Raw genomic sequence first — 134,131 nt, 5'->3', positions numbered from 1 at the left:
CATATAAAAAGAGCCTACTTCAAAAAGTCTGAGTGTGCCAAGAAAATTACATCCTATTTTAACATTAGGTATTGCAATCTAAAGTAGCATTTCTGCTCTACATCACAGTTCATAACTGATATGCTTTGAACAGATAGATTTTCTTCTGCAGACTATGAAAAATGAGATATCTGTCTTTTGAGATAGTCACTTAAGTTCTAACTCTCTGAACTCAGACTACAGACAGATATTGGCTATAGCTGGGAAAACGTTTGAATTTAAAGATTGCTTAGCCTTATAAATAGTCCCTGAACACAGCAGATTATGGAGTGTCTCATGTATTCAGGCTACTCTGGATATAATTCTAAGTAATGGACTGATTATTAACAAATATTTATGCAGATGACAGATACGCTTACATCATTATCTTGACAGCTCGTATGAGATTCAGTAGAATTGCTTCCGACAGATTCTGTCTCCATCTCACCAAGGTCAACAGGAGTACTGTAAAATATATTAAAACAAATTCAGTTTTCTAGTAGTAACTTGCACTTTGTAGGTGCAGTTCTAAAAATGATGTCCAAACAAGAGCAGAGACACCTGCAGAGATTAAAGGGACAGTGGTGGCAAACTGCCGAGACCAAACAGAATAGCAGGTCAACTCAATGCAGCCAAAATGGCCAAGGACTAAATTAAAATCTTGAGATTGAATATGGCAACTGATCAAAAATAAATACCCAACACTCCAACAATGCCTCAATACAAACGAGGACAAATGTTATGGAAGAGCAAGGAATATTTTTTTTTCCAGACAAGGTTTTCATCAATTTGATTTGCAATGTAAGATTTAATATCTTCTATACACACAACTAGACCCCAGCATCTGAAGATAGACTAGTATTTCACACAAATGTACACAGCAGGCTTCAGGCTGAAATACCAACTCCCCTCACAATTACAAGTAAAAGAAAGCTAAAAGTAAGCCCTTGCTTTTAGATCCCATTGCTCCATATCAGTCTTAAAATCAGCATCACTATTAGGGAAAAATAGTAACTTAGTAGTACAAAACTTTCCTGAGGAATTAGTTACATCTGTGTGTACCTTCATTCTGTAGTCCCATAGTTTTATTTTGGATTCCCTGATTAGCCTTATTGCTTTTTACATAGGAAGAAAGTAACAAGTTGTGCTATTCTACATCTGCTAGCGCAGAATACCACAGTAGCTTGGACTGTGAAGGCTTGTGGCCATGCTTTTAATTTAATGGCACCTTGAGGTGATTTTACAAGTACTTCTTTCCTACTCTGCTGAAGAAACAAGAATTTATACCACTGTTCTTTAACTAGCAAGTGAAAAGGCTATAAGGCAGGTTCTTGTACATTGTACTGGTCCAAGCTCAATATTTGTGAGATCTGTCAATTAATGAGAACTCTCCAGTACTGCTTCCACCACAGACTGATCGGCAGACTGCTCTGAATGAATCAGCTTGCCTCAATGGTTTTGATATTTTCTTTTATAGAGCACTGCAGAACGAGCTCTGATTTCACCCAGTAGATGTACATTAAAGTAGTGAGGGATTTTTATATATATATATATGCCCTTGCAAGGACATTGGGTAAGTCTAGTCTCCCCAACTAGGTCTAGAAAGCTGTTACATATTTTGACTGAGAAGGAACTGAATAGCACTAAGTGTGGACAAGTAACTAATGAAAACGTTCAACAATCACTGATTTGTCTCAAAAAGGGCTATGTTGTTTTAGGTAGGTTTTGTTTTGGTTTTTTTATCCATAAGATTTTATATATTAGTTTCTATAAAGGTATCTTGAATACTCTATACATACATTTCTTGCAGATCACATCCATCTTCAGTAGGTGGATCCCAGGAATGCAGTGCAACTTTCCATAGTTTAATTTGCTGATCCCATGACCTACGGCTGTACTTCTTAAATTTATTTGGAGTTCTGGGATGAACTCCTGGTATACGATGGCATCTATTCAGATATTAAGCATGAAAAATTCATTAATGCTTTTCACACAGACATATCATATAGCTTTGTTAAGACTGATTTATGTTAAGATTGACTGCCTGCTACCCAGAATTTGCTGGGTTGTAATGAGTCTAAGTGATTATATTATTTATGAGAAAAGACTATTGCACAGCTCCAGCACTCATGTAAAAAACTGTCATCTCTGTATGAACATTTTAGTTTTTCTGTCCAAGTCAAATAAAAAACCCCCCAGATTATCAGTCTTAGGGCCGAAAACATCAGCATGAAATTTCTGCATATAACATACTCCAAACTTATTTGGTCTTTTCATTTACTAATGAGAAAACTGACTGCAAAAAGCAGTTTCATTTCTTCCTCGTTGACAAGCATAACCGAAAGAACTTTCACTTCCATTTCTGCAGCATGTGAAAGTTTAAAGGGATATTCCATGTCTCATTTGATTGTTAGCAACACTTATCTGTTAAAAAGTGTCTCTGAAGGTTTAAATTTGTAGATGCCTTCTATTTGAATGCCAAGTTTAGTATGTTAATATACTTATAGAGAACAGTTATGACTTACAGTCGGACATTTAGTTTTCCAGAAACAAGAGCAGCTTACCTAGGAACTTCTTTAATGTATCTATCATACGCAATTGTGTTTTTTCCATAGTTTATCTGTTTTTGTCTTCTCATCAAAACCACTTCATCTGTTTCAAGTTCTACTGTCACAGTGGACTCCTTTGAATCAGAACTAAAGAAAAAACAATGTAGATTTGAGACTACTAGAAAACAAGCAATACTGAAAAACAAACCCACGTGTAGAAGACTATAAAGAAACACATTAAAACTTTTCAAATGAATACTTGGGATGTTACTGAACTACAATGTTGGAGCAGACTTAAGATGAACTACTTCAAACAGCATTTTCAGAAGCAACATGGTACATTTGAAAAATTCAGACCTATTGACAGGATCTTCCTCAGCTAAGCTAAAAAATTTAACCTACCTTCCAGAGGAGGACTTCCTTTCTCTTGAAAATTCATTGATCAGAAGTTTTCTTCTGTATCTGAAAGAATTCAAATCAGTATTAAGATTATACATACACAAAGAGAACATGTCAGGCTGCACTGTCACAACTCAGTTGATTTTACTTCTCAGCTAAGCAGCAGTTTTGAAGAAGTCAACCCAGACAATGTAAACACCTTTCTGCTATGGAATGAGTGTTTCAGTTTTCCCCTTAAAAAAAATAAATCTGGGGACTTTTTTTTTTCCTAAGTCTTCTCCCTAAAAATTTTTTTATAGTAATGATATGCAAAACCAGTAATTAGTGAAAGGACATTCAAAGTAATTCAATCTAAGAGATTCAGGAAAGGTTTCTTCCAAAAGGGAGAGATTTAATGATAGCATACTCTCTGGAGAGTTGATGGGGATGTCACTCCTGCGGGGCTTAAGTCATAGCTGACCTAAAAGCAGCAGACAAGAAGCCAACGTTGGTCTGTACTACAATAGTGAAGTTAAAAATAAAATACAGATTGTACAAGACAACTACCATTTCTCCTCCTTTCCCCGCTTCATCTCAAACACCTACAGGTACCTTGCAATTTCTTTGTTAACATTTGTCCTCATTTCATCTTCTTCCACTGCAGTTCCCCAATCTGAACACCGGGAAAGGGGTCCAGGGCCTTCTGGTGTTGTAAAACTAGAAAGAAAGGAAAAAAAAAAGGGGGGGTGAGGAAGCACCTCTACATTAAAATTTTATTTTATTGTATTTCTTACCCCATGCCCAGCATCTCCCCCATTCACAGTTCTATAGCTACTTAATATATTCATTTATAGTACTCACAATAGCTGTGAAAATCTTGTGTTGTTCTGTTAAAATGTCATCTTTGTAAAATTAAGAATCAGTTGAGAGTTCCACCTTGAGGTTGTGTGGTTTGGGGTTTGTGTGTTGGTTTTGGTTGGTTTGGTTTTGTTTTTTTCTTATAAAGTTTCTGTAGATATCTATAGAAACAAACCACTGTAGCATGTAACCTAGCCTACACTCTCAATAACTTTAAGCTGGTGTTCTTCAGAAAACAGTATGTGAAATACCAACTTCACTCATTTACTCGCTTATTTTCACTCCACTAAACAAGTTAACAAGTATTTATTCTTTCAGGATTACAGACTCATTAGCTATATAAAAGACAAAAGGTAGAACACAGAATTAAATTGTACAGCTAATTAATTAAAATTACACTATAACACCAGGAGTTTCTCCATGTGAAAACATACCCAGTAGAGAAGGCAAAGACACAAAAAAAGAGCAGTCAATTTTTAGCTAGTAAACTGAGACTTGCTATGATTTTGCAAACTAGTATTTAACAACTTTATTGTAGCCCATTAGCAGATTCAGACTTCTGCAGGAATAAGTTTATATTGCTTCCCAGCCAACAATAGTTGCCTACAGTCAGATTATTGAATCTGTTTTCCAGTTTCCGTCCTCCTGATGACCGATTTTCCTGAAGTACGAACTCAAAACCGTATGCTACAGAGCAGAGCATTTTCACTAGATCTGGAAACGCTCTGGAGACTTAACCAGGATTCTGCGCAAAGATGTCCCTTGAAGTCAGGGAATTAGATCCGTCTGCACTAAAACCAGTTCCAACTCCCTCCTGGCTCCCAGCTCAGAAATAGGCTTGCACTACTTTGAAGTTTTAGTTAAATTAAAACTAAAAGGTGTTTTCGGATGAAACCCAGTTACCTACTCAGAAAAATTTAACATAGCAAACAGTACAGGTCCCTCGGCAAATATCCGTTTGGCCTCCAAGGATTTTTGCATTTGCTTGTATTGATTTTTCACTTTGTTACAAATACAGGCCGCGTTCCTATATTGCTCTCCCACAGTAGAGAATAGCGCAATCCCAGAAGTACCTGGTTAGTCCCACCGTCTGAGCTTTTTCCTCAATACCGTGTCACATCTTTCCATACTTGTTTCTGTACCTGTGCTGTGTATGCAGAGAATTAGGGAGGATCTACAGCTCTTTCTTTCAATTAATTTGCTCTGTGACAGTACTGGTGCCAGACATACTAAGCTTAGGCATCTTTCTTCAGACCCTAACCCGCACGTGCCATTTCACCCTCGTTGAGAAGCTCTGGTGCTATGCTAGGACTGAAAATGGTGCTCAAACTCTGCCACAGAGAAACCACCCCCTCCCCAGACTGAATCTGTTGTACGGCCCAGCATCCATCCCAATCCTCTTCCCATTTGAACATTTTATTTTGACAACGTTGAACTAGCATAAACAAAAAGTAGCATTAGGAAGAGAACAACTTCAGTCAGAGCTGAATCCAAATTAAACCAGAAAGTACTCCAATTCAGTACTGGAAGACACACAAAAGCATTACTTATTTAGGTTAAAACTGATGAAGCAATCTGAAAAGTTTCATCTTTGCATTCCTACTCAAACACGCTTCCTGAAATTAATTTCATTTACACTGGATATCATAACCTGTGCCACTGACCAATGTTGCCCCTGCTTATTATCAGCAAAGAAAAATGGGTAGTTACAGGGCACAACCCATCTCATTCTAGATTAGAAATCTAGATTCAATCAACTGAGCTGCAGGTCTCAGCTCCCATCCACTGATAAAAGGCTCTAAAGGAACCATGGCACGAACAGCTCAGACATAGACAGTGACATAAAATAAAGCACTTTCACTAAACTGAAGTTTACCTGTGCTGGGAAATGCTAAGGAAGGCAGTGAGCAGCAGCGTGAACAGAGTGAGTGACCTCAGAAGTGGACCCCACCACACATGTTGACATACTTAGACACAACTTCTCAAGATGGTCTGTACTGCCTTCAGAAATATGCAGGCAGATGACTTCTAGGACTTGAATTTTTAATTTGTCATCTCATTTAATTTTACCACATGTGCAGCCTATATCCATAAACAAGCGTAACTGGCTTGTGCAATTATTGCTTCATGATAAACAGCAGTAAGCAAGCGTGAAATAGGACAGAAAATAATGAAGAATATAATACAAGACATAAGAATGAAAAATGTTTATTCTTAAGAAGTGACTCCAAGATCAGAACACTGCACTAGATTCTTTTCCCTCCTTTAAGACCAGCTATTTATGATCGACGAGTGATTTATGAATAGGCAGGGCTTGAAAAACGCATGCAATAGTGTATTCAACAGCTCCTGATGAACAAAAGAACAGAGAGCTGCTTCTATTGCAAGCGCTGCTTACCTGTCCAGCCTGCTGCCAGAAGACTTGTACTTGTTTTCCTCAAAAAGGGATGAATCGGATTCACTCGGCTTTCTTCGCTTTCCATCTGCACCACGTTTCCTTCCTTGGGACCAGCGAGGCGGAGGCTGTGGGCTGGCAGCAGACAAATCAAAGACAACGTGAGCGTTTTATTTTATTAACCTCTTTACAACATCATCGCGTGCAGACATCGTAGTCTATTTACTAATTTTACTTCAAGAAGCCAAGCTGAGCGACGCCAGTAGGGCCTCAAGAGTCCCTCAGGGGAAACTCCGCAGGTTTCCCCACAGCCCGCCCCTGCAGACAACGGGGGGATTTATGCCCCTTCCCCCGCTCCCTTCCACAGGGGACCCGCACCTCAGCGAGGGGCGAGCGGCTGCCCCGCGGCCGAACATGGCGGACCCCGGGCGCCGAGACCGTTAGGGCAGGGGAGGCCACGCGCAGGTGCGCGCGGGCCGCGGTTCCGTTCCGTTCCCCCCCCCACCCCGGGCCCGCCCGAGGGACGGGGAGCGAGGACGGCTCGTCGCTGTCCGCCGCCGGAGAGAAGGGAGGGATGAGTACCGGTAGCCCTCGCCTCAGCCCGCGGCGGCCCTACCTGCTCTTCGCACCGCCATGCGGACTCCTCTGGCGGAAGGACATGGCGCGGGGTGTCCTCGGGAGGGCTGGAAGGAGAACCGGGCAGCGAGGGGACCGGAGCGGACTGCGAGGGACACCGACCCTTCCTTCCCGCTCAGCCCTTTCGCATCTCCCGCCGGCGCTGACTGACACCGCCCGCCCCGCCTCCCCGCGGGGCGCCTGCGCCGGCCCCTCCGTGAGGACAGGTACGTGGGGGGAAGCAGAAGGAAAGCGCAGCCGCCAGCCCGCGTCCTCTCCCTGCCCGCCCCGCCGAGCCGACCCCGCCGCTGGCCGCCAAGCAAACACGCTCCCCGCCGCGGCGCCCCCGGCACACGCGGCCCCGAGGACACACGCCGTTTCCCCCCCCGGCCGGTGTAATGGTTTAGCCCGCTGCCTCCGGCCCCGCCCCTCCCGGCTCCGCCCCGGGGCGTGTTGGCGGGAGAATCAAGCGCGGCGGCGCGCGGTTTTGGCGCGCACGGGTTCGGGGCGGCGCGTGTCGGGGGTGAGCGGCGGGGCCCGCGGCACGGCGAGGGAAACGGCAAAAAACAGCCAAAACGAAAGAAAAAAATACAGATTCCCGAGGTTTAAAGATGAAGGATCGCAGTCATCGGCAGGGCTATTTAATCCGTGAAGAGCACATGGTTTTTCATCAGCCAGTTCAAAACCTACACCCCGATGTTACGACATAAATTTGTATTTCATGAAACGACATGGCATTAAATAGTATGTCATATCAATATTGAATAAGGCTAGGTAATGCCGTGAGGTTGCTCTGCTTTAGTAGCTGGAGTTTCCAGGTGTTTTTAACCACACATACACAGTGTTTCCTTTACATCTGTGAGGTCTCCTATCTACCGCCATTTTACAATTTAATTTAGAATTAGTAATTTCGAAAGAAGCCGGAGGACTCCTACGGCAGAACACGAGCACAGCTTTAAATAAAAACACCTCGGCAGCCCTCGTGGACCGAAGGCCGGTGGGACACTTCACAGAGTGACGCGGCCTCGGTGCCGCTTCTCGGACGCTGGACGTAGCTTCACAGTAACGACAGCACAGGTGGTAAAGCTACAAAAACAACGGTACTTGTACAAAATCAAGTTACTTCTAGGTTAAGTGATTTTATTTCCAACAAGCAAGCAAACATTCATATCTAAAAAGACATTAGATTATTTTTGGAAGGTAATATAACCTTCTGCAGGTTTAGTATTCAAAACGTGATACAGTAGCAATGAGAGTGGGATGTTTCTCCTGTTGGAGAACCAAATTAATTTTCTTCCTTTTTTCAAGAGGCATTTTTCTTGCTTCTCAGGCCAGCCCAGACATGGACAGTTGTCAGACTAAGGTTAAAACAATCAAAAAGATAATATTCTTAATAAAATGTATTAACATTAGTAAGATATAAAGCACAGGAAATAACACTGTTCTCAAAGTAAACTTTTTTTTTGTTCTAGAATTCAATTTCTAAGTGTCCTGGTTTCAGCTGAGAGGATTGATTTTCTTCACAGTAGCTAGCGTGGGGCTATGTTTTGGATTTGTGCTGGAGACAGCATTGATAATATAGAGATGTTTTTGTTCTATGGACCTACTGTTGAGCAGTGCTTACACGGGGCCAAGGCCTTTTCTGCTTCTTGCACTGCCCTGCCAGCGGGATGGCTGGGGGTGCACAAGGGGAGGGGACACAGACAGGACAGGTGACCCAAACTGACCAAAGGGATATTCCATACTATATGATGTCATGGTCAGTTTATAAGGAGCTTTATAAGGAAGGGGGGCGGCAGCGTTCGGAGTGATGGCGTTTGTCTTCCCAAGTCACCGTTACACGTGATGGAGCCCTGCTTTCCTGGGGATGGCTGAACACCTGCCTGCCCGTGGGCAGTGGGGAATGAATTCCTTGTCTTGCTTTGCTTGTGTGCGTGGCTTTTGCTTTACCTATTAAACTGTCTTTATCTCAACCCACGAGTTTTCTCACTTTAACTTTTCCAATTCTCTCCCCCATCCTGTTGGGGGGGAGTGAACGAGCAACTGCGGCCGGCTGGGGTAAAACCATGACACTAAGGTATGCACTTACTCTGAGAATGTTTAATTATGTATTATATTTCTGCTTGTTCAGATGCAGCCTACATTTTCTGATTCAGCTCTACAGGAAATCGTTGTATACTGAAAACAGACTATTTCTGTCATGGTGCCTCAACTGAAACCTTAAAAATTACGAAAAAGTGCTGCCTTCTGCTTCACAGGAGCAACATGGGAGAGGAGAAAGCCCACAGTCAGGACAGTCATCCTTTTTTGCTCCAACAAAAGCCCCAGCCTATTTCATTAAATCCATTTCTTCCCAGCACGCTTAGGTAATACTCATTCATCCTGTACTTTCTGGTCATAAATTTTCTGCTGTCAAAAGGTAAGTTCCCAAGAACTGCAGGCTTTTTAAGAGCTGTTGTCACCTATAGCCATATGAGCTCTCGCTTGCCGTAGAAGCTGGCACTATTTTGTATTAATTCTAATAATGCAGTTTCTTCTAACCACATCTCACCTGTATGTCATGAATTTAATCATCTGTTGCACTGGCCCAGCTGGCCTCTTCATTACTGGCATTTGGTTACTGCCTGCAGCATGCAATTAATTTCTTTTCACTATCCATATCTTCATTGCATCTTCTTAAAAAATTACCACTATAACAATAAAAGTTAAAAAAAACCAGAGCAGAATTATAGTCACAGTATGAGGATACAGAAAATAGGGTTTTAAACTTAAGTTTTAGCAACCTTTCTTCTGGATCATACGTGGTTTGCATGTCAGTCTATGTTTTTACTGGACCAGCATCATCTTTCTTTCGCAGCTAGCAGAAAGCCAGCAAACCTTGGATCTGGTTATTTGACAAATGCAGTTATAGATTCATACCTCTTGTAGCTCATGAAAGGTAACTGCATGCAGCAGTACAAGTTACTGAGCTCTGAAACAATACAAAAATTCTACAGGTTTCACCAATGCAGCTTTCTAGTGCAGATGTGGCTTTAGTCCAAAATACTTCCGATGTTATAAAGGGATATGGGACTATTTATAAAGGAAAAAAAAAATCTAATTGCAGCTTTAACTTGCATATTTGTTTGTAAGGTTGCAACAACCACTGCAGTTCTTCAGAATATCTATTCTTTGGCTCATTCAAAGACCGAATACTTAAACAGCAGTAAGGGAAAATTTAACTGTGAGCTGAGCAGGTGCAAGGCAGCCCTGGAGTAGGTATTTGGCAGATTAAAGAGCATAAACATGCCTTCCAATGAACCTGGGTGAAGTGAACCCAATATTCATTACCATGACAGGCTGCGTTTGAGTAACACTTGCAAGATCAGCAATGAAATGTGTTTAATGGCTGGCAGAAGCAAAGTTTGGTGTTTTTTTTTTTAATTTTTATTTTGAGCAGCTTAACATAAAAGCAATTACCAAAGCCCAGCAACGTGTTTTGGATAGACTTTCTGAGTACATATTGACAGGTGGTGTTTTTTTGTGGGTTGTTTTTTTTTTTTAATGACGATACTTCATGCGTAGCAAAGTTGAAGTGTGTGGTAAGAGGGAGAATTTGCAACTCTACTGCAGAAATGAAGCATGGTTTCACAAACTACAACTTCCTCATGTAGTTATTTACAGAAATGAAAGATGCCTGCCACTCTGACTTGTGTTTTGGGTCATGATTTACATAGAAGTGGAGCTCTTGTTGTCCACAAGTTGAGTGGAAAGGACATAGTCACCAGGTACAGTGGGTGGCAGCACACACACCATCACATGATAGGAAGAAGGAGTTGTCCAAACAGCGTAACTGCAGCTGAAACAAATATGGTGCTTTGGATCCATACTATTTAAAGTAATTGAGACAGTCATCAGAAGAACAGCACCTGCAGTATGCAATACATACCTTAGTCTTTCTGCCTCTTCTTCACCACATGCTCCCATTAACTCCAGGTCTCTAGACTCCAATTTTGAGCAATTCCAGGAACACATTTGTTTCTTCCTGTTTCCTGATTAATCTTTTTAGGAGAGTTGAACAGAATGGCCTAAAGGAACATCCTAGCTGAAGTCTGGTAAATAACCAGGCAGCTCTTCTGACCCCCTTTTCAGTTTGCAGATGTTAGAAGAGGTTTTCTTCAAGGCTGTACAAAACCATACAGCAAGGTATCTACACCTGCATTTAACTGGGCATAAGAACAAGGTAGAGGTCAGATCAGGGTCCCAGATCAGCAGAGTAAAAGCTGCTGAATTTTATTCTACCAGAGATCACTGCAGTATTATATATGTGGTCTTGAAGGCCAAGAGGAAGCACTTGCTTAGTGAAGCTCAGGATTGCTCAGATGTGTTGAAGATCCTCTTCCTGGTCAGCTCACAAAGCTCACTGCACATTATTTTGTTAAAAGCGGGAGAAATTCACACTGGTTTTCCCAAAAAGGCACAAATACTATTCAACCACTTGGCTGAATATTTTTTTGCAAAGCTGTGCCAGACAATGGAGGGATGAACAGACAGACACACCAACGTCCCAGCAAAACTTAACAGCTTCAGAAGGGGAAAGAAGACTGCTGCCTGCCAGCCCACCTCAGCAACTGTGCCAGGCCAGACCAAGAGTCTTCCACCAATCATTTCCAATGGCCTTTAGAAATTAAATAGTTTGCAATCTCAGCAGCTAGCTTGCTGTCTACTGTTTGGTTTGGAGCTTTTTGGTTGGTTTTTTTTTGCATTATTTTGCTCGACTTGTCAATGGTTTTCCACTTTTTTCCCTTTGTGAATGCACTGAATTGTTTCACTTCTACAAATTGCATCTGCGTTCTCATTGCATGTACGTACCTCAAAGACTCCTGCTAAGTATGTATTTGGAAATGGTGTCTTAGCAGTTTAACAAGCACCCAAGTAATGCTTTTTGGGTGGAATGTCTACATACCTAGTGCTCCTGGCTGAAGTAAGCAGCCTTTTGAGATGAGGTAGGGGAGAACTGTGTTCACTTACCATCACCTCATGGGTTTTTCCTCAAAGGTTGTATGCAGATCCTGTACTTTTCTCCTCTGTGAGATCTGTGTTGTAGGATGTCTCCAAAAAGCCTGCCTCTGGGCGGTAACGGCTAGCTCTATGCTCAGTGAAACATTAAGATCTGAAAATAGTAAAGTGTAAAGGATTTATCTTGAAAGTTCCTTTCCCTGGCCTTACCATAATTATACAAACTCGCACATCTTCTGTGTGGCACCTGCATAAACATCTGTGCTCCAGCAGGGAAGTTTGCTGTGCTAGCACCTCTCTTTTCCCACACACCACTATGGAAAACAGAACCGTCTTCCTGAACCAAGGATGTGCTTCAAGTACAGCATAGGTTCAAAACACATACAAACAAACTCCATTTCCTCCAGCCTTACTCTGAGATAAGAGGACCTGAACAGCATGTTTACCTCAACACATCCAAGCTAGACAGAGGACAGCTCCAGCCTGGAAGCTGCACGGTACTTTTAGCATAACACTACATACAAGTTAAATTCAGTTTATTCAGCAGAACTACCTGCTGTAACACAGCTTAGGGATTACAGCTGCCTTGCATCTTTGTCAGCAAAGAAAATCCTTCAGAAAAGCACTTTCATGCCACAGTAGGAATTTTAATGGGACAAGGAGATAGCCTCATCACTGTGAGCTCAAACATGCAGTTTTAAAAACAAACTACATATAACCAATGTCATTTCAGAACTGCTAGTGAAAGACTGTTTTTACAAGCACAGATAATATATCATCTGTAAAGAGATTCTCCCAGTGGAAGCATGCCAACAGAAGATACATGTCACTTCTTGGAAGAATCTTAAACCTGGCTGGTGAAGTTCATTTTGGCTTAATTACAAACTGAGCACAGATTTATGCAAAGTGGATTTAATTAAAATGGGTAAGATTAATGGAAGACTATCAAATACAAACTGGGGGTGGAGTGCCAGACTTCAGCTTTGCATACCTCAGTTGTAAACTCCTACCTCAAATAGCCTTGAATAGATAAACAAGTGAACAGATGTACTGCACTCCAGTTTTAACTGTTCTGTTTAGACTGATGAGGGTACTGTTACTAATTAGAAGACATAACGATAGTTCTACATCCAGTGGGAGCACTGCATGAAGTGACTTTAGCAGACCTCAAACCTCATCTGCTCAGTGTCATTCCTTTCTTTGTACTAGCACAGCTTGTCCAAGCGTACAGAACCTGGATTAGGGAATAAATCTGCCCAAAATTTAACTGCTGCAGGCAGATTGGTTATCCTATTTCTAGTCTAAGACAAGATCTTTTAAGAACTGCTGAATTACAAATCCTATGGATTTGTGTCCATAAACCTGCTACAGGCTCTGTCCATCACAGGCAAAAGCTGAAGGGTTCTGAGAGCTGAGCTTCAGTATTTCATGACAGCCTATTACTCCTCACCTAACAGCTCCCTTCTCTCCAGGAGGAGCCCTTTCTCATGGCAGAATGGGCGCTGGGGCTTCAGTTGCTCCCTTCCACTAGGCTACGATACACTAAATACAAGTTACTAACAAGATGTCAAAATACAAACTGAGGGGTTGGACGCAACCTAGATTGTACTATAGACTCCCTTCAAGAGTTTGATTTAATCTTTGAAGAGTCCTCCTTTCCCCTTTTAGCAAAGGCTAACCCCCCCCAAATAACCAAAATGCCCTAAAACAAACAAAAAAGGACTACTGAAACTCTGACAACATAACAGTAAAAGCAGACTAACAGGGATTTTTAAAGTTAAAGACTTTAATTCTTCTGCATAAAGACAAAATGCCAAAAATGTAATGCATTCCTTTATTTACAATCATAAATCTCATGGAAGCATGCACACTGGAACAAGGTTCTAAATATTACTTTTAAAAGTGCTGTGCAGATGTGTTCTTTGTATACACACACTCCATGCTCTGTGGTGCGTGACTGAGCCACCCTTACGCTGGGACACTACTGAACCCCACTACTGAACCCCTGAGCATGCCCAGAAAAAAAAAAAGTTTTAGAAGGGACTGGGAGTAGTTTCTGGGGAAGCAGCTTACTTCCACTTCAGCAGCACAACAGGCTTTTGGCCCTTGGGTACACTGCCAGCCCCACAGCAAGGCTACTGCGTGTCCATCCCTACACCGCCACAGTTCTGCAGTGGCCTTGCGAAAAGCCAAACTGAACTCCCACAGAGAGGCAATTCCCAGCTCTAACATTTGGATCCCAGTACATGCTACATAAAATGCCACAAGGACTGTAAAAAAATCTTGTAACTGACACATGAATCTGGTCTAAATTCCATTGTAGCCACAGCCCTCACTTTGACCTTCTGAGCATAGTGTAGAGAGTAAAACAAAGGAGAGCTTATCTCAACACCATCACAACGCTTAGCCTAGATACCCTATGCCAAAGAACAGCTCCAAAACTGCAAACACTGCTGCTCACCTCTAATTCCTGCAGGAACAGCAGGCACTGAACTCATCCTCTTATACTCTCAGAAGTAGATTGGCTCTTTAGGTCAGGCTGCAACATACATAAAAGTAAAATCCAGGTATTTAGGTTGTGTTGCTCTTCAGTCACTCATCCCCTTAAAGACAGGGAGCTGATTTTGATAAACCATCTACCTTTCCTTTCTCTTCTCTCACTAGGCTTAGGCAAATACTACCTTAATACATCTTATCTCAGAGAATGGTAAATAAGCCAAATGGATGATCATACAATTTCAAAGCTACGAACAGTTTAAGAACTGGAGAAAGGTTGGAATTATCTACATTCTTTTGAAGCAGTTCTTCAGGTTGGATGTACAATTCTGGTCCAGAAGAGGAAACAGGGTTTAACTCCTTGGTTTAAGGGGCAGCATTCTTCAGTCTGACTCAATATTGGACCAATTCACCAGCATAACATTGGTGCACTCTAAGTGGCATGATCTCCCAACAGCAACAGCAGGATCCATCAACTGAAGTAGCATGCCACCAACGCAGGTAAAGCAGAAACATTCTTACAAAAGCTTTAAGGAACATCCATCATCATTGTAGCAGAGGCTTAAAGAAATCCAAAGTTTTGCACTTGAGGCAGAGCTTGCAGAAAATAATCTAGCCTTAAAGATCTGAAGAAACCTAAACAAAAAGGTAGATAACAGTGTTTTGTAAATACAATGTATCTAGTCACTAACAGCAAAACATTTACTCTTGTAAGCTGTAGTGTTACAGCAGCAGTAAATGGAACAGAGCACTGCGCAGGATGAGCTTAAAGCACAGTATAAAAGACAAAGCCATAGTGTCCATATTAAAGGAAGCGTTACAGATACAATGAACACTTTTGAGAAAATATGTTAGGAAAATAGAGTACTATATCCCCTGTATTCCTTAAGTATTTGTCAAAAAGAAAATGAAGCAGTTGAGCCTATCTTTCCCAAACCCTCATGTCACTTTCACCTAAATGTCATTATAAATTCACAAAATACATTTTCCCCTCAATTCTAATTAACACACTCCTGCCATATCTTAAGTTTCCTACTAATTACAGTTTTTCTCCTTTAAAAAGCAACCAGATAGGTTCAAACTTATGGACATTTAACTGGGCTCTGAAACAGCCACATTTGTTTTTCCTGTTTAAGACAGAAATTTTCTTTTAGCAAAAAGGCAGGTGGTGGCAAGTTCTACCCTGTAAGCCACTATCTGGTTTTCAAGAAACATTCACCTTCCACAGATGAAGTTCCTGCCATTTGAAGAGTTAGAGCTCATCACACCTAAAAACCACAGTTAAAGGCAGCATCTCTCTAAATATTGATCTTTGCATCCCAGGAAACCAATGTGTTGCTCTACAGAGAAGCTATTTGACTCACTTTCTACATTTTACACGTCACAAAGATATTTTTTCAATTAGAATGAGTGACTACGAACCCATTGAATATATACGCTCCTTAATAGAGGCTTACTTATGGCAAAGACAACCGCAAAGCAGCTAAACATCAACTATCTAGATGATCAGCAAGGCTTTCTTCACTGATGTATAGAGGCACACTTCTTTTACCTGCACATTTCACCTTACGTTGATTGTACATATGCTGACTGTAAATCTCTTCCTCTTTCAGTGCAGATCTTTTGCGATTGCACCAGTTTTCCAAGACTTGATCTGCTGATCTCAGACTACATCCCTATTCTTCAAATTGTTTTCTGTCACGGGAGAAAGTCCTTCTTCGATACTTCTATATACAAAGAGAGACTAGATATTTTCAAATATTGAATTAGCACTTTAGAAAAGTGAAAGTCTTATTCATGCTCAAAGAATTTAGATTAAAAAATCAATACAGTCAATAGAAAAATGCTATTAGCACAATTTAAAAGCTCTACCTGCCTTTTCCTCACATTGCTAGAATTCAAAATCTAAGCAATATAAAACTGTGTGCCATATTTTTAATACCATGTTCTTAATGACTTTTATTATGCAAAGTATTCCAAAATCACTGTTAAACAGATATTTATATCCTAGCTCATAATACTTCAGAGACTGCATTAAATGTAGATCAAAGACAGTCAAGTTACACAAAAGACTATCTGTTAATAAAAGCTGTTCACCTCAAGATACTACCCATCCCTTTACCACACCACAGGAATCTACAGTCCAAGAGAAAATTTTCATTGAAATCTACTGCAGCAAATGAAGAGCAGTGACTTCTTCCCAAAAATACTGAGGAAGAAAAGATGCTACTGAAATAATTTTTAAAAACTGGCACTTTTAATTTGGGCAATAAGATAAAAGACATGTTTCCTGGCTGAACAGGTAAATATTTCCATTTACTAAGTCTGAAGTATTAGAACTTTTAATTAAGTTGCTGCATTAAATACAAGAGGATGGGAGAAAATACTAATATAATAAAGGAATAAAAAGAAATTGATCTGCTTGAACTGAACAGTTGGATTCTGTAGAATCTGCACATGGGCTACTGAAACAGAAGATGCAAAATAAGTAGTCAGCATGAACTCACCTTGGTATTTAAATTTTTTTCCTCATTATTCTATCTTCACCACTTGCACATCCCCATCCTCTTTCAGGGTATTCTGGCTGACGTCCTTCCAAAAAACTGCTACAAAGTTTAAGCCTACAAATAAAAAAACCCCCGAAAGACTAAGTGGCTTTATGATGGTAACCTTTTTATACTAAATACAGCTACAACCTGCTATTTACTCTAATATAAGAGTATTTATTACCTGTAACGAGAGAACATAAGGACAGAATTTTACCACACAGCATATAAATATTGGCCAACGCTTCCCCAAGAAGCATAGAAAAAAACCAAAGCATGTTTACAATAAAAACTTGGATTGAAATACAGCAATAAGGCAAGTATGCTTCTAACGCAATGTGCAAAAAACCCCCGACTGATGAGCTGCATTTTATACCTCTCCAGCCTGCAGTCTGTATCTCGGCAAGTTTTGCTGTCAGGCAGAAAGAAGTTGGTTTTTTTCTGTTTCTGATTGTTCCATCCTGAAGAACAACTGGCAGGAATTGGGTCACTGCATAAAACCAAATAACTATTACTGTTGTCAGCTACAAAACAAACTAATCTCTGAGGAGACAGAGAAGCAGCTTTCAGCTTCTTGGCTTAGCAAGCGAGAGGCTAGTAACAACCACAGGGACCAATTCTGTAAAATGCCACTGCTTTCCATAGCACAATGAAGGTGAAAGGGGCTCAGCATCTTCCAGCATTACTTAACAGCAGAAGCAGCAGAAAGCAACAGATGGAGAGTCAGACTAGGAAAAGCGAAGTAAACTCAAAGAACAAAAATGACAACCAAACGTACCACATGTTGGAGGAAGAGTAAGGAGAAAAAAAAAACCCCAATAGTATTAAACAGCGAAGGAAACAGAAGATTGGAAAAAGCCAAGGACACCTTCACAGAACGAACATCATTATGGTACTTACTTTATTTCTATACCATGTTGTACTGTCATTACTTCATCATTTTCACCAAAGGCTTCCCACTCGGAGCACTTCGAAAAAGCCTCCTGACGTCCAGATTCAGTAAGACTAGAAAGTAAGTTAAAAGGTCTGAAACCATGAACCTGTGTGTCACAGTTCCCCTTAATTCTTCTGAAGACAAGGGGGCTAAGTAAAGAGAAAAAACACACCTTTATAAATAATTTTGCTTATAATATGAATGAATCTCCACATGGAGAATCATTTCATACCTTTCCAGCGTGTGGTACATATGCATGTAATGGTTTTTGCTCTTCGAAACCACAGAGGAGTCAGAATTGTTTCGTTTTCTGCGTTTCCATACCGGAGAAGAATCAGGAGAACAGGAACTACAAAAATAAGACAGATTTTACACACATAACATTTTTCATCTGTTTAAATGCTTATCGGAGTTCTGCAAAATAATGGCACATGCTACACGTGATTCTTCAGTCACAACACAAACACAGAGAAAATGGCTCAAATTTTGGTAACCACTCCATTGTACTTTGGAAAGTGAACCCAGCCACAATTGCACAAGAAACTTGGAAGCAGAACTATTTTCAGCTCCACACGCATGCCTCCAGATCAAGATACGTCAGTAAACAGGGAAGTGCGTGAGGTGCTTCACTGTTAAGTCTCCCTGCTGTTCTGCAGACAGGCGTTATACTGTTAACGAAGGATGGTCACTCTTGCTTCTGGAAAAGGTATCCTACTTTCAGCACTTGCCAACAGTGGTTAAAGAAACCTCAGTACTCCATTGTATAAACAGAGAAGCTGAAAAAACACTGTCTTTTTCTGCTATTAATCTGCAATTCTGTAATGCTGGTAGTTTTTCCACATTCAATGCTCTGTACCAGTGATGGAGTACATTCAACAGTAAAAGCGCCAAACCCTGAATCTGAGCATTAACTGCCCTCCCTCATTAAACATTTCCTACAAAAAATCTGACAGCATCATGTGTATTGAATTATTTCAGTAAGTTAACCACAAAAGTTTTCTCATACCTTTCTGGTGTGTAGTCAGCCTGTCTGCTTTCATCTTCACACTCATTTCTCTTCTGCTTTTCATCAAATACAAGGGAGTCAGAAACATCCCGATCTTTGCAGAACCATTCTTGGGAACTGCCTGAGGGTTCTGTACTACTAAAAACCGGGGAAAAAAAGAAAAAAAGGATTTAAAATACTACCCATTTGGCTTACCGCTCCAAGATAGTTAAGCTGCAGTAATAATTAACATTCATCTCATATGACATCCAAATGGTGCAAACAACTGCAACTTCCACCATCAGTCAATTACAACAGCTAAAACTATTTACACAATGCAGTTACAAAGCTAACGGCTTTCCATTCACTTTTTTCCTCCTAGTTTACTAGTCCAAATCTTGTAATGAATAAGGTGGTGTCAATTAGTGGAGCTAGCCTTGTTACAGAAATTCAAAGTTCTGAAAAGACAAAAAAAATTTTCCATCTTGAACACAGCGTCCACTCTCCTGCAGAGAGCACAGAAATCTCTCTAAACTTCTTACGCTTGTCAAATCCTCAAACATATTGTTATTGAAGGAGAAAGGTGGTTCCACTGACATCAGAAAAAGGAAAGATGGAAAGGTTATCAAGGTCAAGGAACAGTAATTACCAAATTTCTGCTTATGCCTATCCCTTTCTAGAAAGGTAGTTTCACCTTATGCTGACCAGAGTAAACACACAGGGGAAGGGAGCGTACAGACCAAATGCCTTCCTCCCCAGAGTGCTTTATTGGAGATGAATTTAGACTAAGTAACAGGAATATCTTGAAGACTAACAGCATACAAGAGGAAAACAAGGTGTTCAAGAAGACTCCCATTTCTGAACCTTATCTCTCACTCCCAGTTAGGAATGTTCTAAAAGAAAATACAGAGTCCACCTGTGAAGCGAAAGACAAGCGCTGACTTAATTCATCCATACATACACTGGCTGCAAATCCCAGGTTTCTTCAGTAGGAGGATCCCAGGCATGCAGTGCTATCTTCCACAGCCTGATCTGCTGGTCCCAGGATCTACGGCTGTACTTCTTAAATTTGTTGGGAGTTCTAGGATGAACTCCTGGTATTCGCTGATTCCTGTACATACACAGTACATTTATTATTTCAGAACACGATTTTCATTCTTTAAAAAAAATTCTCCATCAGATCACACAGGCATCAGTGGCCTACTAAATAAAATGTTCATATTTTTAAACACTTAACTGAAATGCCTATATTCTAAAACATTGTCAAAAACAGACCACACAAGCAACAACTAACAATAACATGCAGAGTTTGACCAGAGGTTCATCCAGCCCAGCACTCTGACAGGTGCCAAAAGCAGATCCCTACTGCCCATGGACAAATATGGAACAGAAGCAGTATAACTCATACCCCTTCAATATCATCCTAGTCTCCAGCTCCTTCTATCTCAGTTTTCCCAAGTCAAGTGCAGTTTCTCTCTATTTAGTATTGTACAGAGTCTGGCTGGGATGGAGTTAACTTCCTTCATAGCAGTCCCTGTAGTGCTGTGTTTTGGATTTATGGCTAAAACAGTGCTGATAACACTAATTTTTGGCTATTGCTGAAAAGTGCTTGCACAGCTTCAAGGCCTTCTCTTTTTCCTCACTCTGCCCCTCCCACAGCCACTAATTTGAGGGTGAACAAGAAGTTGAGAGAGGAAACCACTGGGACAGCTGACTCGAATTACCCAGAGAGCCATTCCACACCCTATAATGTCATGCTCAGCAACAAAAAATGGGGCAGAGGAAGAAACGGAGGTGTCTTCCAAAGCAGCCACTGCTCAGAAACTGCAAGGGCATCAGTCTGCTTGTGGGAGGTAGCGAGTGATTGCATTTGCATCACTTTCTTTGTCCTCTCTTTTCTTTTCTTCACCTATGAAACTGTCCTTATCTCAATCCATCAGTTTTCTCTACTTTTGCTCTTCCTATGCTTTCCCCATCAAACTGGGGAGAGGGAGGGAGGGAGGAAGCAGCTGTGTGGGTACTTGGGTACTTGGGTACTGGCAGGGTTCAACCCACAAGTATCTTCACTGAACTTTTATTCCACCATTGTCCATGCATTATTACAAAGGGGATTGCTATAATTCCAAACAGTGTTTGTCTTTTGGGAGTACACAAGCAAAGTACCCACGCTCTCTGGGTAAAATGTAAATTATATGCCTTTCCACTGAATCAACACTAAGCAGACAGTACAACAAAACTGTCTGGGATCACCCCATGGCTGGAAGTGCTATTTCTCAGATGGTATCCCAAACCCAGATTCTGCCCACCAAACATTACTGCAGAGCTCACTCAAACTCTATCTCCAATACAAAATAATCATGTTTTTAGTCCTACCATACTGGAGTTGGCTTTAATCCCGGGGGGGAAAGCATATTACAATAATGTTTTAAATCATACAAAGTACCTTGGTCGCAAGTGGTTCTCCCTACCAGCTTCACAGATCACTGTACTTAGCCATAGCACTTTTTATAAGATAAACAGATCCCTGCTAAGGAACAATATTTTAAACTACCCCATTAAAATGTCCCCTAGAACACTTCTTTTTTCAAGTTTATTCCATGGTTTTTTTCTGAACATTGTTCTAACCCTTTCCTATTCTCCACCTACGACCTAACTGATCACAGCACAGCTATGCAAGTGCCAGGCATTGCTGTAAGGCTGGCTGCAGTCCTACCACTGATGACAAAGCAACAAACAAAATTACAATTCACAAGGCAATCCAAGACTCTGATGAAAAAAGTGTTACTGAAGATGTGATCGTAATACTGTGTGATATCCGTGATCATTTACGGTATCCATTGTTCATTTTTAGTCATTTAGTCTAATCTCTCAAGTTTTGCTCAACAATAAGCTTGCAGTATCCACTGCACTTGGCTGGCAATTTTCACAACAGACCCTTACAGGTAGAACCCAGAGAAAGCCGACAACTGTAAGTAGCAAGCTGTACTTTAAAAAAAAAAAACCACACCTCTGAAAAATAACCCTCAAAATCAAAAGACAAGTACACAGATGCACATCCATGCATTACTACAGACTAGCTTCTGAATCTTGATACTCTGCGTAAGCAGAGTGGGTTGGCTAAGAAATCTTAAGTGCCACAATTCACAGACTCTGAAGCCCAAAGAAGAATGACAGAGAAAGCAAGAAATCGAGGTTTTGATTTGTTAGTCACTGACGAATCACTGAAGACTGGTTTCCCTTGCCAGTACTTAAATGCAAGGCTTTATTCAGTCCTCATTCAAAGCTGCCATTTCCTGGTATCAATTACCTTCACACTGTCCTAGCAACACAGTCACCAGAAGCGTCACAGGGAGCTGATTAATACAGAATTTATTTAAAGTGTATTTGCTACTAGCAACAGCAATACACAAAGGGAACATTTAGCTTTAAATTTTCCCTAGCTGAATTTGCTTGTATGCAGAAAATACCTGGCTTCTCCTTGATAAAAATCAACTCAAGTTTTATTTACTTACTGTTCATATAATTTTAAGAGAACTAAAGCTGTGTGCTGATCTACACACACGTAAGGAACAAGTAAGAGTTTATTTGGAAATGGGCAACATAGTGCAACTTACTTGGGAACTTCTTTAATATATCTGTCATATGCAAGGGTATTCTTTCCAAAATTGATCTGTTTTTGTCTTCTCCTCAGAACCACTTCATCTGTTTCCCTTTCAGCTGGATTAGCACAATCACTTGAAACAGAACTTCAAAATAAAAATTAGAATTAAGTTGAAAAGAACCTTAATAGCTTTACAACAAGTTACATATAAATGCATACTCTAGAACTGCATGTATTCTTACTCTGATAGACAGTAAGCACAACTCTTCACCAGTTTTCAGAAGTGAAAGTTGTGCTAACCAAACAAATCCCTACAACAAAGAGAGTCGGTTTTCCAAGTTCATGCAATTGCTCAGGTTTGTAACAAGTAAACAGATACCTGAGGGCACTGAAGTTAGAGCTACCTTACTAGAAGCTTACAGTTGGTCCTACAGCAAGCAAATCAAATGATACACAATTATTGTATATATGTGTAACAACCTCACATAAACATGAAAAAGGTTAAACTCAATAAAATGAAGATGGATAATATAAAGGAGGCTAGCTTGAATGATCTAATAGCCATTTCTCTCTCCAAGCCTCGATGGCTGGTTTTCATTTTTCCTTTCACTATCCAGTATTTTCTCTTACAGAAAGTTGTAATGAATTTAAGCTGAAAAAGAAGACAATCTGAAATGATCACACATGTAGCTTTTGAGGTAAGACTTCTCAGCGCTACTCTCTCCTTAAGGCTTCCTTCAGGCTTGATATGAAACAGCCTGGCTGTGTTTCAAATTTTCATTAACTCGTGTAAAGCAGTCAGAGATCATCAGATGGCTATTGCTAAAACCAACACAACAATAATTAATAATTACTCAATACCTACTTTGTCATTTTTCTATTTGATGTCCTCATTGTTTCGCCTTCTTCAATTCTACCTTCCCAGTCGGTGCAACTAGAAAGAGGCCTAGAATATTCTGGTGTTGTAGAGCTGGAAAATAACAAGAACTCAGTATGAACATTTGTTGCTCATAATGTATTTAATGAGCAGAAACTTCAATAGTGGACAAAAACAGCTCCACAACTTTAACACCATAAGCACGCCCCTACTCTATTTCAGTTCAAAGTCAAACAAATTAAAACATTTCAGCTCCAGTCACCTTCAACAGTGATGTAAGATTATCAGTTTTACTTCACAAGGAAAGAAAACTGTCATAAAGTGAATTTCACATCAGAACACAGACCTGACCACCTCTTAAAATACTCCCAGTTCAGTCAATGCAAATGCTTCTCTCCACTACATGAGGACCTTCTCAATACTGCAATTCCATTAGAGAGCACAATTCATGACATTAATTGAGGTCAAAATCATGAGTCTAGTCACTGCTGTCTGTTTTCAGCTAAGGACTTTGTAAAGGACAGAGGAGATACTTAAGGAATAGAAAAATGCCCATCACATGATTAGAACTAACATTTTGTCACACACCATCACATCCCAACATAATCATTTCAAGAACGTAACTGCTGTGTAAAGCCAAAGAGGGACTCGGGAAGCTCTTACTTAAATAATCAGTTGGATCACTGATATTCTCTGAGTGGAGAAACACTTACCAGGTGCCTCATTAGCTTAAAAAATGTAATAAATGAATACTGTATAATGCTGTAATATTCTGAACCGCTGAAAAGTTCTCCTTCCTTTGTCTGCTTCTTTCAGTGTTAATGCCTCAACATTTAATGTAAGTAATATAAAAGTAGATGTAGCTTATAGTCTTACTTTCCCTAAATGGTTCCGCATCAACATGAATGAAATTATTATCCATGCTGCCAGCGTCATTTTAACACACGACAAAGATTCCGCACTAAGTAGGAACATATCTATTCAGCAAAAGAGAAACACAAAATGCTGCTAGTGCATCCAGTTTGACTCGCAATCATAATATACTGTTAATATTTTTTATGATAGCACCAAAGACATCGAAAACACTCCTGAATACAAGGTCTTTCCTAAGCTCTTCAAAAGATTCATTTCTTAACTGAAGCAATACTAAACACACCATCTGAAATTACAATAGCCTTCATATAACATAATACTCAGAAACATATAAATTATATAGAAAAGTCTTCGTGTGCCCTCAGTAAAATATTTCATCTCTTCTAACTTAAGGTCTACTCAGTTTTCTGTGCATATCCAGCACCCACCAGTTTCAATACTTCCTCCAACTTAACATACCAATCTCAACCACTTCCTCCACCTGAGGTATTTAGTTTAAAATATCCAAAAGCAAAGCAAGATACTCCTAGAGCTACCTACCTATAAAATTTAATCTCATCTCAAATTGTCCTTGGTACTGGACTACAAAAATAAGAAGGTATTTACTAAAAACTGTGGTACAGCTGAATATACCAAGTGCGCTGACAAGTAAAGAGACAAACACGGTTTGTCCATGCTTACACATAAAAATGCATAAGCAAAGCATAAAAAGTAACAGCATTTTGCTTCAACAGGAATTTTATACTGATATTGAAGATTTCAGCAATAAAGGGCTTAAACTATTGCCTCAGTACATACCATTTCTCTTTTCCATATGGAATACTTGCTAATATTATGGCATGTATTTCAATCAGCCAAACCGAACAGTCTACTCTTGCATAACGCAGGTGTTATTTGCTAACTCTGTGCTACTGTACTATCAGAAAACATTTAATTTAATCATGTCCAAGGTTTTGTTGGATTCCTAAAGAAAAGAGTGCAGCAAAATGAAGATTTAAACAAACTTCACATTTATTCCTTACCTCTCCAGCCATTGGTCTAAATGTCTACATTGATATTCATCAAACACCAAAGAATCTGAATCATTCCAGCTTCTACATTCCTGTTCTTGATGCCAGTAGCCTGGATGTTGCACAGAACTAGAAAGTAAGAATTTTAATCAGAAATCAAGTCACTGAACATTGCCTGTACAAAACAAAATACGGACAATCTGAGTATCATCATTTATAGTTACAAAATGCTCATTTGGCATAGATAAATGATTTGCATCAACTTATTTAGGCAACACTAATTTAACAAAGGCGTCAGACAATGCAATTGCTGAGAAAAGGCCTTTGGCTAATGCAATTGAGACATCAGAATTTTAAAATAAACAGTTAATATTTAGATAATAAAAATATATCCTTTCTCTATTTGGAAAAAAAAGGGGGAAAATAATCTCAACTGAGGACTGTCACCAGTGCTTATGGAACTGCTGAAGCATGGCAACATTCACAGATCCTCTGTCAGCAATGCATTATTTAGCATTTATATACCATTCTACCCAGCACTAAACTCCTGGAAGAGGCAAATACAGAAACATCACTTCAACACAGGAAAACAGCATGTCTAAGGAGAAGTAAGTCAAACGTTTACATGGAAACAATTTTACACAGGAAATTCTTTACCAGACACTGCTGCGGGGTCCTCACAAGTAAGCATGAGACAAGGAGCTAGAGTGGGGCCTTGCAACATGCTGGAAGGACAGCCAAAGATTTCTTAAGGATTAAGAAATATCTACAGTTTCCTCCTCAGTTCTGGCAGCTTTGACATCTTCAATGATAGGTTACTAAACAAAACACCGTCACAGTGTCTACTGACATCTGACCTGGCTTCCAGGCTAAGGACCACACCTGCAGATCTGCCACCACCTGCCTGAGAGAATGACCTTATATTGCAGACTCCACACAGTAAACATATGTTGTTCTGTATGTGTGAGTAAACAAACATACTGTTCTGTATCTGCGAGGACTCTGCACTTTTTAAGTCAACAAGTGAGAGGGAAGGAAGGTTTATGTTATTTTAATCCTGGATTAACAACCTATGTTTTCTTTCCCTTCCACCCTGACTGGCTTTGGGAGTTTCCTGCTCAAAGTTACTAACAGACAGAACAAACAGCTCACTCCTAACCACAGATCTAGGCAAAAGGACACTTTCAACACATTCGTTTCTTGCAAAGGCACTGAACGGATAAAACCTTTCTCTAACCACCGTCAACAACAATTAATTGAAAGACTTGAAAGAAACGGGGGGGTGAGGTTGAGGAGGCGGCACAACACCTAGCACGCCTTAGGTACAACACTATTTGAAATTCTAGATGGAAAATGCTAGCCGAAAATTACTCCTTTTTAGAAATATTCCAGTATTTCTTTCTCCCCGACGGTCTGCACTCTCGCCCACCTCGCCACCAGCCTTAAGGCAAGACCCAGGGACTCCCAGGCGGCCTGACGACATTTCACCCGAGCCCACACGCCTCTGCCCGGGCTGCGGCGCCTCTCTCGCTCCGAGCCCAACTTTGTCCCCGCTGCCCGAAGAGAGCGGAGCTACCTCTACAAGGAGACCCCCTCAGAGAGGCCCCCTGCCCGCGGGAGGAAGACACGCTCGGTGGCAGGCGGCAAACTGCCAGCAGCTGCCTCTCCCCACTACCCCTCGCGGGTACCGAGAAAGACGAGGCTGAAGGCGGGGGAAGGGGGTCGAAGCCCACCCTGCGACCTCCCCGCCGCCTACCCCCACGGCAGGCGTCCTGGGACAGGCAGCGCCACACCCCCGCCCCGCCCACACACCGGAACCCCGGGAGCTCTACGGAGGCCCTGCGGGAAGTAATACCCCCACCACGCCGCTGCCTCCCTAGCCCTCCGCGGTAGCTCCCACCTGCGCATCCCGCCCGGCTCCCCGCCGCCGGCGTGGCGCGGCAGGCCCCGCTGCCCACGGAACATGGCTGAGGCGAACGGCGCCGCCACCGCGCAACATGGCTGCGCGCCCAGCGCGGGGCGAGACAGCGCGCAGGCGCGACCCTTCTTCCCGAGGGGAGGCAGCCATGGGCAGCGCGCATGCGCAGCATTCCCGCCCGGGGGGGGGAATGCGTGTGGGCGGCCGCTGCGCATGCGCACACACGGGCGGTGGGTGGTGTGGCGGTGGTGGGCGCGGAGGTAAAACCGTGTTGTTTCTGCTAAAAACTCGATCAGATGTTACGGGGGGGGGGGCAGGGGGCCTCTCTCAGCCAAGGACTCGGTCTTGGCCAAGTCAGTCTTCTGCTAGATGTGGTGAGCTAAACTGGCTCAGCAAATAGGGTTGCTAGGTATCGCACGGTACGCTCCAGGGAAACGTGTCCCGCGTTTTATACCGTGAATGGAATGCACTGCACCCTCCTATTGCCTGCCCTCGCTAAGGTGTACGGTCAATGCCACAATAAAAAATCGGTTTATACAGGGCACATCATTGCTACATGGCAGTGCTCCGCTGGAAAGGCAAATTCCTAGTCACCGTCCCTGCGGGTTCCGTGACATCCAGTGTCACTCCTCCCCCCGATACTCGGGGAAAGTAGTTGGTTTTTTTCTTCCTGAGAGACATACATAGAGCTTACACGCCTTCTTTCATTTACACAACCCTCTGCATTCAGGTTATAGTAGGAAAATTCATCACAGAAGGCGTGATCAGGTGCACCTTCTGGAGAATTCAAGCTCTCTGTAGTGACACATTCCCAGCTAACACGTTGTATACAGGCAAGAAGGACTGACTTCCACCCACGTTAAGTTTTAACTGTTAACTTTAAAATGAAAACCAGAAGTCTTACATAAAATCAATTGTATTTTTATTCAGCTCTTCAGAGAGTTTTAAGATTAACTACATGTATTCATTAAATCTTTTCCTTAAAGGCTATCCAAATAATACTGTCCATTTTAAAATAGTCTAGGTTAAAAAAACCCCAACCACAAATAACAAACCCTGCGGTGTATCTTTGGAAGCAAATGTCTCGTAATGCATGTAAGAGCTTGAATATTTATATCTCAACTCCTTAAATATCTCAAAGTCAACATTTTTTTAAGAAATAGCACTCAGAACTTCAGTCAGTTATGTCTTAACTGAGGTTTAGCCTGACTGGAATGGCACGTAGCTGAAGTCTACCAAGTTCCAACACAATAAAACCACTCATACTGAAAAGATCACACCAGTAACCTGGTAGTTTGGTTTGAAGTTATGGCAAGCCTCATGGGAAACAACTGCACTCATACCGTGGATTCAAAATATATCCTGCTTGGACAAAATGCCTTTTTTTGGGTTCGCAGACTATGCTAACCTGAAAAATCAATAGATAACATATCTTGCCCGTTTCTGGAATGCTACAATTAGAGAAATCGCACAACTGTGAAAACAAATGATACAACCACAGCCCATGTTTTCAGAAATGCCTGTTCAGCTGCAGCACATATGGAAATTTGGGCTATCAGCTGCAGCACATATGGAAATTTGGGCTATACATGTATACATATATATGGGTTATTTATACTGACACTGTGCACCCACATAAAGATTGTCTTATTGTAATGACATGACATTTATATAACGTACTTGAGTTTGCTAAGATTGCCTATCCACAAGTCAGTGATGTGGAAAAGCATACACACAACTGAAAAAGCAAGACTAAATCACTAATAATTCAAGAAAATTCTTTAAGTATTTTAGCCCATCGCATTACTTGGTTCAATTTTTCTTAGAAAAGTGCTGTAAAAAGACTGACTCTAAACCCTATCCTTACGTTTAAGAAACATATCAAGATTGGGTGGGAGGCAATTTATTTCTTTTTACTGCTAACAGAGATGACCTCTAGAAACAGCCCTATATGGGCATGTGGTTCTTCAGATGATGACCTGAAGCTATCACAAAGACAAATGGCTATTTTTATACTCTTATTTTCAACTTTAGTGATTTATTCAAGACAAATAAGATATCACATGACTCTGCAGGGAGAGGTCACGGTTTCTCCTCCTACTATCTCTAAGAAGAATACGTCATATGGATTTTTAACAAGTTGGTTCTCTAACGCAACCTTTAAGAAGCTTACAAACTTTGGAGGCATGCCAGATTACTTTGAGAATTTAAACTTGGAAAAAAATGCTTGTTTTAAGGAATGTAAGCCAGGCACTATTACTAACATAAATCACAATTTTATTTTGGTAATTATTACTAAGTTTTCTAAGAGGCACTTCTGTGGATAGAGCACTACCATTAAAAGATGCAATAGTATTATACACGTATGACTGTTTCTTTGTTGTACTGTTACACTGGCAAAAGAAGTAAGATGAATAAAAGCAAAGTTCCTCTGAAATGAAAACTTCCAATCAATTCAAAGTAGATTTCTGTAAAGAACAACTCCACTGCACAAGCAATTAGGAGACTAAAGCTCTTATTACACAAGATACTACTGGCAACTGACCTGTTTTCTTGTATAAAACCAGCTGCAACTACATGTATTTATTATCTAAGTTTCTCAAGGCCTTTTCAATTTTAACTTCAACAATCTTTACAATAAATATTTTCATTCCAAACAGGAAAAGAACTGTAGGAATGGAACAACTGTCAGTGGCAAAACCACAGCTCCAAAATCCTATCCTCTCTTCTGCAACTATTTCAAGGACCACATCCCTTGTATCTGTGCCACATTATGTAAACTTCCCAGAAGTAACTGGTACAAAAGGCTTATTTGTAAAGGCTGCTGTGTGGTGAGAAGGTGCATGTCAGATGACACCACCTGGTCCAAAGGTTAAAAAATCCTGCAGGGACCATTTCAAACTTCCAAATAACTTTCCCACAGAAGTGTGGGAAAATATTTTAAATTAAATCACTGATGAGCTCCTTGAGTTTTTATTAATTTTCAGACTTGTCAACAAATCTGTCTGAAACTCTGGAACTCAATTTAATTAAAGGGACATCTTAAGATCTCTTTGGGAAAGAGAGACGAAACCAGTCTCAGTGTCAAATTTTCACTCTATATAGTCCAAAACAACAAGTAATGAAAACCAGAAAAATTACCCTTATTAATAGGTAGTACAGATAATTGCATAGTGAATGTTGTATATGTAACAACTGAGATATGCTCAAGCGATTAGTGTCCTTAAACCCAAACAGTTTGGACTTTATAAATGTGTATTATTAAAAAAACCCGAACAAAAATCCCAACACCAACTATATAACATACATGCTGGTTCTCAAATGATGCTGTCAAATCTCTTCTCAACTCTTTATCCCTCTCCAAAACATGGCTTGCAGCCACAGTCGTAACCGTTTCTTGGCTGGCTGGCTCTAAGTGCAGTTCAGTGCATTCACCACACAACCTGTAGCTAGGCTGAGACTAATGAAATCTTCCATGGTTGTGCTTTCAGTACTTGTACCGTTTGTAATGTCCTGCCACCTATTCCTGCTCAAAGCAGTTTTGCCAGTCATGGTAATCAAGAGGTTTTCAGTTAACCACTGGCATGTCATCTATGATAGTGATTTACTGATAAAAGCCTTCTGATTATATTGGTGTAAGGTATTAGGACTTATGCTCCTAGACCAAAGCATTAAAATAATCCTTTCTCTCGCCAGTTGACTCACCTGAGTGCCTGAGGTTACCACCCCTCTAAGATGGACAACCCAAGCAATCAAATGCCTGCAGCGCACAGGTTAGCAGAAGAACTCAAACACACATTCTCTAGCAGCTTGAGACTTTCCACCAAGCAGTATGCCAAGTAATTGTTCATTGAAGGGTGTGATGGACAGCTAGAACACTATGTGCTGCATTTAGGTCTAGGAGTAGGGCTCTTTTAAATGTATGAAAAAGACTTTGATTTTAATTTACAAATTATTCTGATGCAGATCAGATCGAGAAATGTGCATCAGTACTCTACAGATATTAAAACACGGACTACTGTTTATGATCAGTCTTTGAATTGCAAGCCTGAAAAACCTACATTAATGATGGTCATTCTTGGGGCATCTAGCATGGCAACTTACACCTTTGTCATCCTGGCATCTCTTTCAGAGGAAAGGTTACCAGTGAGAAAAAGCTTACAGGCTCTGAAATAACTGAGCATTCTTTCAGAGTAGTTAGACAGTTCAGATGTTTGCTGCCCTCCCTTTAAATGTATAATCAAAAGTCCATCACCTAAAGAGCACTGAAACCCTAAGCAATGTAGCTCCTGGAAACCAAGACATTTAACCATGCATAGCATTAGTAGTGTAGGTAAATGAGGCGTGTTTGTGAATCCTTCTGTTGTTTGAAATAAATAAATCCATCAAAAAATAAGCTAGAGGCAGATTAATGGGATAAAAGGTCCCTGTGGGAGTTGTATATCTTCAGGGATTAAATTCCTTATCCTATAGAAACTGATCCCCTTCATAAGTGGAGGGGACCAGCAGAAGGAACACAACTAGTATACTTGTTTGGTGAACACTTGCAAAGATTAGGAAGAACTTTAAAAATGGATTAGAGAAGAAAAAAAATACCAATGAAGTCTAACCAAAGTAATTTTCTCAGTTAGCCCTTTACTAAAGAATCAAACGCCAGGTTAAATTTAAAAAATTAAAGAATTTAACCTATGTTAAAACTTGAAAAGAGAATAGTACTGCTAATACACAGGGATACCCTTATTCCATCCAAGACATAAGAAACCAAAATATGTTTTTAAAAAAAACAAATTCCAGAAATTGACATCTAGTGAATAAAACCCAAAGATACAAGTAAAAATGTAGAGGAACTGAAAAGACTTACATCTGTTTTCAACACTGTAAAAGAAAGCTCTGGAGTTTGCACCCCTATAGAATGTGAAGTCTCAGAAACAAATCTAACAGGCCTTTTAACCAAACCCACTATGAAATACATTCAAATTTAAAAAGTTAAAACATACCCAAGTATTATTCATCGTATTATGCAAACATCTAAAATGCAAAATTTGGCTCTGCAAGTCGGACAAGGCACTTGGCTCGACAGCCAGGTCTCTGGGTGCTGCTGATCCTGTCGGCTTGCAAACCATTTGCCCATGCAGGTGAGGCACCACATAGGACGACAGTAGCATTGCTGGCATTCCCCTTCGTTTGGCTCCTGGCAGTTCTTGATGAGCTTGATGTTAGCGATAGTCTGCATACACCCTATGCATGGCTCCAGCTCCTAAAGGAGGAGACAAACGTCAAAATTATGAACCACACAGTTTCTTTTATTGCTCTTCAAAGGCTTTTAGAAAATCTGCACACAAGCATAGCAGGAACCTGAGTCGGGCACAGCCTCAAGGCAGAACTGCCCCACCAGAAGATGCTGAATGATTTCAATCTCCAGAGCCCTGTTTTATCAGAATGCCCTCTAATGAATGAGAACAAAGTATCACTTTAAACAGAAAACCCAGAACTGCTGCATGAGACTGATTAAACAAAAAGGACTGAAAATAAACGTTCCTTCTCTCTCTGAAGAGCTCCACCTGTTTCCAGAGCACAGCAGCCAGAGCAAGGTAAGCAAGCAGCCATCTTTATCATTCAGACATACTATTTTTCAAAAAACATACCAATAAAGTACAGAAAACAACCAAAGCAAACAGTTCTTACCATGTATTACAGTAAATGGCTGTTCCTGTCTTGCATTTTTGTAAGTAAGAGACATAAGTAACAGGAAATTTGGGCACTACTGAACACAATGGGCACTCACCTTGAAGGACCAGAAATTTACTTACTTTTTCTTGGATAATATTGGAATAATTGCTATTTCCCCACCATTAATTATGCCACATGAACTTGCAGTTGCATATAGGGAGATCATATTGCTATGAAGTCTTTTACAATTAATAAACAATAATTAGTATTTCCCATGTGTCTTCCAGCCAAAGCTCTCCAAGAACTTAACAAAGTTCAGACGACAGCACAATGAACAGCCACGGAGACCTGAATTCTGTTCATACTGCTATCAGGGTAACAAAAAGCAGCTTTGCTTTGTGGTCTCTAGTTCTCACCTCCAGTCTCTCTCCCCTTGTCAGCTCAAGTGTCTGCTCAACCACACTGGCAGCCTGACTGCGGAGTTGATCATCTTTCTTTGCCTCTTTTCACCTCGATCATTTCCCCCAACCAGGATCACTGCAAAGTCTTGTGTCAACACAGGGATGAGGAGAGTGCACGAAGAAGGGCTGCTTCTCTCAGAAGCTGTATCAGGTTTTAGCTTGTGAAATTAGGGCTCTACCTTAGCTTTTAGGCAGGAACAACTAGCATAGGAAAGTTAACTAACTTTTTCAGCTTCTTCACGGAGCTTCAGAATAGGGGAAAACCCCATGTAGTATTTTTAATGTCTGTATCATAATTTCCGATGTTATTTATCACTCAATGTCAAACCAAAATTCAGCTGACACTTAAATGTGTCACAAATTAAAAGCCCTGCAAGAAAACAACTCTCTCAAATGAATAGTATCTTCTCTTTATTTTGAAAATCTCTTTTCACTATATGCTGGTACTGCAATCAGAATGCACAACTCCATTATGTGTAGACATATCTGATCCAGTTTTGTTTTAGCTAGTGCATGTAACCATACAGTGAAGACACTACATAAGCTGCATGACACTACCAATGACATCAGGTACTCACTCCATCGTCTGGAACATCTGGCACAGACTCACTGCAAGGTCACCAGAACTAGGTGAATGAACTCTCGTACATTGAACAGTGCTCCAGTCACTCTTCCGACTGCGGCACAAGTATAATAATGAGCAGGTCTCCACAAATATTACTGAAGGAAGGACTCCATGGCGTTATTTACAATAAAAGCAAGCCTCAGTTAAGAATCATTAATTTATTTCAGCAGAAGATCCAACAAAACCTGGCTGTCTAGAAAAGCAAGCTGTAATGGAGCAAACTGCCTAAAGAACAGTAACAAACTGTGATTCTAGCTTTCTGGAAATGTAACCTCATCATTTCCAAATGTTTTCAAGTAAAATTTTTGTTGAAATTATTATAGGGGATTTTCTTCCACTCTGCTATTTCTCATGTCTCAAAATGTCATGTTCACACTATGTTTGTCTCCTCAGAGAAGAAACAGAAGAATCAACCAGAACTACATTTATTACATATTAACTGAAATGGAAGGTGAGCCCTTGTGACAGATGCACCCACCCTGAGTGAGTGAACATCACTTTGGTTCAGGCATTCCCGACAAGCAGGCATGACTGATGTCAGCCCTGCTGTGCAAACCTTGAGAAATTGTGCTAGGCCACATCCTCTCAGGAACAAAGGAATCCGGGGCATGTCTTACCAGGAGCTAATGGTGCCAGCCTCAGCTGGAACAAGACAAAACTAAAACGGCTATAGCTGCACACCCTCACCAAAGGGGAGTTTGACCAAGAGTCCATCCCTTTACGCTATAAATATCCGCAGCCCCCCCTGAGCCTATTGAGCTCTCCTGCACAGCAGCGGGCTGCACGGCAGTGATCTCCCCTTGGGTAGGACACCGGTCAGGGTTACTCCTCCAGGCTGAGAGATCCCTTACTCGGCATCTGTTATCTACAGCGAGGTAAGCGACATTTTATATTAGATCCAAAGCAAATTGTGTGCAAGCCTGCTTAATTATTCATTATTAATGATTATTAAATATTAATTATTAGAAGTGCTGTAAGTAGTAGAGTGACCACTGTTAAATTACCATTTAATTAGTTTGATTACTGCTTAATTGCCATTTAATACTAACCATTTAGTAACTTGTTTAATCATTGTTTAATAAAACCTTTTGGTTAACCCCACAACTTCTTTTAATAATTCACCTGCAACAAACATTGGCATGGTCAGCAGAATGGTGGGTTCAATCACTGACTACTTATGGAGGCACAGAGTTAGCCCTTCACTGAAATTTTTGGAAGATTGGGCATATGAAAATCACGGTAATTGGAATAAGAGAGAGGAACAGTTAATCCTTACAAGAGGGAAAATAAAAGATGGTAAAGAAAAGGGAATAATGTGCAAAATGTTGGGAACATGTCTGGAAGCAGCCTGTCATTATAGGGAATGCAAGGAAAGGGAAATGCAAATGTTAAAAGATGAGGTTGCAAAGAAAGCCACAAGAAATGCAGTTATCTCTGCGAATAGACCAATTGCTGAAACAACTGGGGGAGGAAAAAGAAAAGTGAAGGAAGGTAGAGGATAAACTAGAACTCATGATTACTTGTGCCCCCAGCCCCCCAGATCCTGTAAAAATCTGTAAACTAATCATATCCCCGGAAGACTGGTACTGAGATATTTGTGAAGACCCCGATGAAGAAGTTAGCAAGGAGAGTGAATTAAATGAATCACAATTTAAGGTAGCCCCTGATATTAAAACTGAGGTATCTGCTGGACCCCAAGGGGGCAAATAGAGAAATACCCCAAGGACCATTCCATGGCACCCACTCCAGCTGGCCAATCTGCAAGAAAAATATGGGCGGAAGCCTGGCGAGAGTAAGACTGAGTATCTATGGCATGTCTTCTTAACCGGAGGAGACTGTATTATGTTAGATCAAGGCAAAACGGATGGTTTTTGGAGAACAGAACTGTTCTTGAACGAGGGACCAGACCCTAACACTGAGCCACACTCTATCACACAACAAGTGACATATTGGGCAGGAGGCATAGATGCTCGGGATAGAGGGGAGCCTGCTGCTATACCAGTAAGATCATTAAGTGAACTTTCTACTGCAGTTACAAAAGCAGCCTGCCTTCAGGCCATGAACGACAGGAATGCACATGGTAATTACCCTGTCGCTGCCCCTGCAGACCCTCAGGCTATGAAACCACTGATAAGGGGAGCCCCTGCTATCTTAAAACTGTACCTCATTGCAAAAAGGGAGGAAATAAGAGAAAACATAGAGCATGACACTCAGGAGGGTCAGGACAGGCAACTCTGACTCGGATCCATCCGGACCTGGGCAGAACTGTTGCATGGCACTGTCAGTCATGGTAGAGAGATGGGGTGGGACAAACCAACACCAGGTGGGTGATCCCAAGCTGAAGCAGATAGCAGGTGGATCTGGCAAGTTAAACGAACTCTCCAGAACCTCCGACACCTTCCCTGACCTCATAAACCCCTGGTGAGGTAGCAGACCCCTGAAAAAGGCGTAATGAACTATGGAGAAAAGCTAGGCATACCTCAGGTAGCCATACAGGGCCAACCGATAGGGACTATACTTAGTCTGATCAAGGCTTTCCAAAAACAAGGGGTATCCAGGAATCTGGAACAAACCAACCAACCATCCGTCCCCAACGACCCTGCGAATAACCCTTTTGGACCTCTTAGGGATGAACTGCAAACCTTGAAGCCAAAAAAAAGAGTAAGTCCCAGACAGCAATTTGGGCTGCCTGTCCAGAGGATTTAAATTTGTCAATGGGGTAAAGCAGACAGCACTCACATTTATGTCCCATTTGCCTCTTCAAAGGCAGCTAGTAATTTTTTTAATTGATACAGGAGCTCAGATTTCAATAATCTCAAGTTTGGATGCCCAAAGAACTTACATTAAGCCCAGTCAACAAAGGGTTAAAATAACAGGATTTACCAGCAAAACACGCTCCACAGCTGAAGTAAACTTCTGCCAGGGCAGAAAAGGATATAAGGCACCAATTAGCATTAGTTTCAGGGAAAGAAAATGTGTTAGGCTTTGATGTATTACAAGGACGAGTTTGGAAACTGCCTGTTTGGTCTTTTGGCTGCCTGGAGTGTCCTTAGTTAGCTGAGCAAAAATCAGCAGCCATCCGTGGGCGTCAGTGAACTGGCATAGTTCACTTACTGCGAGCTGCGCCCACGCTGCCTGACTCAAAAATAACTAACTTCCCTAGGTATCCCGGCTCTGCCGATAACTGGACGGGTATTGCAGAGGTCATAGGTGAACCTAGAAAAAAGACACATTACCTCCCAAATGCACTCCCCATTAATTCCCTAGTGTGGCCAGTTAAAAAAAGGTGGCGCCTAACCAAAGGCTATAGAAAGTAAATGCAAACACTGTCCTGACCATTGCTACATTCACTGCCACCCTCCAGGCTGCCGCTCAGCCCTAGATGGTGGTACTTGATGTATATATATGGGGGTTTATGGTGCCATTGCAGGAGTAGGATAAAAGAAAATTTGCTTTTACCTAGGATGGGATACAATTTACTTTTAATAGACTTCTTCAGGGCTATATGCATTCACCCACTGCTGCTCGGTGGAGCTAAACATGCTGGCACTAGGTGGATATATCCTAGCTATTGATCAAATATATCTAATTTATACATGCTCATTTTCTGGTTTAAGTAAAGGTGGCCCATCCACCTAGCTAAGACTGTTAATTGGTGCCTGTTGGAAAGATGACGCATCATGATACAGAGTCCCTTTTCATCCCTACGTACTATCAGGCCTCTCCCACCTCCCTCCTTCACTCCTCACTGAGGTCCAGCTCCTCACTTAGAAAGAAAAAAAATCCATTTATTTACAGTCAATTATGATTTACAAGAGCTCTTGCTTGGCTCCTGAATATATGTGCAATGTTGTGGTGGGCTGACCTTGGCTGGACGCCAGGTGCCCACCAAGCTGTTCTCTCAGTCCCCTCGTCAGCAGTAAGAGGAGGGTAAGGGGGGAGTGGAGAAAACAAGATGGAAAATAACCTCGTGGGTCAAAAGAAAGGCAGTTTACCAAAGCAAAAGCAAAGGCTGTGTGTGGAAGCAAAGGAAAACAAAAGATTTATTCTCTACTTCCCATCAGCAGGCAATGTTCAGCCAGTTCCCAGGAAGTAGGGCTTCAGTACATGGACTGGTTGATCCAGAAGACAAATGTCATAATAACAAATATCCCCTCCCCTCCTCTTCTTTTCTCTTAGCTTTTATTGCTGAGCAGATGTGCTGTGGTATGGAATATCCCTTTGGTCAGCTTGGGTCAGCTGTCCTGGCTGCGTCCCCTCCCAAGACCTTGCCCACCCCCATCCGACTGGTGGTGGGGGGGAAATGTTGGAGAGACAGCCTTGGTGCTGTGCCAGCTGCTGTAGAGAAAATTAACTCCATCTCAGTCAGATCCAATATAATCTCCACCCCTTAGTCCATAACATTTGAGTCATGCTCAGGTCCACATAATTTAATACATATATATGTGTGTGTATATATATATCTTCTAACCATCCCATTGTATTTAATTCTCATTACTGAAATCCCTTCTTACCAACACCTACAACATAAACTACATACTTAAACCATTTTTTATACTCAACATATAGATTTATACATTCTCATTAACTAGTATCCCCTGTCCTGTAACAGCGTCCATGGGCTTCATAGAATCCTAGACTGGTTTGGCTTAGAAGCAACCTCAAAGATCATGTAGTTCCAACCCCCCTGCCATGGGCAGGGACACCCTCCATTAGCCCAGGTTGCCCAAAGCCCCATCCAACCTGGCCTTGAACACTTCCAGGGATGGGGCATCCACAGCTTCTCTGGGCAACCTGTGCCAGTGCCTCACCACTCTCATAGTGAAGAATTTCTTCCTAACATCTAATCTAAACCTACCTTTCTTCAGCTTAATGCTATTCCCCCTTGCCCTGTCACTCCATGCCCTTGTAACCAGTCCCTCTCCAGCTTTCCTGCACACCCCTTTAGGTACTGGAAGGCTGCTGTAAGGTCTCCCTGGAGCCTTCTCTTCTCCAGGCTGAACAGCCCCAACTCTCTCAGCCTGTCTTCATAGGAGAGGTGCTCCAGCTCTCTGATCATCTTCATGGCCCTCCTCTGGACTCGCTCCAACAGATCCAATATGTTCATGAAAAGTATATTAAAAAATATGTCTGTCTTCAGGGTACAACTGGGTGGGCAATATCACTGGTAGCAGAGGCTGGAAATCCATGGAGGAAGGAACCATGGACTAAACATATTTAGACGAAGGAAAATTATGGTTAGGAACTGACAGCCGTTGCTTAGCATTGGTAGGCCAACTGCTTAGGAGGAATGTCTTTGAAAGTAAAAGCAAAAAAAAAAAGTGAGATGCCTCTGCTATTACTTTCAAGAATATTTGGTTCATAGGAGTTAGAAAAGATCTGTTCTGACACCAACAAAAAGCCTGAGTCAAGTAATCTTGCTGCTAGATGGTTGTTCATAAGAATAGGCTATGATTTGGGCCCCATCTGTCAAGATGGGTGCTCAGGACAGGAGAAGTAGTATGTTCAGTTGCTGGGCACCAACACTGACTTGGTTTGGGTCATCGTTGCACTTGTCTGGTTCCTTGCAATACTCGCTGTTTGTCAGTTCAGGTCATTCCTGTGAGGGTTTTGGCTTTTATGACAACGGGACATAGCAGAGGGCTACAGAGATGATTAGAGGACTGGAGCATCTCTTGTATGCAGAAAGGCTGAGAGAGCTGGGGCTGTTTAGTCTGGAGAAGAGAAGACTGAGAGGGGATCTGATCAACACTTACAAATATCTAAAGGGCAGATGTCCAGAGGAAAGGGCTAGACTCTTTTTAGTGGTGTCCAGTGATAGGACAAGGGGCAATGCGCACAAACTGCAACACAGGAAGATCCAGCTCAGCATGAGGAAAAACTTCTTTACTTTGAGGGTGACAGAGCACTGGAACAGGCTGCCCAGAGAGGTTGTGGTCTCCTTCTCTGGAGATGTTCAAACCCACCTGGACGCAATCCCGTGCAACCTGCTCTAGGTGATCCTGCTCTAGATGATCTCCAGATCCTGACTAGATGATCTCCAGAGGTCCCTTCCAACCCATACCATTCTGTGATTGTGTGATTACTTCCTACAACATACAACTCACATCACAGATTATCTTTCATTCAAGGTTAAACCTCTTTGGGGCACACACCAAGAATCCCCATCCTTCCGCATTGCCCACGAACACCCAGGTCCTTGAGCAAAGGCAATCCCATGAATGGGTTTGCCTTTTCTGAGGTGAGGAGCAATCCACACTGTCTTCCCCAGCCACTTCCCCATGTGCACTACGGGGAAATTAACACCTCCCACAGTATGCAGGGGGTTTGTTTGGGCAGAACCAGGACAGTTAGCAGATCCTCTGGTGTTAATCAGCCAAGTGGCTTCAGCTAAATTTGTATCCCAGTGCTTCCATGCCTCATTGTCCAACACTCTCAACATAGTCTTTGACAGTTCATTTTATCTCTCAATCTTTCCAGAGGCTTGTGGGTGATAGGGGATGTGATACACCCACTCAATGCCATGTCTCTCTGCCCAGAAGTTTATGAGGTTATTTCAGAAATGAATCCCATTGTCTGATTCAATTCTTTCTGGGGTACCATGTTGACACAAAATTTGCCTTTCGAGGCATAAGACGGTGTTTCGGGCAGTGGCATGGTTTACAGGGTACATTTCTAGCCAACCAGTAGTTGCTTCCACCATGGTACGTTGCACTTGCCTTGGTGCATTCGTGGCAGTGGTCCAGTATAGTCAATTTGCCAGGCCTCACCATATCGAAAACCCAGCCACTGCCCTCTGTTCCAGGGAGATTTTACTCATGTGGCTCTCTTGATTGCAGCACGTTTCACATTCATGAGTGGCCTGGGTGATGGCCTCTGTGGTCAAGTCCACCCCTCGATCATAAGCCCATCTGTATGTTGCTTCTGAGACGTCCCCTGATCTCTACAACTTCTCAAAGATTATGGAGAGTGGCCTCACAATGATGTCAGCCAGCTCTCTTAACACCCTCAGGTGGACATTCTCAGGGTCCATCAATTTGTAAGGGTCAAGCTTCTGTAACAGTTCATATACCAACTCTTCCTTCACTGACGGTGGCTCCATGTTTGCATTGACCTGGATCTTTGTTCCCAAGGCCTGGGGCCCAACAGTGCTGGTGAAGACTTGTCAAGTCAAGGATCTGTAGGGAATGTGGCTTTTACATTGGCTTGGTCTGCTAACTGTATCAATTGTGGGACAGTATATCCCTTCAAAATGTCCACTTTCTGAAATGGCTTCAATGGCGCCTGCCCAATCCACTTTAACCATTCATTCAGTTTTTCTAGTAGTTCTGACTTAGATATTCTAACCCATGGGTTATGTAGTCCCAGGTATTTTTCCAAACTACCTGGATCAATCATATTGAAGGATGTGCCATTTACTGTCCATGCCAGACAGTAATTGATTGTATAAGAGTCCTTTGTAGGCTGGATGTAAAAGCCACGGCACTTCGCCCCTTGTGTTTTGGGGCCTGTTAGATTGCAAAAGACCTCTAAAATATCAGTATTTCTCTGCATTCCATCTAAAGATTCACTTACTAGGACCGCATTGTCTGCAAAGGCCACTAGGTTGATATACCCTGGCTACTAAAAAGGGTAACCAGTCTGGAGCCCGCCGAGACTTGTGTTATTTTCTCTTTCCAGGAATGATACCAGAATGCCTCCCTTGGAGATCAGATTGATTATCAGGGGAACATTCATCCTTCTCGCAGCAGTAATCATCACCAACATGGACCAGATCCGGTTTACACCTTGGCAAGCCCAGCGCACAGGGTGGAGGCCCTCACTTCTTTTATTTGTGCTAATCAATATGGTAACTGTAGCATATTCTGCATGCTTAAAATTGATGGAAATACAGGAATATTGGGAGAACCAAAAAAAAATTTAAAAATCACTGGTAATTACAGAATTGTAAAGCAATTTCTGTTATACCAGGTGACGGAATCTCTGTTGAACGTAATGTGACAAATTATTTAAAGGCAAACAGCTACCTGACTATCAGGAAGATAAATCAAACTCAATCAAAAAGCAGAGTAGGCTGTCCCTCATGCCCCAATTGTATAATTAGTTTCCTCTTTAATGACACAACTATAGAAGCAGTGTGCCTGTGGACAGCTAAAGGGAGGTAGTGAAAATGGACTATTCTTAAAGGCCACACTACCATCTACTCCCAGACCTCACAGTATACCAACAACTGCCCCTACTACTTATCAACTTACTCCCTATTCTGTTACTCCCACAACTGACTAAGCTATGTATGCAAAATTTCTGCGATTGGACTCTATGCTATTAAATGTACAGGACAAGAACAAGTCATATTTAACCTGTCATGGTCTCTGAAAACAGTAGAACTGTCCACATGCACTAATCTGCCAAAGAACTGTTTGTGAAGATGTCATCTACTTGGACTTGTGCAAAGCATTTGGCGCTGTCCCACACGACATCCTTGTCTCTACACTGGAGACACATGGATTTGATGGATGGACTACTTGGCGGATAAGGAATTGCCTGGATGGTTGCACTCAAAGAGCTGCAGTCAACGGCTCGATGGCCAGGTAGAGACGAGTGATGAGAGGCGTTCCTCAGGGGTTGGGATTGGGACCGGCACTGTTTAACATCTTTGTTGGCAACATGGACAGCGGGATTGAGTGCACCCACAGCAAGTTTGCTGATCACACCAAGCTATGCAGTGTGGTTGACACGCTGGAGGGAAGGGATGCCATCCAGAGGGACCTTGACAGGCTTGAGAAGTGGGCTCACGTGAACCTCATGAAGATCAATAAGGCCAAGCACAAGGTCCTGCACATGGGTTGGGACAATCCCAAGCACAACTACAGGCTGGGTGGAGAAGAGATTGAGAGCAGCCCTGAGGAGAAGGACTTGGGGGTGCTGGTGGATGAGAAGTTCAATATGAGCCGGCAATGTGTGCTAGCAGCCCAGAAAGCCAACCGTGTCCTGGGCTGCACTGAAAGCAGTGTGATCAGCAGGTTGAGAAAGATGATTCTCCCCCTTGGCTCCGCTCTCATGAGATCCCACCTGGAGTACGGAATCCAGCTCTGGGGTCTCCAGTACAAGAAGGACATGGACCTTTTGTAGTGAGTCCAGAGGAGGGCCACAAAGATGATCAGAGAGCTGGAGCACCTCTCCTATGAAGACAGGCTGAGAAAGTTGGGGTTGTTCAACCTGGAGAAGAGAAGGCTCCGGGCAGCCTTCCAGTACCTAAAGGGGGCCTGCAGGAAAGCTGGAGAGGGACGTTTACAAGGGCATGGAGTGACAGGACAAGAGGTCATGGCCTTAAGCTGAAGGAAGGTAGATTTAGGTTAGATAGTAGGAAGAAATTCTTTCCTGTGAGCGTGGTGAGGCACTGGCACAGGTTGCCCAGAGAAGCTGTGGATGCCCCATCCCTGGAAGTGTTCAAGGCCAGGCTGGATGGGGCTTTGGGCAACCTGGTCTAGTGGAGGGTGTCCCTGCCCGTGGCAGGGGTTGGAACTAGATGATCTTTAAGGTCCCTTCCAACCCAAACCAGTCTATGATTCTGTGACTTAATTGTTGATAGAAATTTTACCCATAATGTGTACAATAAATCAAATGTATATGTTTGTAACTTTGTAAACATTACTTGATGTGACTTTAATCCAGCCCCAGTGACCTCATATGCACTGTTAAAGGAAAACTACACACTATATCAAGACCTGTTACCTTCCCCCATTGGAATGAACTTGATGGCGTTTCACAAGATACTGAAACATAAAGGCTTACAGGCCTTATTACAAGAAGTATAACAACAAAGCAAAACCACATTCATAACTGACCATCATGAAGGAGAAGAAATACACTGTATACCAGGAAGAGTGAAGAAGGATGGGGAACACTACTAGCGGGAAACTCTATTGGTATAGTCTCCAATGGCAACAGGTATATTGAACACCATGTTACATCCTGTAATAATAACGTTTGCCCTTGTGGTAGTTTGTACTGCTATTATTGTCTTTGTATACATTCAAGTCTGGTTTTTGGCCTGATCAGTATATCTCATTGTAAAAAATACAGAATATCTTGCCACTGATTGTATGGCACTATCTTATCATTAACCTTAATTGATTTTGTATTTCTCACTTAATCCTCCAGTAGACAACATGATGCTATTACCATCTCATATTTACAGCAGAGGCAAGAGGTGACCGTATCACCACTCTGTGAAGTAAAGTGAATTGACTGTAGTCATGGGGTGGAGTGTAACGGATGCACCCACCCTGAGTGAGTGAACATCACTTTGGTTCAGGCATTCCCAACAAGCAGGCATGACTGATGTCAGCCCTGCTGTGCAAACCTTGAGAAATTGTGCTAGGCCACATCCTCTCAGGAACAAAGGAATCCAGGGCATGTCTTACCAGGAGCTAATGGTGCCAGCCTCAGCTGGAACAAGACAAAACTAAAACGGCTATAGCTGCACACCCTCACCAAAGGGGAGTTTGACCAAGAGTCCATCCCTTTACGCTATAAATATCCGCAGCCCCCCCTGAGCCTATTGAGCTCTCCTGCACAGCAGCGGGCTGCACAGCAGTGATCTCCCCTTGGGTAGGACACCGGTCAGGGTTACTCCTCCAGGCTGAGAGATCCCTTACTCGGCATCTGTTATCTACAGCGAGGTAAGCGACATTTTATATTAGATCCAAAGCAAATTGTGTGCAAGCCTGCTTAATTATTAGAAGTGCAGTAAGTAGTAGAGTGTTTGACCACTGTTTAATTACCATTTGATTACTGTTTAATTACCATTTAATAATTACCATTTAATCCTCATCCAATTGTCATTTAATAAAATAACCCCACAACAATGACTTCTCTTAATAATTCACCTGTGACAACCCTAAGTAAACAGTTATCAATTACACAGTAATCACAGGCTCACCTATGTTGAAAAGTATAATTACTGCATTGGCACATGGATAGAAAGTCTCACCTGAGTGCTTGGAACAGAATACGTCTGGTTAATTTCCACCAGAGATGTAAAGGTTTCTAGAAATAAATCACTAAGGCTTTGATGGATCACAACATTAGCTGCATTGCTGATGGGAGCACGGAGCTTTTCTCGGAGCTCCCCATACTCTGTGGAGTTCAACCTGAAGAAGATGGAACAAAATGTTACCATGATTATCCACTCGAATACCTTGACAGTACATTGCAGAGGTTAACATCAGAGAAGTGAATCCACAACAAAGCTATTTAAGTTGGTACATAGTAGAATAAATACACAGTGAGCATTTTGTTTTCTTTTGCTGTTTTGACACAACTTAAACAATAGAACACTGTCCTCCTTCAGGTCTGTGATAGGACATGCCAGAGATTAGCTAAAACATCTTACAAAAGAAAGGAAGGCTTTTGAAGTAATCAGCATGAACAAAAGCTATACAGGTACATAAATCATGCATTAGCTCTAAAGTACTGCATGCACAATTTCTGTCTACCTTTTTAATGCCTATTTACTTGTACCATATCTAAATTCTAGTTTATAAACTCCTGAGGACAGAAATTAGAGTTATGTCATGTGGCATGTACCGCATGGTGATATAGTGCTTATAAGTATCAGAAGAATGTCAATCCATATCAGTTTCTGTGATTTTTATACAATTTTAGACAAAACATGAAATTTCACAAAGGTTACAAACAGCTGTTGAATGTGACTTACTTACACTTTGATTTAAAGCTGTAACAAGCTGCCTTTCACACTAGGTTGTGTCTGCTAAAGTAAGTCTAAGTGAGGCACACGAGACCTTGTGCAGATCCTGCAGCGACACGTTACTGTTGTTACCCCAGTTTAATAGAACAGTTCTGAACTGCAGATTCAGAACTCTCCAGCTCGATGTTTCCACTCATTAAACAGCTTTCATGGAGAAGCTCTGGGAACATTGCCCTGAAATTCCTCGTTCTTCCTAGCACGCGTTGAGTTCCTGGAGCCCAGTACAATGCAATGGTGGCTTAGCTTTAGCTCCTGGTGGTCGCCATTGTTTTAACTACTATAGGATAATGTTGTTTGTTAACAGATGCTATCTGTGCAAATAACCGAGACCTTTCCATCCAGAGGAAAAATTCACATTGAACACGCAGGAAAATGTGGCTTGCCTGCACAAAAGCATTTTTCTTCCAGAAACATCCCACTGAATCTAATTCTGATTCTGGATATATACGATGATCCTATATCCTTAATAGGGGAATTTTGTCCTATGGCATTTTTCTTAAATCCTGTATGACTGTATTCTAGCAGAGATTTGCTACTTCTGACACATCTTATTATAAGAACTTTTAAACACTGTTCTCAGTGCTGTTCTGTTTAGCCACAAAATAAAGTTTTGGGGTTTGGATTTTCTTTTCTCTAAAAGGAATCGTCACAGAAGCCATGATTTTCTCAGCTGGGGATGTAGTTTTATCACTCTAGCACTGAAGCACTTACAGAAGAAAATCATTAGTTTTTTAATACTTACTTGGTCACCACTTTCACAGGTCTAGAAAAGTCTCTTTTCTTAGGATAGTCACACTTACCTTAACTAACACACTTACTAACTAACCTCTCATTCTGAGCTCTGTTCACCTGGATATCTAACGCAATCACCTCTATGCCTTCTTCATGCTTGCCAGGACCCCTCTGCTCACCTACAAGTCTTGTGATCTGCCTACTTTTAATTACCTAGTAAATAAATGCTGCTGATGTACAAATTTACAGATTTGTACAGACTACGCTACCCAAACGCCTTTTCAAATATATAGTTTTAGGGGCACTAACATGTCATTAAAAGGAGTACACAAAGCCACAACACCAACAAAGACTTTAGCACCCTTCTACTTGGTGTTAACAGGTTTCTGCAGAACTTGTACTTTTGCATAGCTACACAGAGAAGCTGCTGAAAAAAATAGCATGGACCCTTGGAAAGGAAGCCCTAACAGTTTACAGCATGTTTGCTATGATTTACTGCTACAAGAGCACATAAATCAGACATGGACCAAAATTATTATCTTGCTTTAAGGATATTTGGCTTGCAGTAGCTCAGTGAGAACTCTTCTGAGCAGGGACAAAATTCTGAGCCTTGACCAGAAGGGAGAAAAAAACCTCAGGGGTGAACAACAGCCAGTTTTAGACAAATAACTATTTCTCCTCCCCCAAAATTTGGAAGACCAAAGATTTTCTCTTTCATTCCTGTTCTCCATCTTTCACCTAAGTTTTTCCAGTTACTTCTGCATCCAGCACAATCCTCTTCCTAAGAATGGATCAAACAGGGCAGTCCCTCTGTTTAACCATTGTGCATTCAATACTGTAGGTGTATGATGAATCTTTCTAAATAACCTTTCCTCAGCGCACTGCGTGGCAGAACTGCACACACAGCATCTCTGACCACCAGGCAGGGAGCAAAAAGGAAGGGACAAGACCCAAGGAGTCTTCAGATCTGCCACAAAAACACTTCATTAGCACCACCAAATAGTAAATACGTAACATAATAGGGTAGTTGTTTTACCGGATATCAAACGCCTTCACATAGGGATTAATACTGGCAACACGGATGGTGAGGAACTGCACAGGCATATTTGAGTCTGGCGTGAGTTCATGCTGTCTGGAGTCCGTCACTGTCAAATGAATGTCCTGCTGCTGGGCAACATGTAAACAGTAGGTGGTCACTTTAATCACCCACGTGTCCGTAACGATCACCCTCGCTCCTGGGGCTCCGGTAGCAAATTTGTCGATTCTCCTAAATTCTGTATTGATGGAGGAAGCTACTGCCCTCCAACCCGACTGCGGGAGAGCATGAACAGCAAGTGTTCGGGCTAATGGATGATTATTCCAACCTTTCCGTGACCAGTAATATGCCAGGGCACTGGTGACTGCTGGAAAGAGAACAGCGAAGAAGAAGAAAGTTTTCCATCCTTTTGAAGCCAAGTAGAAAAAACAAAGATGCTTTTCAGGTGCAGCAAAGCACATACCAAGGTAATAACCTGCAAGAAAAAAGACTTACTTTCAGAAAGCAATTAAGTACATGCATTAACACATAAACCTGAATCATATAGTTACCTATATGCCCCCTCCCTGGAAGTGTTCAAGGCCAGGTTGGATGGGGCTTTGGGCAACCTGGGCTAGTGGAGAGTATCCCTGCCCATGGCAGTGGGGCTGGAAATAGATGGTCTTTGAGGTCCCTTCCAACCCAAACCATTCTAGGATTCTATGATTCTATGACCTAACCAGTGAACTCATCTCCAGGAGAGCTGTTGTACTTCTGGATGACAACTCAAATTTGAGTCTGTTGTCCTAAGCAATCTGAGGTAAATTCTTACCTGTCACTGATTTTTACTAGAATTATACACCTAAAGGAAGTTGATTTGAATTTGCAGGTTGAATAAAAGTACCTGCAAGATGCCACTTTTAAAACTTTAGTTTTAGCAGAATTACATGGCTAAAGAAAGCTGGTTTGAATTCGCTGGTTAAATAAAATGCTATTCCTTTGTAATCGCACGTACTCCGATGCAGCCAACTAGTTACAAAGCTTAGGGTGTACATTACAAAAAAACTTGATACTAAAATACCACACTTCAAGCTGTACAGTGTAACCGGATTCACCGACACCCGCGGACAGTTGAGGAACCCCCTTGCTCTCGCACCCGCGAGGCTGAGGGCTGCCGTCTCCCCGCCGTGCTTGCCCGTGGGGATCCCACACCACCACCCCCTCCACCCCCCCCCCCCCCGGGCCCTCCCTCCCGCCCGCCGCCGGCCGGGGCTCACCCAGGGGCAGGAGGGAGTGCGCCAACAGGGTGCCGGTGCTGCGCCGCAGGTGGTACTGCACGAAGGCCGCGTCCTCGCTGCCCAGCCAGGCGGCCAGCAGGCTCTGCACCGTCAGCCCCGCCGAGCGCACCTCGTCGGGCGGGAAGACGAAGCAGACGGCGAACACCAGGTAGGCCAACGTGAAGGTCACCGCGGGGCTCTCCATGCTGCGCCCCGCCGGGCACGGCCCGCTCCCACGGCGGCCCGGCACGACCCGCCCCGCCCCGCTGCTCCCTGGGAGCGGTAGTTCCCGCCGCAGCCCCGGATGGACGGCGCGGCCGCTGCCGGGCTGGCAGTTCCGCTGGGGCGGAGCCGGCCGCGGCCGTGAGCGGGGCGGACGGGCGGCCCCGGGAGTATCGGTACGAGGCGGGGGGTGCCGTGGGGCTCAGGCGCGGAGCCCCTCCATCCCCGCCTGCGCAGGGGCCGCGGCCCCACGCAGGCCGGTGCCCCCCATCGCTCAGCCCGTTTCCCCAGAGCTGGCCAGGACTCAAGTCTCCCAATAGCCCAACCCTCCCCGTGGCCTCACGCTTGATAACTTTCCAAGTTATGCGTCACAGGCCCGGCGAAAGAGACTAATTCCGGTTCTAAACTTAAAAGAGCTCAGTTGGATGAGGGCAACATCCTTCTGGAGTACGCAAATGGCCTGTTTTACTTAAGGGTCTGAATTCTTTGTTTTTCCTGGGGAATTTTGTGTAGTATTTTCTTCAGAAATCAAGTCAGGGTAAAGGGCCTTAAAAGGAGACAGGTTTTCAGATGTCTTTGTATGCTCTGGAACACAGTACAGGGAGATACTGGACTGGGATCTCTTGTTACTATTGAAGTACAAATAATAACAACCACAAGAATGACCATTTCTCTTAGAATGCAACAAAACCCCTGCTTGCACCCTGTAATAACCCTAAACTGCCATATTTGTGTCTTTTAGAGAAAGGGGAAATTGCGTAAGTGGAAAAGCACGGCAGAGAAAGCAAGATGCAATGTTATATGCTACTACTGATGGGGTACCAAGTCAACAGGAAATGCCACCCCTGGAATGAGAAATCTTACGCTGGCAGATGGCTGATGTGTTGCTAATGTTGATGGAGATTGCGAATTCATGGCGGTTTAGTGACTCAATTAAGACAGAGGCATCAGAAAAATTATGCTTGGATTATGAGCATCATACTTCATTCTAAAAGACAGCATTGCTGGCAAGTTCATTGTTTTAAAAATAATTTCATTGTTGCTGTCTAATGATTCAACAGCAAGGACTGTTTTAATTTGCAGAATGGACTATGAAGTTTAATAAAAATCAGGTTGTGAAGCAGCAGGTCTTCTTTCCATGGTTTTCTTCAAAGATTGTTGAAGCAGAATAACTGAGAGGTTGTAGATGTACTTGGGGCTACAGGGGACTGATGGGTTTGTGTTGTGAGGGGGGAAAGAGAGGCAAAATGCTCCAGCAGCTACACAGGACAGTTGTCCCGAAGTCCCGAAGACAATGGAAGTTCATGTGGATTTATCAATCAACATGGATAGAATCATAGAATCCTTGACTGGTTTGGGTTGGAAGGGGTTCCCCTCTGAGGAAGGGACCTCAGAGATCATCTAGTTCCAACCCCCCTGCCATGGGCAGGGACACCCTCCACTAGACCAGGTTGCCCAAAGCCCCATCCAACCTGGCCTTGAGCACTTCCAGGGATGGGGCATCCACAGCTTCTCTGGGCAACCTGTGCCAGTGCCTCACCACCCTCACAGGGAAGAATTTCTCCTAACACCTAATCTAAATCTACCCCCTTTTAGTTTAAACCCATTCCCCCTTGTCCTATCACTACACTCCCTGATAAACAGGGGATCTCTGAATGCAATCCAAATTTAAATGTGGACCACCTTCTTCAAAAGCTTTCCACCTTCTGAGCTGATCCTGCATTAATTTCTAAATCAGCAGGTTTCATTTCCTTTAAAGAGTCCTGATGGTATCAACAGTATTTCATGATCTCACCACAGGACTGAGTCTCAGAGGACACTCCAGATTTACTTATATTGACCTCTTTTACAAAGCCGGGCCCAGCGTGGGCCCCAGACCCAATATTGGAGTTTACATCTCAAATTCTGGCCCAATTTTGCTTTGGGTGGAAATCCATGTACGTAGCACAGAGCAGTGAGGATGGAGAATTGCCCACCTGGCCCTCCCCTGGCCGCAAAGCAAGGCGACAGAGAGGCTGATGCCCAGGAGGTACACTGGGCTCCGTAAGAGTCCATATGCACCTTCAACACTTTGTCCCTGCCCTCTTATTTCATTCCTACCACTGCAAAACGTTTTGGGTATTCAGAATGTGCTTTTCTAAAATTTCATGCCAGAGGGTGTAATTATTTACCTCAGGATTTGCAGACACAAGTCTCTGCCCCCAGAGACAATTAAGTCCCGTGGGGTCTCACCTTGGACCAGCAGTGCCACCACAGACACTTCACCAGGTTCTTCCCGAAGAACACCAAAGACGCGGTTGTTCCCCCAGAGCCAGCGTACGCTTCTCCAAGCGCGGGTCTGAAGCGAGACTTCGCTGCCGGTAGTCCCTGGGATGGGACGTTTAACCGTTGTTGATGTCACCGCGGCGCCATGACGAACCCCTGCGCACTACACTTCCCGATATGCCTCGCGCGAGAGCGCACTCCCGCGGGGGCTCATCGGTGAGGGCTCGCGGCTGTCCCCGCCCCCCTGTAGGACGCTTTTTTGATTGGCGGACGCCTTCCGAATGCCGCTTCCTCATTCGCGGGCCGAGGCTGCCGTTGAAATTTGAAATCCTGTGGCGGCGGTGGAGGGGGCGCTGCCCGGCGGTAGCTGTAGCGGCCGGGAGCTTGTGCCTGCCCGGTCCCCAGCATCGTCTCAGCTCTAGCGCCCTGCAGGCTCGCACCCGGGCCCCACCGGCAGGTAGGGGTTCTTTGGGGTGCTGAGGGAGGGGGCAGCCCCGATCCTCTACAGAGCCGCGGGCAGCCCCGCTGAGTTTGGGTATGCGAGGGCTGGGGGCGGCTTGGGGACCCCCTCTGTGAGCTTGGGAAAATGTGGGGCCGGGGGGCACAGGCTCGGGGAATCCCCTCTGTGAGCTTGGGGTGGTGTGAGGCTGGGGGAGGGGTTCTGGAATCCTGTGAGCTCGGGGGTGATGTGGGGCTGGGGGGGGGGAGAGGCTGGGGGACCCCCTCTGTGAGCTCGGGGGTCGTGTGAGTCTGGGGGGGAGAGGCTCGGGGACCCCCTCTGTGAACTTGGGAGTGGTATGGGGCTGGTGGGAGCTCCTACTGAGGGGTTTCAGGGGCGCTTTTGTGAGCTTAAGACTTGGGGGGGGGATCTTCTGTGAGTTTGGGGATGAAGCGGAGCTAGGGAGTAACGGGGAGGGGTCGGGGGTGATGGAGGTGGATCTGAGGGACTCCCCCATGAAGTCGGGGCTCGGGAGGGTCTTGGGTGTATCTCTAGTGCATTTTGAGGGTGATATGGGGATGATGAGGACTCGGGGTCGCCTCTGAGTATGAGGGGGTGGAGGGGGAATATACACGGGCACTTCTGTGAGCCTGGGGGCTTTATGGGGCTGCGGGAGGCTCTGGCAGCCTGGGTGGCCGGGGGCTGCTGAGGGCACCCCGCTGTGTTTAGAGGCGGGTGATGTGAGGCCGTGGGGGCCTAGGGCGACTCAGGAGTGTTGGGGGCACCCCGGTCAATTGGGCAGCTGGGGGGGGTGGGCGGGTATTTTTTGTTTGGATTTCTTTTTACTTAAAGTATGGCTAGGTGCAATGATGGGCAGGGGCGGTGCTTTCCCGGAGAGCCTGCACAGCGTTCCCCGGCCTTGCTGCTCCTCCTTGGCCCGGCCCAGAGAAGCCCCATATCGCCGGCTCCCGCCCTGAGCCGCTGCCTCTGACTCCGCCGCTGAAGGCCAAAACCATCTTTTGTTCCCCTGCAACGAGCTGCGGGCCCCGGGTAGCCAGATCCGGGGATTGGGGTTAACTGGGCCGGGTGGGCCGGAGCTCCCCATGTGCTGCCTCCCAGGCTTGATGTTTTGGCTAAAATTGCTGCGAATTCCCGTTCCTCAAACGGTCCATTGGGTCAGGTGACTTTGCAGTCAGAGGAAGGTCGTAATTGTGGAATCTGTTAACCAGAAAAGTGTGTTAAAGGAGTAGCTGCTGCCTCAGCATTTGCACGCCATTCATGGTGTCGTACACACACCTGTTCTTGGGCATGCTTCCTCCTTCTTCAGGCTCGACCCTAGGTTTCCTACAGCAGGGTCTCAGGCGTTGGATTTTATAAAATAATTAATTTAATTGAAAGAGGTAGCAACAGGATCAGCCTGGGCTGGGCCCCTCTAAAGAGAGAGACCCAGAACAAAGAAATCCTGGGGCAATTATACCCTTGGGTCCCATACACCTGCCCCTCATGCGCTGTCCATGCACCCTTTAGTTCAGTGGTGATTTTTGGTCTGCGATCTAATTGGATTCTTCTTCTTTGTCCAGGCAGGCTCTTATCTGGTTTACTCGCAGTTTCTGCAGTTTTCCCCAAAGGTTTGAGCCTCCTTATCTTCTGGTTTACGGTCCTTGTACACCTGCCCTTGCTGGTGGAACATGGAGAAATGAAGAGTCCCAGGCTTGGGAAAGCTACTACCGAGACATTAGTGTGATAACAAAACACTTTCCCATGCTTAAAGACTAAACACAGCACCGTACTAGCTGTTAGGAAAACTACGAGAAAATTACTGAGAAAAATACCTCTATCACAGTCTAAAGGCTTCAGCAAATCTAGCCACTCATGCTAAGTAAAGCTAAGCAAACAGCAAAAATCATGCTGTATAATATTCCCAAGTAATTTATTCTAATTAAAACCTACTTATTTAATTTAAACAACTAATATCCTTCAACGAGTGTTTATTTGTTCTGGATTGAGATGTTTGCACTAAAAAAAATATATATAGTGGTCAGCTCTGTGTCAGTGTGTATGGAAATACAGCACATACGAAGTTACTCTGAGTAAGCGCTCTGCATCTTAGCTGCTGGAGGAGTTCAGAAGGGTAGTTAAATAGAAAAATTCCATCTTTGCCCTCTATGTTCAGTGACTTTTTTTAGGCATTTGAGACCACATTGGTGTTTTGGATGTTGTGGCCCAGTGTTCATTAAACAACAGGTAGTTGCCATGAAGCCCTCAATTTACAAATGATAGGTACCTGAGGGTTAATTATCTGATGTCATTGAATTTATGTTCATTCTCAAATACAGAATGACAGACTACTGCTTGTGTCTGGATAAATATTATTCTAAAACTAGGAGCAGTTTCATTTTTGTGAACTTTGATTTGTCATAGTGGGAAAACTTGCTGCCTTTCACAATATGCATGCCTTGGACACTGGCCACTTTAAACAAATAGACATCTTTATTAAAGCCTCCCTTTCACTTTATCATAGCTACTAGCTAATGAACTTGTGAAATACAATTTAGATCAAATCTTGGTTGCAAATCATTTAAATAAATGCTGGATCACTTTTAATGATTTAATATAAGAAAGGAGTTTAATTTTTAGATTTAATATAAAAAAAGCTGGGCAAATGTGTGTGTATGTGGTGTCAATTTATTAGGTATTTTAATGATCTGAATCTGGTTTAGCCATAGTGCATAAGTAGCTCAATAACAAACCTAAAGAATTCTCCAAACAAACCTTCCTTGCTTATTTTAGAGCTTGTTTCAGGTGTTGACAACTTTTTCATGTCCTAGGCTTTCTTTCTAAAGTAATTACAGTAAACAACTCTAGTCCATAAGGATTCACTTGATCTATTGTCTCAATTTTAGTTTGGAATGAAGGAAAACAGTGAAGTTCACTTCAAGTTCTGCAAGTTGTTAATGTAAAAATAATTTATGTATGAAATAACTTGGGCTAAAGTATGAGTATGATGAAAAATAGCTAATACAGGCGTGCTTAGCTTGCCATTGCTGCTGCAGCCATTGTTTGCATTCCATTGCTGATTAGAAGTGCTGTTGTTGAGCTTGCAGACAAAGCAGCTGAGTTCAGTGGAGAGTATGAAGCAAATTTTCTCATAAGGATTAATGTAAGAGTGGAGAAATGTGTATGGAGGCTTAAATCCAGAAATTTGAATACATAAGGGTTATGAGATTGAAAACATGACTTAACAAGAACACTCCCACTAAAAATTTTATCTCTTTATGACAATGAGGATAATCATTTTGAGTCTCTCAGCTGTTTTTTCTGGATTAATCTTGACTGCATTATGGAGGATGGAAAAACAAGCTAAGGATTAGCTGTTTGGTCAAATCAAGCATTTGGAATGGTTATACATTGCAGAAAGCCAACATCTCCACTTAATGATACTGATTGTCTTGCATAGGTGGTACAAGATAACACATCAGTTCTTATGAAATAAATTGCTTTTAGTGATTTGTCAGATAAACTAACTGTGCTTTTCAGGGGTCATCCTTCATGGGCAGTGATTATGCCTAGATCTTGCTGAACATGCCTTCTGTGCTCCGGTACTTTTTTGGGTTTTGTCTGTTTCCATTTTAAAGAAACAGCAGTAACATCACTATTAATGTTAAACCATTAAGATCAGTGGAGGCTCTAATGGGAATAAAAGGTAGGCAGAGTTCAAGTGCCTATAATGTGCTGGCTTGCCTGGCATACTTGAAATATGTTCTTTATTTCTAAGTTATTTTCATCCTTAGTCTTAGTTGTGATGCAGACTTTAGTTTCAAGCCCTTCACACTTGAAATACTGGTAAGATTAGATCAGCCTGTATGGTCTACTAAAGCTTGTGTATGTCCAATGTAAGAACAATATTTAAGAAATACCTTTTTAATTACATATTTTTTCATATTTGCATACCAATAATGCTGCAAAGGATTCTTAAGTACTATGTGTCTTACAAAAGCAGCACGTGCTCAGTGCAGGAAAAAGCTAAATAATTTTATTCAGGACTGTCATCCTAAACACACCCTAACTAACCAAATATGGTTTTGCTCTTTGCTGATGTACAACGTAGTAATGAGTCCATGTGAATAAAATGGAGAAATGATTGTTATCTGCCCCTTGCAGAAGCTGTAATTTTGTTTAGCTAGATGCCCTATTACAAGAGACATGACTACATCACTACTGGCTCTAAGGGGTTGGGAACGAAGAAACTTGCAGATGACAGAGCTCCCTTTAAAGGATGGGTAGCTTAATTAGTAAGGATATAATGTTTACTGTGGAAAGCGTAATATCAACAATTAAATTCTCAGACCCCTAACAAAAGCAGAGGGAGTGTGCAGTGCTTCATTCGGATGCTTGCAGAGTCTTCTGGGATAGACCTTTTCATGTGAAGATCTTTCAATACTTTAAAAACTTTTGAAGCTGTTAATCTTTGCTACGTAGTGCCAGGCTTCCAACTTCTTCGATTATCTAAATGTGCATCTGGCTGACCACACCCTCTCATTCATGCTGTGATGTTTTATGTGTTGATACTCTAGAATGAGTCTGCAGATTTTAAATGCAGAAAATGGAGAAAACGGAGGAAACATCAATGATGATCTAACGGCGGAAGACTGTGGCTTTTTCTTTGCACCTCCAGAACCTACGGGGAGACCTTCCATTCTACGCTTGTCCCAGAAAGAAAACTTGCCACCAAAAAGTGTGGCAAAAGCTATGAAGGTAAGCTTTTGCTCTTGTATTGATTATATTCTTTTGCCTTCTGTGATCTCTACTACTGACTGCACATGCTATTTGGAGTTTGAAAATATTGTGGTGTTCATGTTGTTCTGCCTTTTTCCTCCTACCCTGCCCCTTTCTTAAAGGTAACATTTCAAACTCCTCTAAGAGATCCTCAGACTCGAAAAATCTTAAGTCCTACTATGATGGACAAACTTGAGACTACTTTCACGCTTGAGGATTACAGTGAAGCCTTGGTGGATGATCTTTTATCTGCACCTGTCAATGTTGAGTGAGTAATGTATTCACTGCTAGTAGTATTAGCCATGTGGGGCATACTCAAGTTAATTTTTCCCCATTATAAACCTGTATAATTAAAATGTAATATCTTAGTTTATAAAAAGACACAAACTGCACAAAAGGACCAAAATTAATGCTGACTTTGATGCATGAAATCTTTTTCAAAGATAAAATTTACTTTAATGGCAATTATCTTGGTTGTAATATTGAATACCAAACTCTATTTCTAACTCCTCAGTAACTGATTTAATACAGATGACTTATGGATAAATAGTTTAAGGGAAAAGAGACACATTAAGCAAAGAATACAAAACTGTTTCCCACAGTAAGGTTTTCATGTGAGACTACAACTATTCTGAAGCTAATTCTGAAAGCTAACCCTTAAAATTTCTTCTCTTGTGTTAAGTATAGTTTTTTCTCTTCAGATTTTCTCCTTAAGATACATCTTCTGAAGGGTTAGCTTGAATTGACACCTTTAGTTAATGAGTATTAAAGATTAAAGAAAATCTAGCAACACAAAGTGAATATAGTATCAAGCCCAAGTACGAACAAGTTTGTGTGCCTTTATAGTCTAGCAGCCTGGGTCTCAAAGTGGCTCATGGTAGTCCAGAGAAGAGCATGAAGTCCACAGTGTTCTAATTTGGGGTTTTGCAGCTCTCCTTTACTAGAAATATTTTTATAATGGTACAATAAAATGTTATTTAATAGACCTCAATGCATATTTTTTACTGACTTTTTAAACTTGTATAAATATCTGACATCTATAATTCCCAGTGGCAAGAAGTCTCAGATCTTAGTTTTGTCTTCTGCAAGGAAATGCATACTTTTTGCTCATTTTTAACTACGTAATACTTTCATTTGACCCCTATTCTTGGTTTTTGGAAGGGGAGAAGGGAGAAAGATGTGAACCCTTAAATGTTCTTTAAATGTATAAATTTGCTTTAACTGTTAACTTGCATGTATATTCTAGTTTAGAAAAGTACTTCTGAGCTATCCACCACAATTTTTAAATTACTTAATTGCATTTGTGCCCCAAACTCACAGGAATAAATGAAGATTTAGTACATATAAGGTTCAAGTTAGTTAAAAGGGCTAGTGCTGCATTGGTTTTAGTTTTGAAGCAGGTGTCTTGCTTAGGCTGGCATTTATGAGGTTAAACACTGAGGGAGAATGGGAGGGGCCTGAGTAGTTGAACAAGCCTGGGGCTGAACTATTGCAGGGAAGAGGCACTCAAACCGGGTGAGAAGGACTTCCTGAATTCTTATCTCCTGCCTTTGCTTTCAGGTTTATCAAAGTGGTGTTTGTAGTGAGTGACTTTTAATCATGTTCTGTTCTACAGCAGTTATGGATGGCACATAGAAGTAATAACTTTAGGAAGGGACAAAACAATGGGAGGAAATCCTGTTTCAGGAAGTTATGGCTTAACTCTCTGTAGTCTGAGGCTAAGGCTCAAGTTGAGTAGAGTTTAGGGAAATAAAGTGGAGAGCAGTAACTTGTAGAGTACCCAGTGGTAGTGAGTACATGAACTTTAACCTGTTTCTTCTGCTAGAGAATCTTACCTTTCTCTTCCTGGAGAAGTATTTTCTTGTATACAGCTTTGCTCTTCAGATCTGATGTGCAGAGTTTAGAGTGCCTGAAGTCTAGGTTCTGTTTTGGTATGTCGGCCCTCATAGATGAAATGCTGGTGCGTACTTTCAGGGGGGAAATATTTACTGGAATGACAAGATGAAGTAATGACTAAATGGGAGAACCTGAATCATGACTGAGTTTGATCCTAGACTTGTGAGTTTGTCATGACTCATAGATGAATCTACATGAAGATGTACCACTAGCTGTGCCTGTGTTTGAGCTGTTTACTGTTAATATCTCCTTCTAAGCAATGTATATTTCACTGTCTAGTGAAATGGAAATGTCCCTATGCTGTAGTGAGCAGAGCAGTCGCCAGTGATGACTGGCATAAGGTGATATAGCTGTGTGGAGCTTAAGAGTACTGACTAGTTTCAAGGATTGATCTCCCTATAGTTCACGTGTACCAGAGCTCATAACTTCTGACTGTTTAGGTGGCAACTGGATTCTTGCTATTATGATATTCTTTTGCTGTTATTTGCCTTATGTCAGAAAAAATCAGATTCCTCTGAGCACACAAAGCCACTTGTGCAAATATCTTTCTAAAGATGATTTTGAATAATGTCTGAAAAATAGCTATAGCATGTGTGATCTGACTCTCTCGTTAAATGCAGCACATGTCAACAAAAGACCGAAGCTGAAGCAAATAATACGGTGTTAAATACACAAATGCCAGAGAAGGTCAGTGCGGCTCCTTACCCAGATGATGAGATGCCAGTGAAGAGTCGAGGTTCCTACAATCTTGATTTTGATAACTTAAATGACATCAATCCCTTTCAAAGTTCAGTGCAGTTGCAGCATTCTCCTGGAAATTTGCAAAAGTCTCCTGTAACAGCATCTAGCAGCTCTGAGAAAACTGCTGAAAAAAGTAATGATTCTCTTCTGGATGATACAGCTTCTTTTGCTTCAGCCACAGGAAGTACAGAGCACTCAAGTGAAGAGAAGACTCTCTTCTCTGGAAAAGAATCTGTATTGAAAGAGCTGGAGTCTAACAAATCCAAGCTGTCCCCTAAGCAAGCAATTGATGACTCTGTCCAGGATGTGAAGTCTGCTTCCACAGATGTGAGCCAAATTGGTAACTCAATGGGATTAGCAGAAACCCCTACACCTCCTGTACAATTATCTGACAACTTAAGTCCCAGTAGTTCTGATGTAACTAATTCTTCAAAAACTGGGGAATCGAAGCTTCAGAGTGTTTCAGTAGCAGAAAAAGCCTCTGCAGAAGAGTCAAAGCCTGCAGAAGGGCTGACTATCTCCAAAGGGGAAGTGGCAGAAAAGGCTGGTGTCACCAAGGCTGGACCAGTAAAACTGGAATTTGACTTTGATAATACCACTACTAGAAAGCCACCTCCTAAGAAACTAGGTAAAAGACCTGGAATTAAGCCACCTTCCAAGAAAACTCCTGTTACCAAAACAAAACCAGAAGATACTGAAGTGCAAAATAAAAGTAATGTGGAAGATGAAATCCCTCTTCCCAAAGCATCTTATAAGTTTGACTGGGACAAACTCGATGATCCGAACTTTAATCCATTTGGTGGAGGCTCTAAAATTTCCAGCTCACCCAAGTGTTCTAAACCTAGCCCTCAGAAATCTCACCTGCAAGAGGAACAGGATAGGACATCATCAAGAAAGGAGCCTCTTCCAGCAGAGCAGGATAACAGACCAAGTACCTGTGAAACTCTTGGGAAAAGAGGATCCAAAAGTCTGTAAGTAAACCTGTAGCTGAATGTAGAAGCATCTTGAACTCACATGAGGAGAAGATAGATGGTATCTCTAACTAGTTGATTCCTACTTCCTTGACTTCCTCACTCTGAGCTTGGCTGAGTGTTGCACATTCTAACCTTTAACACAATGCATTGAAACAGCAAAGATCTCCTTGGGGAAACCATCCTGAGATGGCCAGCTCTGGCCAAAAGGTGTTCTTAAATCTGGAGGAATGGGAGGGCACAGGCTTATATGGGAAGAGCATTAGTACTTGATCAAGTGGCTCTTTCCCCACTCCTTCAAGATTACAGTAAAACGTAGAGAATCAGTTGACTGCTGCTGTCTGCCGAAAAACAGGTAAGTAGACAGCAGGGCTGCACGTCATGCAGCATGTGAAGGGACTAGATGATCTTTAAGGTCTTTTCCAACCCAAACCGTTCTATGATTCTATGACTAGACAGTTCTGTTCTCTGCTTAGTATTCTGGCTGAACCGAGGTGCTGTTTCTTCATTGCCTGTTCTTGGTATCTGAATGCATCTCTGATTAAAAAGGCCTGTTGCTGAAGCTGCATTTTTTTGGCACCATGTAAAACTTATTTGAGATTGGAAGATGTTGTGTTGTCTTTCCTAGAAATGTCACCATTATTATAGGCAGCCGGGTGCTTTCCAGAACTAGACCGGCACAAGATGTTCATTTGACAGAAACATTTCGTCTCTTGTTCGCTGTATAACGTGATCAAGTTTACAAAGTTGAAAAGTTAAGTTTGTGCTGTCAGCAGTAGCTAAAATACTGGACTTTTCTAATGAAGTTCTGTGCTTTACACCAATAATCACTGCATTACTTTGGAAAGAGTAGCAGGCTGCTTGTTATTCTGTTCTTAATTAAATAAAAAGCCTATCTTTAATTAAAAAAAAAATGGGCTTAACAAATCAAAATAAGGGAACAGTGTTAAGTGAGTAAGTGATATTGCTGTGGCTTTCTGCTTTCTAGATCACATGGCTTCTGATGGAGGGATAGCTTTCTGTCATTTCAGTTGTCACCAGGCAAGACAGTGAATTTACACCTCCACCCTCCTTAAGGCTTCCAGTAGAGTGGCAGGAGAAACTCAAATAACCTTACTTTATTCAGTGCTTCAGTGTATCTGGTAAATAGAATTCAGAATTGACTATATGACTTGGATTTTGATTTTTTTTTTCTTCTTTAGGGAAATCAGCAAACAGAGTGTGGTAGAAGACAAGCCGGAAGTTCAAGCAGAAGCTGAACTTCCAGGAGAGGAAGCCATGGTAAGGTATAGGAAAGAGCCAGTTCTTACCAAGTTGTTCCATGAAGCAGTTTTCTGACTTAACCTTGTCAAACCCACGTTTGGTATTTTGTCTAAGAACTAGTGTTTTTATGCATCTTCAGTAGCTCTAGAATGAATATCAACTGTGCAGACTTGTCTTTTGAAGGTAACATCAGAGACAGCCAAATTGGTACCTTGGTATTTAGTATCTTTTTTGATCAGCAGTCACATATAAGGACAAACATAAGGGTGTGGACTCTCAAAAAAAAAAAAGTGACTCTAAATAATATGAGCTGTACTCAGTGTTGGTAGTTTAGTTTCTATGCTTGTGAACTCTTGGTTTATTATGCTGTCTGCCCAGCTAGTTTATGACAAACCAATTTGATCATCATTGTGATTTTCATTGCATTTAAATCATTATTTTAACAGTAAGGAGGATTGTGTTTTCTCATCAGGAGAAACAAATGAACCCATCTAAAATGTCTCCAGCTAATGTCCCTCCTCAAGATAATTTGATTTCTGCTGACAGTGGAAAAAAGTCAGTGTCTGCAGAAGAAATTAAACCTAGTTCACACAGAACTGAAATAACTGCAGATGAGCAGACAGCTAACACTGAACCTGAAGAGCTCTTCAGACCATCGTCAGAAGGTAAAGGCGTTTCTTTAGAATACAATGAAAAGATATTGTTAAAATAACCTCTGTGTATGTATTTCTCTACTTCAGTTTTGGCATTGATTCTAGTTCTTGTGTCTCACTCTTCTCTTCTGAAAGGACTGTAAAACCTACAATGATGAGCAGGGGTGGGACATGTACCTAAGCATATTTCTGACTTTCTCTGGATTAAGCTAAGCTCAAAAAAGCTAGCTATTAGCATTCAGCTGCCTGGGAGGATGAAATTTAGGCTGGTACAGAAACAATCTTTAGTGTTTCAGTGGCAACTTTGTGTGCTGAAAAAATGCTCCCTTAAAAATCACTTCTGGTATTAAGGACTCTCTAAATGGAGAGCACTAGAGCTGTGCAACTGCCTGTATTTGAGTTGTGTAGACTACTGTGGCCTTAGCACTACTTGAATACTGATTTCATATTGCAGCGTGGATGGTCTTGAAAGCTTTCTATGTAGCTATGACCTAACCACCTGGAAGGGTTATTCCTTCTGGGAACATTGTGCGGAAGGATAAGCAAATGATTTGACTGCATTGCAGTCTGCCACTTAACACTTGGGTGGAATTAGTATGTTGAGAAATGGCTATAACTTCATTGTTCAAATCTGAGCAGTGTGCTAATTGTAATGGTGGATTGCCAATCTTGGGCTTCTATGGGACATTGTATAAAAGAGTAGAATATCTGTGTGTGCTTGCCACTCTACCTATAGCACAACAGAAATTCTTCAACTGTGTTAAATTCTACATATTGTTACAGGTATTTGGGCCCAAATGGGAGCTATAAGTTCGCTTAACTTGGAAATCTTTGCCTGATTTTTTTATCTTTTTCAGGTCTAGATAGGAATAAATATTTTTAGCTAATTAAAAACCAGAGCTCATGAGATGGGACCAGGGATTTATTTGCTTATATACATACTTATTTGTTTCTGTCTGTGGGTGCTTCACTGTAAGACAATATGACAATATTGCATATTCACTGTATCACTTCCTTCTTTTCTAGTTCTGGGAATGGGCATAGAAATAGACTATCTGGAACAGTTTGGGACTTCATCAGTAAGTATGACATTGAAATGTTTTGTTTGCCTCCCTGACAGAGGGGAGAGGAAAGAAAAATGAAACCTCAGGCCTTAACTGTTTTCATGAAATAAGTTCAGTTTGAACTTGCCCACAGAAATATAGGTTCTATTCCAAAGGAATGTGTCTGTGAGGTTGGGCAGGGGGTGGTGGTGGAAGGAAAGTTATAAGCAATTCTACTAAGGATCAGGGTCCTATAGTTTGCAAAGGTGCTATTTTTCTTTAATAGTGGTGAAACTGAGATGGATGACGTTTCCTCTCTGGTTGCCAAAACTGCAGGAACATAATGCTTTCAAAGTGCAGGATCATTGTTCTGAATATATTTTTTTCTAAGCTCTTTTGTTTTATGGGCAGTTTCAGGAAATCGGTCTCTAAATTGGGCATGTCATATTTCAATCATTCAGCTTAGTTATTCTTGCTCCTACTTTGGTCCAGAGTAGGAGTGGTTCTGAATATACAGTGAATACACTGAATTGAAATTTGTTTTTTGATCATGCTATGTTTGTCCTTACTGTTGTATGAGCTAAGACAGGGAATGACATACACTGCTCATTCAGCTTACAATGCTATCTTTCCCTTTCAGTGTCTTCTGCTGGCTTTGAATAGTTCATAAATGTTTGCCCTTTTGGTTCTGTCTGTGAGCAGATTGAGTTCACTTGATATTACGTAAGGACTTAAGCGTGTGGGCACTGAGTTCTCTTACATAATTTTTCTCCTGAGAACAATGCTCTGACCACTGAAGAATAGGCTCACCCTCTCTCCAGAGGATTATTTATGTGTGTGTATGGGGATGTGGGTGTTATGCTATGAAGCAGCATATCTGCCACTTTATGTCTCCTTCCTCTCAGTTCAAAGAGTCTGCCTTGAGGAAACAGTCGCTGTATTTGAAGTTTGACCCTCTATTGAGAGACAGTCCGAAAAAGCCAGTTTCTGGTACTATGGAAACAAACAAGAATATCATGACAGCTCCACTTCAGTGTGGGTAGGTACCAACTTGGTCTAGGCTGTAGTACCTAGCTTTACAAAGAAAGGCAGTGCTTGAATATAACGGTGTATGTCTGTTCATTTTTAGTCCTGTTGCTGACTTCAGTAAATTGCTTGTGGAAGCTGAAAATCCTGCAGTGAGTATTCAAAATGAAGAAAAACCAAAAGGACTAGATCTTCTGGGAACATTTACAACTACTGTAAGTATGTACAAAGTGGTATCAAGTTTCATGTTGATATTTTGGGAAAGGGATTGACTAGGTTCTGGACTTAAGACTTATGCAGATATTCTGAAGATCACGGAATACTTAATGCTTATTTAAGCTGTTATCTTAAAACCCAGGTTGGATACTAACTTTGATGTAAGTTGAACTTTTTGATGGACTTCGTGTTCTTAACTATCAGTCTTTTTTGTGGAAATTGGTGGCATTGCACATGGTCTAGGAGAATTTGAGCTGGTTTTAATAATGCTTTGATCAGGCAATCTTCATGTAGTTGAAGCCACAAAAATAAGACAAGCTTGTATTTTAATAGCACTGCTGGGATGAAAGGCACTTCTGTGATTAAACTTGATGCTATACAGTCTAAGGCTTATAGTTTGAACAGCCTTTTATGAACAGATCTGTACACAGCAGTTCATCCTGAAATGGTGTCTTTTTACTGGTGGGGAACAGTGTGGTATCATCTGCTTTGTTTCTGATAATTAAATTGATGGGTAGCAGTTTCTCTTGTACCTTAAAAGATAACTACATATTTCTAAAAGATACCTACAAAAAAAGTTATGCTAACAAAGTTATGGAGGTGTATTTGGTATTTAAGTAAAATATGTTGAATTGTAATTGAATAATTTGCATACAGCTAATCAATGACATGAAAATAGGAATATGTTAAAACTCTACTTTTTTTCCTCCTCACAGGAAACAGATCCCCTAATTCCAGACTCTCTGACTAGTGATGTTTCTCCACTCCCTTTTGCTGCTTCCACAAACACTGCAGTGGATGCTATTATAGATGTGCTAAAATATAGCCAAAAAGACATGGATGCAGCTGTTGAACTGGTTAAGAGAGAGGTATGGTGACCCTTCCAAAGCAAAAATTTGCATAGTCTTGAATGTCCCTTTTGTTTAGATTATCTGGTATAAATGTCTATACTTGGTAATTCTTTCCATTGTACTTCACATAAGCATCTCATTCTGAACAACTTGTTGTGTACTTGATAGGAGCAGTAGGTATGTAACTCTTCAGACCTAATATCTAAGGAAATACAATAAACTTCACTATTAGTCAGCTTTTGCCTTAGAACTGTCAGTATTAAAAAGTATCCATTATCAGATGAAATGGCTAGGCTTAATATCAGTAATCTGAATAATCTTTATTAAACTAAGTAGGAAATACCTCTTATTGCCAGTGGGGGAGAGAGCCTTCTGATACAGTTCCTTAAAACAAGATAAAATGTAATGCCAATTCAGTTCAGTGATCAATCTTTTGTGGGATGGTGAGGCACAACAGTACGTCCAGCTAATAAAATAAAAATGAGATGTGGAGCTCACTCTGGAGGAGAAAAACATTAGTGCAGGAGGGAAGAAGTAGCTGGTGGAATTTCAAGTGTGTTCTGTAACTATATCAATACAGAAATTGCTTTTGAACCCCCATTTTCTTATTGATACAAGAAGAGTTATAAATCTACTCACTTCAAAAATCCAAGTACTTGATTCATTATGGCTTCTGGGTTATGTAACATTATAAATACTAAATAATGCAAGAGGAGTACTTAAACATAAATGCCCTTAATTTTGACATGACACAATTAGCTTTAACTTCAGAAGAAAATGGAGCATTCAAAATTCCTGACTAACTATACTGCAGGCAGTGACACTAAGGACAAGAAGTGAACATGACCTATGATTATTTACTGCTTAAGTTACCTTTCCCTTTACAGTACAAAGATCCTAGCTTTTCTAGGAGTAACTTTTGCTTTCTGTCACTTATGAGGACACTTTTATGCAGCATGTTGTCTAGTACAAGAAAGCAAGTGCAGCTTTGACAGACAACAACTGTTAGTGTATTAATCTAAAATGAAGTATTTGTATAATAAGAGGAGGTAAAGCTTGTAATATCTTAAAATTGGTGGTCTAATCTCTTGTTTCAAAGAACTATTTTAAACATGCAAACGTAGTTGTAGCAAGACAGGTGTGACACTTAAATGAAAATGCTTGGAATAATGATATTAACCTGAAAGGAAGACAGACTAAACTCGAAGATGACTATTTTGGTGAAACAACTCTAGAGTGGGAGGAGAATAAAAAACCCCTTGTTTTCCTTCTGGACAAATACAGCACCTCATGAAAGCATGCTCTTTTGGGTTTACTGAACCATTCTGTTGAGTTTGCAAATAAAAGTTTCTAATTGGTTTCTATCTTCAAACGCTTGTGCTTTGGAAACACTTATTTTTAACCTAACTATTGTTAATTCTTTCACTTTTTGGTATATTTTTTACTTGTGCCCTACTTCCTGTCATCTGAAATATTAAATACACCTGAAATGCATTTACTCTAAATACCAAAGACCAGTGTACCATGCAACTTTGAGGGGAGATCGGCGATAATCATGTGCTCTCACCTTTTCCTGTTTAAAATTCCAGGTTGTTTTTGTGTATTTTTGGTCTCTGTCATTGGAGGCCTCTCACACTGCAGTCAACTATCAGTGTTACAGTTCTTAATAAAAACTCCAGAACAAAATTAAGTCTGCGGAGTTTGCAGAAAGCATTTAGCCAAGAGTACTTATACTGCTTAATGCTGTTACTGTAACCTCTGTTTTAATTCATTTGATGTGAAATAGGTGTGGCTACTCTTAAATGAACTGAGATGTCTTTAAATTTGGAAACATGGTAGGAGGAGGATTGAGTATTGAATATAAATGACTCCAAACAACAATGTGTTCTTGACCAGAACAACCTTCTGGTGTTTGTACTTTCCTGTGTTAAGATTAGCAGAAAGAAATAAAGGTTTGTTTTTTCCCCTCAAAGGTTCAAGAAAAGGAGTTGGAGACTCAGGAATGGAAAAAGAAGTATGATAAGCTTCATATGGAATACAAGGAAATGGGGTATGACTCTGCCTTGATTTTTTTTTATATCTATATTTATTTACTCCAGCTGCTTTTTCTAACTTATGTTCAACATTCTTTTATCATGTTTTTTAGAAAAATAATTGCTGAGTTTGAAGGTACAATAACACAAATGATGGGTAAGTTCCATATTTACACTTTGAATGGCTTGGAGGGGATGGGACATGCTTAGCCTCAGGTTATGAACTAAAGTTAGTACTCTTTCACTTCTGATGGCATTAATATTTCAAGTGCTTCCAGAGTGAGTGTAAGGCTTCAGACAAGGTAGTTAGAGTAGCACTTTTGTGCGTATTCATACAGACATGATATCACTTGGTAGGTAATAATGACTTCCTGAATCAGGCGTCAACACATCTAACTTACTCTCCAGTGGAGTGTGAGCTGTTGGTTTATTAAAACTGGCAGATCCAGTTGTCTGCACCTTGTTTAACTGTTTATTACCTGACCTCATTTAAGTGATGTCAGTAGCAGTTCTTGCTGGACAGATCTGGTCTTTGCTTCAGCAAAGAGTACAGAGGAGGGCCGTGAAGCTAATCAGAGCACCCCTCCTATAAGGGCAGGCTGAGAGAGTTGGGATTGTTCAGCCTGGAGAACAGGTGGCTCCAGGGAGATCTAATAGCATCTTACCAGTATCTGAAGGGGCCTACAGGAAAGATGGTGAGGGACTGTTTATCAGGGAGTGTAGTGACAGGACAAGGGGTAATGGGTTTAAGCTGAAGGAGGGTCGATTTAGATTAGATGTTAGAAAGAAATTCTTTATTGTTAGAGTGGTGAGGTACTGGGACAGGTTGCCCAGAGAGGTTGTGGAGGCCCCATCCCTGGAAGTGTTCAAGGCCAGGTTGGATGGGGCTTTGGGCAATGCGGTCTAGTGGTAGGGGGTTGGAACTAGATGACCTTTAAGGTCCCTTCCAACCCAAACCGTTCTATGAAACTTGTGGCCTCAAAGCTAGGAGGACACTCAATGATACTCTTGTTGTATAGGTACATTCTCCTACTTCAAAGCTGAATAGACAAATCTGTGCCTTGCTTAAAACCAGTTCTTTAAGGAGACTGAATATTATGTCAGGTTTTTTGTGCTAGGAAACATAGCTCAGGTGTGCTAACAAAAACCTGTCCTGAAAGAGTTTGCTGTGCTAGTTTGACTTGTTATCCCAGTCTCCTCCAGACCTTTCAGCTATTGTGTATATTTAATGAAAATAAATATTTTTGGATTCCTTGCTTCTATCACAACATTTGAGGTTCCTGTTATGGTAAACTTGAGTGTAGTGTTTTGACTACATTGCAGGAGAACCAATGCTTTGGGCAAGCACCTTATTATCAGTCTTTAATGGCCTTAGGTTTGGTGTGAGGTAGTAGGTAGCAATTAAAGAGAATACGACTGCTTCCTTAAAAGCAAAAACATGGTGTCCTTTTGGAGGAGAGGCTATATTATGAAACCCTTTTTTAAGAATTGAAGGTGTGGGAGTTATCTGTCCATCCTATGGAAGTAGTTTTATGCTAATGCAGTAACTATCATGAGCATAACCCTCTTAACTCCACTTTCTCTAGAGGATGCTCAGAAGCAGAAGGAACTTTCAAAGAAAGAAATGCAGAGGATGGTGGAAGAGAAGCAACAAGTTATGTCAGATCTGAACTCAATGGAGAAATCGTTCTCTGAACTCTTCAAACGATTTGAAAAACAGAAAGAAGTGCTAGAGGGTTACCGCAAAGTAAGATACTGTAATGCAAATAATGTCCTTCCAAGATAAATGAGACTTAGTGGAGAGGAAATGATGAATTTCTAGAGCAGCCATTAATTAGCTAGTATAAGTACTACCTGTAAAACCAGGTGCTAAGCTGTTGTTTATTTAAGGATTTACTAGTTTGTTGTATTTAGTGGCTGGCTTAAAGTATGATAATGATCTCTCTGTTAGAAGCCAAAGTTTCTTCAAACAGAATGAGCAGTTTCTTGCTCCATGACTGTCTGTCTCTGATTAACAGAAAAATTATATGCATGCAGCAACTGCTGCATAAGGACAGTTTGCTTCCCCTGCATCATGTTGAATTGATACTGAAGAGGATTTGCTATTACAAGTGAAAATAATAGTTCATTGTATGTTCTTCAGCTTAAAACTCCCAACCTGATAAAGTCAGGCCTTCATTTTGCAGCGTCTTTGGAGACTGGAGGAATGAAGCTAATGAGCATAAGCTATGATTTCTTATTGCATGGAATGTATAAAAAGTGCAGTTGGTGCTTAAAGGATAAACTGAAGGAAAAAATCTGAAGGCACTTCTATGTTCCCTATTTACTAAAGCTTAAAAGTAGCCTGTTACAAGGTTCATGGTGGTCTAGGTGTGAGAAACAGGTATAATGTCTGTGTTAAGACTTAAGTTTCTGCTTTACTAACGCATCAGACTTCCTTCATCTTGTGTCCCTTCTGTCTCTCCACCCTAAATTCAGAAGTCCTTTCCTTAGCACAGAGTTAAAGCATCACTTGGAGACAGAGTTACTAAATCAAGAGCTGGAACTAGTGGGAAGTTCTAGCACTTGTTTCAGTTCCAACTTGCTATAATAGCTAATAAAATAAGGTGTCACAGTGTCTATGCCTACCAAGGTAACTTTGTTGCTGTTAATGTTGTGTTCATTTACATCAATGTCCAAAGCCTGAATATATTCATGGATTCTCTGAAGTAGCTGGATTTCCAGCTATTAAGACAATTGCAAGCTAAGGCAAAGCTGACTTAAACACACACAAAGTTGATTAGTGACTTTAGTTTCAGTGACCTTTCCCCTTTAGCAAAGGTTGCTACTAAATAAACAGACTATATTGGGAGGGAAATGGGGTGAATACATGTTAGTTTGCAAAACTAGGAGAGTTGAAAGGGGGGGCTTTAGTCTCTGTGTAGGTCTGTGGGACTTCACAGTTGTTCCTGTACTCTGAGTAAATACTGCTACTTAGTCAAATAGTCCCTTTGAAGTGAGAGATTCTTCCATCTACTAGCACATAAAAAGCTAACTAAGCTTCTTGTTCTTGGGACAGAATGAAGAAGCTCTGAAAAAATGTGCTGAAGAATACCTGGCTAGAATTAAAAAAGAGGAGCAGAGATATCAGGCACTAAAGGCACATGCTGAAGAAAAACTGCATCAGTAAGTACTGTGTCAAGAAGCCAAATACTGGGAGTGAAATATACAGTTTTCACAGTTGCTGCAAAATGGAGTTCATTAATGCCAAAACCTGGCTTAAAACATCTTTAGTTTGGGGATTAATCCAAAGTACAAGAGTCTAGGTTGATTCTGTGAACGGTGTTGCTGTGCTGTCTGAAGTGGATGTAAACACTATCTTGCTTCCATTTCAGAGCAAATGAGGAAATTGCCCAGGTACGAAGCAAAGCTAAATCAGAGACTGCAGCACTACAAGCCAGTCTCCGCAAAGAACAAATGAGGATCCAGTCTTTAGAGAGGAGCCTTGAACAAAAGGTTAGTCAAAATGCCATAAGTGAGTCTCTTCAATCTGGTGCCTTAGACTAGAACCGCCTTATACAAGGGCTAGAAATAGCCAGGCTAATGCTGGCTTTGATGGCTGCTGTACTGGCAGGCTTTGGGAAATAGGCATTGAAACTTAAGGCGCAACTCTGTTAAGTCAAGACTCATCTGCGTGGTTAGATTTTTCTGGAGCAAAAGGTTTGTTCCCATAGGTGGGTTGCAGAAGTGATCAATCCGGGCTACTGTGCCAGGAGGGTTATCTGAACTACTAAGGAGATGATCTAAAATGTAAATGTGTCGCAGAGCAGAATCTGGGAATTAATCTTGAATAACTGTCTGGTTCGGCTTGTTCATACATGTATGATTTGTAAGCTACTAATACAGACTCTTTTGTATTGAGTGAACTCTTTCAATATTGCCCAGGCGGTTAATCCTTGTATTTGATACTGTTTCATATTGCATAGATAGTCTTGGAATATTTTGTAAAGGCACATCACTTTGCTTTGTTAGAACCCCTCAAAGGAAAAAGCTTTTTGACGGTTAAAAGTCATATTGCTGGAAATGCATCCTATTAGTTTTACTGCATCATGGTCTTGTGTCTGCTAGCATTGAAGACTGTAAAATAGATAATGCTGACACATTCCTGTTAGGGAAAAGTCCCATATTTGTGTTAGTCTTCAGGCTTGTGGCTAAAGTTTGTATAGCAGGGGAAACAGGCCTACTAACTTAAGAGGTGAGACAAGCTATTTCACACAGAACTAGTTTTGTTCCTGTTGTAAATACAGTAACATTTTGTTAAGAACTCTTATTAAAATAGTTTGACCATATAAGGAGTTATACAAACTGGCAACTATTGCCACATATCAGTAAAAATATCAAAGCATCATCCCACAGAGTTGTCTGTCTTGTGAAGAATTAAAATCTAAACTGTCATGATTTTGCATTTCAGTGTATCTAACAAAAAAGCCTTTGAGTCTGAAAAGTCTTATTTCCCTAGATCAATTGGTCCCCATGTAGTATGGGAAAACTTGTAGAAGCAGCAGAGGCAGTATAGTGGATTCTGGCGCACTTCCTGAGGCTCTTAAGGTCTCCATGTGACCTTCTACAAAGTAGACTGTCCTTTAGAGTAAATTTGCATGAGTCATGAGCATGTAAATGGACTTTATATTCCATGTGTTGGCAAATGTGACTTTTTGCAGCTTGGTGCTCTGCACAGATGTAACATAGCTTAGACATACCTGAAACTCACTACTTTTTTCCTGTCTTCAACAGACTAAAGAAAATGACGAATTAACAAAAATCTGTGATGACTTGATCTTGAAGATGGAAAAAATTTGATAGCTTCACTGTCTTGTACATATGTCCAGTCTCTCTGACTTCCTGTTTTGTGTGTTCACTTGCTTTTTAATTATGTATGTTGGAAAAAATAAAACTTTTGATTTGCACTTGTCATGCATATTATTGGCTGTATCTTCTGCAGGAAATGTCAATAAACTGACAAGTTCATGAATACTTAAGTTCAGTTGCTGCTTCCAGTAGGCAACAATGTCTTGTGTGATGCTTTCACATGTTGCTCTAAGGAAAAACTTGTAATCATCTTGTTCTCGGTCCTTTCCTTGTGTATGAACACTGATGTTCTGTACTCGTGACCTGGCTTTGCTGGGGAGGGTCAGCACTGGCCATGTCTCTATTTTGCACTTCCTGCTGTCTGGCTTAAATCAAAACATTCCATAGTTGCAAGATAAAATGACCTGTCACAAATGCTATAAAGTAAACCTGCAAGTTTAAGCAGGCTAGATGTCATTCTGTCAACAGCCACCTATGGTCCCTCTTTTGTAAGAGACATTTGCTTATTGGTGTGAACTGTTAGAGGATTTTCTAAATGTTTGCAGTAAACAAAGCCAATTACTAATCTTGAAAGTGAATAATAAGCAAAACTTCTATGGTTGTCTTGTACTTTATTTGCAAACACAATATTGGGGGAGTGGTGGGATGAATTTTTTTTACATCACTAAATTAAAAAAAATTGGAACTTCAGGTTTCTTTCTTTTAAAGAAGAGCTGAAGTGATTCTGTAGACAAGCTAAGCAAAGTACTGAATAGCAGGACAGATTGCTTGCTGCTCTTATCTCCGTAATTTTTTTTCATGTCACTAGTCTGTCTTCCTGCTATTGACTTTCCAGTCACCAGTTGAGGGCTCCCTGCCACTTGCCTGTAACAGAAAGCCTTGAGAGATGTAGGCTGCAGGTCACAGGTTATGATGAAGTCAGCTTTAATTAGGGCAACAGCAGACCACTCAGATGCTGTCTGTTAAGCTATTATTACCCAACAGGATTGTCTCATTACAAGCTATGGCTTCTTATTTCTGATATTACTGGAAGGTCATTTCCTTGCTTACCAGACTAGTAGATAGATTCCCCCCCTCAGATGGGCTGTTGCTGCTGGCTGTGCTCTTAGCTGTACCTGGAGTCCTTCCCGCATATGTAAGGGTAGTCTGTCCTTGTCTGTGGAAAATGAATAGCTGTTCTTAAGAGATCTGGGGTCTGCTGTTTGGTTAGGTAGCTACTGATCACTATTATATTTATTGGCAACTGTATGTAGCAGGAACCCCCTGTAGAGCAGAGCAGGTCCACAGTTAATTAACACACTTCAAATTCATGATATGCGATGTCATCTTTGTGACTTCTGCACTAACCTGAGAGTGTGTCAGTATGAAGTCAGTAGCAACAATATTGAATGCCTAGCTCCTGCAGAAGTTGCTTTGCTGTATGTTTTCCTTATTGCATAGGAAAGTGCCAGATAGTAGCAAGGGAAAAAGAATTAGTCATAAGACAGCGTATACAAAACCAAAGTTTACTCCCTGCCTCAACTTCAGATAGCAGGGACTACTCAAGGCAGTGTCTTAGAATGTTCCTTTGTAATAGTCTTAACCATACAGATGAGAAATCTTGTACTTGGTTTAATTTGTGAACTTTCCCGTGTGTGTTTAATTACAGAAACTGGTTTCTGTTCAAGGCCTCAGTGAATATTGAGGTTACAGACTGATGTAGCCTAGGGTTAGATAAGGTTAAGCATACAGCCACGAAGGGTAGGCCTGCTCTTTCCCTCCTGGTGTTGGGTCATCTGAGTGGTGTGATGAGCTAGGCAAGCTGGTCTAGGGAAAGGGTGTTGACTAGAGCATTTCAGCAGAATTCCTGGGTAAATTAATTTAAAGCTGAACTTGCATTAACTTCATTAACACAATTAGGAATAACCCTGTAATGCTCAATCTTTCCACAAGATGTAGCTGCTGCTCTTTGAAATATTGTACTAAAGGGCTTGTGCTTCAGCACATTGCAGAGGTGGAGAGTGTCTCTCTCTCTCCTCTAGTTACACTTAATGATAATAAGACAATTCTTCTGATAAATTCCTGTTGGAGAGGATAAAGAGCTGCTAAGTGATCATATGCCAGTGGACTGTGTGTAAATAGTGGCAATGCTGTCTGTAGGTTTTGTGCTACAACTACCAAAGTAGCAGTTCTGTTGCTTGAATAAGCTGCCTTACAGACATGACTGTCCCCAGACTGCTGCTGGAGGTGGGTGCAGAGGAAGAGGTGCAGTAGAGCCCGGCATACCTGGTACATGTGCCTGACAATTCTTATTTGGTCTGCTATTGCCCATGTTATCAAGAATAACACCTTGTGTGGCCAGTTATTGCTTTTTAATATTAGATAATGGAAATTGCACTCCAGGGTAATGTGGGAAGACAGCACACCACGCTGCTCCTGTAATCTGTGACCACCGTCTGTGACATCTGCTCGGGGCTCTCCTGTTTCCTGACTGTGTCAGTACTCACAAGAAAACCGGCAGTATGTGAAAACCAACGCTTGAATGGAGATTGCTATAAACGCCTGGGTACTGAAGAGGATGAGTGAGTGGTTTTTGAACGTGTGAGTCCCCAAGGCTTAACTTCAAGCTTTCAAATTGATTAACTCTATTTTATTTGCCGGGGGTTGGGGGGGGGGGTCCTCTGCATTTTTAAACTGCTCAGAAGGAATGGCTTATTTTTTCTCTGCAGGTGCAATATGTATCTTCAACTTAACACTCACACCATCCGTAAGAATTTAGTATTTTGTAATTCCTAGCTGAGAAGCATTGTTTGAATGTTACCTTCTTTATTTTGGATTTTATTTGGATTCTGACCAACCTCCTATCCTTCAGCACAGAGTAATTAAAGAAATGCCATAGTTTGACACAAGGGAATTTCAGCAGAGTCACCTAGGTGTGAAACGAACCAGGCAAGGACTGAATCAGACTCTATGACTTCAGCTGGACATCTAAACATACACCTTCGCTTCTGAGGTTGCAATTTATATCTCTAAAGCAGGTATAATTTATCTTTTTTCCCCTCCCTGTTGTAAAAATTTAAGTTACATGGAAGAAAACCAGACAAATGATGGACCATCTCCTATTTTTCCTCAGTTTGGAGGACAGAGTTTATTACCTGAACCAGAAAACAACAGAGCATTTTAAAGCAGAAAAGGGAAATTAATACTGGTTTTCCATTAGAAAACAAAATTATAAAGCATTTAACTTCAGCATGCTGTCTTTGGCTGTATGAGACACTCTCCGTCTTTTCAGAAGTCATTAGATCATGACATGACTAATCTTTTTACAGTTTTGAAAGACTCGTGTGGTTTTGACTTTGTTAAATGGATCGGTCACAACATTTACTTTCTTATAGATTTCTTTTCCTTTCCAGTATGCCTAGTGCAGACAAACTAAATTCTCTGCAGGAGTGAAGGGGAAGGAAGTTCCTTGTGAGTTTTGTCCTATTTTTGATGATAGTGCCAATAAAACTAACTGCAGTTTACATCAGATATTTGCTTTTCGGCGCTTGCTGCCAGGTTTTTGCCAATGATGTCTTGCTGTTTGAAAGTCTCTCTAGTACTTTGTAGACTCAGAACCTGTGTCAGACCCTGATTTTTCTCTCTGTTGGGAGAGAGTTTCCCAGTGGTGAAGTCCTGCTGTCCTTAAGAGGGTTATGGTGTAACTCTATTCATCTCCACAGAGTCTTTCCTGGCTCTTGGTGTGCAAGAGGACAGTCCCTTGGCTAGTGTCACCTGTCAGAGCACTACAGGAGCTGATGGAGCTGAGGAACATCTTGTCTGACTATGTATGATAGGTCCCAGTGGCCCAGAAGCAGCTGTGACAGTTTGATGGGGCTAACGCACGTTCCGGGTTGCCCCAGAGCACCAAGTGTGCTCACATGTATCGTATGGCTTGTTAGGCTTGAGGAAAGAGCCACTGGGGACACAAACACATGGTGAATTTGCCTCCCTGCGTCCCTTTAAATCCACTTACACTTGCAGCGCAAGACTTGGGGGGAAGATCTTCAGACCCTTCCAATACAGGTTTCTGTATTGCCTTAGCCCCAAACCCAGTGTCTAGCCCTTTCGTACAATGCCAGGGTTGATTTCAGACTCTTCTAGAGGAAATGGTGGAGGATGGCATGGAGCTATCTAATGAATCATTTAAACTTTTTCTTCTCTTTCTGTTTTCCAAGCTTGCTGAACAATATTGCACCTGGAGCCCAGTTAACTGCTTTACTTTTTGCTTCTTTATTTCTTTTTGTGTCTTAAAAAATAAGATTGCTTTCAATTGTCTGACTTAACTTAATCCTCAAAGAAACAGTTTTCTTGAAGTGCCATGTCATTTTTTTAATTATTTTTTCCAAATCAAGAGCCTATATTGCTCTCTCCCAACACAAGTAAATGTTGTGCTTCTCACATGCAATCAACCCATTTTCTTTTGTACAAATTCTTCAAACCAGTTCTCCATCATTGACCGCAGGAATGCACCAGCAAAAAGAGAACAAAGCCTACAGAAAGGTGATGCTGGCTTTAGGGGACCAAGCAGCATCGGTGTGAATGGGCTGTCCAACCCGGAGGTCACCAGTCAGGTCCAGGAGGTGAGGGAATCTAAATGTTTTCCATAAATTTCTTGTCTGGGATTGTCCCCAGTTTAAGTGGGCAGGTACCATTAAGGACAAAAAAACCCCAAAACCAACCACAAACAAACAAAAAACCAGCATTGGATGGTAGATCCAGCAAAAAGAACATTTTTTGGAAAGTTAGTTACACAATGTTCCATCACGCAGGGAGTTCCACCACTTGTCTGCCTCTTGCACCTGAAACAACATTCCCTGCCTTTCTTTCCACTGGCAAACCCAACTGGGCTGTGTTTGGGAGGCAAGCGACAAGAGTTACCCCGGCTTGCACCGAGGAGTTGTGCGGGAGCCCATGCCTGACAGCTGATAATTTTATTTATACTCGTGGCGCCACGATTTGCCGTTCTGTTTGAAAGCATCGTCGGTATGACAAGGGAGAACTATGTTTGTGTTGGAAGAGAGGTAAATGCTGGTCTAAAAATAGATCCTCAGCCTTGCTTCTAAACTGTGTTCAGCCAAGCCAGGGAGATGGAGATGCAACAGCTGCTTTGTTTTCCCATCCACGGTGTCATCTGCTGCTACCCTGATTTTATTGCTGCTCCTCACCATGGCCCCCAGAGCCTAGATGCAGAATGTCATTGGATATAATCCATAATATTAATCAATAATGTTGTTTATTTGATCTTGCAGTAAAGATGGGCTTTAGCCTGTTGCAGGGTATAATGGTCTAGGTGATGGGAGCTGAATTTGAGTGCTGGGTAGTAGCGTGCTCTTGGAGAAACCACTTTGGGGCTCTGCGCCTCTGTTTCCACGGTGGTGGCTAGAGATTAACAATGTTTGTTGCTTTTACACAACGCACGTGGAGGTTTTCAGTTCCAAAAGCTGAGTGTGTTACTAATATTTTCCATCTGATGGGCAGCCTAGAGCTAACGCTTCAAATTTTAGCTGCCCAGATCTCATGATAGGAAAGCTGTTGTTCCAATAAATTAACTAATTAACAATAAAGCATCACATCTGGTTGAAAAAACTCTGCTGTAGTTTCTGTGGAGATTTCTGTAAATAAATAAAATCCTTTCCAAAACAGTGTTTTGATCAGCAGTTGTTTCCAAAGAATGGAAGTTATATCTGGTCCTAAATCTGAAGTCTCCAGACAAGATCTAGTCCCACTGGAATCTGGGATATCGGGGCTGGAGGATTTGCTGGGGATTTAACTATTTAATGTAGGTGATATACAAGAATTCCCCCTTCCAAATAGAAACCTGATTTAAACGGTCTGGCATTTTTTGCATTACCTGTGACAGGCAATGTAGGAGCTGTCTCTGTTCATCGTGCAATGGTACCTCTAAACTGCAAAGCACAATAAACATTACCCATTTATAATGAGAAAAATGTGCTACTTATAAATAAAAATGGAAATAGCCCCATGTTTTCTGTAAAGTGAGAGCTTTTAAGGAGTCTGTAAGTGGTGGCCGCTGTTAGGACCCCGAGCGGTCAGTACCGGGAGCGAGGCAAAAGCATCTCGCGGGCATCCTGGAGGACTGGCTGTTGCGGAGGCCACAGCAGCTGGTGTGTTATCATTGCCCGCCGTTTATTTAGCTGGCACTGACAAATCCATTGCTCAGACTTGTGACATTTCAATACTTGGAGCAACTCAACACAAGCACTGAGTGTTATTAACCTCCCTCTGGTACCTCGGGTCCTTCCAGTGACACTTATGCAAGGTGGAGCCTGGAGTCAGTTTGTCTGCCAGGGATCTGTCATTCATTCCTCCGAGCGCCGCTCTCATCTTTTACCATAAAGCCCATCTGAGCAGCCCTGGGAAAGCGCTTATGCTTTCGGCTTTGATACCAACAGAGCGCAGAGGCTAGAGGAGGATACTGGTGGTGACACCAGCTGGTGATGTGAGATGAGGTGACTGAGAAACATGTGTGACTGATCAATAGCTGGATCAGATGTGAACGTACCATGAAATGTCCTTCTGTAGGGACTGAGAATATTATGTCCATCCAGACTGCAGATAAAAAGTTAGGAAGTATCTGCATATATTTGAGAGTAAACATTGGTTGTGTTTGGCTCCTGAATGGGAAAGAGTCCCATCTGGAAGGAAATGAGCGCTCTCTGTGCCCTTTACAGTTAGGGGTACCTAATCCTAATTTCCCGGATTAGGTCTAATCTGAGCATCCATACCAACCTGAGCAGGAAAAGAACTGCAATTCGAAATGTTGGCAGCATATTTGTCTTTTTCTGTTTACATGTATACCTATATATATTGGTATATGTGTGTATGTATATCCACATCTCTAGAAGTGTCACTTGCTTTCTGATCAAAGCTTCCTAGGACATCAGCAGTGGTATAAATGATGCCTGCACGTTTCTCTTGGGAAGCACAGCTAAGGATTATTTTTAATATCCACCTATTCATTTTTATCCCAGCACTCACTGGGAAGCTACTGCCTGTTGCAGCAAGGGTTATGCAGAGCTGGAGCTGGTCCCTGGTATCCTTGTTCTATAAGGAATCTACGAGGATGAGACTGGCCACAGAGAATTGACTATTCGCCCTTGCACATGAAGCATAACTCACTCAAAAGAGAGATCTTTGAAACCATAGGTGAGAAATAGGCATGCAACATTTATTGCTTTGCAATTAGAGTCAGGGTCCAACTGTCTTCTGTGTACGAGTGGCCAGGCTTCTTGACCCTAGAGGTGATATCTTGAAATCTTCATGTGCTGAAAGCCACCAGCCTTGAGCCATGTGCTGTGGAGAAGAGAGTAGTTCACATGCAGGCGACGATAAGTCAATCTTGGAGGTCCCATTGCAAAACAGGAGTGGTCCTGTCATGCAGCCTGGTCTCAGCTACCAATGCCCTACACTGCTGGGGATGCGGAGTGTCCCTCACAGCCCCCCGGGGGCTTACCAGCTCCGAGAAGTCCTGCCGTAGCTAAACAAGAGTCCCGATCCACTGACAGGAAAGCACTTCGCACGGCTGCCAGGTGTTTTTCAGCTGATTTGTCTGGAGGGACAGGGAGCAAAGCAGCTTGATTGCTGCAGACAAGGAATTAGGCTACGTGTACGGCCTGTCCAGGTGTGAAACTGCTGTGCACTTAATTACTTGCTTTGCTGACAGTGATATTCAGTTTCTCAGCATTGTAAGGAATATTATTTATGGGAACTTTATCCTCCTGGCAACCAACAAAGTAATTACTTCAAACTGCATCTTTCAGTTGGATTTTGCTGTGATTTGTGGCTGTGAAATCCAGACGATGTTAAATGAATGGGTAATAGGGATTTACATTGTGGATTCTTGCAAGTAAAATGAACTGCAGCTTGGGTTTCAGTTTGATTAACAATGAATAAAATATAAAGGAAAGAGCTGTAACCCACCGATTGCGGGAGAAATTAACTGGATGGGCCAATCTGAGTTCCAGGTCTTCTGGTATGGCTCGGGGGGGGTTGGGGGTCCCTGTGCTAGCAGCGAGTCTGTCTCCAGGTCTATACAAGCGTGCAGAGACGGGTCTGAGCCTTGAATTCATGGCAGATGATGGTGATAGTTCCCAGAGCTCAGGGAAGGCCACCGGCAGCATGCTGTCTGTTGGACACAGGGCAGAAGGAGCAGCATGAATTTCAGCCTGTGGTTTGCAAAAGGTTGGGGCTCCATGACAGGTGAGTACATGCTGCAAGTGGGTTTGGATTCTCCAGTTACTAGTTCACACTTGCTTTGGTGTGCTGGTGGAGATCTGCAAATAAGAAAAGGTGAAACCAAGATTACTTCTTCCTCCCTTGGAACAATCAAGACAAGACTGACCAAACTGCAAGGCAGCGTATGCACCAGCAGCAAGGTGTGGGAAGGAGTTAGGTTTTCACCTTGACTGTAAAACTGTATGCTCTCAACTTGCTTTATTCCTACTGCAAAACTTACAGGACTGGGTTAGTACCAGCAGAAACCAGCAACAACTCAATAATAGTGATAAATAGACCCAAGGCACATTTCAGCATGACTCTCATGCATGGGAAGCTAGAAATATCCTGGTACTATAAGGCCAGATCCTCAAAGGGGTTTAGACATGTCATTCTCATGGATTTCAGTGGGAATGAGGCACCCACTCATGATGAAGACCTGAGCACTATTCCTCCTCTACACGCTGTGCTTTGCCCAGGGGGAGAGGGGAGGCTTGTGATGAACCCCTGCCACTAAGCTGCACTCTGCAGCGATTTCCTTCTGCCGCAATACCTATTCATATAGCTTATGATTCTAAAGGTATCTTTAAAATATATATGGCTGAAGCAAACTGGTGTCACTCCAGTGGAATCAAACATTTCCTCTGCCTCCCAGCTGTTAACCCCAGTACAAAATGCTCTTCTCCAGAGTGGGAGGCTGGTGTCACAGCAAGTTGCCTTTCCTTTCCTTTTCATCTCCCTCTTCACAGCTCTGCAGATGGATCAATAAATGACTTCCAACTCTCAGCTTTCTTTTTAGGCCAGCGAGAGCTGATCTCTCCTTTACAAAGAGAACTAGTGAGGTGACACAAGAAATCCTCCTGGATTAGAGCTGCTGATGGAGAACGAATTGCAGAAAGGAATCGGTAGGTTTTAAAGGCTGTGACTTTCAAAGGCTAGCAGGTTGGGGGCATGTGAAAGGTCTGCAGAACACACCCAGGACTTTTCATTCCAAATGGTTCATCTGACTGAGAGTCTGACACATGAGCCATGAGCTCCATGGGGCAAAGTCCCAATTCTTTCCCTCCATCCTATTCCAAGTCATATCCTTCCTGACAAAAGCAGCGAAGAGCTAACACCTCCTCGCACAGAAACAAAGGGAGTTAACAAACCCATCTTGCTAGAATAAGATAACAGCATCTTGATGAGCCAGAGGATGGCTCTGTAGAGCCATGTGTGTCGTGGGGCATGTCCCTTGCAGAGACATCGCAGGTGCTGGGGTATCACTGTCTACAAGAGTGCAGGAAGCTGAATTGCAGCAGTAATGGTGCGAGGTGCTGCGGTCTCCAGCCCGTGTCCCCATGGCTTCCCAAAGCCCGTGGTGTGTCCCTGGGCAAAGGCAGCTTCCGGCAGGTGGGTCGCAGCCCGGGCAGGCTGGCCGCGTCTGCTGGCCACAGGTAACAGGCACAGGTCCTGATGTAGCTGGACTTGCTGAGCCAGGGTGGAGTAAAGGTGGGGAATGTGGTCTAGTGAGGAAGGCAAACATCTCAGCTCCTGCTTTCTGTTACAGGTGGGAATTCAGACATTTCCCGAACCCAACAAATTCTTGCAAATGACCTGAATTTTACTTAGACTTGGAATTTTCAGGCTTCTTAAATGAGTTCTAAGAAGCTCTCTCAGACCAAAACTTGCTGAGTGAGAGGGAGAAGCAAAACAGGGGTTTTATTTCTTCCCTAATCTCCTTTTTGCAGCCACTGGTGAGGAAACAAGAAGCTTTTTTTTTTAGCCCTTTTTTGCTGTCAGACTTTTCTTCTGGGAGAGAGGGTGGGTTTGTTTTTTTTTATGCTTATTGTGACTCTGGACTGTGCACACCAGCAAGTGACTGACCCTGCATAATAAATTGGACCTGAAAAAAAACACCAAACCACGGATAAGCTGCAGTTTCTTGGGAGTTCAAAAACCATATGCTCCAGAACCTGTTTGTCTGTATATTGACTGATATTTCCATTGCCAAGGAACTGCATGTATGCTTCTGCTTTTTCAAAAGCACATTGTGTGTGTAGTTGACAGGAGGCACTTTGGCTCCAAAATACTGCCAAATAGCCTTGTTAAACAGGGAGAGATTTGAGAGATTTTCCTCTCCCGTTCCCTTCTCCTTCTCTCCTCTCTCTCTGTCCCTCTCCCCCCTTCTCCCTCTTCTTCTCCCTCTCTCCTGTCCTCTCCGCACCCCTCTCCCTCTGCTATGGGATATGGGGCGAGAGGCTGCCCTGTGCAAAGGGGCGAATTTCAGCCTGTGCATTCAGCAGTGCCGTTCGTGTTTCTGACTTCTTTAACTGTTGAAGGAGGCAGTGCAATGGCAGTGACCTTAACAAGGTGACAAGGCCCTCAGCATCACCCATGAGCAATGGTTGCCTGCAAAATGGCATGAGGAGGTGGCAGGAACACCAAAGGGCAGGAGATCAACGCGCGCACATAAAGGCAGGCATTGTTGACAAGGGCCTTAATCTTTAATTAATATAAAATTCTTAGTTAATATTATTGTGCTTTAATTTAAATATAAAATTGTTTTGAGTTGTGATTAGAAGCAACAAACGTTACTAAGAAAGGCAAGGAGCTAAAGTTGTTATTTTGGCTCAGGAAGTGTAATATGAAAGGCAAAGGTGGACAGCCTCTTTCCACTGGATTTTGTGCCTCTGGTTGTAACATTCCAGTTCAGGAATGTCTATTAATATTAAACAAATTCACTTGGGTGACTTTTGTAGGTGGAAACCAGAACTGATTTCAAAGGACTCCAAAGGAGGCCCTTCATAAAGGATGTAAATAATTACACATTGTTTTTTATTTTGTTATGTTTTTACCTTACTTGCGTCCAAGAAATTTTAAATAGGCTTTCTTTGTTTGTCCACACTGGAGCAATATAACCAGGGAATTTGGCAGAGTCCCAGATCCTGGCAGCAGCTGCCAGTAAAAGCTCGCTGAGCAAGTACAAAAAATAAAATCACACAGTATCATTTTTAACTTTGATTAAGTTGTGCTGAATTGCTCCAAGGGAGGTAATGGCGAGCTCCGAGGGGTTAGGACCAGCACGGGATGTGAAGGATGTTTATCTTGCAAGTGTTTGCTTTGTGCTGTATATGTAGTTCCCACTGCTGGGGAAACACTTTGTCAAAAGCCCACTATTAAAAGAGTTTGGGGAATAAACATTGCAACAACAGGAACAAATAGAAACCTTTATACCGTAATGCCCATAGCAAGCCACTGTCAAATAAAAAAAGCTGAATATGCTTTGAAGTGCTCCCTGCCATCCAAGGATGGGATTGCCTTAGATTTGCCAGCAAGTGGCTGAGCAATGCTGGGGACCACAGTTCTTGGTGCCGCAGCTGATGTGCCACGAGGAGCAAACGGGCGAAGGGCACGGTCATGCTCTTCTTTTAGGATGACTACAGTAATGCTATCGCTCCTCTGTGGTGTGATGCTATTTAGCGTGGGATGCTAGGGAAATTAGCACCTCTATTTTGGCCTTGTGTGCTGTGAAATGTGGGGGTTTGGGAGGTCTCCTGGAGCAGGCATATCTGAGAAGGGGAGGAGGCAGCCAGCTGAGCGATGGGAACCACCACCCGCTCCTTAGGTATCTGTGGGTACCTGAGGAGCAGCGCCCGGGACATTCGGCTATTTGTGTCAGCCAGGCTCATGTCTTATGTTTGGCATGGTGGAGAGTTAACGTGGGTCCACATTCACAAAGCCAACGGTTTGGATGCTTTCATGGGGATGTCCCCCATCCTTGCTTGAGGCCCTGGGGGCTGCTGACTGTGCACTGAGCTATCCTTATGCCTCTTCCCAATCTGGTCCTTGGTTGCTCTGCACTGTTGCAGTAGTTTAGGGCTGGCCTCTTGCTTAGGACATCCTTTGCTGGTTCCTGACTGTCTCCGTGACACCTCTTTGGGAGTTATCTCTGAGTATATGTTCAGAGAGCTGTCAGCCTTCAGATGCTTCACATTTAGATTTTCTTTAGGGTGCAGGCTCTTCCCTCAGTGCCCATGATGCGGGGAACATCAGGTCAGCCTGTCCCACTCTGCTCCCTTGCATGGAGGAGGGTTCAGAACCACGGTTCAGGATTGCCTCTCCCTTGACTTATTCTTGTCCTGGAGTAAAAACATCTTTACTTGGAGGGGAGAGGAGAGCACTGGAGAGGTAGATCCTCTAATTCCACCTAATTCCACCCAGCCTTGAGACCTGCTTGGACACCTGTCATTACACCGGAGAGTCCCAAAGCCTCAGTCACCAAAATGGCTTTTTTTCTTGCCTGACTCCTGGCAATAAAGGACTAGCCGGGGACACAAAGTAAGCCTCTTTTCCCCCTGTGCTGTTGTCCAGAGTTTAAATACTTTTTTCTTTTCTACACCGCTGCGCTGCCCTGCCATAGGTGATTTCTCCATTCATCTCTCTGTCCTGATTCCCAACCTCCCTTCGCTTGAACCTGTGTACTTGCTCAGCTGGAGTGGTTGCTGATCACATCCTCTGCCTGGACATTTCTGCTGGCCTTGCTGTTTGGAGGTTCAGCTCTGCTGCCCTCAGTAATTCCTCCTGATAATTTTGGCTCCTGTGAAGAGCTCTCTCTTGATCCAGGAAGCGTTTGTGCTTCCTGGTTTGTATGCAGATGCCGAAGTTCTCAGCTGTGGATCAGAAGTTTCTACTCTGCCCTCTATTCCTTGGTTTCAAGTGAAACAAAAAAAAATAATCAAACAAAACCCAACCCCCAAACAATTGTATTTCTTTTCATTCTTCCAGTTGCTGGAGCATCAGTGTTCATCAAATGACTCCTCAGCCTTTGTACTCCTTTGGACATCATCCTCCAATGCCCTACTCAATTCACACGCTTTTCATCACGGTGAGTCAGTAAAATCGGTAGCGTTTTTGTTTCCTCCACTGTATCCCATCATCAGCACATTTACACTGTGCTTGCTTCAACATTGGTCTGAACATTTTTTTTTTCCCTCTAGAAATCCATCACTCCCAGGAGCCTTGGCACTGGTTTGCTTCGTTTCCATGTGGTTTGCCTGCTAACACACCGCTCCAGAGCATCTCTGGCCCTACCTCCGTCATCACGTCTCAGAGACACACAAGCTGATGTGACTTACGTTCTTCACAGTGGAGATTTTTCTTTTGAAACCCAAAGAAAGAGAGTAAAAAGTGTGGTGAAGACACAGATTTTAAGTGAGGTTATATTTCGCCATTCTGCATGCGTCCTGGGCACAGCAGGACCACTCCGTGTGGGGCTGCAGATCAGTCCTTGCACCAGAAGCTTCCTGAGGGTGGTGAACTCCCTGCTGACAGCAAGGGAGTGGCCCCATCCCCGAATGTGGACATCTTGTACTGCTGAGACAAACTGGGGCACCAGCAAGGTCCTGAGCAACCTGCTCCAGGTGACCCGGCTTGAGCAGGGGCTTGGACGAGAGGGTCTCCAGAGGTCCCTTCCCACCATCGCTGCGCTGTGACTCTGTGATAAGCAGAGGTTAAGGACCGTCCCTGGGGTACCAGTGGGTTAGGACTAAGCTTTGCCCAAGCTTCAGGGGTCCAGCTGTGGGGCAATGGCCAGCTCTGATCCGGCCCCATGGCTGAGCGGGTCGGTCTGCAGGGCTCTGCACTGATGCAGTCAGCCTGTGGCTGTAGGCAATACAGTTGTAGTTACAACTCAAGGCATGGACACACTGGATTCCTGCTCCTTTCTCTGAGCTCTTCCCCTGGGAAACCTGGGCTCCTCCTGTCATTCCTAGGCAGACAGCTGCTGTTTGCAGGATCTGACCATCAGTTTGCTACCCAAGGCTGCTGCAGCAGTTGTTTGGTGACACCTTTTTACTTTTTCAGTAACGTCCCAGTTCTGTCAGATCATCTTTCCTGGTTATCTCCAAACCCCACCACTCGCAGGGCTGGAAGGGGGCTGTTTCAGGGTAAGACCTCTCCTCACAGACCCGTTGCAGCAGAGTCACGTCTCCATGCTTCTCCCCTTCGCTTATCTACAACGTTGTCACAGCAGCGAGGAAGCTGTTGCCACACTGGTGACCTCCGACTTCGGTCTGTCTGTGCTGCAGTGCGGGTACAGCTTTCAAGCCCTTGCATGGGGTGCCCCCAGCTGCACACTGAGCAGCTTTCCTCCTCCTTCCTTCCCCAGTGCTCACTGGGTTTTGCTCCTAGACTTTGGATCTGTCATGTTGATGTGTGGAGTTGGTCCTCTTCCCTGCCAGGTCAGTGTCAACACACCTAGTCAGGCAGCACACAGGACTAGACTCTGCCGAGGTGTGTTTCTCTGTCATTTATGGCATCTACTAAGCCACCACAAAGCACAGAGCCGGATTTTCACGTGTTGTAGCTAATGGGATTTCTCTGAAGATGTGGAGGTGTCTCTGTTGCTGTAAGCCCATGCTGTGAATGCAGCTGGCAGATCTGGGCAAGGAGATTCGTTATGTGTCTGGGTGCCCAGAGAATGAGAGGACACAGCCAGGAGAAAGCAGGGAGCACCCAGCGTCCACACATGTTGAGTGAGAGCCACCAGCAAGGCGATCAGTGAGTTCACAGCTCCAGGATAGCCCATGACACTTCTTGTGAGGTCACCATGTCTGGCCAGGAGAGCAGAGGAACTGGGGCTAGTAGTTGATGGCTTAGCAGACTCCCATTATTCCTGTTCTTGAGCAGCAGCTTCTTTTAAACCTTCACCTAGGGCTTGTTTAGATAAGACGGGACACGAATGTCTGGCCAGCCTGATGTCTCTCTGGGCATCCTGGCTGGAGATCTGCCAGCGAAAAGGTGAAGGAGGCACTTGACATGAAAAATTTATCACAAGGCTTTGAATGCGAAATTCTTCTTGTGTGAGAGCACCGAGGAGAGGAGAGACGTTTGCTCTCATTGGTTTTCTTTATGAAAACCTGCAAGTTTTCCTTGGCTGCTTCTGTAGCACATTTGAAAACAGAAGAAACCATTTCTTAGGGAGCAGCCAATGTTGGGCAACGAGCCCTTCAATTCCCAACACGTTTCCATTGACTTTCACATATTTTTGTCATATTTCTTTTGGCCTGTGCTATAATTTAGGCACTTGCTTCTATACCTCTTTGGTAAAGATTTAAACAGAACTAAAATCCCATGGTGCTTTGCTGTGTAGACTTGGGCCTGGCTAAATTTTTTAGGATCTTCGGCTCTGCTGACTTTTTTTTATGTGCTGCATAGTGCCATTGGTTAAAAGCTCTGCTTTTACAATAAATGGGAGCCTATCTGTATTTATTGTGTTTCCTCTTGCAGAAATGCCAGCAGTCATAAGAAAAGCTTCACCAGTGAAGGTTTGTGTGACTGGTATTTTTTTATACTGGTACTTCTGCTTTCAGTAGTGGTGGATAGGAAGTATATGTGTGCAGATGGCATCATTGTTGTTCCCTCCAGCGTGTCTGTGGTAAAATGATAGAAGTGTGGAAACCTTAAGGGGAAGTGTTGATTTTCATTGCAGAGATCATCATCACAGGGGACAGACATACAAACCGATAGAAATTAAAATAACTTTAATTTAAAGAGGTATAATATCCTGCAGTACAATACATTACCCTTGGGTGTTTCCATTGATAAACGCTACAGACAGCACCTGGTCAGGTCTGTGGCTTTGAGGAATCCAAAACTGCCAACCCATGATTATTTAAAACTGCAACCTATGGAAAAAGTCCCCTCCTCCCATGCGTGCATTTCCCATTGCTGCAACCAGGATGTAACCAGCATCTGCCATGCGTGCCTTGGTCCCTCTCTCGGCGTCTCCCCAAAGGGACCAGTGGGGGTTTTCTTTCAGCAGAGATTGCCCATTTGTTTAAACCTGTATTGTAGTTCAGGCAATTTCCAGATGCACCTAAAAACTCCTAGAGCCTGAAGAAATGATCAGTTTGGGGTTCTTATGATGTATTTTTTTGAGCCTTTCTGCCCCACTGTGATGTCTTGAAGCTTTTGCTGTTCACCACGAGCTGGGCATCTCACCTGCGTACTTGACTGCAGGGCTGTAGCTTGAGGAGCAAAGTCCCATGTCAAAGTGCATGGTGAGAGCTGGAATCAGTGTGTGGCTGTGAACTGAACATAAATCTGCAAGACTGAAAAGCTGGCGCGTTAACCCACCTTACCACCCCCTTTTCTAACAGCGATTGACAAAGCTTGAAAGGATGTTTGTACTGGAGCCTGCTCCTATTATGTGAATTGAACTTCTCCTCCCCCCGCCCCCCTGAATCTGGCATCAAAACACTTCAGCAGAATAAATATAACAACTATATAAAACCTACTATTTACTTTTGGCCCACTTAGTTGCTACTTTACAGCATGCTTGCCCAGTTAAATCACTGGCCACTCACTCAGGGAACTCAGCCTGTGCTTTGCTGGTGGAGTGCTTGGGGTCCGTCCGTGTTGTGAACAGTGCTGAGGGCAGGAGGGAGACTGTTCTCCAGCCGTGCCTGTGGCAGGGTGAGCTCTCAAAGTCATGGCTGGAGGTGAGGTGCTTCTGCTTAATTTTTTTAGCAACTGAAGTTTTTTTTTGGTGACATGTTAGGAACCAGATGCTTTTCAAGCCCATGTTGAAGCTGAAGCATGGAGAAACCTGCTAACCTCCAGCTGGACTCAAGTGATACGTACATCTTCCCACAGCTGCGTAGGGACTGCTGGACCTGGGTCTTACTGCTAAAGACCCCTCCTGGTGCTAAAAACCTCTGTGGGCTTGTGTCCTCACCCAGAACTTGACACATTCCCCCTCCTTTGACATGTCTCTTAGAGAGTCCTTCTGCACTCACAGAGGATGAGGGGGATTTAATCTTGCTGGACGTAGCTTTTTAAAAGTGTGGCACGTGCTTGAGAGGAGTTAGTTGTCCCCTTTCCTGGTCACTGGGGAGGGAAAGGCATTTACAGAGGGGGACTCATCCTGCTCAGCATCCTTGTTTAGGATGGGATGAATCACAGCCCCAGAAGGGCTGAGGGGAAACTCAAAGCTATTTTTTTCAATCCCGTGCTCCAAGGCAGGGCTGAGTCCCATAATCATCTGAAACATCCCTGCAAAGATGTCTCAGAGGAGGTTAGACTGGTGGTGGGGAATCCAGAGCCATCCCAGCACTTGTCTTGCCCTCCAGCCTTTCCCTTCTCATGTCTCCATGGGAGTGTGCCCCAGGTAGCTGCACCGGTGTCATTGAGGACCTTTGTCCTGGGGTCCTTGGGGACCCTCCGCTCCCACCTGGATGTTTCAGGCAGCCATAAGGTTTCTGCCAAAGAAACAAAGCCAGACTGCATATTCCTACATATTACAAAACTGAAGAGCAAGTTTTCCTATGCATTCATATCTAATGTATCAGAAAATACATATTTTCATACACTGACATCAGCAGCACTATCACTTCCCACCCCAACTCTCTACAGGGAAGAAGGCTTGCAGAAATGTGACTTAGCTGATTCAAGTGCACAAGCCTGATCATACCTCAGTGTTATTACAGCTCCACCTTAAAGAAGAAGATTAGCACTCCATTTAACAGCTCTTTGTATGACAACACACTATAAATTAAATTCAGTATAGAGGGAAGTATGTGCATGCCTGGACCTACTCTCTGAGCCTTTCTATTAGGAGTAGGGTAATATCCCCAATTAAGATGCTATAAGGGCTCTGGACTTTGCCACAACTAAATTATTTTCTGGTTTGAGCTGTGACCCAAGATAGAAGCCCCTGGAGCTTTTTTTTCCAGAAAAGACCATGTGCAAGTTGGGGAGGGAGGGATTTAGAGCAGCCTCTTGCCAGTGGCATCCTGGAGAAATCAGAGGAAATAGCTTTGGATGCTGCTCTTGTGCCAGTGAGACCAGCATCTGGCCTTGGGGCTGAGATCTCAGGCACCCAAAGGCTGAAGAGGACCCAGGTGAGGTGCTTTTGGGACCTACAGAGGGTTTAATGGAAAGACAGTAGAAAAAAAGGAAATCATGTGATTAATTAAAATAATTCCTAAGGGCTATCACAGGTTCTCTGTCACTGGAAATATTTCAAGCTCAAGAAATAGTCAATGCAAATTCTGATCTTAAGCATTGACAGACGAGACTCAGGTGGCTTGACTGATCTCCAGTGAGGTACACCCACACTCTTGGGAGAATGGCAACCGTAACCAATAAAGGGGGGGGAAACGCTATGGGCAGGAGGATGGCCTGACAAGAGAAGGCAGACTGGACACTTAGACTACACTAAATATCAAAACCTGGGGATAATTCATACATAGTAATGGACTGAGTGAGGAGTGCTGGTATGACTTGTGGAACTCATTGCTGCGAGACACTGCAGCCAAGGAGAAATGGGAACAGAAGTGTATTTCTGCCTCTTATTAAAAAGGCACGCTTTCAAATGCAGGGCCCTATCCTGACCTCAGTTACTCCAAATGGCTCCTCCACTATAAGGGAGGTAGTCTGGATTATGCTGTGATATAGAGATTGGGATCTGTCCTGTTATCTGCCTTTACATTTTAATCTAAATATCAAAACCATTGAAAGGATGGTTGATCTTTAAAATAACAGGTGCTCTCATGAATTGTTGCAAGTGTGTTCAAACTGGGCTGTAGAATTCACAATTAAAAGGAATGTGCAGATTTTAGTCCATCCCAGATTCAGCTGCAATTAGCATCTCCATTAATATGCTGATTTATTCCCATACAGTCCCTTGTTACTCAGAGAGAGAGAGAGACAGAGTGAACAAGATCAAAGATGCGTGGTCCTGGCACTTCAGCATCTCCTGGGAGATCTCTGCCCCCTCCTGCCAGGAACTTTAGCTATGCAGCCGTGGCTCTGAGACCTGGTGGTTGTTACTCCTGGGTACCCGAGACTGCGGTGTCCTACTACATATAGCAGATTTCCCCGAAGTGTTTAAAGCAATCCTTCAGGAGTGGCAGAGGGTTACATCCAAACTGCCAATTGGGAAAGCAGTTCCTGGCTCATGTTGCTTTGTTGTGCCCCAGCATCTTGTGGGAGGCCACAGACACCCACGGGACTATGGACTCTGTCTTGGTCCCATCTAGGTTACTAGGATGGATGTAGCCACAAGGTACGATCTGTGCTCCACAGAGCTTTGTCTAACGAGGGCTGGTGGGGTCTAGCTCAGCTCCTGCCAGTACAGCAGATCCTGCTTTCTGCGGAGGAGAGGAAGAGGAGACTAGGGAGAAATCTATTGGTTTGCTGATCCATGGCACCTGTAACAGCGAAGCAAAACACAGATTTGTTGCAAAACCAGGCAGGATAGATTAGGACATCTTGTTCCATTTTTTTTTTTTTTTGTTGTGCACCCAGCTCTTCCTCCTGCCTTTCTGTGTGTATCATGATGCAGATGTACACAGCTGCGGTAACGTCCTCAGTGGTGGTATGTAACACCAGGGTCATGCAGGACTGTGCTTTCCTGTACAACCCTCAGTGCTTTGGCTAACCCATTTTTCAGGATATGATGTTTCCAGAGCATTTTGGGGAAGGCAGCACACTACCCCATGCTCATTTCTAGGGTACCGGATCCCTTATCCAGCTGAACAGAGGCCAGCCTAGTGAGTTTAAAGTGGTGGGTCATGAGGAAGGGTTTTCCCCTAGACCAGAAGACAGAGGGAAGCAGGGTTTTTTTTTTTCAGTTTTGCTCTCCTCTGTGAGCATGGGGCACACTCTGCTTGCCAGTGTTATCTCAAAGCTTTATCTTACAAATTTATTCCTACTGCAGAGATCTGCAAGAGGCTACGCTCTGGGTTTCTCCTGCTCTCTTCCAGTGGCATGTTAGAGTGATTTCACATGGTTTTCTGCTGCAGGTTATAAGTTTGCCTCATAAGTAGCCTTTGAAAGCACTGCACAGCACCACTGCATGTCAAGGTGCATGGAGGGACTGTGCCATGGGCCCTTGTTCTGAGCTGGGTGGATGTTTTTAGGACACTGAAGGTAGTCACGCTTTTTGTTTGCCTTTGGAAAAGTAGCAACGACTCTGCTGTTGGCTGGGAAATTGCAAGCAGCAGCCACAGGCTCCAGTCCTGGCTCCGTCACCAGCTGTTTTTATCACTCTGCCCGAGTTGTTTCCCCCGTTTGACATCATGGAAGCAGTATACAAGGCTCATATACCCCCGGCTGAGGCGCTTTCTTCTCTAAATACGTGCAGTGCTACCTGAGAACGAGGTAACAGCAGACAACGTTAGCTACAAATCACATCCTCTTTGCCTCTAACTGTACAGAGCCTACCTCCCTTCTCCTAGTAAATACACCAGCTGTGTATGACTGTATATTAGCTTTTCTAGCCCCAGAGGTGCTGTTCAGTCTGCCACCTTCTCTTTTCCACCCTAACACCTGTAAATTATTTTTGTCTCTTGTTTTTCCCCTCAGCTGCGGATGGAAGGAGGAGGTACGTTCCCGCAGGCAGAAGCGGGCTGCACATGTCGGAGCAGGCTGTAGATGGTGCTGCTGGCCCAGGAAAGCAAAGCTGGGCTCTTTATTCGCTGGTAATAAAAGCTCCTAAAAAAAGAGCGTTAAATGAGCAAGTCAGAGGGACTGAGAAAATCAGGGCGGCTCAGAGCTGTGGGAGCACCTTGACGGGTGAATCCTGAGCTCCGGTGCCAAACGCCGATGAGTCAAAAATGGGATGCAGAGAGACGGCGTCGAGTGATTGAGGACCACCATGGGATTCACAGGGACAAGGCATTCTCCTTTGGCTGTCCTCTGCAGACCCGTGCCTGCCTATGGTGAAGCAGGACAGTGCTTTGTCTAGGCCAGTACATCTCGGGCAAAGGATAGAGGATCTGGCAGGAGATGTAACAAGTGGCAAGAGATTAGGAATAGCTGAACCTCAGAGAAATTTCTTCCTAATCCCCATTCACTGGTTTAAACCCTGAGGAATTTTATTTCTTCCAAACCTCTTATTTTTTGTTTGTTTAATGTTGGCTCTTATGACCAACTAATCTTGTTAGCCACAAATGCAAGCATTCTCTTTTGGATTCCTGCTAGATTTGTTGGTTATGGGAAAAAAGTCACAAGCAATTGAATTATCATGGCATAATGAATTACCACTTCTCCACTGAGCTGTGGCCACTGGCCATTTGTGAGCTCTTAGACCTCTGTGATTGCACAGCGGAGCTCAGCAGCAGTTTTAACTGAGGTTTAACCTGCATTTACGGAAGGGTAGGATCTCCCCCAGCACCAGACACTGTTTCAACATCATCCAACGTGCTAGGGAACAAGCCATGATCTGCTTGTACCCAGAATCTTGGTAATGCCTTGTAGCAGCAAGTTTCACAGGTCAATTGGGCAAGATTTAAAGTATTTCCTAATGCTGGTAACATGTCTACAGCTGGCCAGGTGCCTCCAGCTTTGCTGTAGCCTTCTAGTCCATGCAAGAGAGAGCCAAGATGACCACATGGAGGCTTGGACTTGACTGCTGTGACCTGCCAGGAGGTTTTCTGCCCCAAAACACTTGCCTAGCACTGCACACCATCACCCCTTTCTGTGTGGAGATGCTTATGGAGCAGCTTTCTGAGCCCTTCATCTGTCCTGTGTACAGTGCCGGTTTTCGTGCCGCTACAGCAACAGTTTGGGATGGTTCAGATTGGGCATTTTTTGTCACATGGCTCAAGGAATGCTAGGTACTGCTGAAACTTCAGGGCTGAGTATTTAAGGGCTGGCACGACTCCACAAATCCTGAATAAACACCTTCATCAGTCCCTTCAAGTAAATCAAGCAAGCCAGCCGTCCTCTACTCCATTTCAGGCTTGCAAAGACTTTTCTTCTTTGACTTGCCTCTCTCAGAGGAAGTTTATATCAGAATACTGCTGAAATTCAAGATCCCTCATCTGCCTTCCCCCAAAAAAACAGAGGCACAAAAGAGGCATTAAAGACACTGAACATGCAAATAATCGAATGTTTTTATATGCAGAAGAATGGTTGCTTTTAGTAACTCATCCTAGAACACGACGACATTAGAGGTTTTGGAATGAGGGCCTCCCAACAGCATCAATAAAGGGAAAAGGTCCAAAAAGTAAGCTAAACAGTGCTGCTGCCTGAATATAGCCTTTCATTCAGCTGTCCCCACACTGTTTCAGGCTCATTTTGGAGGTTTTTTGATAAATGATGGAATTTGTATTTTTTGGCTCCCATTCAAGAGTTTATATTTTCGTTCTATAATTTCCTTAAACATTTAATTTCCTACATTAGTTGACGGTCTCTTGCATCTGCCGGAAAATTAGTTCTGGTGCTTCTGTGCCTGTGCTGCGAATTTATTTTTTTATTTTCATTTTTTGAAGCTGCAGAGAGAGCAAACCTGCCTGCAGATAGGTGCTGTTGTATACAGACTCGCAGCTTTGCAGATGATATAGGAAGACATGACAGATAAAAAGATATTTGAGTCAAAGGGCTCCACTTTTAAAGTTATTGGAGGATGTCCTGTTCTGTTGAGCTGTAATACTGTGGCCATCTCCAACATATCTGAACTGAGAGGTGACAAATACATGGGAAACAGAGTTTTCTTACAAATACTGCCAGTGGAAGTTGCTGCTACAGGGTACTGTTGCTACCCTCAACCATTGGGCAGTGTTTCTGCCAGGTGTCCCCATTCCTCCTCCATCCGTGCTGCTCTTGCTTCCCAGTGCTGCGTCTGCAAACGAGGTGTTCCTTGTTTCAGGCTGACCGTCTCTATGATGCTGGAGCCAGCACATCTGAAAAGTGGCAATCCCAAAAAACAGTAAGAGGAAATATGTTTTCCAGTGTCATTTAGGACTCCAGGGAAAGAATCCATTTAGCGTGGAGCATCAAAGGCGGCACTTGGCATCATTGGAAGAGAGGCTATGGTAAGGTCCAGGAGCAGAAGTAGGAAAAAACTGTGTAGATAACAAATTAGTTAGGAAGAGAGTAAAAAAAGTGAGAGGTGAAATTATGCTGGAAAAGTGTAGTTAGGGAGCAGATCGGGAGAGTGATTTTACCTGATCTGTCAGCCAGCATGGTACCCTTCTCTGCATAGTGGGTACCAAAGGGGACCCTCAACCTAAAGCTGGGGCCAGCAGTTAGCAGGCAGGATTGCTTGGGCTGCTGTTGTCCCTGTCTGTAAGTGTATTTGGACATTTTTTCCTGGAGATTGTGAGGGAAATTTGCATCTGGAAATCCTGATTCCTACAGTCCTGAGGAATCACATACTTTGAGAAGCATTGTTTGACTCTCAGGTGTCTTCACTCACTTTCTGTGTCTCAAGCAAACTGAGACAAGAGTTTTTTGGAGCCCAAATCCCTGAACCCAATGCCACAAATATATTTTTTCATGCTCCTGCAGGAGTGGGAAGTAATCAATTCTATTGCCCTGACACTAGCAAGTTACTCCGCACATGGAGTGACTCCTCATCAGTTCCTACTGGGCAGCTGTAGGATGAATTTGTAGTCATGCAAAAATGACAGGATCTGTCCCAACTTAGCAAAGTTGTGCATTATTTAAAGGTTACTGAAGGGTTGAGAATTCATGATTTCCTTGATGCTTGGCTGGAAAGAAAGCCACGTGCTTCAACCTTTTGCAGTGCAGAGGACTGAGTGTTCTTGGCACTACAGCAAGGAAAGAGGTGAAGTCCTGGCCTGACATGGGATCGGACATCTGAATGGGCAGACCTCACAGCAGTGGGACCAGTTGAACCGACCCTGTCAGAACATCAGGTGCTTTCTGGCCAGGTTACAGCATTTCTAGGATTTAGGTCTGGTCAGGTGAGTCTGCTCTTATGAACAGTCCTGGTTCTTGTAACAATCCGAGCCTGCCATCATGGTGTCCAATGATCTGGTTTGTATTAGCATAGCATGATATATATATTTTATATATATATATATAAAATTCAATGTTCCTTCCCAGTTAATATCAGATGACATTTGCTACAAGAGACATCTTTCCCAGTCTTGTCTTAAGTAAAAGCTTCCACTGATCAGACCTGAGAATGCGTCATACCTTGGTGGAAATGATCTGATAGAAAGCATAACAAATTCTCTTTGGTTATTAAGCCCACAACATGCACAGTGTGTTTGTGGCATGGAGACTGTGTATCAAAAATCTTCCTACACCCTGAAAACACTGGGAAGGGAAGACTTGTTTGTAAGTAGAGAAAGTGCTTGCTGCAAGACATACATGGAGGGCTGTGGGCTCCAGGCAAGAACTGCATTTGCTGGCAACACCTTTTGCTGGGTGAAGACCTGCCTTTGGAACAAAAAAATCCCCTTCTGTAAGAACTCTGTCCAATGAATCACTTCCAGCCCTTGGCTGAATGCATCCTTGCCGCCTGTGACATATTGACTTACGAGTTACGGTGGAAATCAAGCCTTCCGTTACATCAGAAGGTAAGTCCACAGTAAATGAACGGTTGTGATCCTAACTCAGCTCGGCCTGCCAGGAAACCCACAGGAATGCAACACTTATTTATTTCTAGCCAAGCCTTGGGGACAGCCCCCCATCCCCCAGGAGCTCTGCAAGGGGCTTGGACCAGCCTTGGGACAAGTGAGAAGCTGGCAGTGAGAAGCCCACCTTTGTCCCTGGATGCCCATAAGTCTTTGGCCCATGGAGACACCTGCAAAGGGTCTGAAAGGAAGCAATGGACATGCCAACCCGCACAGCCTGCCCAAAATGTGGCTAATGCCTGGAGGAATCTCTCATGCACAGCTCTAGGGTGCAGATTGTGGGTCTCTGTCCATCTGTCAAAACCTCCACTCATTTTCATAGGTTTTTTGATCTGAGCAAGGGCTTCATGATCTGCTCCTGTTGATGACTGAATTTCATCTCCTTCCTTTCTGCACAGTGTGCCGGTTGTCTCCTCCACCCCTGTCTTGTTCATCAGGCTGGGATATTAGAAGGGCTGTGTGTGGTCCTGGCCAGCTCCTGATCCACGCTTCATCCAGGAGAAATTGAGGTTTCAAAGGTAAAAAGGGTGTGTGTGTGGAGTGGGGCTTATTTTTCTTGATACCAAAAATGTCTGGAAGAATGAAGTTTGGCAAGGAAATTCCTGCACAAGCCACAGGTCACCTGAATTCCCAGAAAGTCACTGGTTGGAGAGCACAAAACAATATGTGAGAAAGTATCAGACATGGAAAATGTACAATAGCAGTTTTTAGGCCAGACATGTTTGAAAAATTAAAACTCACAACCAGTTCTGCCATCCTTTTCTGCCAGGTGACATGAAATCTCGTGCTGAGACTGGCCAACAGAAAAAGGCACAAGGGCCCTTGTACCGCTGGGATTTTTTGTTACAGCTCTGTGTTGAGAGTGAGGTTCTTCCCCTTTCCTCCACAGGTGACTTTCTTCCTGGTGGTCCCACTCACTGCTCTTCTCCCTGACCCTGATCTCCTCCGGAAAACTCTGCGAGGCAGGACTGGGACAAACGATCACAAAAGGAGGACAGGTTTAGTGAGAGCGCTTAAGTGACAAGCTTAAGTTAGAAGCTTGATCTCTTGAAGATGGTGATGGAGGGAAGAGATGGACAGATCTAGCCCCCAGAATGGATCCAGGCCAAGGACATGCTGGTGTGGACAGGTGTTCCCGGCGCTGGCCACCATAGCCTCCCTCTCCTGTCCATCTGCGTCATGGAGAAGACAGCAGGGGTGTAGTTCTGCTATGCAGTTTGAGGTGGGGGATGTCTCTGGGGTGCTGACAGACCAGTACGCTGTTACAGCTGGCTGAGAATTGTCCATAATTTATGCTAAAAAGCAAACAAAGACAACAATACTGAAATGAAACACTTGGGCTCAGCTGTGTTCAACATTTATGTATGCTCAGTTCACACAGGATGGAGATCTGATGGCCCATTCCCTTAGATAGACCAAGTCATTAGCTGGACTACGTATCCCGTGATGAACTACTGCCTTCTGCCTTGCTCCATTTGTGTGTTGTGCAGTGGTGAAGTATTTTGGGTGGGAAGTCTTGGATGTTCTGAGGCTGGTCTATAAAGGAGGCACTCGCATGGTGACCTCTCAGCAGCGTAGCCAGGTGCAAGTTCAAGTCTGAAATACGTCAAAATGACGTACAAAATATTGCTTCCCAAAACACTTCATTCTATGAAAATGCTTTGATATTTCAACATTTTGTCCCAAGTCATAAGGGAAACAAATACTAAAATATTGGAAATTCCTGTGGGATGAAATTCCTGTGAAGTTCATTTTTGCACTTAGTGAAAGTAAATACAAAAATGCCTTGTGGGTGGGTTTTTGTTTTTGCTCTCTTAATTAAAGTTTCCTGATTTTTTCCACAGTGTCAGGGATGGTTTAAAGAGCTTACTCCCTTCAAGAGTGTTGTGGTTTAGCCCCAGCCGGCAACTAAGCGCCATGCGGCCACTCACTCACCCCTCCCCTCCCCGGTGGGATAAGGAGGAGGATTGGAAGGAAAAGGTAAAACTTGTGGGTTGCAATAAGGAGAGTTTAATAGGACAGCAAAGGAAAAGGAAAATAACAATAATACTCATAAAAGAATATACAAAATGGGTGATAGACAATGCGATTTGCTCACTACCCAAAACCTGATGCCCAGCCCATCCCTGAGCAGCAGCCCCTCCTCCCTGGCTAGCTCCCCCCCTTATATACTGAGTATGATGTCATGTGGTATGGAATATCCCTTTGGCTAGCTTGGGTCAGCTGTCCTGGCTGTGTCCCCTCCCAGCTTCTTGTGAAAATTAATTCTATCCCAGATGAAAACCAGGACACAGAGCTGTTGCATGCAAATAGACCTTTAGATTTCCCCATGGTGGGGAGGGAGATGTGTGTGGAAATCTAGATTATTAGTGAGCGTAGTTTAAGGGTGGGGAGCAAAACCTCCTCTTTGCATGGTTATGGGCAGCTCTTTGCAGAGCACTGATTGTTGCTCTAGTTTGCTCGCTGCTTTGCATCAATGGGATACTGTCAGGAAGAAACAAAGATATGCATTTTTAATTCATTTTCTTCCTGGCATATATAAAATGTGCTGCTTTGTTGGAAATCTTTTTGGTTTATTTTTAATAGCAGTGTGGGACGTCAGGAAACATTCAGATTTCAAGCCTTGCACAGTGGCAGAATTCACATTTCAATGAGGTTTGAGGGAAGGCTTCCTTTGGCCAGCAAGGTGCTCGCCAGCCTTAGTGTTCATCTGCAGGCCTCTTCCTTCTCCTCCCCGATCCCCTTCTCAAGTGACGATGGCTGGTGAGTTTATTGCTACCTTGTTTAGCAAGAGTTTTACACCAGAATGGGGCTTTACAAAGCAACTGGCATTTTTGGCAGGCTTAGACTGTCTGCCTCCTGAGGTTCCAAGTTTGAGGTCCAAACTTTAATTTTTGTTCTGTGTCGGTGTTCACAAATATTAGTGGGTTGTGGTGTCACCTTTTTCTCCAGAACATGCCTTTCCCATCAGCCAAGGACCTTTAACCTTTCTAGCACTCAGTAGCAAGGTCATTACCCCCTTTACTCCATAGCAAAGCATATAACAGGGGCGTGTTGTGGGCCATGCCAGAACTGGCAGTGCGTGGCTGGCTGGCAGCTGGACCCCAGCTGTTTCTGGCCAACCCTTTTCTATGTACATCAGATGATGCTCTGACCTGCTGATTACATCTTTACTGAATGGCCACGTGGGTGTGGAGGGTCTCTGTCATCGCATCTCCATCTCTTGATATCCCGCTCAAACTTCTGCATCTTTGCCGTGTTTGGAGTTTGCAGGTGGCCCTCTGAACTGGGAAAGTGTGGGGGTGTCTGTGCTATCAGGGTGGATCGATGCCACATGGGTCCCCTGCTTTTGCCACTCTTCCAGCATTGGAGCTCCTCAGCATCAGTGTTTCCCAGCCTGGAGCCGAGGGACGTCGGCACTCAACACAAGTGGACTGTTATCTTGAGCACAGACTGGTCCCTTGCATTTCCATCACATTAGAAACCTGCTTATTATGTTTGTCCTTGGAAAGGAAAATATTACGTATAAGAACAAAGACCCAGGTTCATAATAGCTGCAGGGTATAAGCACAATATTTACAATGTGGTGAGCATGGGGAGACAGAGAAGGAAATGAACTTAAGGCTCTTTGTATGTTTGGTGGGGCCATGGCCCCACACCAGCACAGATCCAGAGAGGTGATGTTCCCAAGTGACTTTGAATCCACTCGCAGACACAGATTCTCTTGAAAATTGCTGTGCTTCCTGTGTATCTAATTTGGGATTAGTGGGTCAATACTGCAGTAGTTTCAGCAAGTGGTTTTGGGCGTACAGCCCTCTGAAGGAACTGGGGTGGCTCCAGAAAGCACAGCTGCTTCTGAGCCCTCCCCTGCAGACTGATAGGGGGGTGCTGCTCCTCAGGTGGCTATCGCTGCCGACGAACTGACTGTTGCACAGACAAGTTATTTAGGGGAAAAGCTGGGAAAGTGATGTGTCTGAGCTAAGGAGACAGGCCAGAGAGTCTCTTTTGCAGAGGTAAGGCCTACTGCAAGCCAGAGCCCCTGCCAGTAGTGCAGCCTCCCGGGGAGGATGGTTCATGGTGATACCTGCCGTTCAGGTCTCCGCAGAATCCTCCCTCTCCAGCAAATTGCAGTCTGTTTGCCCAGAGCAGCTGGAGCAGTGTCCCCTCAGGACCATCGCATCAGGAGGTGACAAAGCTGTTTCGTTGCAGGCAAGTCGTTTGTCTTGTCTTTGCAGAAGAGCAAGCAAACACAGTCTTCATGAATGCCATTGTGCGCAGGGACGTGCTGGTTTGGGGAGTGCACATCAGACAAGACTGTTGCTGAAGGAGCAGTGTAAATTTGACAACAAATGATGTGATGCCTCAGCGCTTTTATTAGCCAGAGCAGCAAATTCAGTATAAATGCCCCCTCCCCATTGCCACTTCATCTTCCTACAATAATCCTTCCCGTCTACACCAGTGATGAGCTTAGACCTGCCTGTTTCAATCCGTTTGGGTCTCAGGAGGAGTTAACTGTAGGAAATGTCAGGTACCAAAAAGTATTCAGTCACATAGGATTATTTCACTGTGTGGCAAAATAACTTGAGGCACAGACTTACCAAACTATTAGACTTTTTTCACCCTGGATCCCCATTAAAATGCAACGTGTGGTGTTATTTTAATACAACACGTGCTGCTAACCCACAGCAGCAATGTTCTATCAATGTTATGGTACAAAAACACTTTAATGCTAGATTAAGCACAAATTAATTAAAACTTTTCCACAGAATAATTAAACTTCTCTGAAATCCCATGTGCATGGGGAGATTTCATCCCCAGCTCAGGTGTGGTAGGGCCAGGAGGGCAGATCTGATAAACGAGTGATCCTGGGCAAACTTGTGTCCACTGACATCACCTTCACACACACCCTGAGCTCATTGCTGCCATGGTCCAGCCAGCGAGAGAACCAGCCATGCCAAGTCCCTTTCAAGTCACTTCACTTTTTCCCACGTTTTTCTATTCAATGTCCAAGAACTAGTTGTTCTTTTTGTGCAAAAAGCAGTGTCTAACATGATAAGACCCTAATCTTGATTATTTCTGGAGAGATCATGCTAACAGCAATAATATTGATGCTAACTAATGGTTCAGAGAAGGGATACATTGCAGAGGAGATGACTGTATTTTAATAGAAATCATGTAGATATATTATTGGAGATACTTGTTTTCCTGATTTTCTTGAGACTGCTAGAATTCAGGTTTCAATGCTCTTGCCAGACACAAAAATAGTAAACGGCTTAAGGATCAGAACAACACAAACATTACAAGAGTTAAGAGGAATGGAGAGGTGGCTTTTAAGCTGGATGGAAGTTGTGAGATATTGGTATGCTGAGCACAAAAAACTCGTCAGCAAATTCAAAGAGCCCAGCGGTGGGGGCCGGCTGATATGGCCAATATAGCCTTGGGAACATACTTCAAAAGGTGAATGCGTGGGATGCTGCCAGGCACGGTGAGGGAAAACAAGTAGCAGCAGCTATCACTGTCTGCGAGATTTTCCTAAGGGGACCAGACGGTTGGGAGGCGAACGGTGAGTCCCTGAAGTCTTGCTCGCACAAGCCTTTCCCAGGAGGACGGCCCCTCTGCTCCCCCCACTCTCACAGGCATGAGGTGTGTGTGTGTCAGGGGACTGTGATCAAATGCAGCGCCCTGAAAATGTGTTTTGCTCCCCTGTGTATGGACATGCTCAGCTGAATGGTGTTTGGAGCTATATAAACTGGCTAAAATAAATAGGAGTGGAGAAAGCAAAGCTGACACTGCTTACTGTAAAAGAAACTTTTTTTTTTTTAAAGAAAAAAAAAAAAAGAAGTCTTTTAACATATCTGTTCCTCCCTCGGGCATTGAGGAATTTGCTCCCTGTTTCATCAGCTTCCCTGCTGTGCTCCGGTGCATGATTCAGAGCAGAACCTGTCCCGTCATGTACGCTTCACCCTACTCTAACCTGATGGACTGAACAGTCCATGAGGTGATGGAAACAACTCCAGGAGAGACTGTCCCATCCAGAGAGCTGTTCCTGCTGGGCAGGAAAGCTCTGCCTCATTCCCTGTCTTAGATTTGACTTTCAGAAGCCATCCACTGTCTCTTTAAGGCTGCACTGACCGTGCAGATGCATCCTCACAGGTTCACAGATCCTCCTGTGAGAAACCTCCATGTGAATCCACACCAAAAGCACACCCACCTGTCTGGTCAGCATGTGTCTCTGCTTCTCCCTCACCTTCTGCCGGTGAGCTTTAAGCCATTGGTACCCACCCTGTAAGAGCTGAAGTGAAGTTATCTTTTCATGGTGCAAGGCAACGTGCAAACGCAGAATACGTAGGAAAACGAGCAGAGGTCAGCTGAGCTGAGTGAATCAGTAACCACGCACATTTTTCTTCATGGTTTGTGTTTCTTTTTATCACAGAGAAGGTGGGTTTTGTTCCTGAAGCAAGGGGAGACTGTCTATAGTACTGCTGGTATTTGCTTAACTACCTTCCTGTGAGTGTAAATCTTCCCTCTTTCTTTCTCTCCATGGGGGCAAAACATTCAGCAAATCCCCTTTTTCAAACCAGGGATCAGGTATATCAGCAGGCTCAAAATGAATTTGGATCTCCTCCTCTGCAGGGTTCTCTGGGTCTGCTAAACTTTCACACTTGATAGACGAAATCTGTTTGTGATTAAAGGAGAAAATGAAAAGCAGACGGCTGAGGTGAAAGGCGCAGATTGCTCTGTTTTACTGCCCTGGATGCGAAGGGGGTTGGTACACAGCCCACTGAAGAGAAGCTCAAAAATTTCTTTCCTATTTCAGAGACTGAAGGGAGCATCACATCTTCCAGAGAGTGTCAACGAAGGGCCGTATTCAAACTGTCTAGCTACAGGATGCAGCTTTTCTGTCATCGCAGCTTCTCTGTATAGGGAGCTGGGGCAGAAAAGCTGGTAATAAGTGCCCTCAATTGCCCATCACTCGCTGAATATCGGCCACCGTGATATACAGGCACCCACCGGAGCACTGTGGGCTAAACCTCATCTGTACACAATTCAAACTGCTTTCACAGGTGGAAGTATCAAAAGAAGAGTGAAATGGAAGAATCAATAAATTAGTGGGTGATGCCTGCCCGGGGTCCTGTCACTTCTTCTGGAGGAGGTACCTGAGATCCTGGAGGAAAGGCATGACATCTCGCTGACGTTAGCAGTCCCGGCAGGAGCCGGGAGGGCAAAATCGGCCAATGCAATTTTTAATCTTGGGCCCAGGGTGATGGAGCGGGAGGAGCAGACACCAGAGAGGTACTTTGGTACCCGATGAATCGACTGAAGTGGCAGCATTTGTAAACAGAGGTGCAGGGCTGGTTCCAGCCTCCACTTAACCCCTTTCCAATCCCTCCCCTCCTGATTCACTTCTCCCAGCTTGGCCCTGCGCTGAGATTGAGTCAGCACCTGTGCTCTGTGCTGCAGACTTCAAACCAAGAACCAAGAGAACCTGCCCCACTTGACCAGCGCAGCCCTGCGGCTGTCGTCCCCATTTCAAGTCTTATCGCATTCCTGGAGGAGCATCTCCAGCTTGAGGGATGAGGCATAGGCCAAAATAAAAGGGGAAGCTGGGGAGTTCAGATTAGATGAGTGAAGTGAACCTTTGCCTTGACCTTTGTGCTAGGCATCTATCACCAAAATAGATGAATTGTTTTTTTTGCGTGAGGTAGAATGTTAGAAATGTTTTTGCGTGAGTTAGAAATCATTACCAAACCTTCCCAGACAGGCACTGAGGACCACTCATGCAGTACAGTCATCACTCTTGACTCAAATCAGAATAGACAGGCTCTCGTGGTGACATGGGATGTCTCTCTAGCTCTCTTTTCAGCTGGGGGGATTTAAGCATATTAAACCACTGTGTTTTTACAGGCTCTCTGAAGTGCACAGCCTGAGACATCCTACTATGAGGATCAGACAGACACTCTGTTCGCGTCAGTAGATGAAGTGGTGAGAAATTATTAAGAGGATTAGCTGCTGGTTCAAATGCATGCCTGCTGGAGCAGCCAAAATACTGCTGTTGTTTCATAAGCTTCCTTTTGTATTGTCTATGATTTCATAATTTGGGGATTCAGAGTTCATAGGGGACTTAAACCAGTGAAGCAGCAAAAGGGTAGATTCCTGTAACAGACCCTTGAAAGACAATAAAATAAGGAATGTCATCAAAACGTCACTTGCTGTCACTATCCACAGAGCCAAATCCTGGTATGGACCGAGAAGGGGGAGGCCAGGACTCTGTCAGGTAATTGCAAGAGGCACAGATGAATGGCGCAGCACCTTCTCTTCCCTGCCTCTTGCTTCAGCCATTTTTATGGAGGGCCAAGCTGAAATCACCCAACGTTTTTCCGAGGCCCTGAAATACTTGCAGAAAGGGTATTTTGGCTGGGTTGAGAAAAGTCCAAGGCCTCAGACCTCTCCTCCTTCCTCCCAGCAATCTCCCCCTTCAAGTCCTGGGATACGTTTCCTCAGGACCTTGCCTCTAGCCCAGCAATATTTCTCTGAAGCCTTTTATTTCTGAGCCAGTCATATTTTTTCTTCTTTCATGTGATATAAAACCAAGGATGCAATTTATTCAAGGTTTCTCAGTGGCTCCTGACGGAACAGAGGTAAGAATTTCCTGCTTGCTGTGAGCCTGAGACCCCAGATCTGCATTCCTTTAAGGGCAAGTAGAGACATTTAGATCCCATGCTTAGCTTAACTTATGGCTAAAAAAAATTAAACAATCATATCTAGGCTGGCTGACACCCCAGAATTCAGGACTATGAAGACCTAAAGGTTTGATTTCTTAATTACACATTGCCCACATATGAGGCAAAGACAGGAACCAATGAACATAAATTACAGGAGAAGGGAGGGGGCCAATAATGCAGAAGAATGGAAGCTTGTGATGGCAAGGACTTCCCCCAAAGCCTGAGCTGCCCTTGCAGAACCACTTCACCTCTCTGCAGACTGAAGAGGAAAGACCCAGGACATCAGGAGAGACGCTGGAGATGAGTAAGGCAGCCTGGTCTGCTCCCCATGTGACAACCAGCGCAACTAAGAACAGGTGATAGGTGATAGCAGTAGGTGACTCTTCTGAGAGGTACAGAGGCACCATCCTGACGCACGCTCTAGAGAGGTGTGCTGCTTACGGGGGCTCGGATCAGGGATGTCACCAAGAGACTACCAAGCCTCGTACAGTTCTCTGACTATTATCGGCTGCTGTTGTTTCACATGGGCACCAGTGATACAGCCAGGAGCAGTCTGAGGAGCATCAGGGATTACAGAGCCCTGGGAGCAGTGGTAAGGGATTCTGGAGCACAGGTAGTTTTTTCATCAGTCCCCTCGGTCAAAGGGAAGGGGTTTGAAAGGGCCAGTCAAATCTGGTGAGTCAACAAATGGTTACAGGAGGTGCCACAGCCAGAGGTTCGGCTACTTAGACCATGGGACTCGCTTTGAGGAACCTGGTCTACTGGGAGCTGGTGGGGTCCATCTGTCAGAGAAGGGGAAGACCATCTTCGGTCATAGGCTTGCCAAGCTGGCAAAGAGGGCTTTAAAATGAAATTGCTGAGGGGAGGGAACCTAAATCCATTCCACTCCTACCAGTTTGATGCCAGTACCAGCAACAGATGCCAGGAGCCAGGAGAAGGACCACAGGTCAGCAGGAGAACACCTGAAGTGCAGGCACTATTCAACATCTTTGCTGGTGACATGGACAGTGGGATCGAGTGCACCCTCAGGAAGTTTGCTGATGACACCAGACTGTGTGGTGTGGTTGACACGCTGGAGGGAAGGGATGCCATCCAGAGGGACTTTGACAGGCTTGAGAGGTGGGCCCGTGCAAACCACATGAAGTTCAACAAGGCCAAGTGCAAGGTCCTGCATATGGGTCGGGGCAATCCTGAGCACAGCTACAGGTTGGGTGGAGAATGGATTGAGGAGAAGGACTTAGGGGGGTTGGTGGACAATAAGCTCAACATGAGCTGGCAATGTGCACTTGCAGCCCAGAAGGCCAACTGTATCCTGGGCTGCATCAAAAGAAGTCTGCCCTGCAGGTCAAGGGAGGTGATTCTGCTCCTCTATTCTGCTCTCATGAGACCCCACCTGGAGTACTGCATCCAGCTCTGGGGTCCCCAGTACAAGAAAGACATGGAGCTGTTGGAGCCAGTCCAGAGGAGGCCATGAAGATGATCAGAGAGCTGGAGCACCTATCCTATGAAGATAGGCTGAGAGAGTTGAGGTTGTTCAGCCTGGAGAAGAGAAGGCTCTGGGGAGGCCTTATAGCAGCCTTCCAGTGCCTGAAGGGGCCTACAGAAAAGCTGGAGAGGGACTGTTTATCAGGGAGTAGAGAGATAGGACAAGAGGCAATGGGTTTAAACTAAAAGAGAGTAGATTTAGACTAGATATAAGGAAGAAATTTTTTACTGTGAGGGTGGTGAGGCACTGGAACAGGTTGCCCAGAGAAGCTGTGGAGACCCCATCCCTGGAAGTGTTCAAGGCCAGGTTGGATGGGGCTTTGGGCAACCTGGTCTAGTGGTGGGTGTCCCTGCCCATGGTGGGGGGGTTGGAACTACATGATCTTTAAGGTTCCTTCCAAATCAAACCATTCTAGGATTCTATGAAAATCAATTTGGACCTTAGGAATAGTAGAAAGGCCGTGAAGCTCTGACAGTGTTAGCTGTGGGATCTGCTATGGGGGTCTGTGGGAATGAGTTTAGATCTTATCTGGGGGCAGCAGAAGGTGGTACATTACTCCTGGGATTGTTTTCAGTCCTTTTCTATGATTCTTTACCAAGTTTTTCCCTAGTTTCAGCTGGGTACAAAATTTTTCTCTACTTCCAGTCCCAATGATTCTGTTATTCTCTCTTCACATAGTGAAGGCTGAGGCAATTTCTTTTCTGAGGAAGGTGAAAATATCTCCATATGTTTATCTGCAGTCCTGAATTCTTTTGGGTTGACCATAACGATATGAGTACAGCTATGATTTATTATCCTCCGTGCCTAACTCAAAAATGTCCCACTGTACTCTTTGTTTGGAGTCCATTCATGCCATGCCCATGCATCGCTTGCTCCTAACAAACTTCTCAATTCTGGATTTGGATTTACAATGTTCAAGGAGATCCGCTGCCTTTGCAGCTTTGTGCAGTTTTCTTCATCAGCCCTTTGACTCCCTCTGGATTTATTTTATAGATATAAATAAAGATTATTCTGCAGTTCTTTTAAGTGTGCTAAACATAAGTGGAGAGAAAAAACAACAGACATAGAAGCAAAGAGAGTGGAAGAAAAAAGCCTCTCTCTGAATTGTCAGGACTGCTGTGTGTTTTTATACCAAAGGTCTGCTTGTCTGAGCTTATGACCATTACCCAGTTCATGATGGATAGAGAGACCACATTTTCCATGTTTATCAGAATTAATGAACATCTGCCACGAAGAGATGGACAGCATTTCTTAGTCTTAACGTGGCTGGTGCAAAGTTGTTTTCCAGTTTGTGAGGTGTTTTTATGAGTCTGTGAGTAATTTGATATCTATCAGAATTATTTGTACTATTACTATTTTAACTGTCTGCTGGGATAACACAGTATTCTTGCAGCCTGAGATCATGACAGCTATGGAAAGCTGGATGAGAAAAGCTCCCAGCTCTCAGGAAAATGCCGTGGGATTAATCCTGATCCTGCTGAAGTCCATTTATTACTGATTTCAAATGATCCACACAGGCCTTCCTTCAGGTCCATGGGACCTTCCTACAAATCTACATTTGTTCTACAAATGGGTCTACAAATGTTCATTAGTCAGTACTGAGCCATATTAAATTCTTGGGTGTCCAGGGATAGATTTTGCAAGACAATAATTGCTTGAAAATTCCCAAGTAATGGCATTTGGGATTTCCACTTTTTCCGGAAAAATAAACTGGTTAATTAAAAGGAAGGGTGGAATTCAAATGATAAAGATGAAAAGACTCTTCAGTAGGTCATGCAGGCTATAATTTGTTCCTTGGTTCAATCTGGTTCAATGAGCTCCCCTGCATTCAGTGACTCAATTAGCTCTGAGTATCTAGAGAAGTTTTGCAGCATTTCCTAGCTAGCATAGTAGAATGGTTTAAAATACTAACTAGAAATATCTAAGGCTTTCATTTTTGCTTTTCCTACTGAGACTCAGGGAGACGGTATAAGGGGAAGAGGACAAACTTGAGCATTTTGATTTCTTTCCTGTAATGATCTTTTCTAAAAATTTGCTTAATCTTATCAGGCCAGCCAGAGCGTCTGCTGTCTCTGTGTTCCCTTACACAATTACTGGAAACAGCCAGAGTGGTGGGAATTCTCAGATGATCCTACCAAAAACTGTCACTGGTTGAGCCAGCTGTCAAAGACCATCCTACAGTTCCCCTCTGCCTGGCTTCTGGTGTTCACCTCCAAATGCAGGTGGGGTTTGAAGGTGATCCTTATTCTCTAGAGGCCCACGGAGGGGAAGATTTTTCGCTTTCTCTGACTTCAGCGGGGGACTTCTGGATCCATTGGCAGGAGCACCACCTCAGTGCTCCCCTCTCATCTGGGACTATGTCACAAAATGCGACAACTCTGTTTCTCTGAATTGTATCTGCATCAAAGCATGAGTGCAATTATGAAATGGAAAAAAAAAAAAAAAAAAGAAATCCTCAGATATTTCTATACACATGCCAGTGTCTTTCTCACTGGAGGAAGATCTGGCAGCAGAGACATGAAACCATGCTTGCGTCCAGTGGAGTGCCCCAGCCTGCAGTGACTCAATAGCTTTTATGGTCCAAAATCAAGGTCCCTATGTGCCTGAAAGGTTGAGAGGTGATAGTCTAGTTGTCAAAAGAAGAGACAAGTTTGTAGTGTAAAGAGAAGACTTTTATTAGATTACTTTATCTAGACAGAAATATATCAACAACTAATTTGACACACAGTTCCCTCTTCAGGGAATATCTGAAGAAGGACTTAATTTCCCCCCCAAACCTGTCAGGTCACCTGTACAAGAAGGGCTTGCCCTGCCAGCTGATGTTTAACTACAGCTTTACTAGTTACCACCTTTCTGAAGTCTGGCCATCACCGGCTGTGACCACTAACACGTTGTCTAGATCACTGGCGAGATGCGTGCGCTCGCAGCCCCCGTCGGACAGCGAGGGATTCAAGTGAGCAAAGACCTCAGTGAAAGCACACTGAGGGACGTGAAGAATAACAGTATTCATTGCTTTGAGGGAACCTGGCAGGATGGGCAGTTCCCCTTGTCTTTTGGCACTCCTGCTTCTGATCTGGGGACCCTGAAGAATTGAGGGGAAAAGAAAGAAGAGAGGGAAAAAAACCAAACCCAACCCAAACCCCTATTACTCAGACTTTTAAAAACCTCCATCAAAGGGTTGGTTTGTGTTTTGGACATGTCTCAATGTAGGTTGTCATTAGTGACTGACTAGCTATATTTGAATAGATGCAAGTGACAATCCAGAGCCTTTTCCCAGCCTTTTTTTCACTCTGGTATGTAGAAAAAAAAGGTTCAATGCAGTCTAAAATACGTCTGCAGATGGTGTGCGCTCCTTGGCTCCAGTTGGGGCTCAAAGTGAAACACCACAAAATGCCTATTGTTACTAGCACTTTCTGCCCTGCTATGGTAAGAAGTCCTGTTTGCTCTCAGCAGATTTGGATCCCGGTTCCTGTCCCTAAAGTTTTCATATGAACTTCTTTGGATGGCATGCCAAACTTGCTGAGGTTTGCCAGTTTCTGATTATAGGCTGGTTCTTGGGAATGGGAAAAAGGCCATAGTACCAATTCTCATCCTGTCCCAAATGTGGGCTGCATCCCAGGACCCCTGAGGTCAGCAGATCAGTAGCAGTGGATGTTAGAGGAGTACGAAACCACAACAACTCCACTGAAGCCCTTGGAAGGTTGGTAAAGGTCATTGCTGTTACACTTCCAGTAAGTCAGGAATTTGGATCTTGATCCACAGAGGCATTTATGTCCCTGATTCCAAGTGGTTTCCCAGCTATGGTGCAGGTTAGGAGCTGAGTCCCTAAATAACTGGTGGCTGTAAGCCCAGTGCCTCTGTGTGTTCAGATCTGTCTAACATTAGTTGTTTTATTGCTGAATACTGAGGCCTTGGCTGGAATCTGGGCTCCTTGAAATAGAGAAAAGAGACATATAGGATGGGATTTATCTGGTCAAGTATTGAAGTTTACAGTGTGGGTGCCTAAATCGGAACTAAGGGCAATGGAAAGAGTACAGACAATACAGTCAATAGAGAGCGGGACATCTTGAAATAGTCACCTAAAACTGATGTCCTGAGAAAGCCTCTTTCTCTTCACCAACAACAAAGGGAGATGGAATAACATTTGTGTTGTCTATGTCTATAGGAGGTGTACCATCCAGAATGGGAGGCAGTTCCTTCTTCAAAGAGGTCATGCTGTATTGTCAAGAAAACTTGGACTGGTGTCGTGGTTTTATCCCAGCTGGCAGCTGAGCACCATGCAGCCGCTCGCTCCCCCCCAACGGGATGGGGGAGAGAATTGGAAAAGTTAAAGTGAGAAAACTCGTGGGTTGAGATAAAGACAGTTTAATAGGTAAAGCAAAAGCCGCGCACACAAGCAAAGCAAGACAAGGAATTCATTCACCACTTCCCATGGGCAGGCAGGTGTTCAGCCATCCCCAGGAAAGCAGGGCTCCATCACGTGTAACGGTGACTTGGGAAGACAAACGCCATCACTCCGAATGCTGCCGCCCCCCTTCCTTATAAAGCTCCTTATAAACTGAGCATGACATCATATAGTATGGAATATCCCTTTGGTCAGTTTGGGTCACCTGTCCTGTCTGTGTCCCCTCCCCTTGTGCACCCCCAGCCATCCCGCTGGCAGGGCAGTGCAAGAAGCAGAAAAGGCCTTGGCCCCGTGTAAGCACTGCTCAACAGTAGGTCCATAGAACAAAAACATCTCTATATTATCAATGCTGTCTCCAGCACAAATCCAAAACATAGCCCCACGCTAGCTACTGTGAAGAAAATTAACCCTCTCAGCTGAAACCAGGACAACTGGGAAGTGAAAAGCAGAGGCAGTGAATTTCAGTTGAGACCAGCCAGCAGAGCCAGGAGTTGGTACCAGCTGTGTTAACTCTCATGTTTGTTATCCACTTTGCTGTCTGATCCCCGGCTGCTGCTCCCAGTGGTGAATCTCTGCTGATTCACACATGGGACACTCTGGTCTTCTATTAGCTGAGGTCTTTCTAAATGAGACATCTGTAGTCGTTAGTCACTCCTGAAATCCCGGTTTATCTGGTTTTCTCTCTGATCCTCTTCTCCACTCTCGTCTCACTCTCTGGCTCAGTTGTTTTGATTACAGCCTTTGCCTAAAACTCTACCAGGACACTTCCAACATCTTTGGAGCAGATCAACAAGTTTTAGAAACCTAATTCTCCAGTGGTAATAAATTGGCATATTTCACCTGAGCTCAATAATGTTGCAGCCTTTTATCTTCTGTGATGTGCTTTGAACAAAGATGGGAAAATATGAAACCGTTTGCTGAATTTTATTTTATGGATCATAGGAGGGTTTTCATTCATTTCTGATTTGTTGGGGGAAAAAAATCCCAAACCATCAGTCTTTGCATATTTGGTTCAAATGCTGTCAGAACAGATGGTGAGAGAGTATTTTCTCTTCAGCCTCTCCATGTGCACTCACACAGTTCAGCGCAATAGACCTTGATCCCAGCCCGGGGCCTGTGGCCATTCCTGCAGTACACATGCTAGATGATAGCACATTTGCTTTTCTCACATCAAATGCTGGGTGTGTTTCCATCCCTTAGATAAACTTTATAGTGTTTCTATTTCCCTTTCCCCTATGGTACTGATTATCCCAGAAATAGATAGGAGCTGGAAAACTCTGTTCTGGATCTGAACTATTCCTGTGTTGCATCTGGCATTGTGACTGGATCCATTTTTGAGATTGTGATAATTTTGTGTTTGCCCTTGTGCCAAGTCTTCTGTCTTTAAGTCTTATATTTTTTTTTCCCCTCCATGAACTGGATTGATTTCTTTGTCATTTCAAGTCCTTCTTGTTTGAAGCTGCTTCTTCTCTTCTTCTCTTCTTCTCTTCTCTTCTCTTCTCTTCTCTTCTCTTCTCTTCTCTTCTCTTCTCTTCTCTTCTCTTCTCTTCTCTTCTCTTCTCTTCTCTTCTCTTCTCTTCTCTTCTCTTCTCTTCTCTTCTCTCTCTCTTCTCTTCACTCTCTTTCCACTTCCACATCATCTTAACTCTCTCATTTGTTAACTTCTGCTGGGTTGCTCGCCCTGGTCTCACAAGAGGGGTTGCCTGAGCTGAGCTTCCTACAGTTATAACACAGAAGCAGTGCGGCATTATGTTTGTTAGGGAAAAAAGACAAAGGCTGTCTTTAAACTTAGCCCTGCCCAAAGAGAAGCTTAAAACCTGGGTGCGATAGTCACCTGTTGATCACGCAGAGGTCTCAGCATGCTGCAGTTATTCTGCAAGGATGTGAAACTTCCCCAGGAGGATGTATACTGAGTTGATATAGAAAACTTTGGTGTCCTTCTGGGAAGAGCAATGCTTCAGTGTTGGGTCTTCCACCTAAATGAGTATGAGATGTTTCTCCCAGGCTGTGGCCCAAGCTGTAGACGATTGCTGACTTAGGTCTGTGTCAATGGTGGGCAGAAATACTTTGTGTGTGGCATGTGGAAGGAGCAAGGAGATCAATATATGGATGTTCCTGTTGAAAGAAAATGAGGTGAGAAACACATATACATAAGGATACGTGTAGCTCTATTTATTATGCATAGCTTGTAGCACGTCACATTGAAGCAGAGTGCGTAAGTATCGCACTGATCCTTACAGACTCTTTAATGTGAAAGCAGGGTCATCTAGCCAAAAGGAGACCACCGGAAACACCAGTGAGGTTGGGATGAAGCATCCTTAACTGGTTTCATCATAAGGCAGAAGCTGAAAGGTAGGGCTGAAAGGTTTCCTAGTGATGTTTGGACATATGCAAAGCAGAGGAACCATAGCACAAAAGGGGACGGCACTGGGAAAAAAAAAAAAAAAAAAGAAAAAAAGAAGAGGAGGAAATATCTAGATCAGGTCTTTGCACCTTTATGTTCATGCCTTTGGGGTTAGCTAATGCCTGTGGAGATGATGGCACAGATGTTTCACCACAACATGTAATACCAACACAAATATATGTCCTGCACCCCTTGAAACTGGCCAGGCTGCTCCAGCTTTTGCTTTTGAGATATTTTCCTTCTCTAGAACATAAGACAAAAAAAGAAGGCAACCCTTTGCCATATTCCCAAATGCCCTACTAGTGTTCAGGAAATAGGATCAAAAGGTGAGCAGAGCTGAGTTGTGTCCGCCTCTGCTTTGTCAGAGTAAAGATCCTGGGGCCATAGCCTGCAGGTGTGGTGTGGGATAGGGAAACCCCATGGGATTGTAGGACAAAGACACTAATAGGGCTTAAGACGTAATGGGCTGCTTCTTCATGAAGGTGGTCCAGAAATAATTTCTAGAGTATCTTGCTGCCTATGAGTCGATACTGACTTTTCTGTGGATGATTTTATACATGTGAGATTTTGCAGTTGCTTCTTGGGTACCTAGAGAGCCATGTCTCCTCTTCTCCTGCCCTTCCCATGGGAAGGTAACTTCAGTCTCCAAGGAGACTGCTACTTTGGAGGCTCCATCAGTATGAACTTGGGGCTTCTCCCACCAATGGAGGCAGGATCTTGTCCATGATTTGCAAAGCTCTTTTAGATCCTTGAGATAAAATTATTATTTCAAGTCTATTGTGAAATCTCAAGGGTCATGACTCAAGAAATAATTGGCTGTATGGAAATAAGGATGAGTTATTTCAGTAAATGACAGGACTATCCAGCATTATAATCATAACACTTTAAAGACTACATAAATAAGAGTTATGGGAAGGACATAAACTCTTATGTTGCAGGGCATAACTATTGTGAGTCAGGAAGTAATTCTCCTTTCAGGCCATTTATTCTGTAACTGGTGGCTGCAACTGGAGCTGGACACCAACAGAATCAATAACCCATGGCAGAGGCACCTCTGATTGTTTGTTATTTCCAAGTTTTGCAGTGAATTCATTGAGATAAACAAACTTTTGTTTTTCTTCTGCAAATTTGACCACTTCCCCACTTCTTCTATTCCCATACTTTATATTCTTCTTGGCACTAATTGCATGCTTTCAGTCAGCATGTTTCTGCTTTCCAAGACCGTAAGCCATGACTTGGGGGCACAGTCACATTTACATCCCTTTGCAGATGGCCTGTTTCTAGCAGTGTCAGTCCTTGGGTTTTATTTTTTTGCTGTCTTTATGCTCAGGGACAGACATTGCTCAGTAGGTCTTTGTGATTCTAATCTTTTTCATACAGTTTGAGGAGCAATGAACTTGAAAAACAAGATCCCTTTCTCTGGGGAGAGAAGGCACCTGAATTTAGGCTTGTCTTTACCACCCACTAAGGATGTGCGTGACAGTTTAGAGAGGGCTGAGAGCAGTGTATTTGTTGTTGCTGTAATGCCCTTTGTTGTTTCCATATAGCTCCCATTTCTGTAGGCACCATCTGTTTGTTGGGGTTTTTTTTTTCACTCTGTCATTGCAGGCTTCAGGAAATGCCATCTTGCCAGGTGGCATCTCTATTTGCTACTGCTACGGCAGCTCTAGAAGCAGGTGCAGTTTGTGGCATAATGTAGCTTTGTGCCAGCCCATTACAAGCCATGGCCCATTCAGGGACTTGGATGGGGTTATTGCTTTAGCTCAGCTCCATTCGAGACGTGGGCATTGCATCTGAAGTGCCACTGGCAGCTGACTTCTCACTTTGATTTATGCTAACCTTAGGGCTGCTGGGCTGCTGGTAATTACATGCATGTTCTTGTATTCAGGAAGTTTATGCAGTCACCAAGGAGCAGGGACTTCTTCATGCAACACCGGGACGATGAATTGTTCATTTTGATGAGCATCTCAGACACTTTTGGGCATATGAAAAAGACTGCCTGTGTGTTCATTCTTGTGATGGCAGAAGGGCTGGTGGAAGGTGAATTGATAATAATACTGCAGCTCTGCTCTTAAAGAGTTTCTGAACAAATTTGCTGCTATTTGATCAGCCAATATAATGCGTGCAGAGCAATGGGTTTGCATAGTGTGATTCTGTGGCTTATTAACCAATAACCTTGGATGACCAGGTGGGGTTTGTATTCTTCTTGGTATCCCTTACAAGTAGTGCAAGGAGAAGAGTGGTCAGTGTACATTTTTTCCATGGCACTTCATCTCCCTGCTTTAACTGAACCCAAAGGGCCACACCAGGGGAATGATCAAAAATGCTTCTCATAGTGGTGCCTCCTCTGTGAGTACCCAAAAGATATCATTTAGTTGGTGTCTAACCGGTCTCTTATGTGGGAATTTCTGTTCTGGTCTGGGCAGTAACCATTCACTCCTCTTCTAAGCTACCAGCCATTTCACATTTTAGATTAGCATTTCTTCAAACAAATTCATAGACTCTCATTGACTTTTTAAATTTCATGCACTGCTGGAAAAGACCGGATGCAGCCAGGTGACTAAAGAAGAAGGGTTTTGCCAGCCTTAGCACAGGATGATGTTGTATTATAAGTCCTTGGGTAGCAATATCATCTTTTCTGCTGTTGCTGAAAACAAATTTGCAAGCAAATATGAAGAATATAGGCCAAATTCAGAGATGAATTGGGAAGGTGTTTCCTTTTGAATCACCTACAGATGCTCAGGTGAAGACCATAGGAAGAGCTTTTCACCTGGCAAAACTCAAACACCAAGGAATCACAAGCAAGAAAATCCTTGCTTTCTCTCTAATTCTGCTTTCTGCCTTTGCACATCCTTCCCACTATTTGTAAAATACAGTATAAGTCCAGTGCTGCGATGTACATGACAACTGCTCTTAATAAGATCAGTTATTGCTAATAGCACGTGGCCTACTAAAGCTAGGAAACCTTTTGACTGCAAGAGAGAGCCTCTCCACCCTCCCCTCAAAATGAAATGAAGCCGAAGGTGGTGGTGTGTTTGCACCTCATCCTCACTTGTGTGGACAATCATGGCATCTTTTACCTGCTTTGCTCCTACTACCCTGCTGCAAACATCAAAAATGCTGAAGTGGGTCCCCCACCTCAAAGCAAAGGTGTCTTCTCTCACATTCCCTCAGCCCATCAGCACTCTCTGAGCCTCATTTGTCACATCCAGCGTAGCATTTCCATGTGCAAATGAATACCAGGTTGCTGGTTCTTCTGCCCTGCCCCAAGTCACCAGGTGAGAGTGCGGAGCAGATTCCTGGAGGCTGCTTGTGTCTCAGGTGTTGGATTAATCCTCTGCAATGAACACCTGGGCTGGACTCCTTCAAGCCATTAAATTTGGAAGGCAATGCACTAATTTTCCCCAGAAACCATCTCTTCTATCACTGTTGAGAACATCCTTCCAGTCCCTTGCAGGTGCCAGCAAAGCTATAAACATGGAATCTATTACAGTCCTTTAGCATCTTTGCTTACAGCTGCGCTAAATACATTCACCTCAACACCTTCCCCACATTGCCCCAGTGCACAACTGCTCACTCATCATGCTAATAATTTGCTTGATTTTTTTTTTTTAATTGTGCAAAAAGGTTGTACCCAAGAGACAAGGAGGAGTCTGGAAACATTTTGGAAAACAATGTCTTGGTAGAAAACTTACGAATTTTTTAATTGGTTTGTTTCTTCAAAATAAATCCCAAATTAAAGGTACCTGCGAAGTCCTGTTCCTACTTCTGGGCCTGATCTAAAGCTCCACAGAGCTGTTGAAGTAATTGTCCTTGGCCCAAGAGGATTTGGATTAGGTCATTTACTCACTTTCATTTCTCCTCAGTATTTAGGTATATGTTAATACACAGACGTGCTATTAAATGGGCTGTAAGCAGAGCTGGTAATGCCACTAATAAAGGTCCAATAATAATTTTAACCTATGTGATAAGAATGATTATGTGATCATTCCCTCTGCCCATCTCTCTTCACTTTTTTCAATTGCTTGGCTAATTTCAAACCAGTTTTGAGAGAACGGGAAAGATCTCCAATACAATGAAGTTCCTGCAAGTTCTGTGAAACCTGATGGCTGAGTAGGGGATAGAGATGCATGTAAGTGTCCTGAGGTCAAACTTCATCATGTCCAGTCTGTAAGCACAAGGCTCAGGACAAACCATGGTGTATTTTGTTGCTTCCCTGGAGGGGCAGAGCAGAAGACATGGGAAGAATGAGGGGGATTGCAGGGGGGTTATGTTAGCAGCCAAAGAGTGCGTGTTGAGGTGAAACCACATTTCCTCAGTCTCGCTGTTCAAGGAACAGCTTGCTTAACGTGGGCAAAAGAATGTATTTTTCCCTTACCTTGTGCATAAAATCTCCTGAAATGTTTTGTCTCAAATTGAGTTGAAACATTTAGCCTGCAGCAGATATCCGGAGCATAACATTTCAGCCCACACAGTTAAAGTCTGGCAAAATAGGAAGTGATTGAAAGTAGGGTCTGTTCCAGGACCATTCAGGAGGAGACTGAGAGCTGAAGGGGACAAGCTCTGCTACTTGTTTTACGCATGCCTGACCACTTCTGTAAAATATCATTGAATTGCTGGCTATTACAGCCACCCTCCACTCCAGACAGATAGGTCTGAGTTCAAGTAATAGAAGCTGTTTCCCAAAGCAGAAGTTGTACCGAGGGTCTTCAGAAACCCAGCTGTACTGCCTGAGGTGTTGCGCTGGCAGAAGGTGGCAAACCTGGGGTCAGGATATTGTTTTGGTTGAATTTTTTGTATGTAAAAGCAAATGATCCAGAAACACAAGAGAAGGAGAGAGGAGATGATAGCAGAAAGCCCAGAGCTGCCACAAATCAGCTGTGCGTGTAACCCCAGCTGACCGCAAAGAGGGTGTTTTGAGAATAGAGCTGACCAGAAAAAGAGACCAAGAAGATAGGGAGAGACTCTTCTTTACTCTGTGATTCCCACTTTCCCCAGAGGAAAATGAGAACATGAACTTTCTCTGCAGATAAATAGGACTGCATCTAAAACACTCAACTTAATTAGCATCTTTCATAATGGAAACATTCCCCATGATCCTAAGTATCAGCTCTGTACTGTGGCCAAATGATATTGCACTACATTTATATCTATGTGAAAGATAGATAGATATAGATATATAGATATACATATTTACTTTTTTTAAAGAATAAAAGAAAGCCACTGCTGACTAAGCATCACTTCTTCACATGTTGTTGAGAGAATTCTACTTAAAGTTGAGTTTATTCCCATTTGTCATGTTGGGTGAGATACATGTGATCAAAAGTAGATGCATGGAGCACAGATATTTCCAACTGAGCTAGACTCTGCAGATGCCTTTTTTTATATCCAGGGTATAATTCTGCTTATCTTAAAACAGACTCTAAAGTAGGTCAGACAAATATCTCCTTAAAAATCTGCTATTGAAGAGTATGAGGGTGGACAGATCTATCTTGCAGGCATCTGAAATTAGGCGAAATTAATTCCTCCCCTACTGATCACCAGGTACATGGCGCCTGATGCCTGCGCTGGAGTGGGTGGTCTGATCTATCAGGTCCTGGGCTGGATGACAGGGCTGTTTGCAAGTGGTTTCCATGAGCCGTCTGTGTAGTTTCCTTTGCAGCCAAATTTTAGCTTTTTATGCCTTAGATGGTGGTGGGACACTGTATACTTGTCTTTCTGCAGGAGATATGTGTGATATGTCTCGCTTCTGCATTTTAGCAGTCCAGCTGCTGACCCTGGGCACTGTTTTACTCTCTGTGGGATGACTGGTGCCACTGGGTTTGAAGTGTTGTCCATTAACCCAGGTCTCGCAGGCCTGCAAAGGAAGGAGGGTGGTGTGGTGAAAGCACCCCACTGGGTGGCAGGAGATCTGAGCTTGACTCTTCACTCCTCCACAAAAAAAACCCACTGTTGATTTTGGGCGCGTTTCTTATACTCTTTGCTCCACCACAGTTTCCTCATCTGTAAAATGTGAATGATTTTTACCTACCTGGCTGAAAACTGAGGACCTCATAACTGGAACTCGAGGAACCTAGAAGGAAACTCTGGTCTGGATTTGCTCATGACAAAGCATCTACTAACATATTTTCAGCCAGTGCCTGGCAGAGCAGAAATGTTCAAATTTCTGTTTAAATAAGCTCTTTCATCAGACGAAAGAACATACCAGGAACTGGTCAGCAGTACGCTCTGCAGAGCGGCCCCTGAAAGGGGAGCGCAGACCAGGGAGTTAATAGCTTCCAGGTAATGAGAAAGGGTGCAGAGCTGCACCAAAATGAAGCCGGTAAGGGAGGACTGACCCAGGGATCTCCTCACTTCTGAGTAATCCCAGTTATCAGCTGCTGGTTACCTCTGCGGTGGGAGGTCAAGGGGAACGAGACCATCGCACTTCACTCCACCAGTGAATATTAAACAATAACCAGTGCCATAAAGCTTTTGACTGTAACTGGCATGAATTAAAGGCTTTGGTCAGGTTGGCCTTGGAATTGTTTAGGATGAAATTGATTCCTTTTAGCCTTCGAGAGCGTCCAATTCAAGCTGTCTAGCTGAGCAGTGTGGAAAATACAGCAGTTTAGCTATTATGTGGTCAAACTGAAGAGCAGACGCCATTTACCGATATTGCTGGATCCATAACCTCACATCCTCTCGGAAACACCGTACTTATTACACTTTCTATTGTGTGTTGTTATGGCCACCAGCGATGAAAATCCAGCCTGTTTTATCCATCGTGTTTCTTGGCTTCCATGTTGCTTATATGTCTTATACATCCCTCAGTACATTTGCTGCAGGGCAACACATGTTCATCGCAGGGTTTCCACACTGGGCAGAAATGTGTGCACTTTGAGACAGAAGGGCAGGAAATGCTTTTGGTAGATGTCAATGGCCTTATAGTTTGTACGGATGAATGTGGCCACAAAGACTGTTATGAAAAGAAAAAACATTTCTGAGAGACTGATTACTTGTTCTTTTAACCCTAGAGCTTTTTAGGTTGGCTACAATAGCATCTTGTTTTACTTCAGATGTCTAGAGATTATATTAATATATGCAATACCCAGTTTTTTGCATTGGATAGTCTCTTTGCCCATCCTCCCTGAGAGATGGTTTCTGCTAGCAGCATTGAAAGTGGCTAATCTGTGCAGCCAGGACAGTCCAAAACCAGAGGCTTATATTTTTGCTCAAACCCATTTTACATCAATTCTCAGCTGCCATGAAATAATAGAGAGTACAAATTTATGAGCTTTGTATTGGCTGAGAATCTGACCTAGGTTGTGGACAATGGGTCATATAGACAAAGGAAAATGTTAGTTTGGGCTGCTTTCTGGAAGGAAAAGAACATTTCTCTCTTTACAGCTTCCCTCAGGAGCTGTGAAGGTACATGGAGGAGCAATGAGAAAAAAATTAGGAAAGGGAAATTTGGGGCAACTGCTAGTAAAGCAAGGTGTTAATCTTTCCCTGTGAGGACATGATGATCATTTCTCAGCAACATGCAGAGGGAAGAGAAAAGAGATGGAAATGATGAAGTAATAGAAAAGGCAGCTCGGTTCAATGGGCACTGTCTTCACTTGGGTATAAAATGAAGAGGCACAGGGGAAAACAAATAAAACACGGGTCCCTTTCCAGAAGAAAATACCACTGTGAAAGGACTCTGAGGTTGGACTGCCAGTGCTAATTGCTACCCCAAATGCACAAAACCCCTGCCTTGAGCAGCTTCCCTCCTCGACAGGATGAGGACTTCTGCTGCCCTACCAAAATGAGCATGCGGGTTCCTTGGTAAGGAATTGTATACCAGGACTGGACAGAACAGAGAAGAGGCATAATCCCATGCTGACAGGCAGTGAGCCTGGGTGATCTTAGAGGCATTTTCCGTTCTTGTTTTCCTCATATTGCACTGGAGTAATTAAGCCTCAAAGTGGTCAGTATTTATCCGAACATTTTTATTCTGAGAAACTGGCCTTCTTGTGAGTTTTCCTGCCCTCCCTCGTGCTGGTGGTTGGAAACGCTGTGAGGGCAGCATTGTGTGTAATGCCTCCTTGCTCCCACTTCTGGCCTAACTCTTAGGAAGTGCAAAACCACGCAAACAAACCAACAAACAAAAATAAATGCCCTCATAGCAAGACACTTTGGACAAAGTCAGTCTGAGAGTCTACAGGAAGTTCTACGTGAAGCTCTTTGTCCTTGAAGTTGAAGCTAGACCCTGTCGCTGCTATGGATGTTGGTAGTATAGTACCTGTGACTGTTTCCCCTGGAGCAGACCATGCCCCTGGCTAAATACGGGTGGCACAAGGGGAAATAGCCTTCTCCAAGTCTTCTGCCCCTACTGATGGAGGTGGGCTTTCCTCTGTGCCCCAATACACTGGCCCAAAGGCGACAAGTGCCACTGGAGTGATGATGCAGTGATGGCACTGTCTTCTCCCCATGCTATTCATGAAGGGTCTCACCTTTGCAGCCAGTCTGAAGTCTCGCAACTAGCTCTTCTTTCATTGTGCTTCTTTACATCTTCCTTTTCTTTAGGTCAGTAAAAGCTGTTTTGTTGGAGCTATGTTTCTTATTAGGAAGGTTTTTGTGGTCCAGGATGGACTGAAAGTTTGTTTTTTGTTCAGTTGTAGAACAAAAACAAATATTAAAAAAAACCTCACAAAAGATGGGCTTGTTCACTGATATTATCACAGCACAGCCTCTATGGCAGGACCCACATCAGTTTCTATCCCATTAATGTTTGCATGGCTATTATGAAGGACAGGGTTCAAGACTAACTGATGGACAAATGAATGCAGAAGTTTCTAAACAATCACTTAATATGGACATCCCATTCTTTAATCGCCTGAAAATAAATATGAGCTTTCCCATTTAGATTGCTGGAGAATCTGGAAAAAGTATGCTTGACCTTTAATTAGTATGGATGGAGCTATAAATTAGCAGTCTCACCTGCAATAAAGACAATATTATAATCATCATGGAACCTGAGCAACCACTCCCATCACTCATGTTTGTCTGTATTTAGTACAGGTTTGTGAGACACCAGCTTAATGCCTGCTCTGCCAAAGCAGGTCTCCACTAGAGAATGGTACTGCTACTCTTTGCAGTGCTTTGTACTAGCTGGGTGTACCCACACCAGTGTTGTCTCCATCCTGGCAAAGGGAAACTGTCTGACCGAATCACAAATAGCACTTCTTCCAAGTGTCCAAGAATGACAGTTTTGTGCCATGGGGAACTGTCTCTCCATTCCCAGAAACGATGACTTGTGTGAGCAGCAGTTGCTCCTCCACAGCCAAGGACATGCTGTGCCTAAAGTTGACATGCATCAACTCTGACAGAAGAGTTTTTACTTATGGAAATGTTTACTTTGTAGAAATGTAAATTTAGGTGATGTTTAAAACAACTAAGCCTCTGTCTTGGTTGGGATCTTTGATCTCAGTGAAGCATCATGACAGTAGAAATGTTCTCAGAGGGACAAAGCTGCTAACAAGCAATGGCCGTGTTGGTTGGGCAGATGCCAGGGAACAGCTGACAGGGATGACATGCCTTAGGAAGAGTATGGACAGTCTAAAAAATGTGTATTTGTTTGGAAAAAATCTATGGAGGAAGAAAGTGGGTCTTATTGATAAAACATTGGCCTAGGACAAAGAGCTGTGTTAAATACCATTGCTGGCACAGACTTTGGGTGTGCGTCCAAGAAAAAGTCATGGGACCTTCTGCCCTGGTTCTCAGCCCATAAAATGAAGATGTGAAGGAGGATAATAACAATCCCTTTCCTTTATCCTGGCTTTGTATGTGTCAGACCAGAAATCTTGGGGGAAGGGGCAGCATCAAAAACAATAGAGGCTTGTTCCCTTTTCAGGCCTGCGAGCATTGCTATACAACAGACACAGGTTGTGTTATCTGAACGCCTATTTCAAGGTTATTTTGTTGAGACCAGTGTTTAATTCTAGGCTTTAGAAATGGAGAATGAAAAGACCCAACTGTTCCAAAGGTCAAATTGTCCACCTGTCCTGGGCAGGCTCCTAGGCTGATTTTGTAGATTGTACTGTAATGTTTTACTTTGCCTACAGCCTGAGATGTGAGCTCAGTAGCAATTTGCAGAGGCAAATCTCTGAAAGACAAAGTTTGGGCTCAGCGAAATCAAACCTTCCTTCTGGGACAGCAGTTCATTTCAAAGCTAAGTCATTTTTGCCTGGGACTTACTTTCATCAGAACTGCTCTCATGTTTGGGAAGATAATTTATAACTTGTGACATAATGAAAATGGAGAGGATGACTTCTGATTCTTGACTTTGTATTTAATTTTGATTTTGTGGGGGGTTTTTTGTTAGAGTGGGAGCATTAAGGTAGAGACAAAAAATGAGTTCACTCTTCCCCACCCCCCACCCCCCCATATATTTTCAGCAGGAAAAATATTTGTTTTCTTTAGTCTTCAAATGGAAGAAATTCAAACAATGAGAAAGGGTATTGTCTTTAAATTTTGAAATAGAAAAGTTTCTCAAAAGAGTTTGGGGTTTGTTTGGGGGTTTTTTGGGTTTTTTTTGTTGGTTTTTTTTTTTTTTTTCACTTTTCCTTAAAGAATGTCACATTTTTGACATAAAGTCATTCTTGGGTAGAAACTTTTTTTGGAAAATATTTTTAGCTGGTTGTTGAAATATATCTTTTTTTTCTGCATTTGTGGTTTGGTCTATTGCATGGACTACAAAACCATAAAGAATATGAGCTACTCTAAATCACCTCTGTGGGATAACCATACTAGTGTTTGGAAAAAATCCTGAAAATATGAAATATTTCACTGATAGTTATTTTAGAAATTTTGATAATAGGCAAGGCATGCGTTATTGAGGAGAGCTAAGTGCTTAGACTTTATCTTCAGTCCGTTCACAACTTGAAGGTAACCTTTCTGAAAATTTGTAAGAGGATAATAAAGAAGATTTATAGAAGAGTTTTGTGGTTTAGCCCCAGCCAGCAGCTAAATAATTAATTAACACGGCTCATTCCCCTGCAGTGGGATGGGGGAGAGAATCAGAAGAGTAAAAGTGAGAAAACTCGTGGGTTGAGATAAAGACAATTTAATAGGTAAAGCAAAAGCCGCGCACACAAGCAAAGCAAGACAAGGAATTCATTCCCCACTGCCCATGGGCAGGCAGGTGTTCAGCCATCTCCAGGAAAGCAGGGCTCCATCACGTGTAACGGTGACTTGGGAAGACAAACACCATCACTCTGAACGTTCCTCCCTTCCTCCTTCTCCCCCCACCTTTACATGCTGAGCATGACATCATATGGTATGGAATGTCCCTTTGGTCACTGGGGATCAGCTGTCCCGGCTGTGTCCCCTCCCAACTCCTTGTGCACCCCCAGCTGCTCGCTGGTGGGGTGGGGTGAGGAGCAGAGAAGCCCTTGGCTCTGTGTAAGCACTGCTCAGCAGTAACGAGAACATCCCTGTGTCATCAACACTGTTTTCAGTGCAAATCCAAAACACAGCCCCGTACCAGCTACTGTGAAGAAAATTAACTCCATCCCAGCCAAAACCAGCACAAAGAGAAAAAAGGATGAACGTATGTAAAAATAAATAAATTGAGAAAACTTCACAAAAACTTATTTTCAGTTACCCAAGATCAACGTAGAAAGCCTAAAAAAGCACTGCGTATGGCTGATAAATTTTAATGTTGTTTTGTTTCCATTTTAAAATATTATGGAGTTGTGCTAAGCAGAATTCCTGAGGCTGAAGGAAAACTCAGGTACTCCAAACAAATACTGTTTGAAGTGAATGTTTTTTGGCAAGGTGTTTCACAGTATGTATTGAATAATTCCATCCAAGATATTTTGATACCTTGTTTTAGGAAAAGAAAATTCTGAGGATTCAAAGTAAAATAAGACTGCGGGGGAAAGAAAATTAATCTGTTTTCTTGGAACATCCCTCAGAATGTTACAAATCCTGCAGAAATTTATGGGTAGCCAGAAGCATCAACTGAAGCCCTCACTATTCACCAGCCTGTTACCGAAAATGAACATTAAAGAATATTTCCATTTAATGTTGGTTTGTATGATAATTTTATGATCTAGAGAGGTCAGGTTCAGACTAGCTCCTTAGGAATGCCACTCTCCAAACACCCCTGAAAATCCTCAGCATCAGACGGCACTTTGTGTTTTAAAAGATCCGCTCATCAATCACCACCTTAAAATATTAACTAATCCTTGCAACATCCTTGTCAGTCATGGAAAGTTAAGGCAAGAAGAAGGTAAATTCCAAATCATGAAGGGATCTCTAGTTTGCTCTCAAGATAACAGCACAGAAATCATAGGCATTTCTAAACAATAGGCAAAGCTTGAATTCTAGAGATATTTGGACACATACCACTGAAACCAGGAGATGATGAGGAGATGTTTCTACTTCTGCTACAGTCAGCATTTTGAGCCTTTGTTCTTTCTTCTGTACCACAGAGATGATTTATATATTTGTGGGAGATATTACAGACCTATAGGAAATTTCAAAGCCCTTTAAACATTTGGAATGAGCGCACTGAAAGTTGTCACGCATTATCTGGGATTAAAGTTGAGTACTTCTAGCCAGACCCTCCACTACTGAATGTTAATTGTTGAAACTTGATTTTATTGGCTGGCAAAATGCCTCTGTACCTCAGCTGAAGGTCAGGCGTACCGCTTGCTTGCTAGGCAGGGGCAGAAGCATGTGAAAATTTCAAGGCAGCTTTCATCCCTCATTTTGGATTTCAAGCTCTGATTGGTCTTTAGAGGTTGGAAAAAAGCTGAGAAAAATCACATTATTTATTCCAATTCCCTGATTCAGAGGAATTTGTGGAAAAGGCTGTAGAAGCCCTGGATGATCAAAAGGACTGGCATAGCCAGGGGATTCTCCTCCTCTGGATTCAGGCAGGATGCAGCCATGGGATGGATGTGAAGTTTGGCTACGGACCCAAGAGAGGTGCACAGTCACGTCTGCATGCTTTTAGGATGTGTTAAATTTTATTTTAAAAAGAAACTCAAATTAATTCAGATTAATTGTTCCCAAAGGTGCCTATTTTGCTCCACTGGCTGGGACAGAGTCTAAAGGCTGACCTGAGTTCAATGGGATGAAACCCAGCCCAGCTGCTTTGGCAGGTTCAGCTTCAGGGGCTTGTTCTATGTGAGTTATTGAACCCTTAATCAGCCCTGATGGTCCAGCCTTAGGGTGACTTTGCATGAATCAGCACCACAACCAGAAATCACCGGTGTTCTGAGGTTTATTTCCCAGCTGTAGGCAACTTCCTCCGCACCTTGTCTGCAAATAGGATGCGATAGGTCATAAGGCTCCTATCTGGGGTCTTGTGAGACTACCTGATGTTTGGCACTGCCATCAGCATCGTGCCACCCCGTGCCTGCAGGGATGGCATCAAACCTGTTGGGGCTACAGCCGCAGCAGAGGCATTTCTTGCCCAGGCACCAGGTCCACACAAATCCTCCCGTTTCTGTGTCACACCTTGACCAGGAGAGTGCCTTGAAAAATGAGGTTGCCAACATGAAAGCAGCAGGGTGAGGCTTCTGAGGAAAGCTGAAAACAGGAAATGTTTAATCAAGCTCTGAGAAAAGGAGAAAAAAAAAAAGAAGAAAAAAAAGACAAAAAAGACAGTCTCTTTCTGAGCAGCCAGGATGTTTGTGAAATCCCTGCTCCGTTTATTATGATGCTGAGTTTCAGCTGGCTGTTTTATTAAAGACAGCTGGGACACATTACTTGCGCATTAACACTGAGCCAGCTTTCATTTTAAAACTTACCCGTTGCTGGGAGCTTTCCTTAATGCGTTCCTGCTGCTGCCAGCTCTATAATCCACACCAGCAGCCACGGGGGAAGATCACCTCGCTTTACCATACTTCTTATTTCCGGAGAAAGGCCTAATAAAAATCAGCCTGGCTGATCAGAAGCAAGATGGCCCCTCTCCTTGCTGTGGCTCTGAGGTGGAGCAAAGCTTGCCGGAGCGAGAGGTTGGTGGTGCATCCGCCAAGAGGACATCTGCTCGTGAAGCAAAACCCTTAACACTCATATGAAACTTTCTCTTAATTGCTTTCCAGGGACATATTAGAGCTTTTTGCAATGTAAACTGTGTTTCAGTACATCACAAATCACTGAGTGGTGGCTCCAGCGTAGATCGTAGTGGAGGCTGGTGAGCCATGTTGTGAAAGCAGTAGGGAAACGAGCCGACGTGTTCTGGCGAGTGCGAAGGTTTGTCTGTGCAGCATGACAAGAGGGATTGCTCCGGGAGTGCTGGCGCCCACCTGGGGCCGGGGAGGGGGGGGAGGTTTGGCAATCGCAGTCTGTGTCTGCCAGCACGTCCCCCAAGCACACGGGGCCAAAATGTTCTTCTTGGGCATCTGGGAGATGATGGATGTCCCTCACCCCAAAATTCCTCTGTACAAAGAAACGCTCAGGTGTGGATGGAGGGAGGTGAGTGTGTCTCTCGTGCCCCCAGCCCTGTGATTTGGGACAGTGGAAGCCATCCGGCTCCTGCCTGCCATCCTGGTCCTGGTCCTGAGCACGGCTATGGATGCCCTCTGGGAACGTAAGTGTAAAATGCTGGTGTGAATTCAGATCCCAATTTTGGGAAGGGGTCAAAGGGGTAATGTTGCCATGACCATGCCGCTTTTTAGCCTGGTCTCATAACAGAACAAGACTTGTGCCATTGCACAGTATATTGTGTGTGTGCGTATATGTTTAGGTAGCAGGTGTGTTCCCTAACTGGTTTTGAACTCACAAGCCAATTTCAACTAAACATACGAGAAAGGTAGAGACTTCAAACATCTTGAGTTCTTACAAGTGTAAATAAGGCATTGGGTAGAGAAGGGAGGCTCTGTTAATGTGCTTACTGATAGGCTGCACTGGGACCTCCAGCTTTATTAGACACTCCATTAAGTGTTTTAATTCCATTCCTGTTTTTGCCTTATTAGATATCAGAGTGTTCATCCTTCTCCCATGTGCAGGAAGAAGCATTTTTCCTTTGCATGGAACTAGACAGCTGTTTATGGAAGAAATTGCCCTGAGGATGCGTTTCTTCCTGACATACCTTAGCTGATATTTAGTTGATACCATTTTTTTCTCAGCTGGATGCTCCCTTGTGCAGTAAAAATATCAGAATCTTTCTTTTTTTTTTTTCCCAATTTTGTTAGTCTTAACACAACCGTAAGTTCCTCAGATTACTAACACCCATATATAAAAAGAAGGGGTTTTTTCTTCTTTAAAGGTCTTTGTTTTCCTTTGTCTTATTCTCATGCATTTGCACCTTGAGAGAGGATGTGTATGTGCCATTTCTGTACCATTCATTATATTGTACCATATTCCCTTATGCTTTGTCTCCACACAAAAAGAGAACCATTATCAGCTCTAGTAGTATCGTCAGTGCTGCAGAGTCACCATCCTCCTCCTCCCAGTGAGGAGGTGGCTGTGGTACCCAGTCTGTTACAGATATCTCTGAAATCCCTCCTTAAAACTCAATTTTGCCATGGTTCTTCCAAAGAATTTGATAGCTTATGAGTACTAACATGCGGAGATTGCTTTCTAGCACACTACTCTGTAACGTCTCATTGGTTCCCTCTCTGTCTGCACATTCCTGTTGCCTCTGACTTTAGACTTAGAACACACCTGCATTAGAAACTGTCTGCAGTATGTGTTGTCATATTCTTTTCTACAGCAACCAGCATAAGGTACAAGTCCAAATGTAGGGTTCATCCATGGCAACACTACTATTTTGAAGACCTCTTGACTCTTGGAAAGTGTTTCCATTAGTAAATCTGGTGCAAATCAGTATATGAAGGTCCTTTGTTGGTTTTGATGCAAAGTTAGCATGGTTAGGTCAGCTCACTTTGAACAGTTATTTAAACTGTTGCAAACAAAGCAAGTGAGCAGTGTCCACGTTGTTTGTTTTGCTAGATCTACTATTGATGCGATCTTCATAAAAGGGGTGATAGAGAGCAACTTGAACAGGCCCTGTTCCTGCTCCAGCAAACATGCATCTCTGCCTCAAAGCATCTTTATACCAGCGTAATTGCACCTGAACTGAGTCTTGTCCTGTTAGATCAATAAAATTCTCACCCATCCCCAACTACCCCAGTATGGAAGCTGTTTTTTGGCCAGACTCCATGCATCTCCCCTCTAAGATATACACCCCAAATCTTTTCACTCTTCTTTAAAAATTTTCTCTGTTTTTTCTAGTAATTTATGCAGGTCTGAAGCCCTCTAGCCCCTTTATTTCCATCCTTACTGTCATCCCAGTAAGCAGTTCTCAATAAGCACGGGCTTTACAGAGATCGCCAGGAGGGTGGCATGGAAGAAGGAAGGCTGCTTCAAGGGGAGACTTTAGACTGAAATACCATGTAAAACCTGCTGTACAAAGGGAATAAGCCGTAATTAAGAACAACAGTATCCAGTCTGTGGCCCTGTGAAATGATTGCCATGATTTTGGAAATTCATTCTACATTAAAGGAGTCCCAAGTCCTTGATAGCACCTGATAGACTTCAAACTCTTCCCCTGTGACACAAATTGGTGTGAAGTCAGTGCTGTGTCCTGATGTCAGGGCGACTACCCAGAGGGTGCCTCAGCCTCAGAGTTGTACCGAAATCATAGCAAAGAAAGGAGACTGTTCCCAAGGATCAAATTCAGCAGAGCTGTGGTTGCACAAAGCTATTTAAGTTTAGTGTAGCAGCAGTTTATAGAGGGGCTAGATGCCTGGGAAAGCCAGAGGTACTTTTCAGAGCCCTCCACAAATTATGCTTGGAAGAGAAACCACTGAACTTTTGGAAAGTATTTATCAGGTTCATTAAATATTAGGCTTAATAGTGTAGAGATATAAGCCAAAATGGGTCTGATATGAATACAGAGATCCAGAAGGGTATATGTGTGTGTGTAGCTGTCTAATAGTTCCAAAAACTTTCCTCCCCAGGTCAAAAAGTATGGATTGGAAATCCTTATGAATAATTTTGGTTTCACTGGATTGGCACTTGTCAAGGGGAAACTAGCTCTCTGGAAAATTCTTGAGTGTCTCCAAAGACTTTGACATGAAGCAAGGCAGAAGAGGGAGGAGGTATGCTCACAGTTCTCCCTGGGAGGCAGCTAAGGACTTACACGATCCTTTTCAGAGGCCATTAAGGAGCTGACCTGAGTTTCAATGAAATGTCTCAACAGCTCTGGGAAATGCACAGAGGTGAATGAGCTACCCTGTAACATTTCTTTTTGGGTAAAATTTTCCCTTTGCTTTGCATCCTGCTCAATCAAAGGGCTAGGTCATGCTATGAACATCAGACTTCATACGGAGTAGTCTCCTTCAATTCCACTGCCTTGAACCACCTTGTCTTCTTTAGCTCCTCCATTACTATGCCATAATACTCATCTGAATAAATGTGAACACACTATTTTATACCATGTCCCCTGCCTTAGCAGGGAATTAATTATTGGAGTTAGGTATAGGAAGGAACTCTGCAGTTCATTCATTGCAGTTTGTTTTAATGAATTCAAGAGCTATTGGGTCAGGCCCTGGGCTCAAGTAAATCTACATAGCTGCACTAGACCAGGTGATGATCTGCCCCATTATTTTTCTTACAGTGCTGCAATTTGCCTGGGACACTTGGTTTAACATTCACATCCTGAGTCTTGCAAAAAGTGCCAGGGAAAATTTATAACCACAGGTTAATTAAGCATGAATCAGTTAATATTTGGGCACGTGAAGTGCTATATACATGCAAGGGATTAAGCTGTCAGAGGCAACTTTGGTTTTAAATCTCCCAGGACAGTTGTCACCTCTGGCAGCCTGCTGGTCTCCAAGTTAACACTGTGCAGGGTGACTGCAGGAGCACTGATTCAGGGAGAAGGTTCTTCTTGCTATTTTCTATAGTTTCTGGGGTTTACCCTATGGGATTCCTATCCAAGTAGTACTACCCCTCTTGCCTTAGGAACCTACCCAAGAAACAAGATTACCCTTTGGTTAGGGGGCTAATTGATGCACAATTTGCCTGTGCTGTACAGATCACATTGTCTCCTGCCGGCTCTGGAAGAGACACCTGTAAGGTCTATGCAGACCCTGCTGTTTGCAGAGATGTTGGCAGCAACCAAGACATGAGCTCTGCATAGCAGCAGGGATTCAGCGGTGAATTTAAGGACCCATCTGCTATTGCTCCTCTTCCTGGCCAGCTCTGCTGGAGGATTTATACTCTAATCAATCCCACATTGTCTTTCTTCCTGAGCAGTGCTGTAAGGAGCTAGTACTGTGACCATCCAACATTGCCTCTGCTCCTGGCTGACATGTTCTGCCCTAGCCCAGATGATACCCCACAGATGCAGGCAGAGGTGAGCATCTACATATTAAAGCCAGTTCCTTATACAACCTCGCTGCTTGGACCTTTGTGCTTCCACCAGAGCTTTAAAACAGCTGCTGAACCAATTGGTCAGCTGTGTGGCTTGAGAGGGAAAGAGATGTTAGTTTTTCCTCCAGCTGGCAAACCTTACTTATATTTGGAGGGTACTAGCTATTAGGATGCTATTGCCTTGGTATGCCTAGTCATCAGGGCAAGGGAACCTAAGGTTAGGAATAAAGTAGGGTGGTGGGTTTTTTAATCCTTTCCCTGGTGATGGAGGCTAGCCCAATGGTGCTGTTTGCAGATCACAAACTATGTTCACTGAGCAGGAGAAAGAGACACGCCAGAACCAGACCGGGCTGGTAATGCACACAGTGAGCTTCTGCAATCTTGTGTTTCCCATCTTTCGATGTCAGTTTGACTCAAGGGAAAGCCTGCCCAGTGAAATGTCGCTGTTGCTGCGAGGTCAGTTCCTCGCTGAGGCAGGGTCAGGCACACTGGCCAGGAGGCTGCAGGTGACCTGCTGGGGCCAGGAAGGGATTAGGTGCTGCAGGCAGCAGCACTGATGGCTGGGCACCACCATGGACCTGGAGGAGATGATGGCCAGGAGCACGGCTTGTGTTGCAGGACCCCAGCAAGCAGCCGGCCACAGTGCTTTGGCAGGCTCGGCTGTGCTTTAGGATGCTGACGTGGCTGCTCCAAGCTCCCCAAAGTGGCAACAACCTCACTTCACAGAACTTCAAAGAGCCAGGTTTGATATAACAAACTCATTTTCTTCTGCCTACTTGAACCTGATGAATGTCCCGTGTCTGCAGCAGTTGCTGACTAATAGTGACAGTTTGCATGAAGAAAATGAGCATGAATGGAGCGTTAATAAAGCTCTGCTATACCCATTTAAAGCAGGCGCTTTCCCAGAGCTAAGAGCTGACATTAAGTCACTGGAGTTGTGTAACTAAAGGGATGGAGCTGAACTTCCCTTTCTACAATAACCCTCTCTAAAATACTTGGAGAAATAATGTCTTCATAATGACGTGCCATTATTTAGGAATTCTTGCTATCAGTTTTCTCTGTTCCGCAGGTCAGGTTCACAAGTTTTATAACATTTTTATGGTCAGAGAAGCAGAATAATATTAAGGATTATTGTTATTGCTAGGGGATGGTTTTACAGTTCTACATAGGTAGGCAAATACCTTGGATAATGTCATAACACCCACCATGTCCATTCACTAGTATAACTATAATCATATCTCCTGTGTTACCCAGTCTCTTTGGGCCCGATCTGGCTAGCTTTACCACACGGAATAGCAGTTTATGTTTACTCCCAGGCCAGAGAGAGTAGACTCGTCCCCCTTTCTCCAAGCAACTGCATGAATCATTAACATTACAGACACTGCTTGAGAATGAGCAAGTGCTATTTATAATGGAGACATTCTAACAGAAACTGCAGAATTGTTGCTGTAGGAGGCTGATTTCTCAGTATTTGGGCTGTTTGCAAGCTTGGTCAAAGCAAAAAAAAAAAAAAAAATCTTGTAAAACATAAGGCCAGGTGTTGCCCTCTCACTCTGCATGAATAGCACCAGTGAAATCTGGGGACCGCTCCCAGAGCAAAATGCCACTCCAAGGGCGAGGGTGGAAGGGCCCAGCTCTTGACATGGGAGTTGCGAAAGACAAACAGAGGTGGCAGCTCTCTGTGTCTTCTTTATGGAGTCACCCTCCAGTGTGCGTCTGCTAATTCAGACAGAAAGCCTTGTGGGGAGAACAGGCTGCCATTTACTTTATTCCTCAAAATATTTACTCTGCTCTAACACCTACCAGACCATCTCATCACACACTAGACAGGAATGTACGTGCTGAGCTCTTGACATGACCACAGTGTGAACATTTTCATGCAAGCAGGAGAACAGCGCACAGCGAGGGAGATGGATATCCACTTGGTTTCCCACAAAACAAAATAGTTATTAATGATTCTGCAAGTTCCCTTCAACACTAATTTCCTGTTTAATTTAATAGGTGGAGAATGTCAGTGCTTTGTGGACTTAAGGGCTCATTTTTTGTCCCTGATTCCAAGTCCCTCATGGACCAGACCCCTACAATGTCTATGTGATCGGATACAACCCAGGATGTTTACTTCTTGTTCCAACACGTGGTTTCTAACTTTTTGCCTCCCTTGATTATAAATCTCTCGGCTGCCAAGAACCTGGAATTTCACCCAACCCACGTAGGAGCCAGTCCTGTGTTCCCTTACCCCACATCCATCAGGAGCAGCCTTACTGGAGCAAAGAA

The 134,131-nt window shown here is 43.3% G+C and overlaps 4 protein-coding genes and 1 long non-coding RNA gene across 13 annotated transcripts in view; 2 read left to right on the top strand and 3 right to left on the bottom strand.

Annotated features, from left to right (window-relative positions):
* Positions 1-7,007, bottom strand: part of SLBP (stem-loop histone mRNA binding protein) — an 8,300-nt gene extending 1,293 nt beyond the window's left edge. The window contains exons 1-7 of the mRNA XM_075752696.1: positions 6,815-7,007; positions 6,202-6,333; positions 3,558-3,662; positions 2,970-3,029; positions 2,583-2,714; positions 1,818-1,967; positions 399-483 (exon numbers count right to left, since the gene is read on the bottom strand). Coding sequence (XP_075608811.1) covers positions 399-483; positions 1,818-1,967; positions 2,583-2,714; positions 2,970-3,029; positions 3,558-3,662; positions 6,202-6,333; positions 6,815-6,858 — 708 coding nt within the window. The 5' untranslated portion in view covers positions 6,859-7,007. The remainder of the gene's footprint in view (positions 1-398; positions 484-1,817; positions 1,968-2,582; positions 2,715-2,969; positions 3,030-3,557; positions 3,663-6,201; positions 6,334-6,814) is intronic.
* Positions 7,008-13,579: 6,572 nt separating this feature from the next.
* On the bottom strand, positions 13,580-27,231 carry LOC104638781 (uncharacterized). 8 transcript variants are annotated; one of them, XR_012835440.1, is made up of 12 exons: positions 27,034-27,231; positions 25,146-25,262; positions 23,239-23,343; positions 22,387-22,506; positions 19,734-19,883; positions 18,794-18,931; positions 18,020-18,136; positions 17,754-17,858; positions 17,230-17,343; positions 16,815-16,928; positions 15,860-16,034; positions 13,580-14,943 (listed from the first exon to the last, which is right to left on the bottom strand). XR_012835440.1 is itself a non-coding variant. In XM_075752692.1 (11 exons), the coding sequence occupies exons 1-10, from the start codon at positions 27,096-27,098 to the stop codon at positions 16,823-16,825; spliced, it is 1,155 nt and encodes a 384-aa protein (XP_075608807.1). In that variant the 5' UTR covers positions 27,099-27,163; the 3' UTR covers positions 13,580-14,943; positions 16,815-16,822. The 8 variants fall into 8 exon arrangements, 3 of the variants coding, with proteins under 3 accessions (XP_075608807.1, XP_075608808.1, XP_075608809.1); XR_012835436.1 differs by having other exon boundaries at positions 15,860-16,051; positions 17,230-17,361; positions 27,034-27,163; XR_012835437.1 differs by having other exon boundaries at positions 17,230-17,361; positions 27,034-27,163.
* A 720-nt stretch (positions 27,232-27,951) lies between these two features.
* TMEM129 (transmembrane protein 129, E3 ubiquitin ligase) lies at positions 27,952-48,965 on the bottom strand. The gene is made up of 4 exons (XM_075752695.1): positions 48,605-48,965; positions 47,349-47,823; positions 44,804-44,963; positions 27,952-32,308 (listed from the first exon to the last, which is right to left on the bottom strand). Exons 1-4 carry the CDS (start codon positions 48,807-48,809, stop codon positions 32,060-32,062), a joined length of 1,089 nt encoding a protein of 362 aa, XP_075608810.1. The 5' UTR covers positions 48,810-48,965; the 3' UTR covers positions 27,952-32,059.
* A 2,429-nt stretch (positions 48,966-51,394) lies between these two features.
* Positions 51,395-72,017, top strand: TACC3 (transforming acidic coiled-coil containing protein 3). Of its 2 annotated transcripts, XM_075752690.1 has the most exons (16): positions 51,395-51,548; positions 56,105-56,285; positions 56,429-56,574; positions 58,823-59,914; positions 61,117-61,195; positions 61,650-61,842; positions 62,857-62,909; positions 63,779-63,912; positions 64,003-64,114; positions 64,832-64,984; positions 66,940-67,016; positions 67,113-67,156; positions 68,586-68,746; positions 70,058-70,164; positions 70,374-70,494; positions 71,773-72,017. In XM_075752690.1, the coding sequence occupies exons 2-16, from the start codon at positions 56,106-56,108 to the stop codon at positions 71,836-71,838; spliced, it is 2,718 nt and encodes a 905-aa protein (XP_075608805.1). In that variant the 5' UTR covers positions 51,395-51,548; position 56,105; the 3' UTR covers positions 71,839-72,017. The 2 variants fall into 2 exon arrangements, with proteins under 2 accessions (XP_075608805.1, XP_075608806.1); XM_075752691.1 differs by lacking the exons at positions 51,395-51,548; positions 56,105-56,285; positions 56,429-56,574 and adding an exon at positions 57,739-57,821.
* Positions 72,018-74,229: 2,212 nt separating this feature from the next.
* LOC142601792 (uncharacterized) lies at positions 74,230-88,379 on the top strand. The gene is made up of 3 exons (XR_012835435.1): positions 74,230-74,346; positions 84,871-84,970; positions 85,083-88,379. It is a non-coding gene; the product is annotated as an uncharacterized LOC142601792 (long non-coding RNA).
* The last annotated feature ends 45,752 nt before the right edge of the window (positions 88,380-134,131 follow it).

This window comes from Balearica regulorum, chromosome 4 (genome assembly GCF_011004875.1).
Source record: "Balearica regulorum gibbericeps isolate bBalReg1 chromosome 4, bBalReg1.pri, whole genome shotgun sequence".
Lineage (NCBI taxonomy): Eukaryota > Metazoa > Chordata > Aves > Gruiformes > Gruidae > Balearica > Balearica regulorum.
Note: the sequence above shows the minus strand (reverse complement) of the source record. Positions and strands in the feature narration are given on the sequence as shown.

Coding starts and splice junctions, on each gene's coding strand:
- TMEM129 (XM_075752695.1), bottom strand. CDS start 48,809: ATGGAGAGCCCCGCGGTGACCTTCACGTTGGCCTACCTGGTGTTCGCC. Junction 47,824..48,604: donor GCACTCCCTCCTGCCCCTGG/GTGAGCCCCGGC, acceptor TTTTTCTTGCAG/GTTATTACCTTGGTATGTGC. Junction 32,309..44,803: donor ATTCTGTTCCAAGCACTCAG/GTGAGACTTTCT, acceptor CTCCTCCTTTAG/GAGCTGGAGCCATGCATAGG.
- TACC3 (XM_075752690.1), top strand. CDS start 56,106: ATGAGTCTGCAGATTTTAAATGCAGAAAATGGAGAAAACGGAGGAAAC. Junction 61,196..61,649: donor TTCCAGGAGAGGAAGCCATG/GTAAGGTATAGG, acceptor TTTTCTCATCAG/GAGAAACAAATGAACCCATC. Junction 70,495..71,772: donor AGAGGAGCCTTGAACAAAAG/GTTAGTCAAAAT, acceptor TGTCTTCAACAG/ACTAAAGAAAATGACGAATT.
- LOC104638781 (XM_075752692.1), bottom strand. CDS start 27,098: ATGTTCCGTGGGCAGCGGGGCCTGCCGCGCCACGCCGGCGGCGGGGAG. Junction 25,263..27,033: donor GAGCCGGGCGGGATGCGCAG/GTGGGAGCTACC, acceptor CTTACTTTCTAG/TTCTGTGCAACATCCAGGCT. Junction 17,362..17,753: donor CAACATGGTATAGAAATAAA/GTAAGTACCATA, acceptor CAACAGTAATAG/TTATTTGGTTTTATGCAGTG.